Source organism: Delphinapterus leucas, chromosome 3 (genome assembly GCF_059928025.1).
Source record: "Delphinapterus leucas isolate spDelLeu-1000000601 "Yukka" chromosome 3, BTC_Dleu_Yukka2, whole genome shotgun sequence".
In the NCBI taxonomy this organism is placed as follows: Eukaryota; Metazoa; Chordata; class Mammalia; order Artiodactyla; family Monodontidae; genus Delphinapterus; species Delphinapterus leucas.
The window spans coordinates 102,886,119-103,030,297 of record NC_143131.1 but is presented as its reverse complement, the minus strand read 5'-3'; the positions used below and the strand labels follow the sequence as shown (position 1 = coordinate 103,030,297).

Sequence of the window (144,179 nt, the reverse complement as noted above, 5' to 3'; positions counted from 1 at the left end):
TTCTATTTTCCTGTTACTTCCCACAAAAGCTGGGCAGGATCGCACTACTCCCCCAGCATTCAGCAAACATCATTAACTACAGGCAGTCCATGTACTGTATCTGGTGGGCCACCGCCAGCCCTCTGCTCCCTGGGGCACAGGGAGGGCACCCTCACCTCGTGCTATGAGAGTGGTCGGCATTAAACAGTATTTATTAAATAGTCCTATGCATGGGGCACCGGGCTACACAAGTAAGTAGGGCCATCACAGTCCACATGCTTTGGGAGCTTACAATATCCAACAGGAAATTTCTCAGAGCCTGGAGGCACACTGGGGAGGCGCAGCACTAAAGCATTCATTCACATCACGGGGCCCGGTTTTCTCCCAGCCAGCGGTTCACTCCATCTGGCTCCCCAGGCTCTAGGCTATCATTTAGAGGCAGCTAAGCCTCAGCTCACTTAAAAGTTTCATTATTAGGAGAATTCACTGCAAATGCCTGTACTAAATCAGCCCTTGTACCAGAACCTCCACAAGCCCGGTCACTTCCCTTCCACAAGACCCACCAAGCCCCACGTGGGTTACAAGGTGAATGCCATGCTCTCTCCTCTGTCCAGCCTGCTGTTGATGCAGGGGTGTGAGGCACCCCCAGTAACCCTAGATTATGGCAGAGGCCAGCAGGTATGATACAGCTCCCACTACACATGTCCTAATACACAATACAGAAAATGCAGATAATCACACGGAAGAGAAAACTGACCCTTCTGACCTGTGGGCATCAGAGAAGGATTCTGGAGAAGAGGTAATTTGAATTACATCTTGAAATCAGGTGAGATTCTGACGGGCAAAGACCAGGGGGGCAGGCATTGCAAACTTTGGATGGGTCCTGGAAGAGTTGGGGGAAATGATGGATTTATGGTCTGGCTGTCAAATAATTCTCTCCCACATAAGGCGTATTTCACTTACTTTAAAAAATCCTTGGGTCTATAGGTTGGAAGCAGGATTGGGACGTATGGGGCTAGGAGTCACCCCTGTTCCCCTTCTTCCTGCTGCTACCACCCATCCCCCTGTTTCAGCTAGAGACACTCCACTCCAGGAGCACAAGAATGACAAGTGGAAGAACAACCACAACCCAAACTGCAGTAATGCCAGATGAAGGAAGACTTTGGGGATCGTTCAGAAATACAAACTCACCCAGCCATCCCTGCCATTCTAGGTCAGAGCCAGAGGACTGAAGACAAGGCACTCTCGTACACTGCTGGACACATGTGATCGTTTTCTCCCATCCCGGGAGTCAACAAATGCATTTCGTCTGCCAGGTGTTTGGCAGTGGCTCTGACAGGGAGAGAAGCCAGTGCCAGCCTTATAGCCTTGGAGGCAAAGGGAGCTCCACAGTACATAGTTTAGCCCGCTGCCTTTAGTCTGGGGAACACGCAAGTCATAAGGCAGAGTTGAAAATGAAATGGTTGTTTCTAACTCAGAGAGTTTCTTGAGGAGAGGAGGTTGAGAATTTGATGTGTCCAGCCTGATACTGGATGCTTTCCTCTCTTGAGCATCCTCCTACCCAGGCTACCCACTCTGCTCTTCTCATTGATTTGGGGTCACACATTCAAGAGGCACCTGCCTGTCCTTCCACTCCACAATGCCAGAGTTCGCAGGGGAAAAGATGGTCCTTAACCAAGGGTCATCTTCTCAGGAGAGGAGGTATCCGCTTTGCATCAATTCCTGTTTAGTTATATCCTACAATTTCCTCTGCCTTTAGAGATCGTAAATGAAAGCATACAATCATAGATACCAAAAGAAAGCTGTTATTACCCTTTTTTTCAAAAGAAGAAGGAAAATGATGCCTTAGTCATTTCACATCCTCATATAGAAAACCAGCCAAGTTTGAAAAAGAACGTTTCGGCTACACAAACTGAGACTCCTACACAAACTTCTCCTGACATGAGAAAGGATTCATCCTTCATGTGGATGAATTACTCAAGATTCTCTCTGATTTTGCTGGAAGCTTGCAGTTTTCCCATGTATCCCTATATCTTCATCAATCTGACTCATAATTCTTTTTTAATGTGGTCACTTATTAAAACCAAATATGTTCTGCTTCTATCATGTAGTAACAGTGTGTGTTTGGATTACATTCATGCGTGTTATTTAGAAAAAACTGGATAGCATCATTACAAATGAAATTCCTCTGGAAGCTGATAACTTGTACACTGTGATTTCATCTTTCCACCTACAAATGGGACCAGTTCTAAAGATCTGTGACATTAAGTGAGTAGTTGTACAGAAATTGCTTGGGGATCATCTGGTTAATAGCAACTAGCATTTGGGAGTTTGTTTCTTTTTTGTGTTATGATTTTATTATAATTATTTTGGCTGAATTTGTTTCTTCAATTTATAAACTAGACACTAGATAAAGCAACCCAGACAGGAAATTCTCCACCAGTGAATGTGCAATTCAGATCCATTACCCTAGGTTTAAACTACCAATAAGATTTTTCTTCTTCTGAAAAATAAATGGGTATGTACTATTTCATCCAGGGCAGCGGAAGAGAAGTCGGTCTTTCATCATTTTTATATAATTAATGTGGTAACTCTCTAACGAGAACTAAATAACAGTATATGGCAGATGAGTAGTCAAAATCATTCATCCAAGTTGCTTTAAGAGTTAAGTATGGGGCTTCCCTGGTGGCGCAGTGGTTAAGAATCCACCTGCCAATGCAGGGGACAGCGGTTCAAGCCCTGGTCCGGGAAGATCCCACATGCCGCGGAGCAAATAAGCCCATGTGCCACAACGACTGAGCCTGCGTTCTAGAGCCCACGGGGCACGACTACTGAGCCCGCGCACCACAACTACTGAAGCCCACGCGCCTAGAGCCCGTGCTCTGCAACAAGAGAAGCCACCGCAATAAGCCCGTGCACCGCAACGAAGAGTAGCCCCCGCTCACCACAGCTAGAGAAAGCCCGCGTGCAGCAACGAAGACCCAACGCAGCCAAAAATAAAACAATTTTTAAAAAGATAAAAAAATTTAAAAAAATAAATTAATTAAAAGGAAAAAAAAGAGTCAAGTACGTACATTGTTTGAGTGGAAGAAAAGCTTAGGCTAAGATAATTCTTTGTTGGAAAAATAAAGGTTTTTCTTCCTTCGCTGTAAACATTACATACTTTACATACTTATATAGGAAAGTAAAAGGAAAAACTACCCATAATCCAAACACCCAAAGAGCAACAAATCACAAGTGTTGGTAAATTATGTCCGTTCTTTTCTCTATTCATGGCTATTGAGTTGAATGTTTGTGGTCACACCGTATTTAAAATTTTACATTGTAAGTTAACATGACAACATGACAACTTTCCAAGCATTTATTGATTCTTTCTACACCTTATTTTAAAAGGCTGCATAATATTGCATTAAGCAAATAATTAATTTAAAGGCATTAGATTGTTTTCCTCTTTTAAATAAAATTACATTGGACATCTTTGTGCATGAAGCTTTCTCCATCGTTAGGATTAATTTTCACTGGATAAATTTTCAGAAGCGACAGTACAATACCAGTATGTTTTTCATCTTTATTTATAAGACTGTTTGAGGTCTACAATTATTTTAGTTAAGTAGAACTTTTTCCCCTGCCCTAGGGAGCACTCGCTTGTCTGCCATAAGACAAGTGATCTCAAGTTTGCAATAAATAACTTCATAATTTCAGAGGATTCCCTTTTCAAGATGTCCCTGTTTTTAGGAAAATCATATCTTGATATGATCACACTGTTCTTTTTCAAAGTCAGGATTTCAAAGCTCCATTTTGGAACTATCTAGGGCCTGATTCAGTGCTTAGTAGAGAGAAGAGAACTCATTAAAGACTGGAAGGAAAAAAAGAGAGACAACTTCTTTTGGCAATATTAAAGTATTATTTATGTGGCGGGACCAGACTAATTTTCTTTTGTTTTTGCACCATTATGTTATATAGTCCCTGGAAGGGTGTGACACCAGGGTATGGGAATGTCCCCACGCACACAGTTCACATCTGCTTAGCCATGTGAATATCACTGTGCCAGGAGGCCGGGATGTCAGTTTGCAGCATAGAAATCATGCTGTCGAGATTTAGTTCCTGAGCAACTGGAAGAGAGATTCCAGAGGGCCAAGTTCAAGAATGACTTAGAAATTATAGACCAGATCACACAACTGTCATAAAGCTATCATCAGTTAATAAAACAGGGTTTTCTTTTCATTAAAAAAAAATTGGCTTTTTTTCCCCCTTTTAAAAAAATTATTGATGTTGGAGGCTTTGGGAACTTTGTCTGACCTTCTTTCTGCTGACTTTTTCATTTCCTGTTTCTCTTTTTTTTTTTTTTCTTTTTTGCATAGCGTGGAGATCTCTGAAACAAGCTCCCAATGTGTTAAAAACAAACATACATTCCCTAAAAATAATTGAGCTTCAATGTCCTCGCTCCCAGAGCCCTGCTATTCTAGGGTCCATTGCTTCTGTGAACAAAAATGCAGTCTCCCTCCCCTCCCTCTCTTATCCTTCCCCTCCTCCCCTTTGCTCCCACAGAAACTAGGCTGTGCAGACATTTGTAGGAGGAAGTCCAAGAAAAAGTATGAGAATATTCTGAATGAAAAGCAAATCTCTAGTAAGGATGAATATAAGTGTCTGTAAAATGTTTCATAGATGAGCTTGGTTTAAATTCAAATACTTACTCATAGCTCCATAGGGGGAAAAGGAGGGCACAGATAAGCCAGAACAGAAAATCACAAACATACTCGCTCCAGTTCTGCAGTGCATCAAGTTACCTAGTAGTAAGATGGCATTCTAGGGCCTTCTCTGAAGCACTGAGAAAGTGCTTCTCAAGTAGCCAGGCCCCTTGCTCAGCACTGGGAATAGAGCAGTCAATATGGCAGAAACCATCAGCACCCTTGTGGGCCTTCCAGACACTGAACAGGCACACAGCCCAGGCAGGGAAGGAGCCGTACAGGTGCTGCTATGAGATCCCAGAACAATGGATCAAACCTTGTCAGGGCAGGGCAGCCTCCCCGAGGAACACGTATTTTAGCCCAGACCTAGAGCTTGCTAAGCAGAGAGCCAGGTGGGGAGAGGGGCAAGCAAAGAACATTCCAAGCCCAGGACCCATGTATTTGGAGACTCCACACCTGGTTTACTGCAGGCAGAGAGGACTGTCCAGGGTGTCTGAGAAAAAGGAAGAAGGGGATTCGAGAAGTTGCAGGGGGTGGGGGCAGGGATGCTATCATGCAAAAGCCCCCAAGACTGTGAGATACATTTGAACTTGATCCCAAGGGCGGTAGGGAACAATTAAGTGGGGATGCAACACAAGCAGATTTGTACATGGGGACTGAGAGTATTCTGAAATAGTAGTTTAGGCTTTTTTTTTTCTGTCCACCATTTTCTTCTTTATCTTTTTCGTTTTTCAACAAATATCTGACTGTGCTTTCCAGTATTTGGGGGAGGTGTGCTACTTGCAGGGTAGTAAGAAGATACACCAGGCAAGAATTTCTGCTTTAATTTTTAAAGCCTAAGCACTTAGGGAACTTGGAGATCTGCAAAGGAAGTAGGAAGGCATTGTAGGGTGAAGGAGGATGGAGATAGGGGCTTCCTTGCAGGTTAGAAAAATCGATTCCTTTGGACTTGGGGAAGAAGAGAGTAATTAGTAGGTTCTGGAATGGTGGGTGTATGGGGACAACCTGTCAGCAGCAGTGAGACACCAGGGAGCTCCTAGAAAAGAAACAGAGATGTGGGCGATGATCATCCCAGAGGACATCTGCTGGCGGCCCCTAAACCTTGAGCATACAAGAACCTGGAAGACTGACACAATTCCAGGGAGCCAGAGACATCTCAAGAATGCCTGGGGATAACATTTCTATCAGCCTGGAAGGGCTGGCCTTCAAAATGAAGAGAAGAGTGATTCATGAAAAATAAAGTCCCGTGGTATTTTTTACACAGCTGACGTTGTGGGCCACAATTCATACCATTTATGCATATTGAAAGGCAAAAGGCTCAGTCCGGCTCCTGTGTGAAAAATGGATAGGAAGGAGGCAGGTGAAAGACAATAGCGGCCTGTACTGGAGAGAAACATATGGGAATGAAAAGAAGTGGATAGGTTTGCAAAATATTTAGGAAATGGAAGAGCAAGTACTTGGTGATTTGTCAGAGGTGGCAGTGAGTGAGATGAGGGAGTCAAGGATAACTCCCAGGTTTCAGGCCTGAACAATTAGGTGGGTGGTAGGATAATATATGAGTCCATTTCCTTCAGTGACTAACTGGGGAGTGGGGCTGAAGAAGGTCTCTTGGAGATTTTATTGGGTCAGATGCAGCAACGAGATAGGGAGGACATAACATTTTGCCAAGAGCGTATGAACAAAGACGTAGTAAATGCTCCCAAAGGCAGAAAATGCAGTTATTAGCTAAGGAGAAATAATCTCAGAGGTCAACACATTGCTGGAGATATCACCAATCAAAATCCTTTCTGTTGGGGCTTCCCTGGTGGCGCAGTGGTTGAGAGTCCGCCTGCCGATGCAGGGGACGCGGGTTCGTGCCCCGTTCCGGGAAGATCCCACGAGCCGCGGAGCAGCTGCGCCCGTGAGCCATGGCCGCTGAGCCTGCGCGTCCGGAGCCTGTGCTCCGTAACGGGAGAGGCCACAACAGTGAGATACCCGCGTACGGCAAAAAAAAAAATCCTTTCTGTCCACTGTCTCAAATACAGAAAATGAAATATTAATGCTGAAAGAGGACTCAGGAGTCCTCTGGCTGGAAATGTTCCCTAAAGCAGGAATCTTCTCTCGAAGGATTCTGACAGCAGTCTCTGCTTCTGCACGCCCAGTGCCCCAGCACTTGCTATCTTTCAAGCAAGACCACATTTGGGATTCATGCCTAATTATAAGAAAGTTCTCCTTACCTTACATGGAAAACTGCCTCATTCGCCTGCTGCTCCCAGTTTTGCCCTCTGGAGCTACGCTTAAGTCCAATTCTTCTTTTACATGACATTTGAAAGCTGTTATCATGATTCCTCTAAGTTTTCTTTACTCCAGGCTAAAACTATACATCATTTCCTTCATCTGTTATTTTCAACGGACGTGTAGTAACAGAAAGAGCAACTAATATTTATTGTGTGTTGAGAATGTGGTAAGGGGTAGGAATGTCTTCCCTGCTGTAGCAGGATGTCTTTGCCTTCTGCCTGCTGAATGGAGAGGATTCTGAAGACCAAGAGGTGGGTGGAGGCAAAAAAGACCATAGGAGCCTGGGTGCCTGTTCGTGGACAGCCACCCCACCATGATGCTTGCATTAGACTGTGATGTGAATAAGAGAATGGACTTGAGGATACGGGGAAGGGGAAGGGTAAACTGTGACAAAGCGAGAGAGTGGCATGGACATATATACACTACCAAACGTAAAATAGATAGCTAGTGGGAAGCAGCCGCATAGCACAGGGAGGTCAGCTCAGTGCTTTGTGACCACCTAGAGGGGTGGGATAGGGAGGGTGGGAGGGAGGGAGACGCAAGAGGGAAGAGATATGGGAGCATATGTGTATGTATAACTGATTCACTTTGTTATAAAGCAGAAACTAACACACCATCGTAAACCAATTATACTCCAATAAAGATGTAAAATAAATAAATAAATAAATAAAATAAAAGAAGCGGTTCTTCCAGGGAAAAAAAATTTTTTTTTCCTGTGTTAAGCCATTGAGAATACGAAGTTTGTCTGTTACAGCAACCAGTGTAACCTTAACTAATACAGAGATTTGTAGTGGAAGTCAGAGGCCATAACAAAAACCTAAAATGTGTGGCAATGGCTTAGCGGCTAGTTCCAGAAGTTCTAGAAATCGTAGAAAGGGTCAGAGTGCTGGTACATGTTGGCTACTAGCTGGCTTTAGCAAGTTGTTACAAGAAAGAGATGAGCTTGGGAAAGAACTGGCCAATTTTCAAGCAAGATTGGAATGTACAGAGAAAGTCTAGGAATCAAGGATCTTACAAGGTTGGAAAGATCAATCACTTCTGGACCCCAAAGGTTAAGAGATGAAATTGAAGAATGCTTTGGGGATAATGGCCCAGTAAGACTTCTCAGTTGAACAAAGTGACTCAGTCCTGGAGCAAAAAACAGATTAAAGGTATATTACCCTACATATAATGACCTCAAAGAAGCTGTCATTTAATTGAGAGAGATGGAGACAAGAAAGCAAAGAAATATGAATGTTGGAGAATAATATCTGAGAAAGCACTTTGTGTATGGTTACTAGCACAAGGAATTCACAGAAGCATATAGATCAGAAGCCTTCTAAGTTTCTGAGAATATTCTCTTGCCAGAGAAACCCTGAGCCTGAACCAAAACACAAAAACTCTTTTGACTGTTTAAATGATCAACATCCTTCAGGTCCGTGAACTTACACCATCAGAAAGCTGAACAGACTGAAAGGGACACTCCTCAATATTCAGCTTAGGTGTACTTATGGAGGATAATGGAAAAATTTTCAGAGGGTGGAGCCAGATCCTCAGGTGGAGGGCAATGGACAGAGGGTTTCTCATAGAGAGTAGGACCATGAGAAGCCTCTTCTAGACTTGATAGAAAGGGTTATATGTTGCAGAGATCCTGGAATCTGAGCCAGATGCAGTAACTGGATGGGATTCAGAGCTGTCTCCTTTGGGAAAGAGGTAAGTGTAGAGGAAGAAGGAAGTGGGTAACTGGTGACCAGAATGCTGGACTACGGCAGAGACTGCTATGTGTTCACCAAAACTCATTTCCTTTCTTCTTGGGCACTTGCATTTAGTATACTTCCCAGAAACCCTTGCACTTAGGTATGGCCACAGGATTGAATTCTTGACAATGGAATGTGAGTGGAAATGATTTGTCACTTCTCTGCTGATGAGGTTAAGAAGAAAGTAGTCTCTCACCTCATCTGCAGGTACAACCATGAGATAGAAGGATCTTGGGTCCCTGAGTGACCTCATGGAAGGCCATCTGATGAGAATAACCACATTGGACTGTGATATGGGCAAGAAATAAACTGTAATTACACTGGGTCACTGAGAAGTCAGAGTTTTTTCTGTTCCAGCAGTAGGTCTTACCTTAATAAACACAATGCATTATCTCACTTAATATCCATTTTATAGATGAAGAAATTAGAGAAGTTAAATGACGTGTTCAGGGTGACTCATTTAGTAAGAAGGATATCCAATGCTAGAACGTCAGTCTGTCTGGTCCCAAAGCCCATACGTTTAATCAGTGTGCTATACTGTTTCCCAGGAGAGCAGGCTTCTAGATCCTGTACCCTCTGGCTCACAATCCCTGGATGTTCTGAGTTTGTCCACATTTTTTCAGAACCGAGCACAATAATTTACGTAATAATTTAGGGGGATGTGACTTAAATTACTTCTCTCTTGTGGAATCATCGTCTATGAATGAAGCCCAGGAGCCCTCTAGTTATGTTAGTGGCCAAGCCTCATCCTAGGACCACCGACTTTAACCAACCAACACTCCTAGACCCTCTCACCACAGCTAAGCCCCTGCCCCAGGTGGAACTTAAATAATTACTTTTAATCTAAGGGCAGATTTTAGAATCCATCCTGTTTAATTTCTTCTTGATAATTTCAAACCAGTGTTCTAGCCTGTCCACATTTTTCTTCAATCATCCAGATGACTATCCCATACTGGGATGGAATCAGCCCCGTGGGAGGAACAGTATCTTAGGATTCATACTATGATGAGTCATTGTACTAAGGACTTTACGTGCTTACTTCCTTTAATCTTTTCCTCCTGCCCATTTTAGAGATGAGAAAAGCAAGTTTTAGAGAGGTTAAGATTTCACAGTTAGTAAGTGGAGCCCATCATCAGCCCTAATCACTGAGTGATCTGAACTGGTAGTTAATATACTATAATGACTTTTTCCCCTGAAAGGGGAAGAGAACTAATATTTACTAAGCACAAACTTTGTGTAAGGTGCTTTACTCACCCTACCACACTTAATCCTCACAATGATCCACGGCATGGTGGAACTTGGAATAATTTTAAGAGATTTTAAACACAAAATAGAATTATTTGGGGAGGTTCCCTATGTAGTAAAAGTGGCAGCAGAAAGAAGTCACCAAATAGATACCTTGGGTCCAAGCTAGCTAGAGTGGAATTCTGTGAAAGCCGAGATTTTTTTCTCTTGAACACTGCCTGGCACAAAGTAAGTGCCCAATAATGTTTGTTAAAATGAATACATGAATGTGGACCTTAGTGGGCACATACAAAATTCTCCCTGAGACAAAAACTTCACTCATACAACAATTATTTATCAGGCAGCTACTATATATGAGACAGTTTGCGGGGTGGGGGATGGCTTAGGGAAAAAAGAAATAATCCAAATACACACACACACACACACACACTCACCCTGACACTACATAGATATTGATTATCCCTGACTAATTTCCTTGGAGGTTGTGGAGCTGAGCCATACCCAGGCCAGCAGCGTCGTGAAGTAGATATGCAGATTACTGTTCAAGAAGCCCTGCATTTAAACCCAATACAAACACCCAGACTTAGCATGGTGTTGGGTGTTGATCCTCTTAAATCAACATTGGCAGATGTTCCGTTGGATTGGAATAATTTAAGCATAACCATACTAGGGAGTGGGTCAGAAGACAATCCAGCTAGCCAGGCTTTCTCAATGCCATGGAATGTGTGAGCTCTCCAAAGTTCCCCTGAAACAGACACTAGGGGATGGATTCCACATACACCAGGCCTTGTTTGACTCTCCTAAGTGTCAGCCCTTGTCTGTAGGGGTTTTCCTCCATCCTGCTCCTACCTGTGCCCTTTCTTGTTCTGCTCCAGTCTCCTCCTGCCCACCCCCACCGCCGCTACCATACTATTTCCTTCTTTCTGAGTCTCTTTTTCTCTTTTCTTCCTTCCCCCTTCCCTCCCTCCCTCTCTTCCCCCCTTCCTTCCCTCCTTCCTTATTTCTTTTCTATACCTTCTTTTTTAGTCTCTTCTCTTCTCTATCACACTATTCTTTACCAGTCTCTCTCTCTAGAAGACACTGGAATTTAGAAGCTCCAAAACGGAGTTAAGAACCTCCTTGTCCTTGCTTTGGAGGCTGAGATTAAAGCTGGCAGGGAACAATCAGAATGCGATTTTAGCATTCTGTAGCTACAGGCTACATCATACTTCCTGCTGACAAATCTACCAGCTGAGCTATTCACATGCTGTTATTTCAGGCAAAATTGTTTATGCATCGCATAATGCTGGTCTATGTTGTGTCTGTTCAAGCCCTGGCCAGGGCTCTGTCCTGGATTGGGTAGTTGGACTGAGACACATGGTCCACACAAAACATGAGCGATCCATATTTGGTCAGGAGTATGCCTTAAACACAAATGGAGTTTGGCACGACCATGGCTCTGCAAATCCAGCCCACAGATCAAGTCGCACATCAGAGAAAATCAAAACAGAATTAAGTTGGCCACTTTTTCTTTGCACAGACATGAGAGGTATTTTGAGTTAAGTCTGTGAAACCTTGTTTTTCATGTTCAAGTCAGCATGGCCAAATGTTATCAGTGCCCTTTCTTTATACAACTTTTTCCCACACACAGATGAAGGAGGCCTAGGCCCAGACTCAAAGCATGGATTCAAAAGCAGCCCATGATCAAATGGTAGTTTCTATCTGAAAGAGTCTTGAGATAACTGGATAAACACCCATTTGCCCAGGACAGTTTGCATTTGTTCCTGGTCAATGGATGGGGAATAAACAGGGTCTTGCCCATGATCCTCAGAAGTGAAAACACTTCTCAGAATAGAACACAGATTATGGACTCCCCATTGTCCTTGGCCTAGCCTTCTATGGACCTTGACATTTGGAAAGTTTTTGGACTTACCTTCCATAATTCTTTTCTAGGAACTCAAAATTTCAGTCACATTGGGTAACTCTTTGTTTGCCTGATTCTCTTTCCTTCCAGGTCTTAGCTAATGTGATCCTTTCTCTTTGCACTTTCAACATTTCCAAACCATAGTCATCCTTCAAGTCCCAGGTCAAATGTTAGTTCCAAATGGAAGCAATCACTCCTCTCTGTAACCTTGTAGCACCTTACGCCTCTTTAAAGATGCTTGTCATTTTCTATGTCCAGTTGTAACCTCAGAGAATTCTGGTGTCACTAGAGGGAGTGCTAGACAAAAAGAATGGACAACTCCAGGACCTACTGGTGACTCTGATTCCAGAGTTAGGAGTTTGTGTTTCTTGGTGCTCCCAACACCCCACTCCACTCCAGCATCTACTCTGTACCTCTCTTTTGTAAAACATACATTTTTTCCTTCTTAGTGTTTTGGAAGGTGGGAGAGACAAATTGCCTGAACTGCAAAGGAAAAAAAATAGCAGCAGCTCAGGAATGAAACTACAAGAGAGTTTTCCCCCTACCATACGTTCAACGTGAGGGCTTGCCTAGTACCCAGTTTAGAAAATTAAATGATCAAGGTCACCAGTGAGGGAGAGAAGTACAGATATTAGATGAGACCAACACTGAATCTTTAAGCATTCCAGGCAACCTAGAAAACTGGGGACTCAGCTACCCAACCACTAGCCACAGTCATACACTGGAGGTGGTCTTGGACGAGAACCGTGGATGGGAACACTCGCCCTCCCCCTCCCCCCTCCCCCTGCCCAGATATGGGGAATAAGGCTGATGGACACAAAGTACGAGATCTCCAGCTTCTCATGAAATCCAAAGACTTGGTGTCAGTTAAACGCATTTCTTTACCCAGCGTTAAAAGTTTACTTTGGAGGTATAGGCATGGTGATAGGAAAAAAAAGGTACTCATGCAGGTCCAATATAATAAGGAATTTGGCTAACTTTTGTTCCTGGTTCCTGGGAGGAAGCCTCTAATCCCTTAGACTTTCTGGAGTGACAGTGGTATCTTTGTTATTCATGGTGCTTCCCTTCCCCATCACAACCCTGTTTATGCCAATGGGATGACTCAGGATGGGGCTGGTGATGTCAGAAAGACCAACCACGTGATTCAAGGGTTGGGGCTTTGAGCCACGTGATGTCAGCACCATCTGTGAGGACGGGGACTGGAAATTGAGCTGTGTGGGACAATGATTCACTCATTCATACCTGCATAACCAAACCCCAATAAAAACTCTGAACACTGAAGCTGGGGTGAACTGGTTGTCCTACATCGATGTGCCAGGAGGGTGATGCTCACTGAGAGCTCAGAAGCTTTGTGTTTGGGAACCTTCCAGACCTCCTCCCGTGTGGCTTTTCTTTCTGATCCTGATTTGTATCCTTTCACCCTATGAAGCTGTAATCATAAGTAAAGCAGCTTTCTCAGTCCTGTGAGTCATCCTAGCAAATTATCAAACCTGAGGGGTGGCGGGAACCCTCAAGTTTGTAACCAGTTAGTCAGGAGTGCAGGTGGCCTGGGGGCCCTGCGTTTGTGGCTGGTGTTTGAAGTGAAGGTAGTCTTGTGGAGAACTAACTGTGCCCTCAACCTGCGAAATCTAACTCTGGGGAGTTGGCGTCAGAAGTCTTTGCAGCAAGGGAGTAAATATCCACAAAACAAGATTTGTGACAGAAAGATACTATTCCTAAATCTAGAGACCTGAGTTTCCCATGCAAGAATTAGGACCCAAATAAGATCTCTTTGTTAATGCACGCAAGAGGCAGGGCTGTGCCTAAACAGCCCTGTGGTTCCCTAAATAACCAGAGCAAAGTCTTAATCTGTTTGTTGAATGAAGTAAAGAAGTCTCAAAAGACTAGACTAATTCCATCACTTTCACCAATTTTAATGGGATCAAAGTTTTGTAAAAAGTCATATGCCTTCTATGCCCGGGTTAAAAACAGAGAGTGGACGTATATGCATCAAAATGCTAACCATAGTTATTTCTGAGTAGAGGAGAGGGAATTTTCCAAAATATATGTTACTTTTTGCTTGCTGGTTTGTTTGTTTACATTATGTTTTGCTTTCATAACCTATTAAATATGTGGGTTGGGGGTGTGTGTGGCAAGCTTCTGGGAACAGAAGGATGTCTTCCAAAGGCTAGATAAAACATGGGATTCTTTCTGGCACTGCTGATGCAGAGCCTATGTAATAACAATTTTTTCCTATTGGTGTCACTTTGGCTCTGTGATCTTGGACGAGTCATTTCACCTCAACTTCACCATATGTTAAATTGGGGCTTAAATAAGATGGTGGCTAATATTTCTTCCCATTCTAAAATTCAAAGTGTACGTCTAAAGACTTAAGGTTATGTGCCCGTAGCACCAAAACATCCACAGATGCTGGAGATGAGGAAGAAGAGTTTCTGAATAGGTGAGCTCTGCTAGGGGAATGAATATTTGCATAAAGCTGATTTAGCAAGTGAAAAATGGACTGTGACAGATTAATGCTGGGAGACTTGATCTGCTCAGTGTCTGGCCCACACAGCCTGGGTCTGATCAGATCTTCAAAGTCACGTGGTCCCTATTGGGTTTTACAATAAATAACTCAGACTTATGAGTTAGACACCAATTAATGAAATCGTCTAGGCCAGAGGAGAGCAATCCTCCTGGGCAGTCATTTTGGAAGCATAGACCGTCCACTTGGTTTGCCAAGCCTGGGGCTTTTATTCCTGCCGGTGATAGAAATGGTAGGATTCCTCTTAATTCCAGATGATCTTTGCTCTGAAATACACCATTGGTTACCATGGAGATCCAAGAGGGACTGGCTCCCACAGACTTTACTGATGATGAAAGGCCATTCTAATTCTACTCGGAGTTTGGACTCATTACTGGGTAGTACTGGGGGTCTGTATAAGAAGGACAAGAAACTTCTGATAAAACTATGTTTACTTACTTTTTTGTTTATATCCATCCTGAAAGGATATAGGAATGACTCCAGGTAGCGTTGTTTTGGAAAGTACTGGACGCAGCGTCTTGAGGCATCGTGTTTCTGGTTGAGAAAGAAAACTATTGACGTGTTCATATATATTGAGAACTAAACCCGCCACAGGCCCTCAATAAATATCAAGCAATCAATCAATTCTCCAGCACAGAGAAGCTTTCTGTTCCAAACATGCAGTCATGGAAGGGAGCTTGGCCCAAGACCTATCTCTCTTTTCCAAATGATGTGGCTCCCAACTCCAGGAAAAGTTCTGGGTGTTTTTTTGTTTGTTTGTTTGTTTGTTTTTGTCCCACAGCAACTGATGGCACAACCCTTGGCAGCCCTGGAAACAGTGATTTGCAGATCAAGACACCAAAGGAGTGAGATTCTGCTGTGTGTTGGTCAAACTTTTACAACTTAATGGAAAGAGAATCTTAAATTAGCACCAGGCAGCTGATTGGAAGTGGCTGTACTTGTTTTCAGAAATGTTTTAAGTAAAAATTGATGTGATTTTTAAAATGGAAATCTATTATATGGAACTCTTTAGCATGGAAAGCACTTGCTGGAAGATAGCCATAAACTACATTTATTTGATTCAATTTTGCATCAATCAGTATGCCTCAAAGATGACATTCTGCATTTTTATTTAATGATATGTATATTATATTATAAATTTTACCTCTAAGTGTGGGGCAAGAGAATGTTAAAAATCCACTGTAATGTTTGACAAGCTCCTAACAATTGTTAAACACTGCTACTGCAACAAACGATTACCAGTGAAGCTTGAACATTTGCAGTTACCCACTTTTCAACTTACAATACTGAGGTTTCACCAAATGTGAAATTCACTTCTGAGGGTTCCGCTTTTACATTGCCCTTTAAAATGATGCATGTTTTAATGGTTCCTTGGGCACATATGATTTGCAAGACTGTTTCAGCTGTAACTTTAGAGACCTTTTGATGGATCATTTGTCTTTGACTTTTGGAGAGGAGAACTAAAGTTACGTGTTCATATATGTTTTCTATTTAATAGCCATGTATCAAATCCCTATATTTTAGTGTGGTGGGATAATAATTTGATATATTAACCATGTGAGGCTTTTTTTGTTTGCATTTTTTTAGCACTGTGACTCCGTGAGCGTCTCCCATTAGGACCATTAGCCATATGGCCTCCACTGGAGGGCAATTTCAGAGGGGATAGGTGAACAAAGGGGCAAATCATGAGTTTTTAAATTCAAAAGCTGCTTATCCTTGAGTCTGACAGAGGAAGCGATGAGACCTAATTAATCTCTGTGGGGTTCTACCCCTCACCCTCACCCAAAATAGCGATCCTGAGAGCTGGTGAGCAAAATAGAGCTGAGAGGATTTGTGATTGGCTATACAATGGGGTGGACACTTTGCCCAGGTTGGGGGGTGAGTAATTAGATATAGAGAATTGGGCGTGTTTTCCATTGTGGGTACTGAGAGGTGGCCAAGCCCCTTAGAATTATTTTGTCAGCGTGCCCCTGGAAAGCAAGCTAATGGCATGCAGCAGTGGGGAGACAGGGAAGAGAATGGCAGTGCTCAGGAGGTCCTGAGGCCAGGGTAAGCAGCCCCTGCAAAGGGAGATACGGCCTGGGGCTTCCAGCCAGGGCTCTGATGAAGCATCATTCACTGTAGCAGATGCCAGCATGGAGAGGTGAAGACCAGCTAAGACCCAAAATGCATGGCATCGCTTAGCAGAAGCCAGATCTTCTGTATAGATATGAAGAAGCCCAAGCACTTTTCACCCTCACAATCTGACGCACCCCCCTAAACTCACGCCAGACACCCTATCGCTGAGGAAGACTCTCTCAAGTCAACTGAGATGATTCGTTGCTAAGGAAGACCTTCTGAACCCATAATCCCTCACAGGAGAAGGAAAGAAAAAGGAAACCCTTAAGTGACTGAATCTGCCCTTAAAATTACGGACCAAATGTTAGAATTGACTAGACTGTGTTCTGGCTGTCAGATGAAGGCAGAAATGAAATGTAAGGAATGGAGCCACAATTCTTATAAGTTTGTGGCCTGAGAACTCTATCTTCCACAAGTGTGGTGTGAAACAAATATCCTCCTTATCGCCTACACAAACAGCAACAACGTACTGCGCAGAAAACAGAGAGGCCAAGTAAACTTTGACTTAGTAAATCGTAAATGAAAGATTCCCTGGTGAGTGGAAAGTCACCAGAAGACTGGAGTTCCAGTCTCAGCCCTGCCACTCACTAGCCGTGTAAGCTTCAGTGAGTCATCTGGTCTTTCCCAGACTCTGTTTTCTCATCTGTAAAGCAGGGATAACACTGCTGTATCTCACAATGACTTGCACAGGGTCATGGTGAAGGTCAGATAAGAAAGTATGTGAATGTGCCTCTTAGGCTACAAAACACTGCATAAATGTAAGGTATCTCAACGATTTCTTTCTGAGGAACAGAAACACGGGGAGATCAGTTCCAAGAGGCAACAAGAGCATTCGGCTGCGTGTATGTAGGTCATTCAAAGGGTCTGCCCTCAAGATCTAAGAAGCAAAAGCTTACTTGAGATGTTAAATAATTCTTCTTAACTGGTATATTAAGAGAATGGTTGGTAGTCTGACTATTTTTCAACACTATGATTTTAATCACATCTAAATCAGGCAAGTGTGGAAAGCATTTCATCTCCCTACCTGACCTTCATCCAACATGCAGGGGAAAAGCCCTTGAAATTGATTTGGTCCAAATATGTATTCCTCTTTCTTTTACAAGGCTGATTTCTGACTCCCCCATCAGACTAGTTCTTCATATCAGAAGAATGTATTATAAAGTGAACAACTAATCTAAATAAGAAACGTCAATCCTCTCATGCTTCATCCCAAGGAAAGTAAATCAGATGCCAAGAAGCTACGAGATACTGCAAAGAAATGGGACCATAAAAAACAGGACTGGGTGATGGATAAACAAAGTCAGGGAGTGGTGGTCGGTGAATTCAGAGGAATTATTCAGCGATGGCCCCAGTGCCTGTGTGGCCCCCACACACGGATGTCTGCGAAAGGCCATACACACACCAGGTTAACTTATAACAGCGCGCCCACACATACTCAGGCGGGTCTGTCTTTTTGTGCAATTAAAAATATTATAAAATTATTTCTTACAAGTAATATTTATTATATATTGCTTTACAATATAATGAAACTTTTATACATATACTTTTCTGTACTTTACATGCATTATAAGGGGTTTTCAAGGATGACTGGACTATACACATTTCTTGTCTTAAATAATACTGACTTTGGAGTCAAATCTCCATATAAAATGGAACTTCTTTACATAGCTTAGTAGTCAATTCTTGCTAAGTTGACAAAATTTTAAACACAAAAGAATCATGCAGCTCTCTAAGGCAGAGTCATCTTATCCATATTTACCTACCTTTGGAGAAACAAACTGATCCCAAATTTATTTGGAAGTGAATATCCTTACTAGATTTACAGACCTCTAGATAAGATTTGCACCTCCTCTGCTAACCTGTTTATTTCACTCCCAGCTAACCCAATTCCAAGGCTGACAATGTATTTTCAAAATCCTCAGGAATTTGGCTTCCAGAAGCACTGGCTTCACAAGTGGAACAGAAGGTAGGGTGAGTAAGGCATCACATGCACAACCAAGGCTTGAGGTAGGGCAGAGATATCTGATTTGAAAACCAATCCATTTTAATCACATTCCAAATTAAGAAGATGGACATGCAATCCTCAGGAAGGGGGAGTACAGGCAGGAAGTCAGAAAACAATCTTCAATGTCCTCTTTTGCTTTTGTTAACAGTCTCTGGAGACCTACATGAATTTTTGGTCAGAATATTTCTGCAAGTACAATGATAGGAAATTATTACTGACCTTTTCAATAGGCAAAGTTGTGATAAAATCTGTTTTTCTGATGCCTTTCAGACTGGTTACTTCTAAACACCAGCAAATTCCAGAAGTAGATAGTGACTGTAACAGGTATTGCCAGCCCAGGAAACAGTCAAGAGGATGGATACCCTACGTTTTTCATATCCAAGGGAGGCAAGTGGAAAATAATGGCAGCAAGCAGCATTAATTCTGTCCCTAACAGCATCATTCATGGCAAAACTAAGCCTAGAAGCTTCAGCTCCAGAAATACTGGGGCTATAAGCTTTGCCAGCCATTGCCTCTGGGGAACAGGTTTGTTGAAGATACCTGGGTCAATGCTTGCCCACTGGTTAGGTTTTAAAAATAATTACCTAAAACGCAAAATTTCACACTCTTTTCTATGGAGCCATGAGTGTTTCAAGGGACAAAGAAGAGGCCAGTGGGTCCTCCTCCACCCAAAACATCTCCACTGTTTTATATATTGGGATTTTGTTTAAGATTTCATTTTTTTTAAAGTTCCACTGTTAAAAAAAAAAAAAAGCTTAAAAATTACTGATCTAAACTGCGCCTCCAACTAGTAATTTTTTCTACTTCACTTGGACGGAAATGATACCCCCAGGTGATGACTTTCATAGGTTGATGATGCATAGATGTAAAGAGTATATCCTTGAATCAATTTTCAGTGGAAACCTTTTGACTTAATTTTAATTGAATACTGGGTGGGCCTTGAATTATGAGAGAACAAACCAGAAACACCTGTGTGACCATGCATTATTTCAATGTCTGTCATTTTTCCCCTGATATGCCTCATTCTGTCTAAATACTATATACCAGTGACTTCCAATTGGTTTTCTGCATCATTTCCATAACTTCATATTTTAGTTTCCTTCTAATAAGTCTTGGTAAAACGCAAAGTTAGCCTCCTACTGCTCTCCAACCCAAGAATTTCTTAGCCTTCCCTCCTCTTCTCGCGGGTCAGTCTTGCTGGTTGCAAACTTCTTTGTCAGCCCATTTCGAGATATGAGAACAATCTTCACAGTTTTTCTAACTAAGAGTGAAACCAAAATGTCCTTCCAAAGTCAGAGTAAAGTCCCACAGTTTTGTACTTTCCCTGGCAGCAGGAAGAGATAAAGGTTTTCCATGCATGCATACATCACTCTGACACGTGGTTACTGGAGCTCATCAATTGCTGGCCAATTTTTACACCACTTTTGGCCTTCAGCTCCTAACACATAGCTCTTTGCATATGAGGACTCATGTTCAATGCAAAGAGACTTATTGTTCTACTGAGTGATCCCATAAGAGGCAAAAACTTCATGCTTGTTTTGAGGGAAGAGCTTCACCTGCAGGAGACCAGTTCTCATCAAGGAAGTGCTCTTCAGCTTTAGTGAGGGACATGTGCAGTCCCCTTGGAGCCAAGTCATTTACAAGATCACTCACCAGCCCTGTGTGAGAAGGTTGCATGCCAACCACCATGCACCTGGGCAAAGAGGCATAAATAACTCCACAGCAGGTCATTCTGAAGACCCATTTTCTGAAGAGGAAAATGTAGTCGGGCAGAGAAGGAGGGGCATCTCCTTATCACAAAGCCTCCTTTGATAGAATCAAGCACACTTAACTGGCTGATGAACCCCAGGCCTCCCAGGGTAACCCTCAGCACAGACCAGCACTGGTTCCCACTCTCTGTGCATTCCTGCGCTCTGAGGAATGGCTGTCTGAGAGAGCTTCACGAAGCTGGAGCTTATAACTTCCCTCTGCAACATTCTTCTGGGGCTCTGCCAGCTAGAGCATTGCTTAGGGCCCCTGGCTCTGCAAGGGCCACAGAAGACAGGCCTCTAGAATAGCAAAGCCTCAAACAACAACAAAAAGGTCCCCAAGACCCAGCTTCTGACCCTGTCAGTGATGGAGCCAACCAAGCTGTTTCTACCCACCAGGCCAAATCCAGAAGAAAGGGTTTGGCTGGACATGGTATTGAGTTTTTCTGTTGGCTTCCCAGGTTGACCCACTGACCAAATATGATACCCTACCATTGCTTTGGATTTTGCAAGTTTATAATCCATACAGAAGAAACTTTGTCATGTAAACCTTGCCAAGACTCTAGGCCCTTTAAATTCCCAACTAAGAAGCCGAGGAAATTTATGGCAGTGTTGCTAGATGGGGAGGCCAAGTAAACGCACAATGTTGATCTTAGGTCTGTTTAAATTTCTTTTGCCTCTGGCACTTTAAGAAGTAGTGGAAAGAAATCATTTACTCATAGGTGCATTAAGCGTTTGGAAACACAGGGGTACCGGGAAAGAGCATTAGGAATGTAATTGATGGGACACATGTGGTCCTGGCCTGCGGAGGGCAGGATTTCACTCCAACACTGTAGCCATTCCTGTCCCGGGTGGCACAAAAACCTAACAGTACCTTCATGCAATAAATAGAGTGAATTATGTGGACTCTCGGTTTTCCTACCACTGATGTCTTGGTAATTAACCAGCCCTCCCCTGCGTCCCCATAAAAGGACACGCTGCTTGGAAATGGAGCTAGTCATCATACAAGGAAGATCCAGTTGGCCTCAAAATATAAAGACGTGGCTTTTTCATGCAGGTTTCCTCTGCTCCTTTGTAATTAGTTCTGGGTCTCTCCTCTGTCTTTTGGGTCTGTAATGATTGCAGGATTAGCAACAGGAGTCACTCAGTTTCAGGTCCTTTTAGGACTGTAGGTGGAGGAGAGTGAGTTGAACCCTAAAGAGAAAAATCAGCATTTAGCACACATGGTTCAGCCTTCATTTGCACGTTGCACGTCTTTGTGGGAGAATCTGGGATTCAATCAACAATGAATGCTTTCGGCAAAAGGCTGTGCTTCTTTCTGCATGTCTCATGGAGAAGGGTGAGGCAAAATGCCACGGAATCTCCAAGTCTTGTCCAGCATTGGAAGTGACATGAAGGAGGCTATTTTTACATGCCAGATTACCTTGGTTTAATACAAGATGAAATGCAATCTGATATGAGAACTGGTAATGGACTAACAAATGACTCAAGTAAAAAGTCATGTTAATGTAAAGTCCTGGACATGATGTATAACCTTCCCGGGAAGCCTGCTAATTGTGCGCCCCTAAAGTTCATGGCTATAGGAATTTTCTGGACGTGACGCCTAACCCTTATCTACCCTCCTCCCGCAGTCTCCGCTTTAGTGCTCACTTGTGTGTAATCTGAGGATTTTATACTTGGAAAACTTTCTGGAGTTGAAAGTGGAAGAAAATATGCCTTAATAGAATTTATAATTTAACAACCCAATAAGTCAGGCTAGAATTTATTGGAACAACATCTCCTAAGAATCTTCCATATCCCAACTTCCACAATCAGTGACCTAGATCTTTAAAAGAAAGAGAAAAGAAAAGCATGCCTTAGAATTTTTTTTTTCCAGCTGAAGAAAGCTGAACTTAAGTCCATAGGGTTATTTATAGATGGAGGGGATAGTGAAAGAAAGAAAGAGAAAGAAAGGAAGAAAGAAAAGAAAGCAAAGCAAAACAAAGGTCTTGGTTTCTAATTTCCCTGCAGCAGGAATGACTTACTTCTGTTTTCATTCCCTCTAGTCTCCACCCTCCTCCCATTAAGTTCTCGGATTTGTGTATCTTTAGATGCAGGCACTCGAATGCTTTCTTCACTCAGGAAGTTACTCTCCTCACGCCTTGTGAGGTCTTGGAATAAAAATCAGTTGAGAGAGAAACAACTGCTGCTTCACTGTTCAGAAAAAAAAAAAGTGACATTGCATCATGTAGCTCAAAAAAGTGTGGTGGGTTGTGTTTTTTTCTTTTCTTGGTTGAGGGGGGGAGGGTGGGAAGGGGATACCATTGAGTGGGGGGCAGGCAGGAAGGCAGAGGGGAGGAGAAGCTCATTTCCCACATGTGTAATTTTCTACTCAGGGGAACACATGAGCCAACAGTCACTGTCTGCAAACATGGTTTGTAGGGGAACAAAATGAAGAGCGTTTGGATATAACCACCTAAGTCAGAATGTGTGGTGTTTGTGCCTGTGAGGATTTGGAGTCTCTGTTTTGTCTAATTTCTTCACGTATCCCTCACTCTCGCTCCCACTAATCCCCTTACCCCGACCCCCAATACTAAGGCTTTTCTCAATAACAAACAAAAATATTTTACGAAAACTAGGCTTTATACTCAAAACGTTCATTGCTTGCTCCCTTAAAGGAGGAGAAACATGGTTTGGAAAGGCTTTGTTTATTGGTCTATAAATCATGGTCACCATGTCTGACCCAGCTGCTGGGGTTCCTGGGGTCACTGGACCCTTTCAGAACTTAGAAGCTCTAAAGCTCCTCTTTTTGCTGGGCTCTTAATCAACCCTCCAAAGGCAGAAAGAACATCAAACAACTAAGACCTTGGAGAAGCATTGGCGGTTTAAGTGACAGCCTCTGCTGAGAGAAAGAATTTCTTAGCGATTCGACCCCATCGTAAGTGTGTTTTCTGATTATTTGGAGGCAGATGAGGGATGGACAAGGGAGAAAGAAGAGATCATTCCAAATAATAAAAATGATTTAAAACCAAGAGCAAAGACAATAAATATCAATCCCTCTGACTGAGTTCCCTCCTCTTGATAATAAAGATAATAGTAACTGCTTCCCAGTGACACGGAGAGGATTCAAGGGTGATGCCCAGTCTCCCAGTCAGTGTGCCCAGGTCAGATTCTGGCTCTTTGTCCCTAGATTTTTCTCATCTGTAAAATGGTGATAAATTATAGTGTCTACCTTATAGGGCTGTTGTGAGAATTCAGTAAGAAAAGACAGGCAATGTGTTTAGTAATAGGCTGGTATATAGTAAGTGCTCAGTGAAAGTTAGCTATTATCAGAAGACAGTCAAGCTCCTCACATGATATCTAGGCCCTCAATGAAAGCTGGTTTCCCTACCCACAATTCTTAATTACTGGGGCAAAATGAAGCAGCATGAAGTAATTACAAGTCATATCTGGGTTCACATCTTGATTTCTTTACTCACTAGCTATGTGACCTTGGACAAATTACTTTCTATGAGCCTTGGTTTTCTTCTCTAAACCAGATAACAATGCCTGTCTCACAAGGTAGCTATGAGGACAAAATCAGAGGCTCCACACAGGAAAATGTTTCATTTGATGGTGATATCTGCCTTAGAAGCTGTCAGAAGCCACAGATACACGCTCAGTGTTCATGGGTCTGATGAAATAAGCACATACTGAACTCCCACTGTGGGCAGATGCTTCAATAATACATACTGAAGATACAAAGGTGAATATCACACAGTCCTCCCTCAAGGAACTTCAAGTCTAGGGAAGGAGATACATAAGGAAACATCTTTTTAATTCTCTGTGGCTCTTGGTCTTGTCAAAGCATATTCAGAAGACCAGAAAAGACTCGATAACGTACTGTTCCCTTGCCTGAGACATCTTTCTCCAACTCTTCACTGAAGTAACTCCTATTGTCCTTCACTTTTTAAAAAATTGTATTTATTTATTTATTTTTTATACAGCAGGTTCTTATTAGTTATCTATTTCATACATATTAGTGTATATATATATATATATATATATATATATATATATATATGTCAATCCCAATCTCCCACTGTCCTTCACTTTTAAGACTGAACTTCACTTGGTCAAGGAAGCTTTGCTACACAATACAAAGGCACTCCATGTTTCCCACTTCCTACACTCATCACATATATAATGGCTTGTTCATTGCACTCCCTACTACCTCAGCCTACTAGCATTTTCAGGGCTGTGTTAAACTCATTCACTTGGAAAATGCACTATAAATCTTTTACACACAAAGAACTGATATGCCCCCCTGAAGTGGCTCATGGATGAATGAACTAATTATAAGGTGAATCAACTTTCTAGGACATCCTGGGGGCCTCAGTGTCTAGCATCTGGTCTGAAGGACCTGGAAGCAATTCTGTGATCGTTAACAGAATCCAATGAGTCAAGAATTACTTTGAGAATCCAGAAATAAACCCTCCCATAGTTGGTTAAATAATTTTCAGCAAGGGTACCAAGACCATACAGTGCGGAAAGGACTGTCTTTTCAACAGATGGTGTTGAGAAGACTGAATATCCCCATGTGAAAGTGTGAAGTTAGACCCTCACCTTATACCCTATATCAAAATTAACTCAAAATGGATCAAAGACCAAAAATGTAAGAGCTAAAACTATAAAACTCTTAGGAGAAAATACAGGGAAAGCTTCATGACATTAGATTTGGCAATCATTTCTTGGATATGACACCAAAGGCACAGGCAACAAAGGGAAAAAATAGATAAATTGGACTTCAATGAAAATTTTAAAACTTTGTGCATCAAAACACACTATCAACAGAGTGAAAAGGCAACTCAAGGAATGGGAAAAAATATTTGCAAATCATATAATCCCTGGCTAAAGGGTTAATATCCAGAATATATTAAACCTTACAACTCAGTAACAACAACAAAAACTAACCTGATTTTAAAATGGGCAAAGACTTGAACAGACATTTCTTCAAAGACATAACAAATGGCCAATAAGCACATGAAAAGATACTCAACATTACTAATCATTAGGGAAATAAATGCAAATCAGAACCATGAGGTACTACTTCACACCACTAAGATGGCCATTATTAAACAAACAAACAAACCAAAAAAACAGAATATAACAACTGTTGATGAGGATGTGAAAAATCGGAAAGCTTGTGTATTGTTGGTAGGAGTGTAAAATGGTATGGCCACTATAGAAAACAGTATGACAGTTTCTCAAAAACTTCAAACTAGAACTGCCATATCATCCAGCAATTCCAACTCTAGGAATATGCCCCAAAGAATTCAAAGCAGGATCTTGAAGAGATGTTTGTACACCCATGTTCATATCAGCATTGTTCACAATAGCCAAAAGGTGGAAGCAACCCGAATGTCCACTGGTGGATGAATGGATAAAGAGAACATAGTATGTACATACAGTGAATATTATTAGTCTTAAAAAGGAAGGAAATTCTGACATGATACAACATGAATGAAACTTGAAGACACTAAGCTAAGTGAAATAAGCCAGTCATAAAAGGACAAATACTGTATGATTCTATTCATGTGGGTACCGAGAACAGTCAAATTCATAGAGATAGAAAGTGGAACAGTCTTTGCCAGGGTCCAGGGGGAGAGGAATACGGGGAGTTATTGTTTAAGGGGTATAGAGTTCCAGTTTGGGAAGATGAAAAATGTTCTCAAGATGGATGGTAGTGATGGGCAGACAACACTGTGAATGTACCTAATGCCCCTGAACTGTACAGTTAAAAATGGTAGAATACTATGTTATGTATTTTTTACCACAATTTAAAAAATAAAACATTTACTTTGAACTAAAAGCATTTTGGTAATGAAAGGAATCTGAGAATCCTACCCAAGGTTTGAAGTCTGAGGTTTTTCTCCTTATGGGTTAAGTCAGTTTCCTTTGAAAGGCTGAAGGGCAGTGTCAATTCAAGTAGACAGGTGAGGAGAGAAGGCAGGATGCAGCTCGATGGTATTTGGAAAGAGGCTGGAGTTTGGAAAATCCAAAAAACACTGATCGTCCCAAGCTTCACGTCCTGCTTCTTTAGGTATTCTTGTCTTTTGCAGGGAAATGGACTCCATTTGGTCTGAGTCATTAGCACTTCTTGAAATGTTGCTTTGAAGAGCTTGTTGATGTGCAAGAAAAGCTTAGCCTCTTATCTCCTTTGTTTTTAATGAAAGAGGCTCTGTGATTGGCCAGAAGATCATAAAACCAGCAAGACTCAAATTCATATCCAGAGCTGTGGCCTGTGGAGTTTGAGCACTTCCAAAACTTGGCTCAAAGGGAAAGGGTTGGAAGGGAATCCTGCAGAATGAAAGTTGCAGTAGGCTGGGTACCTGAAGAATGAGCTGGGGATGGACCCTAACTCCTTAAGCAGGGGGAGGGCAGGAGGCCAGGACCCAGGTCTTCTCTCTTGGTTTGCCTGGCTCATGTAGGCACAGCTGACAGAAGGGTAACCCACCAGGCTAACGCTCAGGAAGCACATGAAAACAACTCAGTCTAGGAAAGCCATCTTAAACTGAAAAAAGGCTGGAAAGGAGAGGAAAGACCAAGGTGCTGGCAGGAAGCTCTTAACTGTGGGAAATGGTCTTTTAAAAGAAAACGAGGCAAACCTATCAGTGATTCTTCAAACCTCACCTTGTGAGACTCAAGGAACCTCCACACTGAATCCAGTGTATTTGCCTCATCAGAGGGACTGTGCCCTTTTGTTATTTGGCCTAAAGTAAATGTATCAAAGTTGCCCCCAGTGAGGAGCAATGGGAGATACTAAATATATTTGTCCCGTGGACAATGTCAACTTTTAGAAAGCAAACTATTTCTAAACCTGAAAACAGAATTCATCCAGCTGTGGCTTTTGGCCTATTTCCATAAGGATTCACCTAAGAATAATTTCTCCTAGAGCAGTTACTTTTGGGTCTGTTTTACGTGGGTGCTGCCCTCATATTTGGGATTCAGTGGATCAGGTCCCTTCCTGCTCCTGAAGAGGAGGGCCTAGTCAAGAGGCTTTTTTAAGACTCAGAGCCAGGGAAACTCTTCACATAGGAGATGCCCATGGAGGAGTGGGCAGTGCGTGAAGGGGGACAAATGGAACGTAGTGTGAAGAAGGGATTTTTTTTTTTTTCCAGAGTCATGTCCAAAATTTGCTTGGAGAAGCAGCAGGGCCAGGAAATAGGGATTCACTTCCCAAGCCTCAGGAAAAGTGATTTTTAGACACTGCTGAGTCAGTGTGACTTGGCCCATAAAGAGAGCAATTTAAATGCCTGTTGGTTGCAGAATAGTGAGATCTCCAAGCTCTGAGAGAGATGAGCACTGCTATGAATGACTTTCAAGGAACTTCACAGGATTCTCCTCAGTCTTTCAAAGTTTTAGCTGATTTCCAAGTTCTCTTTGTCCTGGTCCTGGGATATTTCTGTTATGAAAGTTCCAGAATAAATCTCTGTGAAGGGCTCAAAGGTTAAAACATTAGACCCTTAAGAAAAAATAAACTGGTATTGAATAATCTAGATATACACACTGCAGACGAATGGTTCTGCAGATCTTTGATAGCTACTAGAATTCTGTTAGGTGGTCTTTAGCAGTTTAAAATCATGGCCTGGAACTTCCCTGGTGGCGCAGTGGTTAAGAATCTGCCTGCCAGTGCAGGGGACATGGGTTCGAGGCCTGGTCCGGGAAGATCTCACATGCCGCAGAGCAACTAAGCCCATGTGCCGCAACTACTGAGCCTGCGCTCTAGAGCCCACGAGCCACAACTACCGAGCCTGTGTGCCACAACTACTGAAGCCTGAGTGTCTAGACCCCATGCTCTGCAACAAGAGAAGCCACTGCAATGAAAAGCCTGCACACTGCAACAAAGAGTAGCCCATGCTCGACACAACTAGAGAAAGCCCACACGCAGCAACGAAGAGCCAACACAGCCAAAGATAAATTAATTAATTAATCTATTTATTTATAAAAAAGAAAAAATCATGGCCCTCAAGTTCTTTGGCATTCCTTGAGTAGAGAAGTGGGGGTCAATGTCTCCTCTTTTGAGTCTGGGCAGGTTTGTAACAGCTTCACCCAATGGAACATGATAGAAGTGATGCTGTGTGACTTCCAAGGCTGGTCCTCTTGGGATGTTCACTCTGGGGGAAGCCAGCCACTATGTAACACATTAAACTCCCCTAAGACTGCCATGCTAGGGAGGCCATGTCCAGGCACTCTTGTCAACTGCCCCAGCTGAGCTCCCAGCTGACAGCCAGCATCAACTGCCAACCAGAGAGCCATCTTGGATTGCAGCCCAGTAGAGCTTTTCACAGATGGTCCAGCCCCATCCAACTGCTGGCTGGAGAGTTTCTAAACAAGAATCACCCAGCTGAGCCCTTCCTGAATTCCTTAACCACAAAATTGTGAGCAAAATAAAAAGGCTGTTTTCAGTCACTAAATTTTGGAGTAACTAGTTATGCAGCAATGGTAGTCTGAATGTGTCCCTTGGTAGTTTTAGTGGTTTCAGTGGGAATGGTGAGGAGGCAGGTTTATTTACACACATGTAACACATTTGTAATGTATGGCTGAGTAGGGTCTTTACAAAAATCCCATTGTGTTCTCAGTAACCATTACATTCTTAAGTTATACATGCACTATTAGGATTACATGGAGTCAGTTTTTCATGGCTAAGTTTCAATTAACAGGCTACAGTTCTTCATTATATTTGCATGTTATTATCAACAACAGTTAAATTTGTATTTTTCATTCTCGTTATCCATACATTTTTATTTGCTAGATGGAAGATATATACAAACCACTTATCTGTGCCAGATACTGTTTCAAGTGAACACATTTAATCTTCAGAATGATCCCATATGGTAGTTATTATTATTACTATCCCCATTTTATAGATGAGAGAACTGAGTCACAGAGACATTAAGTACCTAGCTCATGGTCACATAATTTTTAAGTGCTGGATTGGAAACATGACCCCAGACAATCTAGCTTGAGTTAATAAACTTTGACCCTCTGCTGCCTCTCAATTATCGATCATTTTATTCCCAGTTCACACACACACACACACACACACACACACACACACACGAATTCCAAAGTGATACACTGAAATGCAAAAGAAGTAATAAAAATAGTACTAAAATATACATCTCAGGATGTCATAAATGTAAATGATCACCAGAACTCAAATGCAAATATATAAAATATGTGTCTATATAGGCTGGGATGAGTGACTCCTAGTATATGATATCTGAAAAATAGATTTTATAAGATCCCCTCTCCATTTACCCCTGGTCTCTAGTATGTTTTCTGTTAAAAAACTTTGTCCTGTAGTGTCATAAAGCAACTCGAGTCTTCCCCTTATTTTTAAACACAGCACAACAGCCTTCCTGATAAACCAACAGTTTTTCTAGAACAAGCTCAAAATAATACTTTTCAGCAAGAAATTTACAAATTATGCTGCTAATGCATACCAGAAACCAAAAGTACAGAGGCATCATTTAAAGTGACATTCTCTACAGCGAAACAAGCCACACTATTGCCCATAAGCTTGAAAAGCCAGCTAAATATTTACTGATTGATATCATGGTTGGCAAGAAAGCAGAACAAGCTATTGGAGAAGCTCCCTTTTCAGATGGCGCTGTGGGTGCCACTTCATGACAATGACATAAAGAGGAGCAATTTCCATCATGTGTAGTGATTAAGAACATGGACTCCAGAGCCAGAATACCTCAATCCACATAGCTACTCTGCCACTTGTTAACACTGTGACCTTGGACAAGTTCCTTACCCCCTGCACCGAGCCTCAATGTCCTTGTGTATAAAATAGGACCACAATAGTACCGCCTCAGAGCTGCTAGGAGGTTGAAGTAAATCAATAATGTAAAGCACTTAGGACAGTGCCTGGCACAGAGTACCTGCTATATAAATGTTTGTCAAACAAGTAAATAAAACATGTGCTAACAGACATTCCACCCTGGAGTTGGACAAAACCACTGATGTGCAGTGTACACATTCAGCATACGTGAATATGAAGGAGAAACGTGTGATGACTCTTGTTCTAATTAACACTGAAAGCTAATACTACAGAAGAAGAGAGCTTTGGGGTTACCTTAATAATCATTTTGTGAGCTATAATACAAAAGGTGAGTCAGTTTGAGTATTGATGGGGTACTTAAGATGTATGTACTAAGAATAAAAGAGTAAAATAATTGTCAATTATTAAATAAGTGTCAATCCATAGCCAGCTTTATTCACAATGAACAGTGGGTGGCCAAAAATCTGCCTCCAAATCTTAATTAGATGTTGAAGGAAATAATGAAAATTGTAAATATAATGGACTCACAGCCACGGATCGTCTTTTTGATGTGCTGTATGAAAAAGCAGCGGGAACACAAGCTCTCAGATTCTTTACACTGAGCTGTGTTGGTTACTGTATTGATTATCTATTGCCACAGTTATTCCATATAACTAAGAATCACCAGATCTTTGTGGCATGCAACGGTATTGCTCATGTAGTCAGAATCATTTGGGAATTCGCTTGGCAGTGCTGTTGAATTTGGTGGGGCTCACACACATCCAGGGGTTGACTGGCGCTCAGCTTGGGGCTACTGGGGCAATGAGGCTCAGTTCCAAGGGCCTGGCATCTTCCAGCAGATGACCCCAGACATGTTCTCTTGGTAACGAAGAAATACAAGAGCGCAAGCAAAAACACACAAAACCTCTTGAGGGCTAGGCTCAGAGCTAGCCACAGTCACTTCTACTCACACTACTGACCAACAAGCTAAAAGCCAGCCCCTATTTGAGGTGTGGGGAAATAGGCTCCACCTCTTTGGTAACCAAAACTACAAGCTCAACTTGGCAAAGGGAATGAATCCACAGAAGCAAAGGGAAAGACCATTTCAATGATTCAAAATGTTGTCTCCTCAAGATTTATTTTTCAGTGGATGTATTTTTAAATTTTACCTAAACTCGGTGGGCTGTGTCTATGAACTGCTCACAACGTGCTCTACAGTGTGAGAGCACGCTGATTCTACAATCAGCCCTAAGATATCATGATTTTAAGTTAAAATTGTACTTTCTTATAAGACCAAACTGGAATACAAATGTCTAACTGCTAAGGGCTTTTTGATACTTGATTATTTTTATTATTTGTTGGAAAGAAATCAGTGATTTTGGACACTTTTTAAAACCATAAACAAATACTACAACAGAACTGGAAGAAATACTTTCCACAGCCATATACAACCACAGTGGATTAGGAAACCATTTGCCTTTAACTGTCAGGTTGAAATTTCAAATTTCCAGTTTTGAAACAGTGCATGTTCTTCAGGGTAGACTCCGACACACAGCTGAAAGTAATTTTCAGTGATAAAATTCTCCTTAATTCCTGGGCTTGTGGCTAACCTGAATGTTGATGACTCTGAATGAACCATCAAATACCTGCTGCCATTGCCAATGATATAATTGGGAGTTAAGTGTTTCTAAATTAAAAGAAATAAAGAAAAAGAAAAGAAACTGCCAAGCCATGGAAACAGACCTATGGCTCAAGCTGTCCATCATGGAACCAGACCAGATTACCTTTCAGGAAGACAAATTGGGGAAAGATAACAGACGCTATCATTCCTACTGTTTACATGAAAAAAATCATGATTTTTAAATGTTTTATTATTTAAAAACTTATGACAACTCTTTATACCTAAAATTGGTGGACTACATATATGCTCTTTGCCATTATATGTTCTGTAGACGATAAAAGCTTGAAAAACAAACAATGGTCAGCAAATTATAAAAAAGAGCTTGCCAACCGTGAGAATCAGCAGAATAGATTCTATATAGATCCAGGCACTTGGAGTTAGATTCAAGAATACTTATCATTAGAGAATGTTGTCATTCTGCATTGCAAAAGTGACATGGTAAGTCTCACTGACCAATGAGGAAAAGCACAAATGAAATTACCTTAATGGAGAAAATTTCCCCGAAGTGAATTTGACTGCCACTCACTAGTTGTAAGATGTTGGGTTATGAACTACAACGGTGCATTAGTTTCCTATAGCTGCTATAACAAATTACCACAAACTTGGAGGTTTAAAACAACAGAAGTTTGTTCTCTCGTAAATCTGGAGTCTCTAGCGGTCTGAAATCACAGTGTCAGCAGGGCCATGTTCCCTCCAATGGCTCTAGGGGAAAGTCTTTTCCTCTTTCCATTTCTGGTGGCTCCAGGCATTCCTTGGCTTGTGGCTGTAGCACTCCAATCTCTGTCTCCATCTTCACATGGCCTTCTCCTCTGTGTGTCTTCTCTTCTTTTGTCTCTTATAAAGATGCATCACTGGATTTAGGACCCATCTGGATAATCCAGGATCATCTCAAGATCCTTAGCTTAATTATATCTGCAATGACCGTTTCGCAAAATAAGACATATCTACCCAGATATGCAAAATATTCTTGCATATCTGGGTGGATATGTCTACCCAGAAAGCTATGTTCTGGGTAGACATAGCTTTGTGTGTGTGTGGTGGGGGGGTACCATTCAACCGGCTACAAATAGGAAAGAGGATGGTAAAACTCAGAAGAGAATACAAATGGAAGCTTGAAAGTCTTGTTAAGGATGTTAAAGATAAAATGGATTGTTATCTCTTATAAAATGTGTATGTGTGTTTGCATACGAGTTACCTGAAAGCAAGGAAAATCGACAGAAACGCCCTGTAAGATCACTCCCATTTTATTATATGGTGAGTTTGGGACTAAAAGTTCAGTTTTACCTGCTCTGATAGGTACTAAAGAATTGATTTTGGTTGTGACTAGGATTCTAAATAATTAGTATTTCCTCACAATTGTATGCATGTCATGCATAATTTCTGTACACTCAGATTTGCTTTCAATTTGGGGATCAGAAAGGGGAATAATCTGGGACAACAGGTGGGAAAAATCTCTGCCTGGCTGTGAGTTCCCCTTTTAATGAATAAGAAAATAACCTCTCTGACTTGTTGATCTGGCCTGGCTTCCTTTCTGTGTCTCTGTGGGCCTCATACTGCATCATAAACAGGGAGAGAAGTTCTTGGTCTCAGAAGCAGGCACCCAGGCCTCTTGTCACTCTTACTAGAAGAGGGAGCCAATCCACCTTGCTTGTTCTTCCTCATTACTTAGAATCTTCATGTAGAGAATGAAGAAATGCACATCTCTTGGTTAACTACTATATCTACTATTACCTACTATGTCCATTCAAACTTTTGAAGCTCTAACTGACAACTGAAGGGTGCCATTCGAAATGCAAGACCTTAGAGTCACGGTTCCTTTTTTTTTTTTTTTTTTAACATCTTTATTGGAGTACAATTGCTTTACAATGGTGTGTTAGTTTCTGCTTTATAACAAAGTGAATCAGCTATACGTATACATATACCCTCATATCCCCTCCCTCTTGCATCTCCCTCCCACCCTCCCTATCCTACCCCTCTAGGTGTTCACAAAGCACCGAGCTGATCTCCCTGTGCTATGTGGCTGCTTCCCACTAGCTATCTATTTTACATTTGGTAGTGTATATATGTCAATGCTACTCTCTCACTTCGACCAGCTTATCCTTCCCCCTCCCTGTGTCAAGTCCATTCTCTGTGTCTGTATTCCTGTCCTGCCTCTAGGTTCTTCAGAACCATGTTTTTTTTTTTTTCCTTAGATTCCATATATATGTGTTACCATACGGTATTTGTTTTTCTCTTTCTGACCTACTTCACTCTGTATGACAGGCTCTAGGTCCATCCACCTCACTACAAATAACTCAATTTCGTTTCTTTTTATGGCTGAGTAATATTCCATTGTATATATGTGCCACATCTTCTTTATCCACTCATCTGTCGATGGACACTTAGGTTGCTTCCATGTCCTGGCTATTGTAAATAGAGCTGCAATGAACATTGTGGTACATGACTCTTGAATCAGGGGTTCTTAAGTTGAGATCCAGGATCGCTCCCTGAAGTTCAATGTAAAGTTGGGTGTGTTTGTAAATTTTTCTGTGGAGCAGTCACATTCTCAAAGAAGTCCATCACCCCCAAAAGGTAAGAATATCCACAGGCTGACTCAATGCTATGAACCATCAATTGGTTATTGACCTTTGGCAAGTTCTTTAGTTTCCATGTGCAAACTTATTATCCACATGGGGATGACAGCAATGATACAATTTCAATAAAACAAAAAAACTTTGATTCAAATATAATACAGATGTCCTAGGGAAGGGCACACTGGGTGGCCTTCAATATAGGTGGCAAATTCTTCCCAAAGAGCCCACATGGACAGTTCATTGTGGTAGCTATTTAGTAGGGAATACAAACACTTGTCTCTGTTCACTTCAACTCACATCTCAGAAGGCAACTCTGTGGACTTGCCTGAACTCTGCCTGCAGGGAGAACTGACTATTCTCTCAAATCTGTCCCCGCTGCTTCTTGTACAGTCTCCTACAACCTCTATATTTTACTTGATTACATGTCTTTCTCTCTCTTCCAAATTTCATCACCCACCATGTCCTAGTGATTTTGGTATTAAGAAAAATGGAATCTTAGCACATAAATTTTAAAAAATATTTGTTAAGTGCATGTATGAATGAATGGATGAATGACAAACACGAGTTGTCTAAGGACTAGAAGTCTCATTAAAACTGCTTAGAAGTGTACCAACCAGGAGGCTGGAAACCACAAACACCCTTCTGGCTGGCCCTGCCTTCCCTCCACCAAGCATGGAGCCTGACCAGAGAAACAAGCTACACAGGAAAACAGTCTCATGTGTATTCCCAGAGCACCCTTTCCTTAAAGAATCTCCAGAATGAAACGCAGGTGCCCGGTGGCTGCTGAGTACTACTATTTTGAAAGTAGATCCTCACTTCTGATGTAATCTTTTACTTGAGAAATTTTTGCATGTTGTTCCTGGACAATGGGATATCCATTTGGTATGACAGAAGAAGCAACCTGAAAACTCCTTGTTTCCAGGTTGGGGTCCGCTGCTGAGCTTGGCCACTCAGGAGAGTCAACAACCTTGTCAGGTAGCTGCCTGTTGGCAGGATCGTTTTCACGTTTATTATACTGGAATCATCCTGGCGCTTATGGAAAGGACAAGCAACTGAAAAATGGAGTGTAGACTCCCAAACAGAAACAGTGCATCTTCCAGTTGCTTAGACTAAAATACCCTGGAGTCATCCTCGACTCCTCCCTTTATCTAACAGCCCGCATCTGACCCATTAGCAAATCCTGACAATCTTCAAACTATGCCCAGAAGTTAACCACTTCGGGCCACCTTGACCACTTCCACCCTAGCAGAAGACATCATCATCTCCATCTGTATTGAGATACGCTCCTAACCATCTCCCATCTTCAGCCCACATTCTCCTACAGTCTATTCTCAACAAATCAGCCAGAATGATCCTTTTCAATCAGCCCATGCCCCAGCTCTGCCCCATCAGAGCCAGTTTTTCCCCACCTCACTCAGAGGAAACAGCCAAGTTCTCACAATGGCCACCCAGGCTGTAATGGTCCACCCCACTTTACCTCTCCAACCTCACCTCCTACAATCTCTGCCTCTTTCCATCCACTCCAGCCTCAGTGTCCTTGCTAATCCTTGAAGCTCATATATTTCTTTCTCAGATACAAGTGGAATTTTATTTCCTAACAGAATAAGAGAAAAACAGCTGACTTTAGCTTTCTGACTGAGAGCCCCACGGCCTTGGACATTGAGAAGAGTCACAGATCCAGGTTACTCACAGAGCAAGTAAACTTCTTGAAGTTTTATGAAGGCCAGAGATCAAATATCAAATCCATCCTGCCACAGAATTGTGGCTGGGCCTCTCTGTATGAGTTTCGTTGAGAGGGGACCCAACTTGGTTTAGCAAATGGGCATGAGAGCACAGGAGTGAGGAAAAGGGCAGTCTTGAATATATCTAATAAACCACAGGCATGAATTTTAACAACCTTTCTGCTAGCAAGTTCTACAAGCTTTCTCATTCCATTTTCTAGCTAATACTTTCCCCCAAAGAGTTTGTTGACTGCCTACTAAGTCCCTAAGCTGCATGCTAGAATTGAACAGTTTGCACTTGGGAAAAGGACCAATGTGGGACTAGAAAGAAACCAAGGGCAGATCAAGTCATCATAGGGATGTTTTATTAATCAAATATATTTACACTTCTTGGCGAATTATCTCTAAATGTGTGCCTGTTTTTCATTTAAACACAATCGAATCCTGGTAGATCCTATCATAAGAGTACAGCTGCACGCATCATCACATTGGTTCTTTGTGTTTTTTTTTAAGATGTGAGTTTAATAAGTTAAAAAAACATAAGCCAGTCGTTTACCATACTAACTGCAGAATACTTGTTCTTGTCACATCAGTGGTCTTTACAGCAAGGGATCCTCACTACCCACGGTGAGCTTCTCCTCATCCTCTTGACTGACTTATTTAAACTTTCCAAACCTCAAAAATCAAGAACAGAAACTGAGCCCTAACTCTAGCCATTTTCTTTGTGGGGAAGTTGAAGAGAGACATATTTCTATTTCAATGGGGAACATTTACAGTAAATTTTAAATTAGCATATGAGGGAAATTTATACAGTGCCTTGATAGCATCTAAATATCACATTTCTATTAGCATATTACAAAGCTGGATGCCCTCCCCTTGATATAACAAAATTAATTAAGGGGACATCAGGTTTCCAAACTAATTTTGCTGATCTAAGCCAAAGTTTTCCTCGATATCTGAGTCACCAACTTGGCATTTGCATTCGTACCAGGGGAAACGTCTTTCACAGAGTACTTAGAACTTCCCAGGAGAGAAATTTTGCCTGTTTTTTACTATTTTATTCTCTCCAAGTTGGGAGAAGCTTGAGTATGTGTACTAAATTGTTCAGAGAAAGTGAGTCTACCAGGGTTGATTTTTAGCGTTAGACAACACTTGAATGGGGATCAACAGGGACAGTAAGCTGGTGGACACTTGGTCTAAAATGGCCACTCTCCCCACCATGCGGTGATCACCTATCGTCTGTGGTGATAGGAGCTTTTAAAAACATGAATGAGTCATGCTATATAAAAATATCTCCAAGCTGTTGAAGTCTATATCAAGATTGTTTTCAGTCAGGAGTGATGTGCCAAGCTTTGGGGAGAAAAGCAGCAACAGGGATGTTTTGCAAGGCAGGAAACAGGAAATACCAACTGGAGCCCACCGTGTTTGACTGACGGGGAAAACACGTTCATCGTTTTGACAACCATTGCGCCTGTTAGAATCCATATTTGGAAAAGAGTAACATAGATTGTAATTTCAGGACCATGGTAAAGAACTGCTCTGTAATTAAGTCAGTTCCTGAAGAAGTTTTGTAAACTTTCTTCTTGAATACCTCTCACAAATAGTCTCATCTAGATTGTTTCTAAGAACTTGAACTGGTTCCTTGAGTACCCCATGCACAGAACTACATTATCTGTGCCTTTGACAAACCAAACCTGCAATGACTCCAGTCTTTCTACCTCAGTGCTTTAAATCAACAGCCTAACCACAGAAGCTCATATTCTTAATGGACACAACTGCATAATTACTCCATTGATGCCTGAAAAGTAACTCACTTAGCATTCAGTCGGAGCAAAGAAAGAAAACTAGATTTCACTTAGCCCCGTTCAGGATGTGTTTTCACTTGTCAATAGCGTTCAAGCCTAGTTCTTTTTTGGCCAGTGTCCAACATAACCTGCCTTCCTGCCTCTTGCCATTTGTCCTAATGTGTATCACACACTTGAGAGGATTTTTTTTCTCTTACTGTGGAATTTTAGTTGCATGTTTAGAAAAATAAAACAATACCTGCCAGCAGTGGGATATTTGAAATTCTGCTGTCCAGAAGCACAGATTTAGAGATACAAAATCAGCAACTATAATAATGCATATTTTGAGAATATTTTAGTATTGTTTCCACAAATTCATTTGATAAATGAACTATACTTGTGTTTGTTTATTTTAAAAAGCTCATATGCTTAAAAAGAGTTTGAATAAAGAGATATTTTCCCTTTTAAAAAATTACTGTCGTGTGGTTTTGGAGGGTGAAAATGTAAAGCTGCTAAGATAAGATTAAGTATATAGGAGAAAAGGATAATGATAGTACCTATGTTACAAGGATTAAATTAGATAATCCATGTTGAGCAGTTAGAACAGTGCCTGACAGCGATTGCACAATATAAATTACTATCATTATTATTATTCCCGACATCTGAGGGAATAAGCTCAGATTTTATTTTTCCATTAAAATATACTCAGCAGATTCTTTTGTAACCCTAAGTACAATGGCAGCATCTCAGTATACAGGGCAGACAATTCAATGGTTTTATGTCTTTGCCCTGTTTTATGGCATATTTTTGTTTTTTTATCATTTTTCATATTGATTTGATGAAACATCTGACATACATTACTTAAAAGAATAAATCAAATAAATATTTTAAATGTTAAACACAACTGTGGGTTACAGGCTAAACATCTATGGCAAGGCTTCCATAGATAAAGCAATATTCTTTTCAGTTTGGCTCTCTTTGGCCAGTTGTATGTGACAGGTGATTGTTGGGTTTGTAGAATTTAATCTTGAGAAGGCTTGAAATATGTGGCTTTTCCTGGGACTCTGTTCTTATTCTGTGGTAGTTCAGATAAGTACTAGTGATGGGGAAAGCCTCAAACTCTTGGGTGGATAAGGACCTAAACATCTTGTCACTTCATAAAATGTCCCCAAACCTCCTCACCTTGAAAGGAACTTGACAGATGAGTGACATTTCTGAAACCTACTGTTATCACTTAAAGAAGCATATCTCTTAGTATCTTTCAGGATTTGGTGTCAGGAATTGGTAAAGGCTGTGGGGAATGAAATTAAATTCACGTCAAGGAAGGAAAATTGAAACCAACTTTTTTGAAAATGTGTTTATTTAGTTTATTTGTTGTTCCTGGCCTGGTTTCTGTAGACATATGTAGCCTTAATATGAGGATGATGGATTTGCTTCTCAACACAGGCTCCCGGGCCTGTAGGAGGACCCATGACCCCATGCTGCTCCGGAAATGCCCTGCTTTGTGAGATGTGCCACGTTTCCCATTTTAAATGACTCAACAGCCACTTGCATTTGATTTTTAAAATTGGTGCAAAACAAATAACAGTAATGATGCTACTTCTACTGTGAAAAGCAATGAAACATCAGTTTCTTAAATGCACAACTCAGAGCCAATTATTAGCAATTAGTTCTGCAATGATGTGCCAGGCACCTGGGGCCTTGGAGGCGGTGCCACTGAAGAGGAAGATCCTCCAGCTTTAGCGCATAAAGAGCTTGACAGTGAGGTTCAAAAACAAACTTAACCAAACAACTGCTACCTTTCAACCAGCAGTGAATATCCACCCTGATGGTGCTCTCTGAAACCTCTCAGAGCACCACAGCCCACACACTGGGGACAAGGGCTGCATTGCCAAGGCTTGACACTCACAAGGCCACTCAGACTCACACAGGGGCTGCAGAGCTCCTGCCCTGAGTAACTCCAGCCCTGTCCCCATTTGTTACCTTATCACTTGGAATAGGGTCATAAAAATCTTAAGACCCAGACCCTAATCCTGGTATCTTGAGATTGTTGCTAAGAACCAACAGTGGGGCTGATCAGCCAAAGAAGTCCAAGTTGTGTATCTTAATTTGTTTTGAAATTTGCTACCTTCTGGTCCCCAGCTGAGTTTACATCTTTCTGATTCTCCCAGTTGTAGCAATCTCTGTAACTTCACTGAGACAATGGTCTAAAGGCCTAAAAGGCCCATGCTATTAGCCAGACGCTTGGGGGAGAATATTATTTTCTCGCCAATATTCAATTAAGTAAAACTCCTTACAGTGAACACCTAAAATGGGGTCTTTATACAAAATAAGAGTTCAATAAATACTTGATGAATAAATGAAACAATGAACCAATCAACTGACAAAAAAAATTTGATGAGTTGGTAAATGTTAGTAAATCTTTGTTTATCTCGACTAGAATGAACTTTTCCCAAAGTACGATCCAATAAATTGTAAGCCCTGTGAGGACGCTAGTGTACCGTAAACCTTCTCTATTATACACAGTTTTCCCCCATAAGGCTATACTTGAATGGACGTTCAATAAATATTTACTAATTGAATCAAATTATATAAATTACACAAGATTGAGTTTTATAGTTTTAACTATCCACACAACTCTATAAAAGCATATCTCTTCCAAAAAAAGTCATTTTTAAAGACAAAGACAACCAAAACGCAAAGCTTATCTTAAAATAATTTACGCACATTTCCTGGGGAAAATATTCAGCTTTACCTAAAGTTACTGAGATTTTTCTAGAAATGTGATGTCTGCACACCCACCTGGAATCACCCCCATTAGCTTAGGCTCTTAGCTAGACAAACTGGCATGTGCTAGGATGGTATGTCTTATTGCGGGGAAAAAAAAAAAAAAAATTCAGTCCCCATTGATAGAAAGGGGCAAAAAACGATTGCTCCAAAAGCCAAACACGGATTCAGCTCTTACAGTCTCCCTTTCTCATCTTAGATATCCTCCCCTCTCCTCAATGACTCAGAGTTTTTCTTTTTTTCTTTTTATACCATGATTAATTAGGAAGTTGCTAATAAAGAAAACTGACAGATCTTGATGACTGCAGTGTTTACCACCCATTTGCAGTGTCCCTAGGAAATATCTGTCAATTTTAAATAGAAAAGGCTAAAGCAATTGTTGGGAGGTTTTAAGGAGAACTGCCCCCCACCCCCAGCTTCAATTAAGAGCATTTGGGACCCAAGCGATGGCGGTACCCGCTTCAGGGCTCCAAGTCAATTGGCAGGTATAGGCCTATCTTACCTGTAGACTGATGGCCAAGGCCAGTCTGCTAGAAGTCAGCAATGGCTCAGCAATGTGAAAATTTTGAATGTCCCCAATTTTCTATTTGTTCAGTAGCAAATATTTTCAGACCAAATTTGGTAGAAAAGACATGCTAAAAGTTGCCCTTACTAATAAAGGAGAAAAAGAGACTTAAATGAGCAGAAGGCTAGAAGAATCTTTCAGTATAGAGTTTACCGTCATATTAAGTGGGACTTTGGGATCAGCTGGCAAAGCCACTAGAGTGGTAGAGACCATTGTTATGGAGACTCTGTCCAGGCGGGGTATCAAGGTTGGAGTGAAGGCTTATACTCGCGTGGGAGCTCATGAGCACAGGGTGGGATGCACTGTGTAAAACTGTGAAATGAGGCAAAAGGCAGAACTGGTTTTTCTCACTGAAAACAGTATTAGAAACATACAGATGAGTCCCTTATCATTTTGAAAAAGTACAACCAAATGTTTCAACTTGAATAAATGGAGCAGCTTGCTCATCTGTATAGCCAGTCTGTCACTTTCTTGCAGATTTTGGGTTAATATGGCTACATATTCTCTCCACCCTTCCCAATGGCTCACACTTTTGTCAAACTTCTCTATCACTTAGGGCAAGAAACTATAAAAGCAAAACACATTCCAATCTACCGAAGAAAATATTTTCCATCAGAAACAGTTACACAGCAGCACAGATTGCTTACTACTTCCGTGACAAGGAGACAGCAAGAAATGGGGGAAAATCGGAACGACTTCAGATTGGGCAACGGAGGTCAGAATTAGCCAAATTCCTCTGTGAGACATTATTTTGAGACATATATCAATAAGTTACAAACACAATTAGTGAGGCCCCGTTTCACTCCATTTTAAATGTGGCAGATGGGTGCTAAGGGATGAGGGAGTGAAATGGAAAGAAGAGGAAGATTTCTGAGGACAAAATACATGATGGTAGATTAAACCAAACCACAGCTATCCTTGCCTCTCAGTGGCCAGTTCTGTTATGTGTCTCACATTTTTGCTAAGAGAAGACAATGGCAAGGCTAAAAAGACAAGGAGTTCCTTAACGGGCTGTGTCCTGCTATCAGGTGACCAAGAAATCTACAAACAAGAGATGGCTGCTGGTAAGTACTCTAAACTGTTCAGATTTACACCGGCCATCAAGGTACACTCGGTCTTCGTGATGCTGCTGGGAGTTAATGGCTAATATGCAAGAGCCGTCAGTTCTTCCTGATGTGGGATTATTGTGTGGAATGCGACACAATTTGATTGAGCACCATTGCTAAATTGCCCAAAGGGTAGCTGAAGTGACACCCATTTTCCTGGCACTCAATCAAAGATCAGTGAAACTGTGTACATACTCCTTTCTCTTTCAGTGGATCAGTGTTGAAAGAAGAATATTATCAAGGGCCGGAGGGGATGAGAAGGGAACTCCTCTTGAAAAAATTAGCTGTTCAGGGCGGTCTTTTCTAACCACAACCCTCTCCGTGGCTCCTCCTCTCAAGGTTTCCTTGTCTGGCCTATTTTCACCTATTTTTTGCAGAAATGCCCCACACTCAGGAGGGCCTCCCAGGCTTCCCCTGGAGGTACGAGGAAGGAAGATGAAAGTGCCTAGAATGGTCTTGACAGTGGGGCTTGGCACTGTTTTTGCTCACATATTCAACACTTGCATAGACAGAACAAAAAATTACTGGAAGCCTAATACCTTATATTCAGCCTCATACTGAAGAACTTTATTTTCGTGTTTTTTTTTAAGCTAAAATGTTATTGAAAACAAAATTTTCTCACTAGCTGCTTCAGAACAATATACTGTATTATGAAGCTCCGTACATTTTAAATGTTTTTGAAATCTTGACAGGACACTGTTAAGTCCCCATTTTTTATTTCCCCTTGAATTTTGAATTTTAAACCATCTTCTTCCACTTCCAGGTTCTTCTGCATCAAGACCAGGCTGCTGGATGGAAGGAGCTGTGAGAAAAGTGCACGAGAAATAATAAGTGTGGAAAACACAGAAATGGAGCACCCATGGGGCTGAAGATGGCCTGGACTCAGCGAAGGCTCTGGCTCCCGAATCTGTGGTCCCTGCTGGGCAGCCTGAGGCAGGCCAGGCCAATCTGAAACAGCAGGAAGAGGGCTGTACAATGGGTCCCCTTGAATCATGCTACTAAAAAAGGTGCAACGAGAAACAAGTCCCTGTGCATTCTTAGTCACAACTGTGGGCAGAAGAACCCATCCGATTCCTCCCTTTGGTATTAAATAACAGTTTAAAAAAGCTTTTTAGAAACAAAGCAAATACACGGTGGGACTGGAAATGTGAGCCATCCCAGGTTAGTTGTCCACTGAAATGAGTCTCATCCCTAGTCATAAATAAATAATCTCTCTCCTGGTCTGACTTCCACGCCAGGATCAATATCTCTTAACATCTTACTTATTTTATTACTGCTTTTGGTTTTCCGGGACTGATTGAAAGTTGCTCAGAGGAAATCTTTGGTTTTGCTTAAGTGTCCGTGACATTTAATCATGACTTTCCTTGAAGTTTAATTCCAACCAGTCAATCAGTTAATCCACTTCGATTGATTCTGGGCTCTCGGTTATTGGCTTGCACTCATTGGGCATCCGCTGGTGTCGGCTCAGCTGGGTGGCCTGCGTGAAGCTCCTCTCACACCTCTCGCACCTGGTGGAGGCAAGAGAGAAAATTGAGACCAGGGAGCAGGGCCTGCAGGTTGATGGACTTCCTCTCATCCTGCCTAATCAGAACAGACACTCCAAAGTGGCTTCAGATTTTACCGGCTCAAGAGGTTTAATTGGTGGCTCCTTCCAAGGCCTGGATGCCTGTGATGGGACAAAGCCCGGCTGATGCAGAACAGAGGGATCTGTCAATAGGCAGAGGGAAGGTGATTTCTCCAGAGAGCCCTGTCCTGCTGCAGCTCTGATCACTGTCAGTTCAAATAGATAAAGAACAAAAAGAGATTTTTAGGAGTGAGCCATCAAAGCAGCAGCTTGTCTGCAGTTTTCTGCTCCGTAACCCCAAAGAGAAATTGATGACAAATAGAATTTCACCTGCTGCTAATTTAAAATCGGGACTTCTACTCCCCTCAGCACAGCAGCCAGAGAGCCATATCTTTGAATACGGAAACTGGAAGAAGCAGTGCATTAGTTTTCAGTGACTGTGGCGGGTGGGTGTGGGTGACCGCTTTTGGGCAAAAGCTAGAGTATCACAGCTCCACCAAAGTTAGGGTTAAAAAATGTTTGCATTGGGATAGGGGACTCAGAAAAACCCGAAATCAACCAATGTTTGTGTGCTTCAAATTCACCTCTACAAGGTACAGCAGGAAGAATGTACACGTGGGCCGTAATTAAGGGCTGGTGTGTCTGATAAGGAGAACACTGGCATCGCACTTCAGGAATATCTCCTCCTCTCCTTAACTGAAAAAAAATGCTAACCTAGAGACCCTGGGCCTAAGCCATCTTCCCTGCAACACACACCGACTAGCTTGATGGCTACACAACCTTCAAAACGCACACACACACATACACGCACACTGCTGCAGCAAGCTGGGCATGGACAGTGGCTTCCCTGTCACTATTCCACTTGTCTGGGCTGCCTGGAGCACTGGCCGAGCACCCACTGGGGTACAGCAGCCCCCTCAGCGCTCCCCCTAATGTCCTCTCCTGAAACCTTAAAAGGAAAAGATACTCAGGAGAGCTGCAGACAGTCGTTCTTCTTTTAAATAATGCAACCTCCGGTCTCAGGTCCCTGCACTAGTAGGGCTGTGGTAAAGCCATCAGAAGAAAATCCACACACGCCCAATCACTTGCCACGTGCCCCACTACCCGGTAGGCAGCCCTGTCTTTTTCCTTTTGAGTAAATTATACAAAGTGCCTTGCCAGGGAAATAATTACCTATAAAAATAAAACACATCTATCCCTACTAGGGAGTCTTGCATATGTTTTATCGTTGGGAGGCTGGAGCTTGACTATCATGCTTGGATTTTTCAGGGCTCCTGCACCAGCTGAATGTGTCAGCATGAGGAAGTTGTGTTTTTTCAATTGTCTTTCGGGGGATATTTTTAGCAGCCTGTTCCACTGTTAAAAACTGCACTGTGATCTTGACAAATGTATAATGTCAGCTTTAATGTATCAGCCCTATCAGCTCAATGAAAATAACTCAGAAGTATTGATCAGCTAATGATTTTTGGTGTATTCATTAACATCCATGGGCAGCTCATCCCCTCTCCAGAGCTCCTGAAGTGCTGATGACATGCTAGTGAACTGCTGATTGTTTATTAGAAAACTGATTAGTTACTAAATTAGTGTGTCAAAATATACTACCTTTCACTGCTTGACAAACTTTCAAATTATTATATTCCTTTTTTTAAATTTTGAAGCTCTAGAATCAATTTCAAGGAGAGCAGAATAGTTTCAAAAATTGTAAGTTATGACTAGTTACCGAGGTCATGTTTTTGCACCTCTGATCTTGTGTATCAGAATATAAAGAATTCAGAAGTGGGAGGTGTAGTGCTTCACAGAAGGCAAATGTGTATGTCTATATGTAATATTAAACACCCAGACTGGGCAGAGACAGTAAGAGGGGAGTTAACATTTTTCTCCTGTGTTTGCCTAACTGCCTCACAGATATTTGCACTCATGGAACCATTTGTTGTCATAGTCAGGAAATTTACTAAGTCTATAGGGCTCTCCTGAGATCATCACTGAAAAATCATCTCTAGGGCCATCTGCTCACCCAGTGTGAGTAAAAACACGTGCAGATGTGTAGAAAATTACCTTAACTTAGATCCTTTTCCTAGGAATTTCCCCTTCCTGAGGAAAGTGGGCTACTAGAAATAATACCTACGTGTGTTGGTAATTATAAGAATGTAATTTGTATAATTAAGGATGTAAAGAGAACTTGACGTAAAAATATTTTTAAATAAGGGGAGAGCCTCAGTTTTATGTTCATCATCTTTAATTTCAGAACAAAAATCCCTTCACAAATTATTTTCACGGCTTAATGGAACACATCAGAAGGACAGACTCAATGCAAATGCTTAGGTTCTGGCGGGTCAGAGTTGGACTTCAGCTGTGTTGGCACGGAATTAACCCTGAACTACAATCCCAGCCAAGTGACTGGTCATGGGCACCTCCGAGCCTGGATTTCATGCGGTTTAGCAGAATAAGAAAGAAAGAAAGATGCGGGTAATGATCCAGGAGACTAAAACTGCTCTGGCACACAGGGTCTTCCTCTCAGTGCTGACGTCACAGCCTTTAAGGAAACATTGCAGGAACAGTGAAGTGGAAAGCCATCCAAATATTTCAGCAAAGAGAAATTCCCCAACTTTCTGCCAGTGTGGGCATCTTAATGAGACTTGAGTTCCTTTTAGATTTGAGATCATCCTTTACTTAATGTGATAGTTGACTGGCTTACAGGTACAGAGGGAGCTTAACAATCGTCATCTGAAACGGACAGGTGTGCAAAACGATGTCAAGTTCTGTTCACAGAAAACCTACAGGAAGCTTTCTTTCTGGTCCTCTATGGCCTGTCACCAAATATTTCCTGAATGAAACCAAACTGCTTCGTACGTATGATGTGCTTCATGCATTTTACTGATGTGTTTTTTTGTTTTGCTTTGATTTTGCCTAGATCTTGCTAAAATATCAGATGCTCTTTGGAAAATCCTTTGATTATTTTTTATACTGAGCCAAACTGTCTTCACTTAAGGCACAAACTTAGTGGTATTTCCCCTGCTTCTAATGAAGAGGAAGAAAAGAAACTCTCCTATGGAAAGTCCTGGTCTTCCCAGGCACAAAAGCCAGGCATCAAGCAGCTCACATGGATCCTGGGCAGAGCGGCCTCTCTGAGATGTTGAGAGATTATGTTTAGTAACAGAGAAGGAGAAGGGGTTCTCACTGTAAAGAGTAAGTTTGAGACTGACAACTTCCTTCCTTCCCTCCTTCCTTCTTTCCTCTTTTCGATAAAGTGCTTGGCAATTGCTGTGAGATGAAATGATGTCTTGATTTTGTTCCTTGTTCTCCACGACTTCCAGCCGCACAGTACAAACGGAAAGTACAAACTTCAATATGATCCTTTGATATGTGCTTTTCCTATGATCTCCTTCACCTTATAAATTCTGCATCCACAGCCTAGGTTAGCTGCTGACAAGCCCATGATCTAGCTAGAGCATGGGGGATGGAGTCTTTCAGTGGCATTTCAGCCAATCAGATTGTGAGACAAAGCCTGGAGTGAAACTCTCATCTCTTACTGCCAAATCTTCTCCAGGCTTCTTGTATGGCAATAATCTTGATCTGCCTTGAAAAATCACTTTTCAGCAGAAGATTTTAGAAGCTAGAAAAGGCTTTCCCCTGTTGTGGCCTGGCCCCTAACAATCTTGCAAAGGCCTCCCAGGCCCTGGGTGGGTAGGACAATTTGGGGACTGAGCCATTTGGGGCATGGGTTGTGTATCTTTACAAGATTCTTTTCTTTCTTTGCAACATTGTTTCAGCCAATACCCATTAGTTGAAGTAGTAAAATTAACCATTGTGGCAAAATCCATTTTATTGACTAATCTGCAATAAACTTTTTTTGAATGTTTGTTTTATAGGCTTGTAAAAGGATATCCTCATAATATTTACAAATGTCCATGGGATGGATATCCATGAGCTATGGTTGGAAGATTCCCAAAATTCCCTTGGGGTAGTTCAATCCTGAATGATCTGGTTGTATACACTGAAGGATTTAGCTTTCCATTTCCTAGAAGACGTTTAAATTTTGCACTTATAAAATACACGTACACTCAGTTCTCCCCTGGCAATATGTTTAACATTTTATAAATTTAAAAAAACAAACTCTACAGCATATGGCTATCTTAATATGAGAAGAAGCAGGAGGAACTAAAACAGGCACAGTGAATCTAATCCAACCAACTCTGGTGTTTCCTTTTTTGTTTTTCCAGATGAAATCAGGTTATGGTCCCCAAAAATACTTTGAGAAAGGAAAAACATACAAGTACTAAAGCCCTTCAAATATTAATCTGATGAATTAAAATTAAGTTAAAATGGCACCTCTATTGGAAACAGGACAAAAACAGGATATTAAGGAAAAAAAACTGACTGGAGTCAACGAGGTTATACTTAAGTAACACCTTAACATTAATAGAAATCTATTTCCCATGCTGACCCTGAAACCTCTTCAATTAATTACTAAAATCTATTTACACAGCAACAAGATAAAAATCAATCTGATTCCTGGTACTGTATCCATCTGGCTACCCTCTCTAATATAAGGGGCCAGGAGGATTGTCAGTCCTCCTGCGTCTCTGCTTTTGAAGAGCTCTCTTGCTCAAAGGCACAGGGAATGTGCCATTGTCATCTTCTACATCTAGAACAGTGGTGAAACCAGAATCTGTGAACCCCCGAGGGCCTAGGGGAAATGACAAAGCCCACTGTGCAGACACAGACACCTGCCATAGGGAACTCGAGGACTGTGCTAACCTACCTGGCCCTTAAGGGTAGATTTAAAAAAAGGGCCCCTTGGGGCTATGGCAGCCCCAGAGGGCACAGCTTGGCTGGCGTAGTGCAGGTTGGATTTTTAGACCCCATCCAGTGCCCTCAGCCAGATGCCTTTATGCAGTAAATAAGCCCCACCTGTGTACACAGACAAAAATGAAAACTTTTCACTATTAATTAATATCATAAATTAAACCTTGATGGAAAACAGTTAAGAATAATGAATAAAGGTAACTAATTCATGGGGAGGTGGGTAAAGATGACAGCCTTTTATGAGCCTCTCCCTCTCCTGGCAGACACCAAGGCAGGCAGGACCCAGACCAGCAGGACTCTGCCACCCCAAGCTGAGCCCGGTCTCAGGCCAAGCACCATGGCAACTGCATGCTACGCCAGCAGGTCCAGAGGGAAAAGCATGGGTAATGAGACTCTGGGAAGACTCCTTGGCTGAGACCAAGAAAGGGGATTCACCTCCTACTGCCTGAATCATTTCCTTTCTTGCTTGATCTTGTCCTACAGAAGGTAAACAGGCTGTTCATCCATGCCCTTTTCATGTTCCTCCTTAATCAAGGAAAGTCATTATGGCAAATGAGGAAAGAGAGATATAAGAGAGTTGAACAAAAAAGAGTCTATCACACAGACAGTAAAATCTGCTCTGAGATGACCAACCACTCACCCAAGCTGGCTCACCCTCCCAAGCCTTTCCATGTCCCACATGGGCTACCAGAAAGCCTCCTTTCCTTTGTATGTCTGCAAAACTCCTACTCATCATTCAAAACACATCTTAAACATCATCTTCTCCAGATAGCACTGATTACTCCACTTTCGTGCTACCCCGAAACACTGTATATACATGCCTTATTGTTTTTCACTTTTGCACCCTTCACCCTAGGTGGTAATACTTGCTTATTAATTGGGCTTCCCCATAAACTATGAGGTCTTCAAAGACTAGGGGGCTGAGTTTCATTCACCTTTATATCTCTTGTGCCTAGCAGCGTGCCTAGTACAAAAGAAGGTGTTCAATAAATATTTGCTGAATGAATGAACACATATATACATGAATGAATGAATGAGTGAGCGAGTGAATGAAGAGACCATCTTGCAGGATTCAGATGTCCACCGTTTTCATGACTGTGCTAGATCTAGAAACATAGTCTCTCGCTCAGGTGCCCTTACCTTGCCAAAGCCCTTGGAATTCCGTCTCTTTCCACATTCCCTGAATCCTCAAGGACTCAGACATGTCCTATGTTTGGTTTGGTTTTTCTTTTTTGCATTAACATGATAAGTCTGAGATCCAAAGGGCACGCTGAAAAGCTACCAATTGGCTGCTATAATAGATTCAAACCCCCTTAACAAATATAAAAGAGGAGGAAATCGTTCATCAGAATCCTAAAGGGTTCAGATCTCCCAAGAGACGATTCATTCAGCTGTCCTCGATTGTGGCCACTTCGCTGATGGTCAGGGGACTTGCTTGCTGATGGCCAGAGATGGTATTCTGCATGTCTCCTAGCTCAAATTCTAGAAGCACAGACCCTCAGACACCAGAAAGAATCTTAAAGTTACTTACTCCTACTTCCTGATTTTACTGGTGAGAAAACAGACCACAAAGAACGTCTCATGTCCAATGTTGCACAGCTCAACCCAGGATCAGTGTATAAATTTCCTGACTTCATTTCCCCAGTATCGACCACTAAACAAGCAGGGCCTTTTGCAGCCTGGACGCTGACTTTCTAAAACAGCTTTCTCCACCAGTTGGCTGAGCCAGGCAGTGCTGGGCCACCTTGTCTGCCGGCTCTCAGGAAAGGCTCAGAGAAAGAAGGGATACGGTGCGAGCCGCTACTTACTTGAAGGGCTTTTCTCCAGTGTGGGTTCGGATGTGGTTGTTGAGCGTGGTGGCCCCAGCAAAGGCACGACCACAGTAGCCACATTTGAAAGGCCGGTCACTGGAGTGAGTGACCACGTGGTTCCTCAGTTCTGAAGGCTGGGAAAAGGACTGGGAGCAGTGGCCGCACTGGTACGGTCTGAAACAAATGAAGACACTGCCTGGTCATTACATTCTATGTCAGTCAGCAGACGTTAGCATCACGAGGCAAGGGCCAAAACGTTCTGGTGACGTTCTCTCAGTTTCTGTAACAAAGCATAGCACTGGGGCTGCTAGGTTCTCATGGCTATACTTGTTGCCACACGAACAAAATTAACAGAGCTGATGAGAGCCGTTCATTCCCCAAAGAATATTCCTTTCCGGTATTAGCCATACCATTTCAAGAACTCCTATTTCTTGTTTTGAGCCCCACCCCCAGGCAAATATTGGAGCGTTGAGAGTACAGACTTGATGAAGCACAACAGTACAAGAGAAGATATGTAATTGTCTCTCGTAATTCTGGGGCACTTTAACTTTTCAAAGTGCTTTAACATCAATGATCTAGTTTAATCTTTACAATAATCCTCTCAGGGAAAGCGGATGTTATGATCTCTTGTCAGTTCAGAAAAATGAGGATAAACTGTCCTCAAAGGAAATAAGCTCTTGATGCCAAGGTCACACTAGGGTGACTCTGGACCTTATTCTAAGTCCCAGGTAAAGATGCAGGCAAGTCAGCAAGCTGCATGTGTGTTTTAATAGATACTAGACTGTCCTGGGGTCTGTCTATAGCGCACCCCCAACTTGGGGTTGTGTGATCGTGCACAGGCCAACACAGGCGTGCACCCAGATTTGTTTCTTTGTAAAAGAAATCCTGACTTCTACTTACTCTCTCCCCGCCCCGACCTAAACTGATATTTATCCACTGGGTCTTTTTTCGTGAACTTCGGCTCCCCAGTTTAATCTGGTAGCAAGCAATGATTTATAGCAGCACAGAAATGACAGGATGTCACTATGCTTGCAGGAGGACTGGGATGCAAAAGCAAATGGAAGGAAGTTGTGACAAATACCTGATAATTAGCAAGATTATCAGAGCGCATTCTTTTCAGCTCATGAGAAAGAAATCAATTTTTGGTTTTCATAAAATAAATTAAAATTCTGTCTTCTCTACAGAAGTTCTTCTGCTTACTTAAGCAGAATCTGGTGAGTGATATAAAACCTGGGGAGTTTTCCCTATTCGAGGCTATTTCATAGCATTCCTTGACAGGGCTGTAATTTGTTTATCAAAATTTTTCTTGAGAAAATTAATAATTTGTCATGAGCGATATCAACAGAGCTCAGGAAGCCTTGGTTTGTGGCTCAGAAATTTCTGGCTGCGTTTAGAAAGCCAATGGCAAAAGCAGACTTAATTGCTCTACCTTTAGCAAATGCATAAGCTCCAATGACCAGAAACCAAAATGAAGGGCTAGGAAACAATGGTGACCGAGCATGTACAACAATTCAATTACATGCAAAATAAAGTGTACCCTCTCATTTGTCAAGTGAAGTGCTTAATTGTGGCTACTTGCCTCACTGAACACAAATACGATTATTTTACCAGGCTTCAGCGCACTGAGCACTGACTGTAGAATTTTTTAGCTTGATTAATAGTCTGGGATTGGTCAATAACTCAATACTATACAATTTTAATTACTTACATTTAGAAATCTATCTAACTGCTCTCAAACAAGTTTCAAAGAAATATATATAAGAGTCCGTGGTAAGGAGTTTATCAAACTTGACAAATTTCACATGCATTTAATTACAATCATGAAATAAAGCTTTGAAGCCATTAAAATCATATGTAGATGAAAATATCCTTTTGTCAAATTTATTCTTTGTAGTAACCATTAACCTTAAAGGAGTCCTCAAGAAATCATTCTCTCAGGGGTGAATTTTTTAAACGTATTGAAGATTATAAACAAAATAATATATGAATATATGCTATATCCACTGACAATTGATTTTTCTAATAGTAAAGGACCATTAACATTTATTAGCCTCTGGTTATCTATTTTTAATAGCTATCACAATAAACAATTAGCCACTAAATAAAACCAATTAATCTTTTTTTTCTGACTCTGCTGTCAGAAGTTGGGGTGATTTATTTCCTATAGTCCGAAGTCATTCCATCCTTTTTATGCTAATAGTCAAGGTGGCAAAGATTTACACACAGAAGAGATGACCACAGAGAGGCTTTTGCTGAATTCTTATATCAAGGTAACACCAATCAAAGGCAAATCAGATTATAAAACATCACCTTGGCCAGTACCAGCCTGAGCGGTATTTGCTAGGTATCCCGTGACAGCTTTTAAAACTTTGCAGAATTCAGCTGACTGAATGGAACAACCTCGAATGGGCGAGATGGGAGAGGTGAGTCCTGCTTTAGCCTCTGACCCCAATTAGCTGTGGGACTTGACAAGTCGCCCAACATCCCTGACTCTCCATCTCCTCATCTCTCTGGTAAGCAGGATGGACTGAAGTAGATGCCCTCTCGCATCCCATCATGTTCTGCTCCTGCTTTCAGATAATCAACAAGCACGTGCCACCTAAGGATCTGTCCAAGACATGGCCTCACAGTAGACAGCATCGACAATGTGACCTCCATCCTCCATCGTATGTACCAGCCAGTGCCCTGCAGGGAGAGCTTTCCACGGTTTTGTGTGTCTAGTCATGCTAACTAGAATACAGACCATTTAAACTTACTTGGTAAACAGTTGAGAATTCAGAGCAAGAAGAAAATCTAGTACCAAAATACAGGACCCAACTTTAGTTGATCTCAAAAAACAAAGTGATATCCCTTTAATCCTGGTACCTTAAAGAGTAAGATTTTAGAGCATATGGTCATATTCACCGTTGCAGAAACTGATTTAATGCAGAATTTAGAACTAAAGTGTGTACTCTATTTGCCACTGTGTTAAAAGATTCCCTCTCTCAGCCTAGAAATATATGGAAAGTTAGGCCTCAGAAAATATAGACAAGATACTTCTTTCCCTAGATTTTCAACATTTCCTAAAAATGAATAAAAGGAAATGCTCAAAAAGTATTTTAACATTAATTGTATCCTAGAGTTCATCTAAGGGCATAGGAATACATTCAAGACAGAATGAAATCTTCAAACCCAAGAGCGGGGCTTACTTAGAAAACATCATCATCACCACAGAATCTCAGACATCATAACTTCTTTTGGGACAACTGACCACGGGATTTAAGACTCTGCATGGATGTTTTTAGTAGCACACCCTGACTCCTCACCTCTTAGGTTACAGCTAAAGGGCTTTGGGGGCACAGAATCAGTTGCCATTACTCAGCTTTTTATTGTGATGACTAACATTCCCATTAACTTTTCAAGGTCTGGTCAAAGGGTCAATACTGTGGTGGGGGAGTGGCAGGTACAAACTACTGGGTGTGAGATAGGCTCCAGGATGCATTGTACAACATGGGGAATAGAGCCAATATTTTGTAATAACTGTAAATGGAGTGTAACCTTTAAAAATTGGATATTAAAAAAAAAGACTCATAGAATAAAGGGTGGGGTTTGAAAAGTTCTACAAATACTAAAGGGATAAAAAAGTGAAAAAATAAAATATCATCGTCAACCAAAAAAAATTAAAAAGTAAGCCTTAATTTCTTAAACTTTTGGACACAATCAATTTCAAATCCCAAGTTCTGCTCCCTTTGATGTGTCATACCAGAAGCAGCCCAGGAGGACTGGCATAGTCAAGTGCTATGTTCAGCTTCACTCTTTGTAGGATCTCATGTCATTCAGCAGCTAAATGGGACTCTCCTTTCTAAAGCACTTTGATTCTTTCCAAGTCATCATACACATACAGCATTATATTATTCTCAAAACAAATGCAATGAGCATTCTTCACAAAGAGATAACATTTCATAACCAGTAAAAACTTTTGGCGGGGTTTTTTTTTTTTAACGCTACTTGAGACATCTAGCAGTGCTGTCAATGACGGAAGTGTTCTATAACTACACTATCCAATATGGGAACCACTAGCCACAAGCAGCTACTGAGCACTGGAAATGCGGCTAGGGTGACTGAGAAACTGAAGTATTATTTTACTTAACTTTGATTAATTTAAATTTAAATAGCCTTGTGTGGCTTGTTCCAACACAGAAATATCAAGCTTCACGAAAAACTAGAATGTGCTCTGTCCTCAACAACGAAATATCTAAAAAACAGACAAAGCCTGTGTCGATTTAGTTAGCGTATATCAATGCCAGTAGATTTTTAAGCAAAAAGAAAGCAGCAAGACAATTTTGTATGTCCCCTGGCATTCTCTGTAACTGGTGGCTCCTCTGCTAAAGATGACTCCAGTAAAATGTGCAATTCATTTACTTTGAGTCTGTAATTGGTTTGTTGTACACATAGGAAAAGGATGAAACATTTAACAAAATTAAGTGTGGTTTGGTTTAAAATATTATTAATCCTTCTTTGATTTTTCTTTCATGGCATGAAAGCCTCCAGGACAAAAGTTGTTCAGTTGGGCCCACAACTGAACAACAAGCAAGGAATGTCTCCTTGCTCCCCGTCAGTCAAGCCCAAGTGCACATCTCCCGAGACTTCATACAGGGCGTTACTTAGGTCCACTGCTAGCTGTGTGGAGTGAGAAAAGAACTAAGCTCTATGTAAGGAGAAAAAGATTTCAGGAAAGTGGCTCAAGTATGCAGCCGAAACACTGGGAGAACATGGAAAGAAGGTAACCTTCACACTTGGGGGAGGGGGAAACAATGGAACACGAGAACACTGACACATTCCAAAGAAACTATTATGGTGATGGATTATCTCCAGGCTCCTCCCACCAAACAGCTCCTTCTAGAGTTATCTTCCCCTCTGGTACCACCACACCCAATTATAAACAAGGATACTCAAAACATAAATGTGAACGGCTGACAGTATGCCCAGGAGGCTAAAGGCAAACTTTCCCCAGGTAGCACAATCAGAAAGGAAAGGAAAAGGATGCAAAATAAAGATAAGCACTAAAAAGACATTCTGCAGAAAATAAAAGAGAACATATCCATCAGAAAATAATCCACTATGATTGAAAGCATTGCTTACCCCTTTCTGGACTGCCCCCGCCCCCAAATGGGACTGTTGAGAGTTTCTGTAGCAGAAAAACAGAAGAGAAAAGGGATTTCTAATTCCTGTTTCAGGCACAAGTCAGTCAAGCTGCCCTGGCCCAGGTAATAAGCTTATGCCAAACCTCAAATGTTTATGAGGTCCCTAAGTCCCTAGTCCTTAGTCTAGATCTAGGTTAATCTAGATTCCGACAGCTTCTTCCCTTTGAATTCACTCAGGAAAGAAAAAGTCAGTAGCTTGAGAAAAAAGAAGAGACTTTTGGTTTTGTATGTTTAATATTAACAGAATAAAATCAAGAAATAACGATTCTGTGCCTCCTGGGCTCTCATACGGGTATGTTTTTATCTTTAATGCTAATTCCTACTTTGAAAGGTCAAATGGAATTTTTTTCTGCGTTCAATGTAAATAACACGGTAGTGAAAAATGGTAATGCTGACAACCCAGGGTATCCTCGGATCTCCTTCCTTTATATCAAGGCATAGACTTACTGATGGTCCCTCACATGAAAAAGCTCACAAATAAAGACACACACAGTCTCTTTCATGAAGGTTCAAATGTCTTGGGTTTCATGGCCAAATATTCAGTGTGCTGAGTGAAAAATCTTTTGGACCTAAGATTCGGGGGCCTGTTTCAAATTTGGACGTGTTTGAAACTCTAACCTGTTTACTTTCTGACTTTGTCTTCTGTGTCTCCCTTTCTTGCCTCTAGTTCTAGCAAGATTTTCCTAGCAAAATAAAACGTTTGAGTTTTTCAAATAGAAGGGAAATGGTTTCTGACTGGCAGGTTCTAAGCTTTTTCACTGTATATGGCTGAATGGGCACAAACCGCCAAAAACTAAAAGCCACCGAATTTATGGAGTCAATCACTAAAGAAAATATGTATATTCAGCAGTTGTAAGTCTCCACATGGATAATAAGAGGAATGACTCCAAATTTCACAACCGTGCACAAACTGATGTTTCATTTTAGTTCTGCATGTTTCTCCTCTTTAGCAATTCACCTGTGTGGTCAAGAATTAGGGAAAGTATCTTGTACTTCAAAACTTGCCGGTACCAGGAGAGCATGCTAGGTTCTAGAACACCATACAGAACATATATGCTAAAAGCAAATTATGTAACTCAATGAAATTATGTATCTCAATGAAACTAGTGGGTCAAAGAGACTGGGCATCTCTATTTCCCTTATCTCCAGCAATCAACTCAGATGTGATGGAGTAATTCAAGCATCTCCCCATTACTAGTAAGAAACATTGTACTTTCTTACTTTGCCTATAAAGGGACTAATTCTTTGAACTTATAATTCTTAGTTTTAACTTATTCATGAATGACGGTGAATCATACCACCTCTTAAGTCTTCACCAACAAAGCACAGGGAAGAGAGAAGTAGGAACCCACTGCTTTAATAATGTGATTCCACCCTGGTGATCTACCTGAATATCAAGCACATTACTTCACCTCATCTGGGAACCTGGCCAAACGACACCTGGGCATCTGCATCAAATAAGCCCACCAGGGTCTCGCACTGGATGGGAGTCTCAAGCCACTTGGATTTTTGCCAGTAACTCCAGATTAGCTTGGAATCAGCGATGACCTAACAGTCTCTCGTGGAAGTCTATTTTGTACATGTAAGTTTTCTAATTTGTAGGGTACTTTTCTGACAGATTACATAGATGCTTTATAAATTCTGACATTATTATTTGACAGAACAGACTTCATAGGGACTTAAACCATAATCCACATACAGTTTTCGAAGTGTAACTGGGGTCAGACAAAATAGTCTGTTTTGCTAACTTTCTGTTTACCAAGACATATTTTCATTGTTTTATATGACATTCAGTATGAAACTGTATCATACCCAAAGCTAAGCTTTCTGTTCCTGTATCCAGAAACTTTCAACTATCATTTCATCTTACCTTGTATGTTCAGTTACTATGACCACAATGAACCTGTGCAAATAACAGATCCATATACCTAAACTCATTCAATTCAAAAAGCGTTTATAATAACAAGATTTTAATGCATTTTTATATTTAAAAAAATAAAATGCTTTGCAAACTCTGAATAGATATATCTTGAGGCTATCTGTATACTTGCAAGGAAGGCAGACTTTAAAAAAAAAAACCCTGTTGGAGTAAGGAAAACATTTTCAAAACTTTTGTGTCCCTTCTAAAGCCAGTAGTACTAAGATATGCAGAAGTCCGTGGATATTTTCACCAGGGGACTCTCCTATTGAAGGTAAAAGATTATAAAGACACAACCACCTTAACAGCTGTAATACAAATGCTTCAACATCAATCAGTCACAGCAATGCTTGATGCCAAGCAAGTAGTTTCTAGAATGGCACAAATAAAAATATATACACATGTAAATGTGCACATGTACCCTAAAATGGATCATTATTATTTCTGAAAAGATTCACCCCCTCTCCACCACACTTCTATCCTCCCTGCCTGCTTGGGTTCGAGTACACTGTCGTATCCTGCAGAGCTGGGAGGGGAGAGTTGGGTGTATATCATAAGGCAAGGAGAGCTGAGTGGCTTAAGGTTAATCAGTGGCCAAATTAAGAAAATAATTCCAGAGTCCTGCTTTCGAGTCTCCTATCCTACTTCCAAAATTTACTTTCTGCTTTTATACTCAAAATATTCTTAGATATTTGGGGTTTAATCAAATTTTCATAGGATGTGAAGGGGAGATAAAACACTGTCCTTTCTTATTGAATTAATTTGATTTTTGTCTTTTGCACTCCCAGCTATCAAGACTGTCGAATAAACCAGTTTTGACTCATAAATAATAGTTCCATTATATCTACTGTGCCACTTGTCAGAGTACCTGAAATTTTAATTCACTTGTTCAGCTGAATTTCATCCTCAGTTCATGGCCATAAAATTCTTTATTGACAAACTTTCAAAGCAACTTTGACTCTGAGGTATCTAGTCAACATTTTTCTTCTGTGTGGATATTAGTTTATTGAATAAGTGGCATCTGTTTTCCTCCACATCACTAGCAGAGTAGGTATTTCCTTTTGACAGCTTTGCAGGATTTATGGGTTTGCATGCTCTGAAGAAAAATAGTACTAAGCAAAAAATTCCAATTCATTACCTCTTAGTACTTAATTAAGTTCATACCCACGGCACACTGGAGGTGAACCCTGAGACGACTGAACAGCAGCAGAGCGGCCAGCTATATTATCTTTGGAAGACAGAGAGGATTCTAATTATCCTGACCTCATTTTTCCATCTATGATATTCATCAATGTGCCTTCTATTTTGCCTCCCGTTAGACCTGGGCAGAGCTGTTTAGAAAGCGACAGCAGATTCCTTTCTGCAGCCACTGCTCATGCAGCCCTTCTACACAATAAAGCCAAAGAGGGGCCCAACATTACTCTCTGACCTTCCAGAATGCAGACCTCTGATCACAGGGTTCTCCCCGAGGTGTGACTGGAGGAGGCGACAGGAAGGCAAGCAGTGAGTCTCAGAAGCAAACACAGCCGGTGAGCAATGAGAGGTGGGGTTACCTGTCGGGGTTCTGCGTGCACACGTGCATCTGTAACAGGATCCTCTGTGTGAAAGTCTTAAAGCACTGCCCGCACTTCCAAAGATGCCAGTCACTGAACTCCGAGTGGAGCTGGCTGGTGGAGGTCGGGCTTGCAAGGACTCGCTGGTTTTTCACGTTGATTTGATTAAATCCTGATTCCATGGGCCCAGACTTATCCAGGAGGGAGAAGTTCCTGCCGCACGGAGTCTGCGGGAAGACGACGGAGCGCTGCTGGGCGGCGGGGGAGAGTTTGCTGCTCTTGTTGAAGGGCTGCAGGGGGTCCTGTCTGCACATGGCTTCCATGACCGTCGAGGGGACATTTACTGGGAGAACAGCAAGGGGTTGAGAAGATCAGTTTTATTAGCCCTTCAAATAAGCATGATAACACACACTTCTAAAAAATTCCTATAAGTCAACAGTTTAAAAATTGGTTTTTCTGGACTCAGAATGGACATAGAGCAGACAATTTGATTTAAGGGGACAAGCACAATTACCACAAATGAACTCATTCAATGCCTATATTTATTAAGCACCTATTTTCTGCTCGAGATTTTTCATACATGGTCTTTGCCCTCACAGAGCTCACTTATGACTTGAGATAAAAAAGACTCCATAATGAGGCTCCACACTGCAGCCTAGATTTGGGGGTTCTCAGATGGGAGGTACAGCAAGAGACAGGGAGAGAAAGGTGGGGCTCCCCAGAGAGGGTGGCCTTGAGCAGAGAAGGTAGATTCAAGCCTTCAGGATTTCAGGCCTTCCATCCAACCCTGCCAGCACAAAACAGGTTTTCAAGAAAAACTGGCTGAAGAGATGAAGGCAACCCTATGAAAGACGCCTGGAGACAGAAGTCTGGCACGCTGGTGGGATGGCACGGGAATCGAGCTGACCGAGCACAGCGTGGGCTTTCGGGGGGCAGATCTCAGAGGGCCTTTAATGTCCAAATAAATAAACAGAAGACTTCAGGCCTAAGAAATAGACACTGACTGTTTCTGACCAGAGGAACAGCAAGAAAAGAATTAGTGTTCACGAAGGGCCCAAATGAGGCACGATGCACAGACAGGGTGCAGTGTGTAAGGTAAGAGTGGGAGGTGACAGAGTACTCAATCTTGGAGCTCGGTGCTTGACACTCGGGCTTTGGAATCAGAAAGATCTATGTTCAAATCCTGACTCTGCCTTTTATCAGCTTGGTGACCTTAGGCAAGTTACACAATCTCCCTGTGCCTCTGTTTCCTCATCTGTAAAATGAGGACAATGGAAGTAACCATCCTAACAGTAATAGCATTATGGCTTAGAGGTCGAGATGGCCTAAACTTAAACTCCACTATTCACAGCTATCCCTTGGTATCCAATGGGCGTTGGTTCCAGAGCCCTCGCAAATACCAAAATCTGTAGATGCTCGAGTCCCGTATATAAAATGGCACGGTATTTGCATATAATCTACTCATATCCTGCCGGATACTTTAAATCACCTCTAGATTAGTTATACTTTAAATCACCTCTAGATTAGTTATAATATCTAATACCACGTAAATGCTATGTAAATAGTTGCCAGCATGCAACAAATTCAAGTTTTGCTCTGTGGCACTTTCTGGAAATTTTTTCCCAAATATTTTCCATCTGTGGTTGGTTGAATTTGCGGATGCAGACCCTTGGATATAGAAGGCTGACTGTAATACCTTTGTGACTGTGGGAAAATATAGAACATCTGAATCCACAATTTAGTCCTTGGTAAAATGTAAAGTGGTTACTGGAAGGATTGGGTGTGATAATGCATAGACAGCAGCTAGTAAATGCTATGGCTGCCCCTCGGTAGATGTTGAGCTCTAGGAGCCCTGGCTTCCTTATCTTTAACCCCCCTTTTATGCGGTTTAAATGAGATACTGAAAGTGCTCATCATAGGGCCTACCATCAACAACAGCCACCATTCTTATTCTAGAAGAAGAGCCTGGAATGAAGGAAGATGGATTCAAGTACGGGTGGTGGCAGTGGGAGTGGGGAAAGAATTAAAAGAAACATTTTTGAGGAAGGAACCCTAATATACATGAAATTTTTCTTTCTTTCTTTTTTTTAAGTTGCCATTGTGTTAATAATATATATCATGTATTCACTGGTCAACCCACAGGTTCAGAGGTAATTAGAACCTAATATGCTTAAAAACTGTTATTCTTTTTTTAAGTAACCACTCTGTCAATAAAATGTATTTCTTGGTATTTCAGAGATCATAGAGATTAGAGGTTACAGGGTGGTCAAGAGAGGGAAATTAGAGACCAAAAAGTTTAAAAAGGATGACTGGCAAAAAGGTTAGTGATGGGAAGTAAACTATGGCTGTTGGTCACTAGTTCAAGGCCACGTGGAGGAAATACATGAGCTGGGAGCTCTCATTCTTTCCTGACATGGACCATCTCTGAGAGTCCTACGAAGCATGAAGACTCAGGCGTCCTCAACTATAAAAAGAGAGTGGTAGGGGACCGTGACCGCCAGGAGGCTCCACGCTTGAGTGCACAGGTAGACACCACGTGTGGAGGTTAATGGGCTGCCACTAAGGACTCTTCAACTCTGAGTGTTCTACACAATCACATGTATTTGATGAATCCAACAAAAGGAATAGCTCATCCTACAGGGTTCTGTTGGCCTGGCCCATCCTGTCTTAGGAAGGAGAAATAAAATAAGAGACTCACAGACCAGGGGAGAGCCTAGTTTGTCTAGTTGGCAGTTCTTTACCCTGAATGCATATTAGACTCACAGGGGAGATTTTTTTTAAATACCAGAATCTCTTGGTAGGGCCTAGGCATCTGCATTTTTTGAAATTTCCCAAGTACTTCTAATATACAATCAGAGATGAGAACCACTGATCTAATCCTACCCTCTCTTATTACCAAAAAAAGAAAGAAGGAAAAGAAAATGCTAAAGACCAAGCAGGTCTAATAATTTGCCCATGGTCATACATTCGGTCAAGGATACAGCTAAGCTGGAAGCTTTAGCTTTCTGATTTCCAAGGCACTTTTTTCTGACCACACTCCCATTCTGTGTCTGCTCAATAGTTGTGTTGCAAAAATAAAAAGGACATTTTATAGCTAGTACAGAGTTCTGTGTGTGTGTATATATATACCCATGCATAAACATGTGTTATATATGCACCTATATACACATGTACAGACATATTTATGTATATATTTCGCATATAAAATTTATGTATAATTTCAACTTCTGGGGCAAAGTGTATAACCAATATGAAATGTGTGCACACATTTCAGACTCTCAAAAAATCTTTGTACACAGACTGTGAGTTTTAAAATACATATTGAAAGAAAAGGAGAAATGTTTTATGTTTTGGCTCTTTCTTAATTAAATAAAAAACAAAACAGCAGCATTGTCAGAGATTAGGGTAAAATTCATCTTATTTAGCCTGTTTATAACTAATCTGGAAGAGACAAAGCACAGGGAAACCCGCAAGTCTTCAGGCAACACTAAGCTCTTGCGGGTTGGGAAGGCCAGACTAGCAGGAAGGAAGGCGGGGTGGGGAGACTGTGGAATGAAGATGTCATCAACATGCAAGAGAGCAGGAAAACCAGCCAGAAGCTCACTGCTGGAAAGAGGAATATGATGCCTCTAGGGGAAATCATACAAATAATACTCTAAGTATAGATTATAAATGCTGACTTCTCACTTAAGCTCCTGGAAAGTAACCCAATAAATTCATTTTCAAAAATTGTTAAGGTCACACCACCTTTCTATTAAACAAAAGAATGTGTGGGTCAATGGATTTTTCTAAGTTTAATAATCAATGTCAAAATAGTAATAAAGAAAAGCTTATACCAGTTTGTATAATGATGTGGGAAAAATGGGATCTGAGTTAATGAAAATAATAGCATTTAGGTAATAAGAGTTGGGATGGTTATTCTCTGTCTTCTTTCCTCCTATGGGACACTTCAAGACAAACATACTATGTTTTCAAGATATAGCAGCGACACCTGCACTTATATTCTGCTTTTGGCATGATCTTTTCTTGTACTTGTGAATAAATTCAATCCTGCTGAATGAAATGAGCATATAATTTAGAGAGAGAAAAAAAAAGTAAGGCTAGGAATGGATACGTTTCATGAAAGCAACCATATTTGCTCTTGAAGCTGTCCTGCAGAGCGCCTGCATACTTCCACAGGACCCTAGAGGTCTAGATACAAAGCACAATTTTTTAAGCAGGACTTAAAAGGACACAGAGGATCATTCTTCCTAATACCAGTCTGACTGGCCCAACAAACAAAAGTATTAACAAAACACAGGGAATTATAAGAGGACAAGAAATGAATCGGAAAACACTATGTTATCCCAAGCCATGACAGTCCAGACCACTGCAAAAGTCCCAGAAACGACTAAGGCAATTCCCCAAAAGGATGAAGGCGTTTCTACATGAAGACATAATGAGCAAGTACAATCTCTTCAGTCCATAAGACAAAGGTTAAGGGAAAGAGGGCAAACTTTCAAAGCCCTAAAGGATTTAGTCAGGAAAGAACATAAACTCATCAAATCCTGCAAAATTAAACCCCTGAGAGAATGCAATGCAGGATCTATACAACAAAGTCCTACTTTACACCCTCATCCATTCATTCAGTCCACAAATGTGTACAGAGCATCAGTGACAAGCCTGACATTGCTGGCACTGAGGATACAGGGGAACAAGAGAGCCACAGCCCCGGCTTTCAGGCCACGTAAACTGTAGTGACAGAGACAGATATTACACAAATGTCCTTACAGGTAAATATTTACTCAGTTTCATCAAATCTAAACTTCCATTAATTGCAAGCCACACCGTTAATTGTAAGTCACTGATCATTATAACACACTTAGCAAGTTCAGAAAGATTAAAATGTGAAAAATATATGAGTTTTAGAATTGACGATATACAGTTGCTACAAGTGTAATAAGTGGTATGACAGAGAAGAAAGGAGGCCAAGAAAATGTCTAACAGGGATGGCTAAACTTCGGGTGGGAATGATGGCTTCCCTGAGGCAGTGACCTTGAACGTGAGTCCTGAAGGGTACACAGCATCAGACAGGTGCAAAGGGAGGAAAAAGGGGATGAGAGGAGATGACACGTTGGCAGCTGTGTCACTAAGTCTGAATGGCATGCTGAGGTGAGGAGCTCAGGGCATGGAAGGAATGGAAAGCAGACTCATGTGGCCAGAGAACAAGGCAGAGATGGACTGTAGCTGAGGCTGGAGAAGAAGGCAGCACAATTCCCAATGCCTGTGGCGGCAGGGCACATAGCAGAAATAAGTGCTGGGAAGCAGGTTAATACAACAGAGGACAGTGTGGTCTTCAGCAAACTAAATAGGGCATGGCCAGCGTAAAGATGTTTGAATTCGATTTTTTGTAAAACACTATGTGAGCCATACAAAACATTTCTGGAAACTATATGTAGCCCAGGGGCTATCATATTAAAGAACTAGGGATTGATTATAAGAGTAATGGCTAGCCAAAGAAGGGTTTTAAGCTAGGGTATAAGGTTATTAGATTTATGCTTTAAATGCATCATCACTCTGTATCATTAAGTGAGAAAGCGAGGTGCAGAACAAAGAATATATAGTATGCTGCTATTTGCGTACAAGGGGAGGGGTAGAGTGAGAGCGCCAAAGAGAGGGAGAATATGCTCAAATGAGAGAATGGGCAAAAAATACATCTGGAAGGACACCTAAGAGTGTTTCAACGGATTGCCTTTTGGAAGAAGAATTAATATGCCCATATTACTTTCTGTATTTTGATCTATGGAACCGAACTACCTATTAACAAAACAAGTGAGGGCTTCCCTGGTGGCACAGTGGTTGAGAGTCCGCCTGCCGATGCAGGGGACACGGGTTCGTGTCCCGGTCCGGGAGGATCCCACATGCCGCGGAGCGGCTGGGCCCGTGAGCCATGGCCGCTGCGCCTGCACGTCCGGAGCCTGTGCTCCGCAACGGGAGAGGCCACAACAGTGACAGGCCCGTGTACCGCAAAAACAAAAACAAAAACAAAAAAACAAAACAAGTGAATAAGCTGAAACAATAAAATCAACAAATCAGTGAATTTTCACTTTGGCTGCTGTGATACTAAAAGGGAAAATGTGACATGCAGGTGGCTACCGCAGGGGTCCAGGCCAAAGCTGATGGTGAGGCTGATCGGGAGGTGGCAGCAGAAATGAAAAGAAACTCATTTAAGAATACACAATCAACAGGGATTTATGAATGATTGGATAGAAGGGGTGAGAAAGAACAAGCGGTCAAGGTTTCTAGAAAGAACAATTGGATGAATGGGAGTGAGAGGTACTGAACTGGGGGAGAGGCAGCTTGCAGGACAGAGTAGGATGGTTTCACTTTACCATGTTTAGTTTGAGACACCTCTGAGACAGGCAAGTGCAGGTGGGAATTCGACAGGTAGACAAGATCCTGGGGCTCCGGTGAGAGGTCTCGGTTGGCAGTATAAATCTGGGAGCACCTTTCAGCCCTCTACACCCCCAGAAATGGGGGAATGAGGGCCTCAATCCTAAAGCATGGCTGGGATCAAGGAGCCCAAGAGGTCAAATCTCTCATGACAACGGGTTTCCTTGTGTCTTTTGCCACTTCCTTCTGTGAAGGTGTTTTCAGTGGCTGTTGCTTTCTGTTAGAGTCCTGTGCAGATACCAAGACATCCCTCTGGGGTGACTTCTCCTCTGTTTGTTCTAGGACCCTACAGGTTCCTTCAGTTCTGAGCCAAGTTTTATACTACTTCTTGGCCCAGGGTTTCCACAACTGGCAGGTAAGGCAAAATCCAACCCTGTATCCTCCCATAGCTGGGGCTGGTTTTTTGGAGCATGACATACTGTTTTTTTCACCAATGGCCTATTGGCTTGAGGGTAGCACTTTTCTAGTCCCGTTAAGGGACGAAACAGTGACTTCTGGTTCTTGGATTTATGTGAGGATTCAGTCCCAGCTGCTCACTGTGCACAAGGAGCCTAGAACCGGGCCCCTCCCAACTGCAGTAAGACTGAGCCTAACACCCACCTAGCCCAGGCTCGCTGCTACGGCCATCTCACATGGCACCTGCGTTAGGTTTGCTGTTGTAGTTTTTGCTACGTGCCTTCTCCTACACGGAGTTCCTTGAGGACGGGGTCTGAGGTTTTGTACCCCATCACAATGCTTCCCACAGGGCCTTGCACACAGATGTTCTCATTGGACTGAATTATACTGTAATCGCCTCAATGTTCATAGGTAGAAGGCTTGAGCGGGGCCTTTCTATCCGGGGCCTAGTTCCTTATTGTTGGTGGGATGGTGGGGTCAGTGCGCCGTGCAGAGGTGCCAATTTTTATTTTCTGCTCATTAAAATCAAAGGAAAAAGGCAGGCCTCTTGCGGGCAGAGTTTACTCCAGTGCAGCGAACCTCTGCGCTGCCATCAAGTGTCACATTCTGCTACCTCAGCTTCACATGCCAAGACAGAAAAAGCAGCAGGAAGACGTGTTTAACATTTATTCCCAGGTTTCTTTTTTCAATTTCCTCTGAAATGAATATGAATACACTATGGTCTTTACACTCTGCAGGAGCTAATCCCCCACTGGAAGCTTTGGGGAACCTCATTCCTTCTTGCGGATACAATCTGTCGACACAGGCGTTCCTTCAGGCTCTTCTGAAAGGCCCACAGTGGACAGAGCTGCACTCTCTTTGGAGCTCTATTACACTTATAACTATGGGTTGTTTTTTTCTTTTTTTTTTAAGAAAATAACATAGGAATTGCTTCCAGAACCCAAGTGCCTGTGTGAAACGCTGCCTTCTCTTTGAGGCAAGGCTGCTTTCAATGGCTCCTCCAGGCAGTGAGCGTGTCCCACTGCTTCGTGGCCGCTGCCAGAGGGGCCAGTGACTGAAGCCTGAACCCGCCCACATGCTCAATAGGAAATGTGTACTTTCGCTGTTGAAAGAACCATGAGAAGAAAATGATATTTTTATAAATGAAAGCGCTTAATAAGTATTATTCACTAAGTAAAATCATATTTTCCTTGAATGTCTTGGACCATGTATCAATTTCATTAACCAAGAAAAAAATCTAGCTGAACTATGTACCCCTTCTAGTAATGGCAACAAAATTCTCAATATGTATCCAGTGAGCATGTATTAATTGTTTACTGTGTGCATAGCACTATAAGGAGGCTCTGTGGAAGCATTTTGTCAAATAAGTCTTTGATCTCAAGAAGCTTCTTTTTAGGGTACCTAATTTATTTTGTGGCTAACTCGGTAGGATAAAAATTGTCTTCAAACTGCTAATCCCACTGAGATGATTTCAATTACTCAGGGTTGCAGAAGGCTATCTGTTAAATTATCTGTCCATGCCCTTTCACACATTTGTGCTTTTAAATCACACAGAGTATTTTCTCAGTACAGAATAAGGATCCCTCATTATAAAGCATCCCTAGGTCTCTCCGTGAATCATATGGAATGACAATCCATCTTCGGGTTAGAGTCAAAGTCATATACCTCCCCCCACGCCATCTGATGAAGCTTTCTGCTGGTTTCCTGGGTGGCCAATCTCATGACAGATATATGACTTTGAGACAAGAACTGAAATAAAATTCCTGTAATACCCTTAGGGGGGAGGGAGATGGTCACTGCCGAGCATTTTAGTCAATGACTTAATTCCCTTTAAACTTCCCTCCACCCTTGCTTAGAGCTCTGAACTCAACCTAAAAGAGCTGCATAGTTTACCTACTGAATCCACAATACTTCGAGGTGCGTTAGCTTTGTGAATTTTCTTCCAAGGATTTCAGGTGCTAAACGATACACAACATGTGCCCCGGGAGAGTGTATTCAATACTCTAATCAGCAACCTCAAGAATGCTTCACACAGGTTGGACAGTGGGAGAAAGAAGGCCTCAGAAGCAAAGCACTTGGTGTTGCCACAAAGTACATTTTTGATGGCACTATCACACTGAAACTGGAGACCAGCTGGTACACTCTTAGACACCATCGTCAGGTGGCTGTGAATGGCACATACAACCCCCAATCCTCCAGCTCAGCCCCTAAATCCGTCTCGTCCAGGTAACAGCATCACGAGGTGGAAGCAATGTCGTAGATCTGAGACTTCCACCCCAGAGATCCACGTCAAGGGGAAGAAACACATTCCCTGAGCAGTCATTCCACAGTTCCCATGTCTGACTCATAACTCAGTAAATGGCCATTCCATCCATCCAGCTCCTCAGACCAAAGTCCTGGAGTTATCTTTGACTCCTTTCTCTCACTCAGCATCCAATGTGTCAGCAAATGCTGTTGACTTTACTTTCAAAATATATCAAGAATCCAACCACTTCTCACCACCTCCACCGCTTTTACACTGGTCCAAACCACCATTACCTCCCCCCACTGGATTCCAGCAAGAGCCTCTAACTGGGTCCTGCTCCATCCTCACCCTCACTGTCAGGTCCCCACTCAGTGGCCAGAGTAATCCTGTTACAACTTCAGTCAGATCACATCACTCTTCTGCTCAAAACTCTGCAATACCCGCTTTGTCCAAGGCACACAGAGTAAAAGCCAGGGTCCTGACAGTGACCTCCTGGGCCCTACAAGATCCCTTCCCCCAAATCTAAGGTAACCCCTCCCCACTTCAACCAATACACTCCAACTGACACACCGATGTCAATCTTTGTGATGCTCTTCTGACAGGCCAGTAGCATTTCCATCTTGGGTCTTTACACTTTGAGTCCAGCTGCCTGCAACACTCTGCTCCCAAAGAACACATGGCTTGTTCCTTCATCTCCTTAAGTCTTTGCCCAAAGGCCACCTTCCTAGTAGGGCCCACCCCGATCATCTCTAAAATTGCAACTCCCAACTCCTGGCACTCCTCACCCCTTCTCTGCTTTGTTAACTCTATGACACTTATCATCACCTGACAAACTATTTATTTACTCATATACAGGTTGATAATCTGTCTCCCTCTACTAGACTCTATGCTCTAGGAGGGCAGGAATTCTTGTCTGTTTTGTTCACTGCTATGTTTGTAGCACCCAGCAATGATGCTGGTCCTTAGTAAGTATTCAACAAATATCAATGAATGAATGAATGAATGAATGAATTTATTTTTGGACTGTGTGCCATGTACTTTACAACTCTAGACTTTGATACGTTTACTCCCAGACATCCCTTGACACACATACCACAATATTTCCAGAGTCTGGAGCAGGCTGTACTAAAGGAGGAAACAGAAGGCCTTATAAGATTTCTGGAATCTTTTTGGATCAGATTCCATCCTTTAGAAGGCGAAGTGACACCAAGGTTCTAATGTATAGACAGGCCCATGTCAGCAGATCAGGGGAGTTGATACTGGTGCTTTTCCGTGTGTGGATCTACATCTAGTTTTAGGGGAGCTGGGCATGGAGCCATTGTGGGAAGACAAAGCACACTGGCCGCCATGGCCATTTCTGCCTGTAATACCAACCACACACTCATGTCCAACACTGAGATTTTCTCCTATGAACAGACACTCCCTCAAACAGGAGTAGGACTGCAGAAAAGAAACTTTCCAATGGAAACTTGGGAAGTAAGAAGAATGTACTTACATGTCCAGAGATTCATTTTTTGATTTGAGATTGGTTTGGGGTTAGGGTAAAGTGGAAAAGGAAAGTTGAGAGTAATATGCTTTTTTGAGGATTCTAATTTTTACAAAGAAAATAAAGATAACATGGAAAAGAAATACCTGATCAGCATTTCAATCAGTAGTATTACAAACATTTTTTTGGAGTTTATATGTGTGTGAGAGAAAGTAAGTAGAGAAGGAAAAATTAAAATAACACATTTTTTTTCCAAAATGAAGTTTCTTAAATAGATCTGTTCTCTCTGCGTCTTTTTCTACTGTATAATTCCAAATTATCAGTTCACAGATTAGTCAATTTGATGACAAGAAAAACAGTGTCATTAAAACCAGTGTTTCTCACTGAAGCACATCAGAATCACTTAATTCTGTTCCAAATACTGGAAATCACTTCATAACATTTTCCCAAAGAATTGATAAAAACAAATATATAAAGTTTAGGTGAAAATTGCTGCAAAAGTTTGCATCTGCCTAGACATTAGATTATTTTTTAAACATAATGATTGCCATGGTAAGAAAGATAGAAGAAAATTACATGGTTCACTTTAGACTAAGTTGCTTAGAGAGAGACAAATTCCTCAACCATACGTCTATGATTTTTCCTACCATTTCTCATTCCAATGACTACTTAAGAGGAAGCAAAACCAATCGACTGGAGGGGTGTTACTCCTGATTAAACAACAGTGTTTTCTCATTATTTCATTTTTGCAAATAATGCGACTCCAGCAAGACTGTGCACCCCTTCAGAGGAGAAGTTGTATCTTATGCTGCTCTTGTAAACAGACACATAGTAGGTGCTCAGTAAATACCAACTGCCTTAACATTTCTGCTGGCAATGATTTAAAACCAGGACAAAGGACAAAGGTTTTAAAATCATAAGCAGGCGAAGAAAAATTGGCCTGTACAAGTCAAGACTCCCTGTGAAAAAGCAAAGGACATACAAGGAAAAGAAAATGATGGAACAGACGTGCACATTTGTGTTACACAGCAGAGTGAACCGCATTTCAGGAGTTTCAAACAACACTCTTAAAAAGTTAGCTTTGAAATAGGTATTTGGAAATGTGAATTCAGAGCTAAAATAAATTCTTACAGTTTTCATCCTGGGCAATGCATTGTAAAGGGATCCCAAAGAAAGACGTATAGCTGTCATTGTACCACACCAGAAGCTCGGTACCCCTGGGAATATCTATACAGGCTCGGTAGAATATATTCGACCTATTCAAAACAAAAGAAAACCCAGCTTAGTAATCGGTAGGACTCATGTGCCCCATCCACACTTTTATTGCCCCGAAAAAGTTCTGCCCAGCTTTCCACCTAAACAGTTTCTGTTTGTAATAAAATCTGCACCCACCTTATCATTCCCAACAACCAATTAGAGCCTGTAACCTGGTATGATAAATAGCTCACAGTTTATTTCCACAGTGTCCCTCCACAGAACCTCTTGGCTGAAGAGACAAGATATTTGGCCCGAGAGACAGCAGAAAGGAAGCGTTCATTAAAAAAAAAAAAAAATTCCATCTCATACTAATGAGAAGATTCTCTCTATTGGCAAATTGCAGACTCCGGTGCCTCAACCTCACATATAAATTAATACTATTGATTTCTTATTTGAAGGGAAAGTGTTGCGTATATTCTTACAACTTGGCATTGGGAGTTCTCTAATTTGTAATAAAATTAAGCAGCTTTGTGATATAAGGACTGAAAGAAATAAAAGTCTTCCCCATTGCCTTTTTTCTAAAGTTTGATACAGGAGAAGAGAAAAACCCTCTTATGTGAAATGGATGGAAATTCAGTAAATACAAGAGGAGCACTCTGGCTGAAAGATTACACTCTGAAATGATGGAGTGAAGGTACCAAGAAATAACCATTTTTTTAATAACAGCTGTGGCACTGTAAAGAAAAATCTACAGATTAAAAGAAAGAGGAGCCTGCGACGGGTTTTCTCAATGAAGAACTGCTACAAATATTAGCCTCAAGTTCAAGATAAAAGTGGTTAGGGTTGGTGGACCTTAAGTTTAGCCTTTCTGTAAGGAATTGGCCGTAGCAGGGCAATTTGTTCCTTGTATAACACTGCAGACATAATGTGAAGCCTTCACCACATTTTTCATGGCAGTGAGATATGCACTTGTCAACATATTTTGTCACCACAAAGTGGCTCTTGGCAATAGGATCATAAAGATCAATAAAAAAAAGTGCAGATTCTCAATATTTTACTTGCAGCTGCAAAAATTTCATTTATCTTGTTATTTTCCTTACTTGCTGCCATTCTGTCTCACGAGGGCACTGCTAGCTAAGCAGAGTGTTTTTTCCCAACATTCTATGAATATCTGACAAAAACTCCAGCCAGCTGTCCGGACCTCACTCCCCTTCCTCCCTCCGCACCTCCAAGAGCTGTGCATTTTATTAATTCTTTCCACTGCTACATAAAAAAATCAAAATTGGAGCCGGGCTATAAATCACTGGCATCTCCTAACTTGAGAAAAATTGAGTCGACTTTGTACTTCACCCTTGTAACATTTCATCTCTCGGTTTGGCTTCCCTTAATATAAACACAGCGCCCGGCAAATGAATGTGCTAAAACCAAATGACACACTTTGCCGCTGAAAGAGCAGAACTGTTTTCGAGCAATGGGTGGTCTTTTGAGGCACAGAGTAGGCCGAAAGGGGGAAAAAATGTGTAAGCGTACACCGTTCTTTACAAGCGGGCAGAGCTTCCAAAACTCGCAGAAATCTCTGCATGTTGAAGCACATCAAAGGGATTTTTCCCTTTTCAGATAATATTTCCTTTGCTGACATGTATTTAGTATTGTGGTTGGATGACTCATAAAGATAGCTTCATGGCGTCCCAACGCAGCTGAAGCAGAACACACGCCAACAAACATTATTGTCAGCCTCAAAATAAAAACAAAACGTTCAGCTAAGGGTCAATCAATCAAGGGTTCTTTGAAGAAAATTCCATTTAGATATTACAAATCATAACAGAATGAATCTAAACCAGCTGACTTTTTGTGAAGAGGACATTCATGTACAATAAAAATTAGGCTAGCTCTTCAGGGTCCAACTTTTCTATTTTCTTACTCTTGGACGTGGTCACTGGTGACGGATGCCAGTTTTTAAATTGTGTTTTTGTAGTTCATTTTATAAAGATCTGAAGTAATCGAAAACAGATCGGCAGAGAGAACTTGATGTGTAAGTGCCATCAGGAAAGGGAGCAATAAAACCCACTTAATATCGACAGAAAGGTAATGACTTGCTCATACCCACCTTCCTCGTAGGGGTTTCTTATTTTCCCAAAGTCAGAATTTGCCTCAAGAGCTCCCTGGGTGCCCATGACAGAACCAGCCAATCTATCTCTTGCCAAATGGAGAAGCACAACCTTTACTAATTTTCTAGCTCCGAGTTTTATAAAAACTTTATGACAGAGATGCAGCTGCAGGGAAGGTGGGTGAAGCCCATATACAGACTGTAACCAGATCCCGTCGTACACAAGTTCGTTTAAACCCTTATGTAATGAAAGATAACTGCCTAGGAAACCAAGGCAGTGAGTCACATGCTGCCCAGATATGTTCCTTTTGAATTTGGAGGTCTTTGGAGAGCAAGCCAGATTTGTGCAGCCTTTAACCTATAAGGGGAATAAAGCTTTTTTTTTTTTTAAGTCTTCATTTAGAAAAAAAAAAAAATGAGAATGAAAATAAATCATCATAGGCAGGACTCCAAGTTGCCGAGCAAGGGCTCTTCTGCTTTGATGTGTCTGTGGTGCCTGGTAAAGCTAAACAGTTGCTTCTGATCCGAAAGGGAACAGGGCTGTTTATAACTGAGGTCATATATTTACAGGGCACATGTTTTCGAGGGATTCTGAGAAAAGAAGGCTTAGTGGCAGGGCTTTTTTCCTATGGGATCTGTCTTTGCCTTTTTGTCTCCACTCCAGCTTTTAGCATTAAATGGAAATGCCTGACCAACAGGTGCACTGGGCAGGTGTGGCTTAGGCTCTGGGAATCCACCCTGCTTCTATGCCCCTACCCCACCCCAGGCCTCCCTATGAGACTCTGGGCAATGGGGATGGCTCACCTCATCTTTGTTACCGTTTGGGCTTTGCCCAAACATCTCAGGAGACCAGGGCCTTCTCTATGCTCCGGAACTACCTCATCCCCTGAAACGTACTCTGAATTGTCGCAGGACCAAAGCCAAACGCTTTGGCACCTTTCAAGGGATCAGAAGAGGTTGCTCTGACTCAGCCAAGGCTGCCGAGCATAACGGTTTTAGAAAAGCAGCTTTGGGAGTGTTGAGAGTTCTTGATTTCCCATGCCTTTGTACAAATCAAACTGTTCTCCCTAGGAGACAGCCAGACCGAAGGGGACTGAAGGCAAGCAACCTGGGGCTGAATCTCTAAACTCCTGTTTACGTGTGGACACGTCTGCTGCGGGGGAAATCACTCCGAGTCAGTGAGTTCGCTGGGCTCACTCAGGCCATTATGAAAGTTCAGGTGATGATGTGGAAGTAACTTTATCACATGCAGTGAGTGAAAAAAGGCCTTCTCCTAGCATCTTTCTTCCCGAATTCTCAAGAAATTACTGTTAAAAGAACTAAGGAGATATCACAAACCTAGCAAAAAAAATTCCTGCCAGTCCTTGCAGAGTTCTTCAGGACTCTGCAGGAGTTTTTCAAAACTAGCAGCAAGCCTGAATTTATATATGCAAGGCAAAGGGCTTCGGCTTTGTAAGCGGTAAATCAAGGTATACTTTACCTGTACTGAACTACTGTTAGATTCTGTTCTCCGCAGTGCCTTGCACATCGGATATACCTCATCCAGCTCGACTTACTAGGTTCCCCACCATCAATAAAGTGCTGTAGTGTCCCATCTTGGTCATATATCTAGAGAAGAGGTCAGAAGGTCAAGTAGTTAGAACGAATCATCAGCAATCATTTTCCCTGCTTCCCTTGGTGTCTTTATGTGTCGGCTGCAGCAATTTATTGCCCGTAGGTTTGCTAGTGCTTATGAATGCTTGTGGAAACTCAACTGGAATAACAGAAGAAAAACATTTTCTGGTGATGCAAGTTAATCACGTTTTTCTTATCAAGCCAATCTTCCCTTTATTAAATATATTTGTGGCATCTCAAGGATGTGAGTGACCATGTTTCCCAAAGAATATTTAACCTCTTTGACAGGCTACTCTTAAGTAATGAGCTGCTGGGTAAACAAAGCAAGCTGAGAGGCGAGGCCACGCTGATATGGCTGGAACATCCACATGAGAGGCCCTCCTCTCAAACACATAACTGCTCGAAGGCATTCGGGAGGCAGGGACCGTCTGCTTAACAAGCTGGGTGACACCTAGCAGAGGTTGGAGCGTTATGGAGCTGTATCACACTGATAAAGCAGACTCTGATTCAGATGAAATAAACGGACTCTCACCTCGCAGAAGATGTAGGGCTTCAGCTGTCAGGACCTGAAACTATTAGGAGAGGAGTCATGAAAAAAGAGAGACCCTCACAAAGGGAAAGAAAAAATAATAATAACTGTTTCCTATGGATTTTTAATGTCTTAACTAAGGTTGGTCTAATAATTATTGCCTTAGGCCACCTCAAGCAGATTTTCTTTCAAACACATTCAAGGAAATGAAATCTGCTTCAAACCAGGCAATAAGTGTGGGACAAAAAGTCTTCTGCGAAACAACTGGCCAGCCTAGGACATGCGGAGTCAGTGCTGACAGCAGAGACAATCGGCTCTCACTTCCAGAAACCAGGTCAGCCCTGGGTACCTTGAAGGCTGTGGTATCTAGAGGAGTGGGAGATCCGGGGTTATGTATGTACAGCAATTCTCAAAGGTCATCCTCAGCCCTAGGGGCAGCCAGGAAGCAAGGGGTACAGTTCTCAGAAGGACCATGGCAAAACTGGACCTTTTCAAATAAAATCAGCAGTAAGATTCTGTTCCCCAGAGCATCCTGAGAAAATATTTTTTACCTTTGCTAATCAGACTTTCCACTTTTCCTTTCCAAATAGACACAGAGATAAGTCTCACAGAGAGCCTCACTGGTTACATTTTGGCCCTAAAATTCGTAGGGTCATTCATATTAATTTAGCTCAGTATTTCTATTCTGGAGGCCAAAGGGCTTAGTGATGACAGTTCTTTTTATCATCACCAGTCATTTAAAAATAGCTTGATTTTTTTCTTTTTTTGGCTTTACTTGAACTCATTTGTCTTCACCCCCAATCTTTCCACTAACCCCCAGAAACAGAAGAGAGACACCAATCTAACCAATACAATTGTTGGGGAAGTTATAACTGGGTAGCAGGCCAGAGTGATTACAGCTGATAATCAATGTAGCCTGCGAAGAACGAAGAGATTCCTGGATTATATTATATTTAAGATTAATGATTTTAAATTCCTAGCTCAGGGATGATGGCAGAGAATGGAAACATTTCATGCAGTGGATACATCTGCTCTTCGAGCAACCTAATGACAGATTTCATATTTAGGTTAGGTGACTACACTGTACTTATTTTGTTGTTGTTGTCTTTGTTTTCGTTTTAGGAAACTGGTTCAAAGGCTCAAAGTCTCAACCCTGAGTCTGCTGTTGACAACCCGTGCAACACTGAACACAGCCATCAGTTCTCTGAATGCCACTGTTTATCTATAATGGAGCCCAAAATGTTGATGATCCAGCCCCCTGCCCTGTCCTTCCCCCATGAACAAACCACCCATGACAGCTGCTAGTGAAAATAACGACACATTTGGAGAAGCGCAGTTCTCCTTTGTGCTTGTAGCTAATGTCCTCAACAGCAAGTAAAACTCTCTAACGTTTATATGTAGTTGTGGGTGTTGCCTTGAGCGTTAGCTCATTTGAACACCAGACACTAGCCAGTCAGTCTTGAAAATGAGTATAAAAAAGTGTTTCCTTCTTTATCCAGTCATGTATATGTATAACTGATTCACTTTGTTATGAAGCAGAAACTGACACACCATTGTAAACAATTATACTCCAATAAAGATGTTAAAAAAAAAAAGTGTTTCCTCCCACACTGTTTCAACAATAGTCTCTTTAAACTAAGTATATTGTGATTACAGGAATCCTACAATTTTTGCCTACCTGGTGAAACTCCTCTCGCCTTGAGGAAAGTAGATGGCTATGTGTCAGGCTTTCCCCAAATATCACACAATGAGCGCATAGCACGAGGTTGAGCCTCCCTGGCTTCAGCCTGATACCGATATCACACGATTTCACATGAAACTGATGAAAATCCCATGTACCTAGTTGGATCGCACAAGTGTGCATCCAGCCAGAGTTGAGGAAGCTCATTCAACCTTGACACTGTTCTTTCCCTCAACCCCCCAGAGCCCAGCTATCATCAGATCCAGCTGAATCTGCCTCCTAAACATCTCTCCCTCTCCACCATCACCATCCTGCCGAAACCAGTTTCCTCTCTTGCCTGAAGGAAGACAAAAGTCCCTTAACTGATCTTCCTGCGCCTTCTTCAGGCCCTTCCAACCTAGTCTCTAAAGTACAGCCAGAGTGATCTTTCAAAACACGAATCTGATGATATGCTTTTCAACCCCCCCCAAAATAAAAACTTCATAAATGTCATAAAATGTCAAGTCATAACAACATATATTCACAGCATGTGAAATTTCATCATGGGGGCCCATCACGCTAATACGGGCAGCACCTCCAACCTACGTTATTTAGGGAGGTGGGTCGAAAACACGTGCCTTTGCAGTTGGCTCAAGACCATCCTGGAGCACTTTCTGGCTTCTGCTGTTAGGAGTTAACATGTAAACTGTGTTTCTTGAAAGTGAAACAATGGGCCAGAAGGCAGTGATGCCTATTTCTGTTCATTTTCCTAATAGAATAAAATTGGGAAAACCAAGACACCCACATGTGCACGCTAAAGAGGAACTAAAGACGACTTCTCAGAAAAGCTCTGGGTCCTAATTTGAGTATTATTATTACTCTCCATCATTAGCTCAAGTTTGCTTCCATCTAAGAGCTTAGTTAAAAAAAATTTTTTTTTAAAGAGGGCAATAAAATTCTGCGTGTATCTGAACTATACAAGGACACTGTCCCTGTATCCAGATGGGCTGACATTATTCCTTCTAGGAGAGAAGGAACCACGAGTGGGGAAATGTTTCAGCAGATCTCGGTCTAGAGCAGCTGCAACAATTTGGGAAGTTGTTCTTGGAAGCCGCATTAACATCTACATTTGTGTGACGCTAAAATGTAATTTTAAGCTAGATACCTAATAGGTCTAAAAAAATTAAGGAATCTAAGGAGATGTATTAATGCCAAAACCAAGAGTTATTTTGTTTTCATTACCTCTCAAAAGATTTAAAATAAGCAGAAAATATCAAAAATCATGCATAAAGTGTTTAGACAATCTCCTCAGGACTGATGAAAATGTCAAAAAGGTCAGAAATTGTATTCATTCAAATGGTGAGAATAAAGGTAAGAGTTAAATTTAGGAAAATGATTCCTTGAAAGAACCCTTGAATCAAGCATAGTTTTGCTGGAAACTGTGTACTTTATTCTGAAAGAATATGAATCACCAAAGTTTTAACATTTGCTCTGTTTTTTCTAAAGAAGCTGAACAAATGACCCTCTGGAGGTAGGGGAAACGCATGTAAAGAAGCACACAGGACACTTGGTAGGAAAAGGGTTAAATTTTGTAATGGAAACCCCTCAAAGCTGTAGAAAGTATATTCATTTTACAAAGCTAGTCCTAGCATTGCTGAAAGGGAATATAAAATGGCACAGTCACACTGGAGAACATTTTGGCAACAAAATAAAGTCAACAATGCATATTTCCTGTGACTCAGCAATTTCACTTCTAGGAAATTATTCCAGTGAAACTCTGATACATGTGCCTAGGGAGATGAGTTCAAGGGCATTCACTGTAGCACAGCTTATAACAGTAAATAATTATAAATAAGAGAAATATCCATCATCAGAAGAATAGATTCATTGTGGTTCATTTATTCAACAAAAAAGTACAAAACACTTAAAATGAATGAACTAGATCTGTTTGTGTTAAGATCTAGTTGATATAAACATCAAAAACATGATTGAGAAAATCAGGTTGCAGATTAAAGTATATGATATCATTTGTCAACATTTCAAAATATACAAAATAACACCCAATAGTATCTTTTATAAGAGTGTATACTGTAATATGCATATAGCAATATACCTATCTATATGTATCTATACATATAGTACAACTCTGAACAGACACACAGGAAGGATTCATGATAACTTCATCAGAGTCATGGCTTTGGAAAGAAGGGGATGGAAGGAAAACAAAGGGAACTCACATGTATCTGAAATGCTTCATTTTTCTTAAAAAAAAAAAAAGATTCTGAAGCAAATATGGCAAAGTGTTAACACTCACTTTTTTGTGGCTTGCATATGGCATTTATATATTATACTTTGGACTTTTCTGATTTTTTTTTAAATCAAAGAGAGAAAAATAAATGAAAAGAAAGCCTAGCCATTTATTTCTCTGTACTTCAATTTTTGCATGTGCTGTTAAAACAGAGAAGCCTACTATCTTACCCAAGGTTAAAAACTGTATCTGTGTTATCTTCCTGGGGAACTCTTGGTAATATGTATCACTACATTATCAGCCACTGATTTCCTTCCTGATTGTTTTGTTGCTATTTTAAAACCACTGGTTTTGGTCTGTAATTTTTCTTTTATCCTGTATCAGTGGGAGTAGAAAGATAAGTAAGGGGGAGAGCTCATTCTTACCTTTTTAAGGAAATTTTTATAGTTTTCAATCCAATATTTACTGAAATGCCACACATGTGGTTGAGATAATGATCACACAAATTGTCGCTCATTATAAACCATGCATAGATTAACTGAAAACCACCATGTGAAAGGTATTTCATGCAATCCTGAAGATCAGGAAACTGCATTCTCTCCTACGATCTTATTTTCCTAGAACAAGAATCTATTTTAAATATATTAAATCTTATTTTAAATAAGAACAACATGAGTAAAAACTGCACCAGTGCTGTGTCCTAAAAACACTGGTCATCAGTGGCTTGTCCACAACTTTGTCATTTATGAATGCTGCCAATTAACATTAACAATAATAATAATCATAGAAACAATGTAAGCCAGTGACTGACTTGGGCCCATTTTAACATAATAGCAAGAAAACCATCTTCTGAATGATAAGAATCTGTGTATATTGGTGGCTCTGAGCAATCTGTTTCTCTAAAGCAAGATTTGCAAACTGGTGGCCCTCCGGCTGAATTCACATAATTGACCAATTTTGTTTTCTCTCCGGTGTTTTAAAATTTTGGAAATTTTATCTAATTTCTAATTTTTCTTGAGAAAAAAAATTAGAAGATGGGTCCCCAATCTCTGGCACTAATCCACGGAAACATCCAAGGCCCCTTCAAAGTGGCCTCTTTAGATTAGCCATGGGCTTTTCTCCTTCCCCATACTCCCTACTACTCCCTACCCTTAAGTGTTCCTTACTTCACTCATTTACTTAGCTGCTTGGCCTCATAAAGCATTTAAGTTGGTAATTCCAGCTGTAAAGGAATTATTGCTACCCCGTGAAAATCAGTCTGCTACTGCTGGGGGCACTTTCAAGAAAACCTGTTTGAACTGATAGCCTGGAAACACTGCAAACATTGATCACTTGGGTGCTGCCCAAAAGCCATCATCTGACCCAAGATCCAAGTATCTGTGCTGTAGTTTTCCAGGGAGTGGGAGTGCAGAGAAGAGAGTTCATTTCTTTTTACCAGAAGAGGGTTTCAATAATCTTTTTAAGCAAGGGGTCCGTTTTAATTCAAAGAAGTCATAAATGTAATTACACTACAAAAACAGATAAAAGTTGCTGTGGTCTACTGTAAGAACAGATAAAAAGCAAGTCCACCAGGAAGCACCCCACCAGCTCAGTGAACCCCACCTTTGCTGTCTGCCACAGTCACTGGGACATCACCAAGGGCCCACAGTGAAGCGGGGACCCTGTTTGAAAAATCACAGGCAGAGCACTTCCTCCACTAGATAGGCTTCAGTCAACAACTCTGCTAGACAGTTGAGTACCTTGGCTAAGTTTAGAGGCCAGGGAAATGAGATTTGGAAGAAATCTCAGAGATGGGCTGTTCTAACCTGATCAGTTTGCAGTCAGCCCTTGGTTCTCGTGCAAGTTCCGCATCCGCGTATTCAGCCAATCGCGGAGGGCGCACAGACACGAGGGCAGAGGGCCGAATGCACCATGCTGGCTTATACAGGGCAGTGGTCCCCAACCTTTCTGGCACCAGGACCAGTTTCTTAGAAGACAATTTTTCCACGGACCGGGGTAGGGGGTGGGAATGGTTTTGGGATGATTCAAGAGCATTACGTTTATTGTGCACTTTATTTCTATTATTATTACACTGTAATATATAATGAAATAATTATACAACTCACCATAACTACTCAGTCACATGCAGAATCAGTGGGAGCCCTGAGCTTGTTTTCACTTGCCACTCACTGATAAAGTTTTGATATGAGTCTGCAAGCAACTGATTTATAATGGTCTCTGTGCAGTCAAACCTCTCTGCTAATGATAATCTATATTTGCAGCCGCTCCCCAGCGCCCAGCCTCAGCTCCACCTCAGATCATCAGGCATTAGATTCTCATAAGGAGCACACAACCTAGATTCCTCACATATGCGCAGTTCACAGTAGGGTTTGCGCTCCTGTGAGAATCTAATGCCAACACTGATCTGACAGGAGGCGGAGCTCAGGCGGTAATGTGAGTGATGGGGAGCAGCTGTAAATACAGATGAAGCTTCGCTCGCTCACCCGCCACTCGCCTCCTGCTGTGAGGCCCAGTTCCTAACAGGCCACAGACCAGTGCCGGTCCGTGGCCCAGGGGTTGGGGACCCCTGATATAGGGGACTTGAGCATCCACAGAATGGGGTATCCGTGGTGGGTCCTGGAACTGATCCCCTACAGATACCAAGGGACGACTATATACATAAGGAAAAGGGGTCTCCAAAAGTTAGTGACTTAGACAAACTGAGACTCTAGTCAATGGCAGAATGAGGCCTCCTCACACCTCATTTAATCCTACAGATATTCTAAAGAGAGCCATGGACCTTAAACAAAAGGAACGTGAATTATAACTTAAACATTAATCTGCTCCTCCCAGAACTGGGATCTCTGAATTTTGGCATGGAAAAAAGGAAAAAGAAAATGTCCAAAGGTTTTATTTGAAAGTATTAGCCAATTTTCAGAGAGTAGGGAGACATCTCAGGCTCCCTCTCCTACGATTCCACACCGCGGCATGTCCCCGTGCCTAGGCCCAAGCAGCAGCATTTGGTCATGTGCTGAAACACCAGTCTCCTTCAGTTTTCCCCCAAAATTTGAGGTGAGGGTGCATATTTTATGTCCAAACATCTACCACAAGGCCTAACACGTTGGCGGAACTCAAAACATGCTGAAGTGAACTGAATTGAATTCTCACAATAATTCTATAGCTTCTTAAAGATCTCAGATTTTATTCAAAGCTTGAGAAGAAATCGCCACTAAATGCAATTAAAACTTCATTCTAAGCACTAGCAACCAGGGCTTTTTAAAGAAAATATTACATCGTTTTTGAACCTAACTTCTTTCAATTCTATGAAATGCGAAGGTGGTTTTCATATGATGATTAAAATGTAATAAACAATTACCATAGAAAAGGGTCAAGAAGAGTTCTTGGGGAGTTTTCCAGTTTAAACCTAAGAGCCCAGCACTGTTTTAAGTCCCTTCACAGCACATGGAAGATCCAGGGAAGAACAGATACAAAGAGGGTTTCTCAGATCTCCTCCACCTATTCTCTACACACTACCTTTAGACGACCCCATCTTTCTGTAAAATTCAGAAAACAAGGGTTTCAATAATCAAGTGTATTAGTAATTTGAGAAACTGAATTGAAAACTATACTGTTTGGCAAGATGGATAAAAATGTTTTACTGTGAGATTCCTTTGTATCAGAAGATAGAGGTGCAATATTTTGTTATACAACTATTTACACAAAAGAATAATTCTTGACTGTTTGGACTGAAAAGTTAAAAAAACACAATACCTTTGTTGCTCAATAAAAGATTTTACTTTTAATAGTATGGTTGTTAGAGGAGACTTTCTAAAGTATTACCAATGAAAACATGCAATAGGAGCCACCCCAGTCAGGAGGAACTGGAGAGGGTAGAGGACAGAGGTTAAGAGCACACGTGTGGGTGTCAGCTCCAATGTGTGTGAGTTACAATCATAGCTTCACCTCGGATGGCCAAGTGACTTTGGGCAGTTACTTAACCTCTTGAGGAAGCTGAAGCCTTCTTGGAAAAAAAGGGTGTTAATGACAGTCCCAGTCAAAGGGCTGATATGAAAATCAAATGAGCTCGTATATGTAAAGGACTTAAATCAGCGCTGGGCACATGGTAAGAGTCCAGAAAGCATTAGCTATCCTTAGGCCATCACTATAATTAGATGGGAAATGTCAGCCTGGACTTCATCTACTAACCTGCTCGTGGACACTGACCACAAGATAATACATGTGGCATTTGCAAACTCATTATTGCTAAGATTACAAGACCGGAACATTACAAGCTCATTGAGGGCAGGAATGCATTTTAAATATTTTAAGATTTTAACCATCAGTACCTTACACAAAGCTTTGTACATAACAGGAAATCAACTTTTGTTCAAAGAGAGAGAAGGAAAAATTGGGAATAACATAAAGGGGGTGTAGGAATAAACCAGTCGTTCTAGTTTATGTTTTTGCCCCGCCAATGAGTCTATCCAAAAGTAAAACAAAATATAAAAAATGCTGGATGGATGTGAATACTATCTAGAAAACAGTACGGAAGCATTTCATCAGTTCTACATTTTCCATTTCTTAAAGTTAACAGTGTTACAAACATGTAATCCAAAAGACACAGACACCCACCACACCTTTAAGAGCATTCCTGGAGTATCTCTGTAACTAACAGGTTGTTACAAGCATTTTAATTAATTGTTGTTCCAGCCCTCTTACTGAACATCCCCTACCATGCAGGACTGCTTGACCCCTGAAGACACTGACATTTCTGGCCAGAGGAGGCTCCAACTCACAGTGCCTCATGTCTACATGAGCACTGAGCATGGTCAAGGTAGGTGAGCTATCTGTGCAGTCAAATGTACCTGGAGGAGGAGCAGGGGACATTTGTGGATGGCAGCCTTGAGCATCAGATCAACAGGGAGCACTGTCAGCCATGGCTTCCGGGCACTGCTTCCCAATCTAGAGAGGAAGACAGCAAGAACCACACCACTGTGGTCTCCTAGAAGCTCTACTTGTAAACTTTCAACTCAAGCTAAGTCAAACCTTGAGAAGAGAGACCACAAAACAATACTTTAGAAATGAGTTAAGCAGGAATTCCCTGGCAGTCCAGTGGTTAGGACTCTGTGTCTTCACTGCCCAGGGTACGGGTCTGATCCCTGGTCAAGGAACTAAGATCCTGCAAGCTGTGTGGCTCCACCAAAAAAAATGAGTGAAGCATCTGCCTCCACCTTAACACAAAGAAAGAACAGCAGCTAATAACCAGGTCATACACATTTGAGCGGGATTTTAGTTTATAAAATACTTTCCCAAGCTTAATTGATCCTTACAACTGACCTAGAAGGTAGGCTGGAACATTTATTCCATTTTACAGATCAGAAGCTTTGGGCTGAGAAAGGTGAAATGACTCGCCCACAGTCATATAGTGGGTCTGTGAGTATGACAAGGATAAAACCCTCCTGAATCATGGGCCACCATGTGACTGTTGTTTTTATCACATCCCATTTGTCTTATCAGGGAGAACTAGCCGAGCTTTTTCATTAAAAGCACCTGAAACTCTTCAAAGGAAGGAATGAGGGCCATGAAAATGTCCATAATGATTAATAATGTCATTATCAAATTCCTATTTTCAGAGCAAAAGTCAATTTAGTGAGAATTACTTAACCTGTTAGTCAAATTTACACAAAGCAACCACGCAATGGACAAAGCCACCACTCCCCCACTCTGTAAAACCCACTCTCCTTCCACTGGCAATGTGTCATAATGACCAGGACCACCAAAAAAATGGCCAAAGCATAAGTCTGTGGATGAAGATGCATATTCTAAAATGAAAGTTTCTTCATTAAAGCAAATACTTGTTACTGTGGCCAGATTTATTTGTGTTCATTTTTTCCACTTTTTTCTCAAATAATACATGTTTTTTCATTTCAAAAATTTCTCCCTCTATTAGAATTAACTTATTTTGTTGTTATTTTTCATAAGAAAACTCTTCCCTCTCATTTTGGTTTGGAGTATTTTGGAATATCTGGAATGCCAAGGTTTTGAGTTGAGGTTTCAAAGGTCAAGAAATGAGTAATGGTTATATACACCGTTGCCATATTTTCAGTAATGCTGATATAAAGCTGTATACTGTACTTTGTCAATTCACATTCATCAAGTTCCAGAAATATTAGAAAATCATTAGAGGTTTATGTTGACTTTGCAGATAATACTAACACATAAGTCAAGACTGAAATATGGTAATCAGAAAAACAGTTGAAAAGTGTCAATAAACCGTAAAACACCGGTGGGGGTACCCGTGAAGCCTGCCTCAGAGAGCCAGGCGTGGGAAGAGATGAGGTGGGTGTCTTGGTCACACTGTGGGGTAGCAGCTGTTCGGCTGCAGGCTGGCAGAGGAGAGTGGGGGACTGAGGATTCCAGCATGGAGATCGAGAGCTCCCGAGAGCCTCTGAGCATTTGGTGAATCCCTTTATCTCCGAGGATGGCGGTGGTCACCCATACAAAGCCTGCCATCCATCAATCCAGATTCTTCTTCAGACATCCTCTGTCTGTTGATCAGAGGGGAGACTTTGGGGATCAGGCTTGCATTATCAGGACTTTGTCTGTGATCCGAACAAGCCACTGAACCTTTAACTTTTCACTTGGCAGAAGCATATATGCTGGAAACGTCCTGACAGTTCATTCATTTTGCTCCATCCTGGAGCCCGCTGATGTCTGACTGGGGAGACCCACCCTCTTTGATGTTGTCCTCTTTTGAGAGTGCCCTGCTGTGAAAAAAGTTTTATCCATCCAAATTAAAGAGAAATATTTCTGCGTCCAGCTGTTAGCTGTGACACGTTTGCCATTTTTCAGGGCACTGGCTTGGTGCCATCCGCAGGCTCGGCTGCAAACCTATCTTTTCCCCTCTCCTCTGTCACAGCAGTAATACCCACAGTGCACAACTGTCTCCAGTATCCATACAACACCTACACTGAAAAGGAAAATACCGCTAATCCTATATTGCTAAGAACAGCCTTGGAAATATTTTCATGCAGCAATTTATCTTTCATTTCTTTCTTTTTCTTTTTTTTTTGTATCAGCACAACAGTTTTCACAAACCGTAAAATCTTTGATGTAAGCCACCCATTTAAAGGCTGCTTTTACTCTTTTTTAAAAAAATCCAGTTTTAATTAAAGTAACCAGCAAGAAGTCCTGACCAAATGAAATGAATTTGAATCCTGTGAAAACTTGTTTCATATGTACTGGGTCCACACTTAAAAATGGACATTTGCTCAGTGGAGAGAGCTCTGTGTAAATGAAGAAAAATTCTCATGAAAGCTTGAATAAACATTCAGTTCTAAGTAATCAAGAAAGCCTGTATCTTCCCATATTTGTTAAGTGCCACTGGGGCTTATAAAGACTGCTGCCATGAACTGTATGTATTGTAAGCAAAGGGCAGCTCACAGTATTACCACGGTTTTCTATATCTACTGAGATGAACGAGCGAAACACCACAGCTTCCAGCTACCCTCCCATTCTGGCCCTTCTTGATCTTCTCTCTCATTTTCACTTTTGCTGAGGTGGAAAGGGATCCGTGGAACCAGATCTCAGCACTGAGCATCAGAGAATCCTGCCTTATGACTAATCTCAGACTCTGACTAGTGAACACGCACAGCTACTCTCCATCCTTTCTCAAATCAGTGAGAGGTGGGTTTTGAAAAAAATAAACAACAACGTGCTCCTTGTGAGAAAGCATCAATTTTGGAAAATTAAACCACAGGGAAATTTCAATGAACATACTCCTACAGTTGGAAAAACAAAGCCTTAGTTTTCTACCAAATAGGAAAGGGGACCATTATTTTGTTAAAATAATCCTAGAAATATTACCAGTGTGAACTGCTGGGATTTGCACATTATCTATGATAGTGTACCAAATAGTTCTACACTTGAAAGCCACAAAAGAACACAGTAAAGTGAGTGCATTGTTGTAAGCACTTGAATTCTCCATATGGTTCATGCACTGTATCTTATGGGGTATTATTTAACCCTTACTGTAGTGGAAATTACTGGTTTATAAATTCCACGGGGTATGATACTATACAGACCTTTAGACCTTGATGAAAATGATAAGTGATTTTATACTTCAGCATGGTAGCTATGATTTCCAAGAAGCAGCCTGGACCAAAGCCTAGGTGCAAACTGCTATGTTAGTGATAATATTAAAAAACTTACAAGATACTAAGTGGGGAATGTTTGCAAAGAGAATGTCCCTAAAAAATCAGAGCGAGGCTACTTCCATGTATGTGTAGACACACACACACCATGCCCTAGAGGTCACCCTCCTTTTTTTAGTAAGAACTTTCTGAAGACACAGAACGTTTGTTCCAATGAAATCATGGTTTCCTATGGTTTTACTTCTTTTCAAAGTAGTCTACAGCTTTATTTCTTCACTGCAATGTGTCACTCTCTAAATTTTCTCAAGTCTACGACATTCTTTTCCTAACCACACCAATAAAGTGTGATTGTCAGACACGCTTTATTAAGGGGAAGGTGACCATCTGTCAAGCGTAGAAAACATATTTTCAGATCTTAAATAATTTAGGAGACATTCCTTACGTCAAGTTGGGACAGTACCAAGCGTGCCTTCAATTCCCAATTTACACCATCATGCCCTGGATCACAGGAGAATGGAAGGAACAAAATAAATCCTAGATTCAGGGTGCTCAAGAAAGTGAGAGTGTGGAGGCTAAAGCAGGCCTAAACCGGGTGGTCTCAAGGGAGAGCCCCCTGAGCTTGCTGTCCTCCCAAGATAACTGCTTACAGGCAAAACCGAGTGAAATTCTAAGTTTGTCCTGGAGCAAGAAACATGGGAGAGGGATGAAATTTGGCTTCTCAGGACCATTCTTCTTGAAGGAAGGTTTGCACAGTTGTGCAGAGGACTGAATGAACACATAGATCTCCTCCCCATCAAGATCCAGGAGATGAGGCAGCAAGGACAGAAGGTCATGGCATTAATGGTGAGCCTTGAATGGAGACTTCTGACTTCCCAGACAGCATTCTTTCAACAAACATTTAGAAAGCAGCTACTACGTGCCAGCCACCGTGCTTAGTGCAGGGCATTAAAAACTTAAGACCCAGTCCCTACCCTCAAGCAATTAACAGTTCAATAGGAGAGATACACACTTAAACAAATCAGAAGACATTTATTCTGGCATGACGATCTGTAGATTTTCCCATCCAGTCTTTGAACATTTGTCTAGAATGGGTTTCCTAGGTGTAGGAAGGGTAATCCATTACAATTCTGTAAAAAGGACATCAGGACTTAAAGAGTTAAAGCTAGCTATTTAAACAAATTGTAGACTGTGAAGGCAGCATTAAACAAACATTTAATTAAAATCTGCCAGACTATAACCTCAATGAGGGCAAAGATAAAATGTCTTGTTTGCTATAGTTTCCCTAATGGTTAACAGAGAGCTCAGCATACTGTAGTGCTTGGTGTTCAATAAATGTCTGTTGGTTAGTTGGTTTAGTGGGTGGATGGGTGGATGAGTGGATGGGTGGATGGGTGGATGGGTGGATGGGTGGATGAGTGGATGGGTGGATGGGTGGATGGGTGGATGGGTGGATGGGAGGGTGGATGAGTGGATGGGTGGATGGGAGGGTGGATGGGTGGGTGGATGGGTGGATGGGTGGGTGGATGGGTGGGTGGATGGGTGGATGGGTGGGTGGGTGGGTGGATGGGTGGATGGGTGGGTGGGTGGGTGGATGGGAGGGTGGGTGGGTGGGTGGGTGGGTGGGTGGATGGGAGGGTGGGTGGGTGGGTGGGTGGATGGGTGGGTGGGTGGATGGGTGGGTGGGTGGATGGGTGGGTGGGTGGATGGGTGGGTGGGTGGATGGGAGGGTGGATGCGTGGATGAGAAGATGGATGGGTGGATGAGAAGATGGATGGGTGGATGAGAGGATGGATGGGTGGATGGGTGGATGGGTGGGTGGGAGGGTGGGAGGGTGGAAGGGTGGGTGGATGGGTGGATGGGAGGGTGGATGGGTGGGTGGGTGGGTGGGTGGGAGGGTGGATGGGTGGATGAGAAGGTGGATGGGTGGATGAGAAGGTGGATGGATGGGTGGATGGGTGGGTGGGTGGATGGGAGGGTGGATGGGTGGGTGGATGGGAGGGTGGATGGGTGGGTGGGTGGATGGGTGGGTGGGTGGGTGGGTGGATGGGTGGGTGGGTGGATGGAAGGGTGGATGGGTGGATGGAAGGGTGGATGGGTGGATGGAAGGGTGGATGGGTGGATGGGAAGGTAGATGGGTGGGTGGGTGGATGGAAGGGTGGGTGGATGGGAGGGTGGGTGGGTGGATGAGAAGGTGGATGGGTGGATGAGAAGGTGGATGGGTGGATGAGAAGGTGGATGGGTGGATGAGAAGGTGGATGGGTGGATGAGAAGGTGGATGGATGGGTGGATGGGTGGGTGGGTGGATGGGAGGGTGGATGGGTGGGTGGGATGGGTGGATGGATGGGTGGGTGGATGGGTGGGTGGGTGGATCGGAGGGTGGATGGGTGAGTGGATGGGAAGGTGGGTGGGTGGATGGGAGGGCGGATGGGTAGGTGGGTGGATTGATGGGTGGCTGGGTACATAGATGAATGAATAGAGAGTCAGAAGGATACAGGTGATAGGATAAGGTGCCTTCTAGGTACCCAAGCACTAAAGGCTGGACCATGTCTCTCTGCCCTTTGGGCAGGCCAACACATCTAAGGCAGAAATGAATATCCAACTGGGAAAATTTTAAGGAATGCAACATTGCCGAAAAAGTGTACTTTTCCTTACTAATTAAATTTAACAGTACTTTTATTATTTTTCCCCTAGTTCTTTGTTTCTTTTTTAAATTTCAGTTTTACTGAAGTATAACTGACAAATAAAATTGTAAGACATTTAAAGTGTACATGGTGGTAATTTGATATACACTGTAAAAGGATTTCCTCCCCTTCTAGTTACTTAACACATCCATCACTTCACAGCCTTATCTTTTATTTCTTTTTGGTAAGAACATTTAAGTTCCTTTAAAAATGTTCAGTTGTCTCTGCAGAGCAGAGGTCACTGCAAAGCAGCTGGATGGAGACTTCAGTCAACGGCAAGGCCAGAGCCTGGCACATACCTGCCTCTCTGCAGTTGTCCCCTCTCGTGCCGCTCACCCCCCCCCAATCTGCCCCCTGCTGTGGGTCACTGTTACTATCCCTAGTCTTCTCTTTAGGTGGCTCATTTTCTACCTTCCATCATCCTTCCAGCCCTCTCTTCTGGGCCCAGTGCTTGCCCTCATCAGGCTCCCAGTAACTGAGACTTACATCCAGTTTTGAGTGTAGGTCAACATGCTGCTCCTGGAAAGAATATTTGCATTTAGAGCTTTATCTTCAAGTGAGGCTTGAAAGGGGTCTGCCTTTTGAAAGGAATCTGAAGTACCATAATAGGGGCTGAAGTCATCCTAGGGAGGACAAATGACCATCCCTGGGACCCTCCTACTGCACAGATAGATGGTCCATTTTGGTCCTCAGTAGAGATGCAGGGTTAGGCCGCTGACTGTGCTGCTACAGCTCCAGGTCAAGGGCACAGGTAGCTTCGGAAGTGTGGGGGGCCTGGAGGAGAAGGTCAGGGACTCTGGGCAACCCCAGCTCCTCCTGCAGAAGCGTTTTCTGCAGATCCTCTCCAGGGTGTGCCGGCAGTGCCACTCAGCCTCACTTACATAAAGAGCCTCAAATTTAGACCTTTGAAGTCATTTCCAAATGAGGTTATACATACAATCAGGAGACAGACTGACAGGATTAAAAGAAGGCAGCCTTTGCAAACTCTGAACTTGGGTCCTTTGACCAGACCACACTGCCTGAAGTAAACCATAAATTAACATTTTTATAAATCCTGTAATTAACTTATGAATAGCACAATTATATGTTTCTGGTATTAAAAGCATTAAGCTGTTAAAGATAAACATTTAAAGTATACCACTGTTTTTGTAACCCTGTTTCGGCATTTTTTCATTTTTCCATATATCAAGGACCTCAAAAAATGGAAGTTGCCCAGGTCTCTAAACAGCCCTGGTTAGGGCTTGTTAATAAAGCTCCTTTTACACAGTCAGGCCAGAGGGCTGGCCAGTGTGTAGCCGACATGATATTTTCCCACAGAGAGACAGTCCTGTGTTCCTGGATCCGCAGTCAAGTCCTCAAGGCATGATTCCCCAGAAATCCAACCAAGAAAAGTAGTAAACCTGAATGTCTGAGGCAGAAGGTTTGCAAATCTCTGGCTAGCGAAGGTGTGACTAATGTCAACACCCAAAGAAAACCAACACCTAGTTATCACATTGTTAGAACATGCATGCTTCCTAACTTTTAGACAAGACTTAGGATTCCTTTCTTTCCACAGGAAGCATCTGTGGGATGAAAGTAAAGAATGGAAAGAGATATCTCACACCGGGGTCCATAGTGAGGTTTCAGGTAAGACTACAAATACCTTGAATCTCAAGAAAATGACATACGTGCATATGGGTAATCTTCTGGGAAGAAGTTCTGTAGAGTTAGTGGATTCTCAAAGGGGGCGTGTTTACACACACACACGAAACTACTGCCAGGTTCTACACATTCAGACAGGAGAAAGTACTGAATGAAGAAATGGAAATGAAACTATCTGTGGATGAGTTAGAATCCTTGAAGTGTTTTATGTACTTTTGGTGAGGTTCTCTTTAAGGACTGATAAGCTTCTTTGGGCCTCTGAACTGTCTGATCTCATTCTCATTTCCTCTTCTCTGAAGCTAGGGACCCTAAGCTTTCCGTGATCCCTTTACTGGATCATTTTGTATTTGATTACAATTGTGTTTTGTTGTACTGGTTTTGCCTAAAACTCTGACCACATTTTCATGACCATTAGAAAAGTAAACTGGAATAGTAAACCTTTGGTTGGTTTATTTCATAAGACATATTTTTAGCTTAGAGATCATGTGAGTGGGCCAGATTACACTGGATGGCTCAGTGTTTCAGCTCGGTGGACATTAAGCATTCTGGATTTAGTGAGTCAATGGTTATTAATACTCCAAAGCATTCCCTTTCAGCTTTGATCAAACCCTTTGATGCCACCATTTTTTCCTACTAAAAAGAAAGTATATAGTCACACTAAATCAGCCCACCCAATAGAACCGCTTGCTTTGTAAATTGTAAAGTTTTTCTAAATTAAGGCATTATTTACCTTCTTCGGCCTTATGCCTTTATATTTCCTAATTAATTCATTGGTAGATGAGCTACAAAATAGGAATCCTGGCTTCTAATTCTGACTTGGCCAGTAGTAACTTTGTGATGTAGATAAGTCACTTAACCTGACTTTTCAAGTCCTCCAATGTGAAGTATGGATGTTAAATTAGATGACTTTCGGGATCCTCCAGCTCAACTTCCATGATCCTATGAATTGATGACTGTGTAAATATGTCTTAAATATAAGTACTTGGTTGCTGGAACTCGGAAGGATAAAAGCTATAACAACCATTTCGAGTACATATAAAAATATTTTGATGTCCAGTAAGGTGGGGGGGTAGAATAACAACCTTAAGTCACATACCTTTTCATTATATCTGTGCCAATTTAATTATAATTCATACCTTCCAAGCTGTAGAGTATACCTAAGTCAAAAATAAACTCTTCAACAGTTATATATTTTTAAATTCCATGTAATTGAAAGTGAATTCAATTATGCAAATATGTAATGGATACATTCAGATTTCAGTGAAAAGTAGACACAATCATGGAATAGAATCAGACAGCCTGAGTCTGAATCATAGATTCAGCAATTAGGAGCTGTGTCATCTTGGGCAAAACACTTATCTCATTTGTAAGATGAGGAAGATGTTAGTGCAACTTCCAAAGGGTTTTGTTAGGCTGAAATGAGATGATCCATATAAGTGCCTGACACATAGTAAGTGCTCAGTAAATAGCACCAATTATCATTGCTTTTTACTGGTGGGTTTGAGTTTTCCTTTCCAAAACAAATTTCCCTTTACTTCAGTATTTCTGAAAAACTAAGTACAGAAGAAAATGACAGAATTTTCATTCCTTGGGTGTTGTGTGTTCAATGGAATTGGGCAGAATAGGAATCAAATCTCAGCTGTGTGACTTTGAGTTGTGGGTGACTTTGAGCAAATTGCTTAATATTTCCAAGTTCATTTCTTCATGTGTAAAAAGAGAATAATAGGCTGTGCTAGGATTGAGAAAAATAAGGCACACAACAAAGGCTGAGAATAGTGGCAGACACACAGCTACAAAAAAGAATTACTAGAAAAATTAAATATTTTTCTGTAGTTCAGTGGCCCCATTATCTTAAATACTAAGAGAGCCAAATAATAACAAATTCTGAAAAAAACTCTATACAATTATTTTTAATTAAAAACATAAATGCCACGGTACTCAATGTTTAAAATATTAACTGAGGCACATTCCAACTTGAAAATAAATTTCCACGTCATTTCAGTTTTATCTCATTTCATTGTAACACATCGTATTTCTTTTTAGGTTAAAATAATAGTTTAGAGGGGGAAAATAAATACTACTTCTATGTCCTCAAAAGAATCAGAATTTGATATATTTATTTTACAGAACAATTCTGAGCTTGGGATATAATTACTCAAAACTGGGTTATAAAACCAAGGAAGTATAATCACAAGAAGCTTCACAGAATTTATATTTTTCTGCGGTGAACTAAATGGGAAGGAAATCCAAAAAAGAAGGGATATATTTGTACGTATAGCTGATTCACTTTGTTGTATGGTAGAAACTAACACAACATTGTAAAACAACTATACTCCAATAAAAATTAATTTTTTAAAAAATTGTATTTTTCTCTATCTCAATAGAAATATTTAGTTTCTATAATCACCCTTGCAACAACTACCATAATTAACCCTAAAAAATAACTGACTTCATTTAAAAGAATTTTTTACCTTAGAACCTGAGGTTCAATTTAAATGGTAGGACATGACTGATGAAATATAGGTCAATAAAAATAGTTAAAAACAATAATACCTATAATTTATTTAAGAATTAACAACTTACCTTCTCTTGATCAGTAAACCATTTACAAACCAGCAGCAAGAGTAAATATGTATAACCATTTCACGCACCAGAGGGAAGACTGGATACAAAGATTCTCTCATTCATAACACCCATTTCTCAGACCTCTGTTTTCATTAGCAAGCAAAATAATATAGTCTTACCAAGATATGTTAAATTATATAGTCTTACCAAGTAATTATTTAATTGACTTTTTTTCCTATAACCGTCTTTACATTTCTTTTGTCATAAATTAAATACATGTCAAATTCTAAATGGCATAATTAAAATCCAACAAATATACATTTTCCTTTAAGTTGAATAATTTTGTCCTGCTAAGAAGCTGCATAAATCTTGACTAGTTTGTACATTTTTGCTTTCAAGGATGTAATGTGACCACTGGAGCTGTTACATCATATAAATAAATTTCAAAGATGGTATTAATATAAGAACTATATCACATAACCCTAAAAATTTAATATAGCTGCCATGGCAATAACCAGATCATTTTTCCAAACAAATACATATTTCATCATGTCATTTTGAACTTTTTCTGACCTTTTTTTTTTAAAGAAAGAAATCTGCAATTGAGACCAAATGTTTTGTGAAAGAAAATACAGGCAAGCTGATTTGGCCAAGCACAGATAATTTCAGATTAAAGATGTTCTTATATCTTAGAACTCAGCATGGTAACTCATAAGCATGGTAATTATGATATAATTATGATCTGAAATTATGATGTCACTTAGGAAATCTATGACCTTGCAGTTGTGCTTAGAGTATTTTTTGAATGGTTTGATACAAACTGTGACTATCAAATACACAGCTCTTTTTTTTTTAAATATCAAATGCCGGGCTTACTACGGTTTGAAATAAATTATACAATTATGTCAACATCTTTTAACAAACAAATTACAAAAACATTTGCATCAAATAGAGGCCATTCCTGCAGCCTCCTTTTTGCCACCCATCTGTCCCTGTTCCTGATCATCCTCCCCCATCACTCAGCCCAACCTTCGTACTCCTCTCTCCCCTATTTAGTTCAACTCAATGAGCAAGAAGTTCTGCCCTCTTTCAGTTCAACTCTGCCTCTGTAATAAACCCAAAGTCCCCAAATTCCCACATTTTAAGCATTGGCTGGATCAGTCAATGGAATCAAAACAGTAGGTGCAGTAACTTTATAGAAATAAGGCACCAGGGTCCAGCACAGCCTGCACACACCAAGGGAAGACTGTGACCTCAAGGATGGGCTCAGCATACACCAGTACGGAAATGGCTCTCCAAAGATCCCTTCAAGGACGGCAAAGACCCTGTAGCCCACACTGTCCTGTATCCTCCTCTCTCTCAAGCGCACTATCCCAAACTACATACAAAAGAAATTACCCAAAAAATGGGTGCTAATTTTAACACAACAGCAAGACCTAACTTTCACTAAATATTATCTGTAAATGACCAGCTGTGCTTCTGAATCATCCACATGAGGAGATTAGTTCACAAACCACCTAAAAAAGAACTGGCTTTCAGAATCTACCAAGATTCCAAGTTATACTTTAAAGCTGATTTGAGCCAGGCTAGCTCCCTAGTTGGAGGGATAATAAGCAACTTCTCCTTTTTCTTATTTGTCAAAGAACGGCCAATTTAATATTAGAATTTCATTCATTTAAAAAATGACCTAGTGCACTTTCCTGGAGGGAGAAATAGAGAAATGGTGCTTAACAAGGGTGGGTGAAACAACATGGATGGAGCTAGAGATTGTCATACCAAGTAAAGTCAGTCAGACAGAGAAAGAAATATCGTATGATATGGCTTATATGCAGAATCTTAAAAAAATTATATAAATGAACTTATTTATAAAACATGAACAGACTCACAGACTTAGAGAACGAACTTATGGTTACCAGGGGGAGAGGGATAGTTAGGGAGTTTGGGATTGACGTAGACACACTGCTATATTTAAAATAGATAACCAACAAGGACCTACTGTATAGCACAGGGAACTCTGCTCAATATTGAGCAGAATGGGAAAAGAATTTGAAAAAGAATAGATACATATATATGTATAACATCACCTGAACTATCACAACATTGTTAATCAACTGTACTCCAATATCAAATAAAAAGTTAAAAAAAAAAACAAAAAACAAGGGTGGGTGAGAGCCCTGTCACTCCTCTCCATGAACCCGGCTGACATTTCCAAGGGCTTCCCTCCATGTCTTCAAAAACAATCAACAAACAGCACAAATAACTGAAACAAAACCAAGTATTTGTTACCTAATATGCTCAAATCTTGAACATTCTAGTTATGTCTGCTTTGCTTTAAAAAAAAGTGTGATATATAAATATCCAAATTTATACGAGATAAAGGGGTGATTTTGTTTGACAAAAAGCTTTACTAGTTTTCCTTAGAATATTCAACTTCTGCAGAACCCTAAGGGATAACCCAAATAAAACAAATTCAAAGTATTTATAACATTTCAAAAATATAGCTACTGTTTGAAAGAGGGTGTACCTGTGTGTGCACATACAGCTACAGAGAAGGGATGATATGGGCGCTTCACAATCTTTGTGGAACGTGAATGGGTAAATATGCATCTGCGTGTGATAAGATAACCCACTATCAGAACCATTCCTGACATGTGGGTTTTCATATCTGCCTTTTCCCTCTAAAGTGCATCTCACACTTCCCTCAGCTCGGTGCCAGTGCCAACAACTACTGCTTCCCTTTGTACTTAGGATTCTAGAACAGGATGTCATACGGTTAACCAATATCCGTTTTTTAAGTTACTAGAACAGGAAAATCTCCTCGGGCCAAAGAAGTCTCTTTGGGCATATAATCATGAATTAAAAAAAGATCTTAAATCATAGAAAACCGTGCGGGCTGTCACATAGTTCTGGCCTCTGTCAGTATCTGAAGGGACAGGGGTGAACCTGGAATAGCAGGATTTCCCATACCCCAGAGTCGTCATGAATGATTTTTGCTTTATCTTTACACTATCTATACCATTACCTACTTGATGTCTTTTTTTTTAATGACTTTAATTCAATTTGTTCACATAACTTAGGCTTGACATAATCAACACTATTTATAAAATTGTGGGTTGGCTGTATACTACTAATGCTACTACTTTAATACTACTAACCCTGTAGTAAGTTTAATACTACTTTAATACCACTAATATGGTAGTATTGAAAACATTTTTCTGTATACTACCTAAAATTATTTTAACTACAACAACATACACACTTTGGCAAACACTGACTTAAGAAATAAGAACACTGCATTGGCTTCCAAGGCCAGCTCTGCCCTAGTTATATGTGGCACGCAGGGAGTAATTACAGGCTCTGTGGATCTCCTGGTTTGCTCGGCCATAAGTAATGTCAGGGTAACCTTAAGTCTCTTCTAAATTCTAAAATGTGATGATCTCAGGACTCCTAGAATGATCTGCACCGTCATCGCACACAGAAAGCCAGAGCAGAACCAGATCCAGACCTCGGGTTTCTTGACTCCCAATTTAGTGCTCCTTCATCCTCATCCTACCTCGCACACAAATTTGCAAGTGGCTTAGAAATAAGCATATTGGGAAATGACAGCAAACATCTACCTAGTGCTTACCTTGTCTCAGGGATGGTGCCATGGATGCACCATATATTATCTCACTTTAATCCTCACAACCATTCTTTAGCCTATTTCACAGATAGGAAACTGAGGCATGAAGAGAAGGAACTTGCACAAGATTATAGGGTTAGGTAGGAGGTGATGTAGCTGGGAACTGGAGCCCCAGAAGCCTGCCTGCAGTGTGGACTTTTAGGTTCCCATGCACACTGTACTGACAGAGCTCTGAGGACGTGAGGAGAGCAGTAGGAGAGGCAGAGAGAGAACCAAAAAGTAATATGGAAAGCGAATGACGGCTGGAAAATGAAAAGGAAACTGAAACGAAATACACTGCAACATATATTCTTTAGACTAAATTTAGCTTAAATGCCATCAGTAACATTAAACCTTTTAATAGCACTACAGTCAACTGAAAAATAAAAAACCCAAATAATTCATACCCAGCATCTCCCTGCCCCGCCCCCACAAAAGGATTCATATTAAAAAGAAAAATTGTGGCCTAAAATGTACTTGCAGTCTCTTAGATTTAGTGGCTAATTAAATAATTTGCAATTAGGTTATTTTTTTTCTTTTTACATGTTCATTCTTTCTACAAAAGAGCAGAAAATAAGAACGATTGGAAACACTTCGGCCTCTTGGGTATTTAGTTTGTGAAACAGTCTACTGTATTGGGTGAATAACGTCATATATCTCACTGCCATTCTTGGCCAACACGAACCCTATAAACACATTAAAACAATTAGAGCAGAAATAAAATAGAAGTGGTGTGGTTCGTCTTAGGCCTACATAGTTCACATTACACCATGCAACATGCCACAGAATACATTCAGAGTTGCAGTCATATGATCACAGCGCTAAAACTTAAATGGAACAATTTCCGAAAGGAGATAAAAGGTCTGACTTCAGGGCTTCCCTGGTGGCGCAGTGGTTGAGACTCCGCCTGCCGATGCAGGGGACACGGGTTCGTGCCCCGGTCCGGGAGGATCCCGCATGCCACGGAGCAGCTGGGCCCGTGAGCCATGGCCACTGAGCCTGCGTGTCCGGAGCCTGTGCTCCACAACGGGAGAGGCCACAACAGTGAGAGGCCCGTGTACCACAAAAAAAAAAAAAAAAAAAAAAAAAAAAAAAAAGGTCTGACTTCATAGTATAATGAGGCTTAAAATATAGCCTTAAAATTTAACTCTTCCCCTAAAGTTCCCATAAGAAACCTGGTTGCTGTCAAGTCACAGAGACCTCCGAAAACTCATGAATGTCAGCAGAACAGCGAGACTTGGCCTAACAAGAAAGTTTCATTTTTATTGTAAGATCTTAGACCATCTGCAAATATAATTTTAATACGTTCCTTCACTTGGTGAGAGTGAAAAAGTAATAAAAAATTGAAAAAAATATCCCAGGGCAATGTGACAGTTAACAAAACAAACTAATGAAATTCTTAAATAATTAAGTTGTACTCTGCTGTCCAAATAGATTGGTCTGGTTATTTTAATATTTGTGTAACATGGATAAATATGCGTGTGTGTGTGTGTGTGTGTGTGTGTGTTTGTTGGGGGGTGATGGTGCATGAACAGATTCTAAGGAATTCAGAAATTCACCCAAAATCCAGCAGTTTGAGATGACTTAATGAGTTTGATAATAGGCTACAGAAACTTTAATTCTTAAATCATTTGTCTTATTTCAAAGCAGTCAGGGGTGATTAATCAGCTTTAATAATAGTTTAGTGGCTTAGATATAGCTCCTGGGGCTCTGGGCTAGGAAGATGAGGGTGATTTGGGGTAATGTTGCATTACCAACATCTTATCTATAGCGACCCTTCAAGGACACACCCTCAAGTTTTATTAAATCCACAGTCTTTAATACGAAGCTGAAAGACAGCCTTCAGACATGAACACAGAGTGGAGTCACATCAGTGGAGAAACTCCTGCATCCACTCTTGGAGCCAGGGATGGCTTTCTGGTTTGCTGTGTATTGTTTGGGGGAATGGCCTTACCTTTTTCAGTGTGGTGAGTTTCACAATCCTACACTGCCTTAAAGATGTTCCACGAACACTTTTATCTGAACTGCTGACTTCTAACCCTCCCTCCGTTAGTATGAGTAAAACGTTTTCAATGCTTATAGTTTCATCCAAGTTTATCTGACATCATGGTGCATTTGTGTAGAACTTTATTGTTCTCAAAACACTCTCATATATTTTACCTCACTACAGTTTCTAGCCTGTGTAAACCAACCAATAATTGCTAATTCTGGGATGACCATGATCTTTTAAATCAAGACAGCCATGGAGATTGATTTTCAGCAAAAGTTTCTAATTACTTAAGGAGAACAGGGATCCATGAGCTTTTCTTAAAGAATATTTTGCCTCTTTTTATGCATTTATTTGGTACGATCTGGGTGTCCTCATATCCTGCAGAGGCTGAATGTGTCAACCATTGCAGGTTAAATGTTCCTGCACTGCAATGTGATCAGTTTCTTAAAACACTGACATCTTCTCTAACGTTCTATTACATATCTCTGCATGCTGAGCAGTAACTAGAGATGAACCAGTCTATTGAAATGTACTCAAAGAACTAATTCCTGCAAGCTAAACCACATAGACTGTTTAGCAGAAATCTTAACTGAAAATGACTGGTGGAGATGTGAGGTTAATAATTTTTATATGGCTGTTTACAGTTATTCTGTCTTAATTTCATTTAATGACTCCATTTTATGACAAACACATGAACAAGTTCAGGTCCTTCCAAAAATAAATTAAAATATGCCTGTAAATTAGCTTTCTGTGTGCTACAATAATTTAAAATACATACAAATTAAAAAGCTTTCTAAATAGATGGAGGGGATCGAACATCTAAATCTATTTCCTTATACCGATTCATAATTTGTTAACAGACTGTACCAACCCTCTTCATTAAAGTAAGCTTAATCTATTACTTTGAAATTAACATGTACAATTTTTACCACGTTTCTTCTAGATGCTCATTTGAAGTACCAAAATAAGATCTCTTTAAAAACGTACTGATTTTGAATGCATCCGCATTCTTTTTGGTGTTACATTTTAGTTTCCAATAATTAAAGCCATTACAACTGTTAAGAAAAAGAAAACAAGGAACCCAAATGCAGTGGTAAAATCACGCTAGGAAAATATTATGTAAACCTCACATTTATTTTTCAGATACATTCTGAGTTTTTTACAAGGGGAAAAGAACTACAACTTGCCTGACAATTAGAGAAAGCTCTTTGTAAAAAGACAAAGTGACTCTGAGTTGCTGGAACTATTTATACAGAAGTAACCCAAAAGTTTATAAAGTGATCCTTAACTGGTTTGATTATAAGAGGGTAATTAAAAAATGACAAGACAGAATGAAAAGTTCGGTGTGGCATTTGATAAACCACCCAAGAAGTTAAATCAATGCTTTTCTGTTTAATTTCACTATTTGTTTTTCCATTTGAGCTGCCAATTTTTTAACATGCTACAGAAGGAAGAGAAACTTTCCCTTTTATTTTTTTGATTGATAAACATCACAGATTTTTGTTTCAAATCAACTGAACTTCTTCAGGATGATCCTTGTATTTGCTGTCACACTTCTGGTGAAGCCATTATTCCATCAAAACTCTTTAAATAGCCCCCCTTTCTTAGCTACTTTGACAAGAACACCATAACAGTTCACATCACCCTTGACCTTCAGGGTGTATATCATCTTGTCAACATATAAACAAACATACTATTGGTTGTGTTTTAATAGATTCTGTAAATATCAAGATTCAATTTATCAAAAGGTTCACCCTATGTGACAGTGCTGAAGTTCTGGCTTGTATCTACAATGCTAATTATGACTTTTAATGAAAAAAGACGTTTTGGTTGTGTTTTGTTCTTTTGTCTTTTTTTTTTTCTTTTTAAGAAGGTATAATAAGCTACCAGAACTTTTTTTTCTTTTTTTTTTGTCCTTTTCTATGATAGAAGCTTTGACTCTGATTCCACTTCAAAAGGAAAAAACTACCAGTACTATCAAAGATGGTTATTTCTCTCAGTTATAGGAGGAACATACATGTTTGAACAGGAAGAATTTATATGAGATTCCTACTCTCTCCTCAGTTTGGCAAAATGCATAACCTATGATAATAAGAATACTTTGCTTCAAATGGAAAAGGAGATTATAACAAAGGTAATTAACACTATTTCTGCAATCAAGTCATTCTTTTCCTTTTACTTCCATATTTATAGCCATCTCACGCTAGGTGTCGCTGACTTTGTATCTTCTTTCCAAAACTTAAAATGTGTTATTAATATCAACGTGTCCTTTCTCCTTACAAGGCCCTTCACTAGGAGATACTGTACGTTTCCAGGGCTTGGAGAATTGGATGGACAATATGTCCTGTTCGTCAGAAAATAGCCTTCTAGATAATATTTGCCAAAGATAATATGTAAGAGTTTATCAAAGTTCAACTGTAAAGATATAATATCTACATGCTGGAAAAATAGAATAAAATTAACAAAACCTAACACATCTGAGAGAGTAAATGTTTAATAAATAATTAAAACCTCTAAAATAATGACAATAAGAGAAAGGCAGTGCTCTGGAAGAGATATCAACCTGTATAATACACATGTGTGTACAACCAAAATTCTACCATGTTAGAAATCATCTTGGAAGCTATCTTGTGTAGGCACATTTCTCTGGGTCTGGGTCAACCACTCAGCCCAAAACACCGATGCATTTAGAAACATTCAAAGCTTCCTGAAATGTCAACACACTTTAAGAGTGCTCCACCAGAGATATGGGGATGTTATACCTGCCCTTGTGGAAAACTAAACAAGGAAACCCATTAGAAAGTACTTACAGAACATCCAGGATTTGGAAACTTCTCTTTGATAAGTTAGGAAGAGGAAACAAAAAACCCCGCATAACTCGTTGTTACTTGGACAGAGGAATATGTTTATCCCGCTTATGTGAAGGTTGAGCCAGCAATAATTCTAATTTTGAAAGGCCTGAGGTGTTTCTCCACATTTATGTATCCTGTGTGTTAATGGATGGGCTTCTCAGTGCTGAAAAGACCACAATGTAGGAATTTAGCTTGAGTAATAGACAAAGGAAGTCTGGATCTCTCTACATGAACATTTCTAAGCGTAACAGCAAGAAAGCTAACGTACAGTCATGATAACTATACTTAATAACACCATACTGAACAGTAGAAATATGCTAAAATATAGATTTCAAGTGCATGATCACATACCAAAAAGCAATAACTATGTGAGGAGATGATTTGTCAATTAGCTTGACTATGTAATCATTTCACTATATATATATATATATATATATATATATATATATAAATCCTCAAGCTGTCACCTTATATGTACACGATTTTTATTTAAAGATATGCAAATCATTTTTTTAAAAAGAAATATAGGTGTTTTTATAAAAAGAGCACATACTTTGGAATGAGACATGCCTGGGTTAGAAATAATAATGATAGTTAATATTTACAGGCTGCTTGCTCTGTCCCAGGCACTAAAAGCTTTATATGTTGACTCATTCACTCCTCAAGATGCATTATAGAAAAGATACTATTATTATGCCCAGTTTGCCTTTGATGCACCTGAGGCACAGAAAGGCTAAGCAACCTACCCAAGGACACACTCCTATTAGAGGACTAAGTTGAGACACAAACCTAGATCATTCTAGATGCAAAACATCTCGGCACAGAGTAAGTACTCAAAATGATAACTCTTATCATCATTGTTCATCCACCAAATATTTATCAAAACTGAAAATATACAGTTGACCCTTGAACAACATCGGTTTGAAGTGAGCAAGTCTCCATTATACACAAACTTGTTCGATAGTAAATACTATAGTATCACAGATCTGAGGTTGGTTGAAATCTCTGTGCAGAACCACGATGGGGAGGAACCACAGATACAGAGGAGCGAATGGAAGTTATATGTGGATTTTCAACTGGGCAGAGGGTTGCCACCCCTAACACCCCGCGATGTTCAAGAGTCAGCTGGACACTTGAGTCAGACATGACCTTTGACTTCAAGTTGTTTTTATTCAGTCTACTGAGAAATACAGATATTAAACTTTATGACTACAATGCACCATGATGTTATGATAGATATAGCTTCCCAAGACCTCAGTTCTTGATGTATAAAATGGGCATAATTAAACCACCCTCAGAGGGATGACTCAGGGATTAAGATGGATAACGTGTGCAAAGTGCACAGAACAATGCCTGGCACATGGTAAATGCTGTTAATATTAATAACAATAACTTTTAACATAATGAACAGAATGTAGTAGCCTGGAATACTGTGTGCTGTCAAGAATACAAGTGGAATTGCAGCTGTATTAACTTCTCAGACCATCTCTTGAGAGAATTCATAACTGCTTATTGACTATCATTTGGCTCAAATGCAATTTTTAATCTCTTAATACTGGAAACACTTTAATGGAACACATGGACTTTATCATGTAAAAAAAAATCCCTAAATAAATGAGAGTATTTAAATAAAGTCATTACAAAAGAGATCCTCTGTGCCTGATTCTAATCCAAAGATATACGTGCATTGTTGCATGTACTAAGAAATGAGTTATTCCCCATGGTTGAAGATTTCCTGATTCTTCAAGATGTGTTTCAGGGCTAACTGCTGTGGAGAAAAAGATAGAGAAGGGATGAGAAGGATGAGAAGGGAAGGAAGGAAAGGAAGAAAGGAAGGAGGGAGGAAAAAAGGGAGGGAGAAAGGAAAGAGGGAAGGAGGGAGGGAGGAAGAAAGGGTGCCAGCCCTTTCAGAAGCTATTTTTATAAACAGGAATTGCTTAGGTCTGACATAGTAGATTTGCTGATTCTCTCTGGCTTAGATGTTAAATGGAGCAGAACTTCATACTCTAGAGTTTTTTTGAAAATGCAACGAAGGGAAGGAAACATTTACTGAGAACTGACTATGTAACAAGCAGCATGCTTCATTTATATAACTTAGTTGTATTTAATTCTTATCAAAGTTAGATAAGACTGGTATTCCTCATTTGACAAATGAGAAACCTGAGGCTAAGAAAAGTTAAAAGTGACTTGTCCCAAATCACATGAAGTGGAGTCAGGGTTTGAACAACCTGCATGATTACCAAGGCCTTATTCGTTACATCACCCCACGTAGCTCCTCTCACATAAAGGCTCATTCTTCACACAGCACTGGAAGGAAGGAAGATGCTTGGGAAGATCACACAACAACCTTTACTTAATGTCCTCAAATGGTGTTGTGCTTGTTTACAATGCAAAGTGTTTTTCAGACACTTTGAATTAGTATATTCAGGGTAGAACTAAAGCTTAATGAACACCTCAGGAGTTTCTTACTATGCTTAGATTTTGGAGATGTTGTTTGTTAATAATAATCCACATACTAAGTCCTGAATTCCATATAATCTTAAATGACTTCAAAATACTAACATATTATCAAGAAATCCCTTAGAATATCATTCCTCTAAAAGTTCTGTTTTAGGATCAAAATCCTTTGCTTTATTTTCATCCACAGATCTTTCCAAGGCATGGATTTAAAAGTTAACAAACCTTGAAAAGGGTTAAGACTCATTATTAACAGTGTTTTCATTTTTTTCAACCCCAAATATGTAGTCACTTCTCCATTTACTTCTCTCAACGGTGCTGCATACAGAGACCACATATTTTACCTTCAAACTTACAATTCTAAGGATTAGAAATAAGAATTTTTCCCAACCTCTTGATTTTGTTTCCCTTCCACCTCAACTGTCAGATTTTCCCAGTGCTTCTGATTAATAGGAGTAAAAGGAAGTAAGTGTTGGGAGTGGGGTGCGGTCTTTGTCTAAGTTTTGGGAGTCTGGCTTTTCAGTTAAACTTACTGCTCAGTCGTTTGTACCAGAACAACAAAAACAATAAACATTTATCAACTTTCCTTACACCAACAGAAGAAACCACTTTGTATCACATTATAAGACAAAAAATCTTATTAATAATTATGATTATGTTAAAAAAAAATCTTTGGAGACTAGGATCAGGTGAGTATCTGGAAGATTTCTTTTGTGTAAAACCTTTGGATATTCCTGTCATTGGCAAGGAATATTCTCCTTAAAGTTAATCTTATTTCCTACATTCTAAGAAAATGTAGGAATATATATGACCTGTTGTCTAGGAAATATATCTTGCTTAAACAAACAAAACTTGGTTAAAACAGAATCTAAGAAATTGGTAATGTCTTAAAAAGAACTGGACCGGTTCTGAGAATGTTTCAGAACCCGGGTATAGTGGTGGCTGGTATGACACCATTTCCATAACTAATTAGCTAAGCCCAGAGAAAATGCTCTTCCCAAACAGAACTAGTTCACTGGTCACTGCCAGGGGTCTCAGATCTACAGAGATCCACTACAGAGAAGCTACATTCGAAACTTCACTATGAAAATCATCATCAATTACAGTCAACAATCCCTGCTGGACCTAGAGTCTGTCATACAGAGTGAAGTAAGTCAGAAAGAGAAAACAAATATCGTATGCTAACACATATATATGGAATCTAAAAAAAAAAAAGGTTCTAAAGAACCTAGGGGCAGGACAGGAATAAAGACGCAGAGGTAGAGAATGGACTTGAGGACACAGGGAGGGGGAAGGGTAAGCTGGGACGAAGTGAGAGAGTAACACTGACATATATACACTACCAAATGTAAAATAGATAGCTAGTGGAAAGCAGCCGCATAGCACAGGAAGATCAGCTCGGTGCTTTGTGACCACCTAGGGGGTGGGATAGGGAGGGTGGGAGGGAGACGCAAGAGGGAGGAGATATGGGGATATATGTATATGTATGGCTGATTCACTTTGTTATACAGCAGAAACTAACACACCATTGTAAAGCAACTATATTCCAATAAAGATGTTAAAAAAAACAAAACAAACAATCCCTTCTTTCAGACTTCAAAGCAGTTACCTAAGGACAAAGGAGGTGTTCTTTGACATTTCATTCCAAGCATGAGATATAGTGATTGTCACAAATGTGACATAATTCATGGACTCCTGCTCCCTTCTCTTTGCCTTTATTGATACGACCCAATACCGTCTCAGATTAATGAGGGATTGGGCCTAGTTAGGCATGAACAAGAGTGAGAAGCTGAAATGAATTGGGGAGAATTCCTGGCAGGTTGGTTCCTCATTTCCAGAACTTATCTGCTGTGCCAACTTAGTCCCTATTTCCTAACTGTTAAAAAGTAAGTAATTACAACCTTAAAGTAACATCTGTCCAGCCATAAATGAACGACTATATCTCTATTCCTCCCTCCATTCACATAAGCACAACAGAATGAACATAGAGAAGGACAGGACCCTATATGGGCTTGACAAGGACTTGGAAATGAGAGCGCGTACACTGTTCTCCATGATCTCTGAGAAAGGACATTCTATGGTTTCTCTCCAAAAGCCTGCATGTTAGGGCTCAGTGTCCTTCAGACCACGAAACTCTTCAATGAGAACACTTTGGGAAACGGCCTCTTTTTCAGACATCTGAAACCAAAAATATTTTTTTTCTAACTTTCAAGTCTCTCCCACTAGAAGTCACCAAAAAACACCAAAGAAATGCAGGAGGAAGTGTTCCATTTTGAGTATGAGGTAGCTTCTTTCCTAAGCCTAATTACAATGTCCCCCACCCAAGAGTATTCATCTAGCTTACATTTTGCTTTAAACTTATCAAGCACACAGAAGGAGTAAGATTGGAGGAGGGACCATGTCAAGTCGACTTTGAATTTCTGGCAAATGGCTCACTGCATATTTCATTTCAAAGGCCCAATTATGTCTGCATAAATAAACTGTGCTACGCAGCTTGATGCATGGCCATTTGTCATATTAAAACAATAGCAGCCAAAGTAAATCCCCATTAACATTGTTTAATTTTAATGCTTTGGGGTGTCTGCTACTCAAATGATTTTTAAAAAATGGAGTTATTTATGATACCGCAATTTAAATGAGGCAAAAATAAAACCAAATAGACTGTGAGTCACCAGACTTAAAATGGACTACAAGCCTAGCTGGGTTAGCAGCACGAAAGGCACCCACAGCTGAAGAGTCCCTGGGTGTGTGCGTATGTATGTGTGTTTATGTGCACTGAGCAGGGTACTGGGAGAGTTTTCAGGAAAACGCAACAGAAGGTTTCAAAAAAAAATGTTTTATAAGTTGCCCACACTACGTCTCCAGGGAAATATCTGTAATGGTGAGTTTCTAGCATCAAATCTTTGGGGTACACAATATGTGACTAGAGAGAAAACAGTTTTATCACAGATCTGGATGCAAAAGCATGGATGGCTTTTCCCTTTATTTTATTTGTTTAGAAAACTGTAAGTAGAGTATCTTTATTTTATATGAAGAGAAAAAATACAGAGGTAGAAGACATATCCTTTCAGAGGCCATAGATCAGTCTTCTAAAGTAAAGCATGATGCAAAGGCTAATAAATTAATAAATGACAGAGTTGTCTAACTTTCCAGACTTCCCTGGTCGTAACCGTAAATATTCCGGATGTGGCAATGTCTTAGTTTTCACTGCTGTCAAACTTGTCCACTTAGCTCCTGGGTGGAGTCATTTTATTCCCTGATCCCTGTCCCACCTAAATCAAGGCAGTGTGACTGCCAAAAACAGCAGAGTTTCTGAATTAGACAGTGTATCTGTGAAAGACCAGAATCATTCCACTGAATGCCAGCTCTATGTTAGGCTATTGTCTTAAAAAGCAGATTTGGATAAATACATTTACCAATGAAGTAACAATATTTTTGCCTTAGCCCTTGAGAACCAAACTTCCTGTAAATACTTCCATAAAAATACTTTGAGGTCTTTTAAAACAAAGCACCGTATGAAGTGTGTATAAACAGCACAGAAGGAAGCTAAAATCTGGCAACATTCATTGTACCAATGTGAGTAGCCACACTGGACAATTTAAGATAAAATCATTTCCATTGGAGTCTAAGTTATCCTGCTAGCCATCTAGACTGAAATAATTATTCAGAAAATCACCAGATTGACTCTTCCTGTTGTGCTGCATAAAAAGTCACAAATGCAAAGTATTTTGGTGTGGTTGCTCAGGACAGTTGCCGCACACAACAGAGATGCACAACCAACTTGCCTTCAACACAAAAGTAACAGCAGCTCAGCCTGTCTGGTCAGGCTCCAAGGTTGGCCCACCCTGGGCCAAGCTGAAACTTACAAGGGATCCTGTCTTCCCTGACTTTGCTCATTCCACTCTGATGAGCTTTGTTTAAGGACTGTCATCTACTCCAAACCATGGTTTTCAACAGTTTTTAAAAAATATTCAAAGACCCCAGGTCTCCCTTTCTCCATCCAAACCTTAGCTGTCTTTCCATGGTATTCCTTTTTCAGTCACCCTGTAATGACAGCCCCTAGAGCTCCCATCTGACACAAGAGACTGGACTGAAGGGGAGCCAGAAAAGCTAGATAATAAATCAGGTACATTAAGGGTCTATGTCACCCAGGGCTAAAGTTTCAAACTGTATCAAAGTGGTATCAGAGTTTGCATGGGAGGAGAGAGAGAACATATGCCTATTATGGCATCAGTATAAATGTCGAAAAGAATGAAGGGCAGTAAAAATGGAAACTATACAACCAATTGTAAAATATTTTGACTGCAAATGTGGTCTCTGACGTTACTAAAGATAATTGACAAAGTTCATTTATTTTGGATTCATTTTGCTTATCCACAAAATACAGCTACCTCTAGAACTAGGACATTTCATTATCTATGCCACAATGCAATATTTAAAATGATCAAACTACACAAAAAAACTCAATAGCAGCTACATGATTCTACCATCCTTTATCCCTGTAATGAGAGCTGAGGGCTTTGAACTGACCACAGGTGGAATCCCTGACCTCCGAAGTGTGTTTCCTAATACTCCAAGAGTCAAAAGGATCAAATACTGAATCATCAGGTACCACGTGCTTCAGAAAGCGTAACTGAGTGTAAGTGAGGTCCTATATTAAAAACCACTAATATAGGGGCTTCCCTGGTGGCGCAGTGGTTGAGAGTCTGCCTGCCGATGCAGGGGACACGGGTTCGTGCCCCGGTCCGGGAGGATCCCACATGCCGCGGAGCAGCTGGGCCCGTGAGCCATGGCCGCTGAGCCTGCGCATCCGGAGCCTGTGCTCCGCAACGGGACAGGCCACGACAGTGAGAGGCCCGCATACCACAAAAAAAAAAAAAAAAAAAAACACTAATATGAAAGAGGGAATGACAAATAACTGGTTTATAATAGAAAAAGAGCACAATGTAGATATGGGGTCAGGGAAATAAATAGTTTCTCATCCACTCAGAAGAATGTAAACTGATACAACCCTTCAGAAGGCAAATTAGGCAAGATTAAAAGCCTTTAAAGTGTAAAAACATTTTAGCTCAGAAATATAAAAAGTTAAACCGGGAAAACAATCAAACATACGTAAAAAAAATCTATACTGATTCTATTAGAGTATTATCCATACCAGGGAAAAAAATTAACAAGACAAATACCCAACATTAGACCATACCCATATGCTGGGATACTAGGCAGCCATTAAATTTATAGTAAAGAATGTTTAGTCGCTGAAAAAAACATTTACAATATATCATGTTAGAAAGTTACCAAAATGCTCATAATAGAACTTAAAACTTTGTTTTTTTTTTTAAAGTTGACTGCCATAGGAAAAGACTAGAATGAAATAGTGAAAATACTATCAGTGATTACCTCTAAACAGAGAGTATAGATAATTTTTATTTTCTTCTTATTTCCCTACATATCCTCATTTAAAAAATTTTTTACAAAGATAGATAACTACATATATGATACAAATAGACTGAGAAATTTTAGTACTGATTTCTTAACAGGAAACAGTAAAAACACCTATCAGGAGGAACAATCATCAAGAGAAAAAGAAGTTATTGTGAAAAGAAACCATAAATCACCTCAATCATCACCCATACAAGAAGTAATTCTCATTTTGGGAAAATCCAATAAATAAAGGGTTCACATTTATAAAATAAATAAAGCAGGGAATTAGGGGGTGATTATTTTAGTATTTCAAAAAGTTTACTCCTCTACTAAAAAATTCACTCCAAAGGTGTCTTAAGTATGCTCCTTGATACAGAGATTCTCTGTTTCTCCATCAGAATCACTGCTAGAGCTTCTACAAAACGCAGACCGTCAGACTACCCCCCTGATGATCCTGATTCAGTAGGTTAGAGGGGAAGACTCAAGAACTTGCATAAAAGAAAAAAAAAAAAAGCTCCACAACTATTCAACAGTTATAGATTAAAAGAGACCTAAGAGAAATTTCAACAAAGTGCAATGTGACGATCTTGTTTTGATCATTATTCAAACAAACCAACTGTAAAAATGATACTTGGGAGGAAATGAGGGAATATGGAAATTAGATAATATTAAGAAATTATTGTTAATACAGCTGAGTGTGATAATGGTATTATGGTTATGTGGGTTTTTAAAATCTGTATCTTTTAGAGAAAGTATCTGTAGGTAAGATGCTATGGTGCCTGGGATTTACTTTAAAATATTTGAACAATAACAAAAAATACAAAACAAAATTAAAACAAAGCAAAAAAATGGCAGGATAGAATAGAAGGAAGAGAATGGAAAGAAAAATTATTCAAAACAGATGCTAGGTACAGGAGGACTTGTACTAGTTCTCCCTTCCTTTGGGTAGATTTTAAATTTCTATAGAAAGTTAGGGAAAAAGCTTCCCAGTGGCTTGGGAACCACTGCCCTAGTGATTTAAAAATATTCAGTTTGCAAAACTGAACCTAAGGCAACTTTTCAGAACGCTCTCTTGTATAAAGTTAGGAATTTTACATTTTTGTAATTATCATTTTCAAAATATCAGTAAGTTAATGTTTATAAACATCAACTCAAAGATCTTAAGACAGCCCTATTCAGGCCAAAGGTAAAGAAAATGGGGGCCCATATTTAATAAGAACCTACTATTTGTCATATACTACCTTATTCATTATTATCAATAACCCTGTAAGAGAGAAATAATTCCCAATATACAGAGGTCAAAAGCATGGTAAGTAGCATGTCTAAATATATTCATAAAAATAATGAAAACCTGTAAACAACACAGATGCTAAATATCTAACAATAAGAAAACAGTTAAGCTAATCCTGACTCATCCATTTGCTGGACAATATATTAAATAAAGTGATTACAAGAATATTAATTATACTCCAACATGCTTAAGCAATAATTTTAAGTAAAATTTTTTTCAACATAATACACACACACATATATATATCTTTCTTTAAAAATACATTTAAAATTTAGAGTTTGTAAAATAAAATAAAATAAAATTTAGAGTTTGTTGCCAGGTGGTGGGCTATGAGAATTTAATTTTTTTTTGTTTTTTTTAAATTTTTGACAATAAACATCAATTACTTGTTTTATAAGCAAAAAAAAAAAAAACAATAAAGAAACACAGCATTGCACAGCTACAGTCAGCTTACACCCCACAGACAGATTTCAGCCCGCCCAACTCTGCATGTGTCGCTCTGTTGCCTCCAGATGATGGTAGCATCATACCCATTCTACAAGCAAATAAACAACAGAACACCTGGAGGGGGAGTAAATCAGGTAACCATGTCAAGACAACACTATTTGGATATAACATGTTCTAGCACCAAAACAATACCTAGAATTTTTTTTTTTTTTTTTTTTTTGCACAGGCTCCGGACGCACAGGCCCAGCGGCCATGGCTCACAGGCCCAGCTGCTCCGCGGCATGTGGGATCCTCCCAGACCGGGGCACGAACCCACGTCCCCTGAATCGGCAGGCGGACTCTCAACCACTGCGCCACCAGGGAAGCCTACCTAGAATATTTTTAAGCTATGCACATTTGTTGCTATTTTCCATTTTCATATCCCTAAAATATTTATCAGTCTCTAAATGCAGACTCTCTAAAAGCCATTTTAAATCTTTTTGGAACAAGGTAAAATGAGAATAAATAAACACCTTGAAAAAATGAAAGATGTTAAAAACTAAGCAATAACTCTTTACAAAATAGCTAATGTATACTGGGCACTGTAGAAGACATGATGAAGGAAAAACCTGTAAAAATAATTTTTAACTTAAAATGTTCAGATTAAAGAAATTTAAAAATATAAATTAAAATATAATTTTTCAACCTTGTTTAAAGCTCTGGAATAAAACTGACCTGACTTAACTTGGTAGTATAAGCAGAGACATATTTTAATTTAAAATGTCTTTATTTAGCTTGCCCCCTTGAAGTCCTTTCTGTTGCTTAATTTCCAAACAAGAGATATTACTGCTAGTCTTAAATGGATGAATCATCTGAGAAGGGTCTCTCTGACATCGCTGACAATGTAGTTCTAAAAACAGAAAATTATAGATTATCAGAGAAGGAAGTTTAGAAGTATCAGCTTCGTGTCTGAAGCATGTCTTGTGAGGCCACCCAAAAAGACAGCTTTCCTTGTAGTCCCCCACCCGAAACTCTAATCTCCAGCCCACAAACAGATGCATTCCTCTAATTCCAAGAGGGGGCAGGGCTAGGCATCACGGGCAGAAGCTGCTGGTCACTGTAGCAGGAGTGGAGAGGAACAGTTATAGCCAAGCTATAACAGTTTCTGCCTGGTCATCGAAGAAACATGTGCTCTTGCGTTATCCTAATGGAAGATTATGTGTTTTCTGTTGACTAATTCCGGACGCTTTTCGTCGAGTGCTGCTTTCAGTTGGTCTAACTGGGAACAGTACTTGTTGGAATTAATCATTCGGCTTTCCAGAAGGAGCTCATAATAGAGGACTCCCTTCCAATTGCACCATATACACAACATCACCTTCTCTGGATGAAGACCAGCCTTTGGTGTGGTTGGTGGTGGTTCATTTCACTTGCCCCACAATCTCTTCCGTTCCACATTATTGTACAGTATCCGCTTTTCATCACCCGTCACAATTTGTTTTAAAAACAGAACATTTTCATTACGTTTAAGTAGAGAATCACATGCAGAAATATGATCAAGAAGGTTTCTTTTCCGCTTAACTTGTGTAGAACCCAAACATCAGAGTGATGAACATAACCAAGCTGGTGCAAATGATTTTCAACTCTTGATTTGGATATTTGGAGTATGTCAGCTATCTCCCGCGTGGTATAATGCTGATTGTTCTCAATTAATGTCTCGATTTGGTCGCTATCAACTTCAACTGGTCCACCCAACCGTGGAGCATTGCCCAACGAGAAGTCTCCAGCACAAAACTTCGCAAACCACTTTTGACACGTTCAATCAGTCACAACACTTTCTCCATATACTGCACAAATCGTTTTTTGCGTTTCAGTTGCATTTTTACCTTTCTTGAAATAGTAAAGCATAATATGCCGAAAATGCTGTTTTCCTTCCATCTTCAATATTAAAGTGGCTACACAACAATGCACCAATTTTGATAAGTTTTTTTTTTTTTTTACTTCTACGCTGATATGACAGCTGTCACAACACAACCTAACAAAATTGTTTCAAATGAAGTTAAAGACAACTAAGCGCTACTAGAGCCATCTTACGGAAGAAAACGAACATTTTTGGGCAGCCCCAGTATATAGACTGACCGGTTGAGCGGCTCTCCTCGGTCACAGTGTGAACTCTTCCAGATCTGGGACTGCCTCTGTTAACACTTTACACATCTCCACAGCTTCTGCTCCAGTTTTCAGCATGCTAGTCATCATGCATGCAAAGCAAATGCTACTTGGATTTTACATTCATTCCTATGTGACACTCTCCACAGTTGCTTCGAGTGATGCTCTCTGCTCTGGTAACTTCAGCAAGATTTAAATAGAACTTCCATCGTTAGACATCTTATGCCAGTGGGGTAAATCTGAGCAAAACCCATCGGTGACTCTAGCCAAACAGGAGAGGTGATAAGACACCAAAATGAAACCCACCTTATTTCCTACTGGTTACCTAGTCCTTTAGAATGTGTTCCTAAAACAGGCATTTTAAACTTTCCAGACACAAACTTGCTGCGATCCAAAGTTAAGAGCGTGAAAATTTCCATCATGCCAGGCTACTAAACAGTTTTCAGAAGTCACTACCGTTCCTCTTCCTTGGCCAGGAAAAAAAAAGCCAAAAACCCAAGGTACCTCAAATGACCCACTGCCTTCTAGGGCAGTCCAATCTTGGCTGTGACCACTTAGCCATAAGCCCCCTAGCAGAGACTGCTGGGTGTGTTCACTGCCCTCTCCCAGTACCCACACCCCTCATTAGGAGCCCTAAGACTGTTAAAAGTTGCATAACTCTAGAATTACTCTGGACCTGGGTCCAAAATTAAATGAACTGTTGGGATATCAGGCATCCTTGGAAGCCCCATGGGGAAAGTCATCAGAAAGCCCAGAGCTTTCAGGGCTCCAGAGCTCCCTGGCAGGGTGGCGGGAACCAGTTTGTGCATAAAAGCAGGAGGTAACACAAGAGTCTCACAACAGAACTTGGTAGCTGGAAAGTCGGTTTATTTGAGGTACAGAACTTGAGGTACAGGAATTTGTCAGCTACAGAAAAGTGAAGTAAATTAGGGAGAACAAGGAAATTACTGGCTGGGAGACAGAGTTATTATGAAAAGCTGATTTCACTGTCCAAAAATGTTAGCCTGCATTTATTCTCAAAATTATCCAAATATTTCAGCAATTACCTATTTATATGGCTGTTTTCTGAATATATTCTTACTGTTTCTCTCCAGTCTTTTATACAGTGTGAAAGTGATTTGCTTTTGAAACCATTTCCCCACTTTCGTCACAACCTATAAGGCCTAATCTATCCACCCCTCTAGATCCCAGAAGGTCCGGACTTGGAAAAGGGTTTCAACTGGCCTGAAATGAAATGTCCTGAAATAGAAAAAAAAAATTTTCATTTTGCTACACAGTTAAGTTTGATTTGCATATTTATCCCCTCCAAGAGCCACTGTGGACAGTGATTCAAGTGTGCTTTTAAAAGATATTTCTGGAGGGGATATGGGAATATACGTATGCATATAGCTGATTCACTTTGTTATACAGCAGAAACTAACACAAGATTGTAAAGCAATTATACTCCAATAAAGATGTTAAAAAAAATTAAATTAAATTAAAAAATAAAAGATATTTCTGTTTTCTTGTAGAACTCCAGGCCTGGAACACAAGATGTGCAAAGACGTAAAACAATTTTCTCAGTTGGAAACCAGTTCAATACTACCTCGGCAATACAGAGTTTGCAAACCAACTTCTCCTGTTTTGTACATTTTCAAAAACAAAGCTCACAATAATGAGTGCGTGAGTCATTCACGTGGAGGTGACTTATAATTCAAATTGAATTAACGGTAAATGCAAGCGATTTGAAAAAAATGAAGCCCTTATGTTCAGTGTTGTCACTACATTTGTTAGGGATTTCATCACTGTATGGAGGCGTTTAGTTCCAGGCTAACATTTGGACAGATGGAAAGCTCCCCTGGAGCAGTCGGGTCAAAAGAGCCAGCTCCACCCGCCAGGCCTTCCAAAGAGCAGAACAGGCAGCCCCCAGGACCCAGCTTCCCCATCTCACTCGTACCAGGCAGCACAGAGCACTCCCTGCATTTGAGAGGCTGCAGCAACAACAAAATCAGTCAGCCGGTTGTGAAATCTCGAATAAATTAGAACGTGCAGGACAAATGTCTCCTGTTGTTCTTAATGTTATTTTTGTTAGTATAAACAGAGTTTTTCTGTGTGTGTTTTTTCCTGCAGGTATTTTGGCAAGCATGATCCAATACACTCAGAATATCAAATGATTAGTAATACTTTCAAAGTAAGGAGAGAGGGTGGAAGGAAGGAAGGGAGGAAAGGAGGGAGGGAAGGAGGGAGGGAGTGAGGGAGGGCCAACACAAGTACTCAACAATTGGATTCAACCATATTAAGAGTATATAGCCAATCAACATCACTGGCTATATACTCAAAGAATTTTCAAAATGGGGAAAATGCTTATTGATTTTATGATAAAAGGCAAACAGCATACTTTCGTCTGTAAATGAAAAAACTAACTGCAATAAGAAAGAATGACACCAAATTAATTACAGCTCATTTTTCTTTTCTTTTAAAAATATTTTTCTGCATTCCAAATTCCCTTTCATAAATATGTTTAGCACTTATAATCGTAAAAAAAAATAAAATAAAGACCTCGCAAAAAGCATGATGAAAAATGCAAGAGAACACGGGGATGACTCACTACGAATAGAGGACATACATGAGATTTTCCACAGAACATGTAGGTGAGTCAGATTAAGCATCCTCTCCTTGGGGAAGGATCCTGGTACAGACCGCATCTAGGACATATAATGGCTTCATGGTTCACAGATGCCAACACATTTCAGAGCGGCAGCATCATTCCAAGTCGCTGTATTACTGCCTCACTGCCGTTCAACCACAGAGGCAAAAGTAAGGACAGTTCCCATTACTGGCGCAGGAGGGAAATGAGGTGAGGCATCCACAGCTATACCTAACTACATGGTCCTTCATCCACATTCAACCTGCAGATCCAATTCACAGAGGTTTCTAGAACTAGAGACATCGTAGCTCTCCTCTAGTCAAAGCTCTGCCTACCCACACTGCCCAGCTGACCTCAAGTAGTCCTATGGATTTAAATAACAGCCAAATGCTCACAACTCCTATTTATTTCTCCAGTCACATCCTGTCCTCTGAGTTCCTCCTACCAGCATCCACCCTTGTCCCGCCACAGACTCGTTCTCCACACAGCACCCCAGAGTGATCCTTTTAAAACAGAGGTTGGGACTTCCCTGGTGGCACAGTGGTTAAGAATCCACCTGCCAATACCAGGGTTCGAGCCCTGGTCCAGGAAGATCCCACATGCCGCGGAGCAGCTGAGGCCATGCACTGCAACTACTGAGCCTGTGCTCTAGAGCCATGAGCCACAACTATTGAGCCCACATGCTGCAACTACTGAAGCCCGCACACCTAGATGCCACGCTCTGCAACAAGAGAAGCCGCCACAATGAGAAGCCTGCACACCACAACACAGTAGCCCCCGCTCACTGTAACTAGAGAAAGCCTGCACACAGCAATGAAGACCCAACGCAGCCAAAAATAAATAAATTTATTTTTAAAAAACAACAACGACATAAGTTGGCCTGTGCTACTCCTCTCTCAAGATCTACTTTGCTCAGGATAAAATGCAGTCTTTCCCATGGTCTAATTTACCTGATCCCAGATACCTCCGACCTTCTCTCCCACAAAGCTCCTCTGAGCTCACTGGGCTACCAGCACACTGGCCAGTTCATTCCTTTTTTCATCAGGTCTCTCCTCAACTGTCACCTTAATAGGACTGCACATTTCACACATAAAAATACAGGACACTCAGTCAAAGCTGAATCACTGACAAACAACAAGCAATTTTTTAGTCAAAGTATGTCTCCAAAATGAGCTTACCAAACCGAGGCTGCAAGCAACATCAGGCGAAAGAGTAAAACTTTAACAACTGTCAAGGACAGGGTTGAAGGAAAGAGAATGTGGAAAGGGTGGTGGAGACCTGGGGTTAACCCCCAATGAATTCTTGGAAGATACGACTCTAAAAAAGTAAAAGAAATATAGGTTGACCAGAATAAGGAGCAAAAACCTTCTAGGTGAAGTAATAGCTTAGGCAGAAAGCACAGCAGTGGAAATTAGCAAGACATTGACAAAGAACAGGAAGCAGTTCACTTAGAATGAAGGAGCAGAGGGAGAAAAGGAGGGGATGGCTGAGCTTCCCCTAGGAGCATCTTTCCTCCCAATCCCTGACTCTGAGTATTAACTATCTATGTCCCGAGGTCAAATTTCTCCTCCTTCCCTGATCTTAGCAGGAAACTCTCCCCTCTGTGTACCTCAAAAAGCACTTTCCGGACACTGTTTTCAACTGGAATTAACTTGCAATCCTACTACTCTACAGTACTTGAGGGCAGAATTGGTCTTGCCCATCTCTGTGACATGCACAACACCTCATGCACAGTAGTTTCTCCATAAATGTGCTTCCCTGAATGCTGGGGAGTTTACATTTTCTGGGATGATAAATGTGGAGCCCATGATCCTGGAACACAAGGCGGACTAATCTCAAGGGCCTGAGCTATGGGGTCTCTTGTGAAGCTGGCTGGGCTGTGTCTGAGAAACCAAAGCAGTGCCCACCAAGGAGGGAGTGTTCCCAGCCAGATCCAGAGACCAGGTTGGATGCACAGAGAAGTCTGTGGCAGAGACTGGAGCCCTGTAATATGATGGGAGTTCAGGTCTGAGAGTGCAAAGGGCAGGCAGCACAGCAACAGATGGGTTCAGAGCAAAAACTCTGCAGCTCACACAACTCAGTGGAAATCCTACCTTTACTACCTACAACCTTGGGCAAGTTACTTAACTTCTCTCTGCCTTCATCCGAAAACTTGCTTCGTCTGAAAAATACTGTGGTAGTCTTTACCTTATTGGGTTATTCTGTGGGTGAATTAGGATAACTCCTATAAAGCTCTCAGCAGAATGCCTGGCACAAAGTCTCAGCTTAAATGTATTAGTTGTTAATACTGCTGTCAGATCAACAGCGTTTCCAGTGTCAGATTATTACCTCCTTACTTTTTACAGAAGTAGGCTCTGAAAGTGGATCTTAGCACCAATTGAGGCTTGTGTCTAAGATGTCCCACTGCAATTTTTAATACCTTGTTTATAAAAGTGTCACAGATAAGATTTCTTTAGACATCTTTAGTAATGTCAAATGTGTTCTCAAATTTCAAGAATAAAAAGAAATCTTTTATTTTTTATTAGCAACAGAAGATATTTGCCTTTCAGTAATGGATACTTCTGGACAGAAGCAAGGATGCAATTTAGGATTCATATCTGGACTTCATTTTTTTTACAAAATAATTTATATGCACTATTAACTTTTACTTGAGTGATCCTCAAATTTATTTTTTTTCAAATTTGTTCATATAACAACTCCAACTCTAAAAAAAAAAGTTGTTTATTAAGTGCTTTTTGTGTGCTACTCTGTTAGTTGCCAGAAATACAAATATTTTAAAAAGCCATTACAGTAACTCCAAAAATGCTAGGCTCATAGGCCAAAAAGCAGAATGAGAGAACGGTAAGTTAAGGATAAGTGGATTCCTATTTGAGGAGGTGTGAGGTGGTCGCTGTTAGTGAACTCAATTTGAAACAATGTCAGGATACCTAAATGGAGATGTCCCACAGACGAGCGAGGATAGAGGATCTCAGACCCAGTGTGGGAAACGGAGTCTGACAGCCACCTCTCACAGGGAGCCACAGAAACAGTAAGAGCAGGTACAGTACGCTGTGATCAGAATACAGGCTGCATGCTCCCTCAACGGGCAGAAATGGGAGCCCGAAGAGGAAGACAGAAAACAACCAGCACATTTGCAGATAAAGTTAGCATATGGAAAATTTACAGACCGCAAATCACAAATATCATGCAAGGAGTATATGGCCTCTCTATGATATAGGGCTGTACAGAAGGGGCTGGCAGGAGACATGGAAAGAACAGTGCCGTCAGATGTAGTGCTGGTAAGAGCCGAGGGAGTGAAGGTTTCTGCTTGCAGTCACACAGCTCACACCCAGTGAGGGCTGGAACTCAGGCCCTGTGAACGCCACCAAATGCCTTCCAGAGGGCCACCTCCTCCTGAAGCACACCTTGATTGCTAAGGGGCTAATTACGCACTGCAGCTGACACGCAGTAGAAAGCTTTCTGCCTTTTTGGCTGCTTCCTTATACCTGGCCAGAAGGACTTCAGAAAGACAGAAAATATGAAAGTCAGGCAAGTCCATTTTGCTGTTAGTAGTTCTTTAATATTTATATCTATTTTTATCTATTTACCTATCTTGGGGTGTGGGTGGTAAAGGAGGAGATTGGAAATGCCCAGAGATTAGCAAGGTGTAGCAGGAATGAAAGCAAGGGGTGAGACTAGAATTAACATAGGAACAGATGAGACCAGATATAGAAGGGAAACAGAAGAGATGCCAGGTTTGCTCAAGAGCAGCCAAGACAAGGGAAGAAGCACGAAGGGAAGTTGAGAACCTCAGGAGTAAGGCCGACAAAGGGGGAGCTTAGCATTTCGTTCCCCAAACTGTAGTTCCAGCACCACGTGGGACATTGGTTCAGAAAATTGATTCCTGGGTCCCAATGCAGGACCACTGAATCAGAATCTTTTGGGGGCAGGTCCCCAGATTGAATTTTGCTGGGCTCCCTGCACCTGGAGATTCTTGTCTCCAGGATGTGAGAGTTTAAGAATCACTGAGCTAGAAGAAAAATCACTGAAAATATAGTTATTATTCTTTTCTTATTGTGGTAAAATACACATAAAAGTTACCATATAGTTTAGTAGTGTTAAGAATATCCACAATATTGTACAATCTCCAGAACATTTTCATCTTGCAAAACTGAAACTTATACCCATTACAGACTATTTGTTTAATGGCTTTGCTAAAGCTCTGCTAACTATCCTAGCTTTGGAGCTGATATGTAGCCCATGGAGCACAGATACAACTGTAGGCATCCAGGTTTATGAGGCAGGGTCTAAGCTGGATTGGTTGTCAAATATTTTGACTATCACCCCTGATTAGGTTATCATCAAAGTAAAAACTCCAGATAACATAAGAGATATGGTTAATATTCAATAAATACATATTAGAAAAATATTAATTTCAGTTTAATTTTTGTTCTCTATGACAAGTTTTGGTATTTGTTTATTTTTTCATTTAAAATTTTCTGTCACTTGGAATCAACACTGACACATATTCATAAGTTGTATAATGTACTATTATGTAGGTATTCACTGGTACACACATAGCTGCACACACATTTTTATGGACAGTGGCAAAAGTGCCACTATGCTGATTTGTTGTCATTTAATATTTATTGACAAGTCACGACATGCTGGGCATTGAGATGTTTTTCTACTCAGAATTCAATATCCAGGGTCAAACCTACCTAATGAATTGCTCCTGATTCAAGGCCCATGGTCAAAAGAACTTCAGGTTTAGGGCTGCCTGGTGATTTTACTAAGTGCTTCCTCTTGCATGTTCATATTGCAAGTCAGTTCTCTGTTGTGAGGATTATGAGTGACCATTTCACTTACTGAAATCATGTACCTCTAGGAAATGTTCTTTATGTGTCTAATATTTGTAGTTACCCTGTTGCCCTCCATTAGAAATGTTCTTTTAAAAATTAAAGCCAGCAATGATTTTTTGTACATCTATGTTGTATGGTATCCCCTTAATACATAATCCTTTCTTACTTGTAAGCAGTGCTAAATAAATTTGCATTTAAATATTAAGCCTGATTTTATAGTAAGTAATTAAATCCAAACTGTGTATCATGGGCTACCATGTACAATCTTTTGTTTCCACAGACAAATAATGAGATTCTTTATTACTATATGCAAGTCCACTACAGACTTAAAAATTATTATTAAAACCCCAATTGAAAAAGAGAAAATCTCTTTTGTTAAACAAGCATCATAAATATTGTCACTCAAATTTGTGTAATAGTACAATATGGCTCTCTTTTATATATGGAGAAATGAGAGGTACAAAGAAATTAAGTAGTTTCCCTCAAGTCTCACACACAGCTACATAAATCAAGGAGTCTTCTTACTTAGAAAAGCATTTCAAAGAGATCTGATTCTTTTTTGTTAATACCTTGATGTATAAAAAGAAACACAAAAATTTTTTCCTTTCTCCCTGAGGACTATTAAAATCTCCCTATATATCTCAGAAAGGCTCTGGTCTTATTAAAGATGTGCTATAAAACATGAAAATATCAGTAGAAATGCTTCTATAGTATCAGTAGGGTCTGCAGACTGTAAATGAAATTTCCCACCAGGGAAGATACAGAGAGCGGAGGATGGGACTAGACACAAAATCAAAATCTATTCACGGGTGAGCCAAATTTAAACATCTGCAGGAGATCCTATGAAAACAGTGTCATGAGTTGCTGCTTTTAAAATGTGTTTTGCAGTATCAAGGAGATACACAAGTATCTTTCAGCAAAACTGTGATTCAATGTATATACAATGCAAATACAAACCGATGTATATTACATTAAATAGTCATCTCTCAAAAGGCCATTACAAAAATTGTCAATAATGGTTACCACTGGTTTATACTTTCATACAGTTTAAATTTCTTATGACAAGAATTATTTTTAATAGAAAAGTTCATTTCTACCATTTTAAAGTTTAGCACTTAGATTTTCTACTTTGTAGATTATCCAGGTCAAATTTTAAATTGCAATTAATTGCAATAAATTGAAATTAAGTGTTTTCCTCAGTAGACCAATATTTTTCAGGACTCTCTCTCCCAGGAACTATTTGTGCATTTTGTATATCAAAAATAGATTTTAATATTAGTGTGGGACAAACACAACAGGTTCTAAAAACATTATATTCTAACCTAGAATTTATTTACGGGTTATCTACCATTTTGGAGTTTGCAAGGATATCTAGGAATTTAGTACTGTTGCTTTTGCGATAAACATTAATATTCCCACGTGTGCTAACAACACTTGAGGCCCTGGTGCTGTACAAGACACTGAAAACATGACTTGATTACATTTAATTTAATTCCAATTATAAAAAGCACTTAAGAACTTTCTCCTGAATTAGATTACACCGAATGTTCTACAGACACTTCATTATCTGAGGCAGGCTTAAGTTAAAATGATCACAGAGAGTGAAAAACACTGTTCATTTTAATAAAATGGGCTTAATCCCATATCATTATTTCACAATTGCATGCTGTAGGTGCTGGTTTATTAAATAAATTTACAAGGGGACTGGCAAAAACACCTATAAAACTGAGTGCTTCGTTCAGAGTTCCCCCGAGACAGATCTAGTCACACGGCTTTTTAAGTCTTAACAGAAACCAGAATACTGTGTAAAAAAAAATTTAAATAAAAATGAAGAGATCATATCAAGACACTGAATTGAAACACTGCCTTTTTTACTCAATTTTTAAGCAGTGAATTTTACAACTAATTAAAAATGAAAATGAACTTCTGACTTACAGTATTAAGTAACAGCAGCCAGATAAGTGCAAAGTGCCCCCAAGCCACAGGACTTCCCAAAACATACATCTTCAATTTAAAACAAAGAACTACCTTGAGATCAAATTATTATATATTCAAATCAGGACAAACTGAACATTTTTTGCCTTCCCAACAGTGTTAAACAATTTTCTAAAGTGTTATTGTTTTACAAGCCACAGTTTGTGTTAGATTTCCAAAAGGGGAAAATTATGATTAAAAACAAAATGATGATTGAAAACAAATGTCTAAAGTTAGTTATTCTGTACTAAGCATAAACTGCACGGCCAGCTTTCATTGGATAGAGCTCTGCAGACACATCTGGCATGCCCATCTCTGATATTTCAGAAATAAAGACAACTTTGTGGTTTGTGGTTAATGATTAAACACCAAGTGAACTTGTATGCATTCTTATATAGGAAAATCTGCAGCATTTTGAGCATTTCACACTTGGAACAATGTCTTTATTAGGTTTTCCAGAATTAATTGACCTAAAATCCAGTGACTCTCTGATGTATCTATTGGGTAATTAGAACTCTAAGGACCAACAAATAAAACACATTATTGACTTTTAGATCTTCAATCAAACAAATATTTACAGATGCAATTTGCAAAAATTATTTCCTTTTAAGTTGGAAACATCTCAAAATCTGTGCTACTGATCTGAAGCATATCGGGATCATCAATACCCTCCCCACAAAGTATGATTAAAATATAAAAACAATGCTCCAACCTTTTTTTTTTCCTTAACATTTTTATTGGAGTATAATTGCTTTACAATGGTGTGTTAGTTTCTGCTTTATAATAAAGTAAATCAGTTATACATACACATATATCCCCATATCTCTTCCCTCTTGCGTCTCCCTCCCTCCCACTCTCCTTATCCCACCCTTCTAGGTGGTCACAAAGCAGCGAGCTGATCTCCCTGTGCTATGCAGCTGCTTCCCACTATCTATCTCTTTTACATTTGGTAGTGTATATATGTCCATATATACACTACCACTCTCTCACTTTGTCCCCGCCTCCCCCTCCCCCTCCCCATGTCCTCAAGTCTATTCTCTAGTAGGTCTGCGTCTTTATTCCCGTCTCGCCCCTAGGTTCTTCATGATCTTTTTTTTTTTTTTTAGATTCCATATATATATGTTAGCATACAGTATTTGTTTTTCTTTTTCTGACTTACTTCACTCTGTATGACAGACTCTAGGTCCATCCACCTCACTACAAATAACTCAATTTCGTTTCTTTTTATGGCTGAGTAATATTCCATCGTATATATGTGCCACATCTTCTTTATCCATTCATCTGTCGATGGACACTTAGGTTGCTTCCATGTCCTGGCTATAGTAAATAGAATGCTACAACCTTTAAGAGCAACCCACACCTACCCTCACAGTCTAGGTTAGTCTCCTCTGAAGACAAATGAAACTTCATAATTATAAGCTTATTTGAAATCAGTCTGCCTGACCTTGAGACCAAGAACAGAAGGGGGGTGAGGAATACTGACCTGGTTTAGTGACCAGTAGCTATAGATAACAGAATGTGCTTGTTGTCAATGATCGTTGCTGAAATCTGTCTATACCACACTGGAACAATCAATTTTGTAAATGACTGCAATAATCAAGGAAATTGCCTAATTTATAAATCCTTGCATACAGCATTTTAATGGATTCCTCCATTTTAATGCTGATGCCTTCAGAGTTAAATGAATTGTTGTCCAGGCTGTCATTACACAAAATGATAAAAACATTTGTCTGGTGGGGAAACCTTCAGACCCTCAACCCATAATCAGTCATTAGTGACTTCCATGAAAGTTTCACCCTACTGAGCCCCAGGAAGAGCAAAAGAACGGGCTTATCTGTCTCTCTGCCTTGGTAGAAAGCCCTGTTACAGTTTTGCAACTTAAACAAATTACCTTTCACTGAACTGTAACGCACTGGATGTGTCTGCCAGTTCGGACAGCCCCATATTTTAATAGTTTTTTTTTTCTCTCTCTCCTGTCTAATGCTAGGGGCATTTTTTACCACCCAACTCAGAATCAGCAGGCTCTGCCGCTCTGAACTCCCAGATCGTGAAGCATATCGACACGATGATGCTGGATGCACTGCAGCAAATGGGTGACATCCCAACCCTTACAGGTAAATCTACAGACTCCACCTGGAAACCCAGACTGCACACTTTGCTCTTTCCCTAAGTCCACCACACAGAGATTGCTCTTCTCAGTTAAAACTTGGCCAATTGATTCCAGCCAATAGTGTGCTGTCAGTACTTTACTTACTGCTCAATCTCACTAACCTGACATTTATGGTGCACTGATTGGCCTCTGTCAGTGGTGCTGGTTGTAAATTCACTTTGAAAAGCTTTGTGTTAACAGCCTTCAACCAGGCTCCAAGAAGAGTACGAACAGGCAGCCTGACAATTGCTCGACCTCCTGCCCTTATTACAGTGAGTAAATCAGGGTTTGAGCCATTAGGCTGGAGCCTGGGGCCTACACAAAAAGGATTGACATGACAAAAGGTCAACCTCTGTCACACATGTGTAACAATTTGGATAATGGAATTCTGTAACTTATCTGAGCGAGGTGGCAAATGCTTACAAGGAAAAGTATACGCTGTTCTGGCTGCTCTGGCTTTTATGCTAAGTAGTTATACCGGAGTCTGTATTTCTTGTGTAAATACACAAGGAATGTCTGAACTCATGAAATTGTGGAGTATATATGATTCTAAAAAAGAAAAAGAAAAAAGGAGAGCAAGGCAGTTTCATAGTGGTCCCATGCACAGCACTTTTTAGAAAAGCCAAACACCAATGTATCACATCCACCCTCTGAGAAAAGAGGATTTTGATACTGTGGACATGATTCCTCAGCTGAGTAATAGGCAGTTTTCCGTATTCAACCAAAAACGTTTAAAACTCATAATATTATACAACAACTACACGTGGTTTCTGGGTAACACAGTAGATTTCCTTGAATAATTAAAACTGCCTTAATTGACAGTGAAATTAAAAGGCTCCCCTGCAGGTTTCTCTGACCCAGTGTTACCAAAATCACATTTTCATCAGATCACTTGCTGCCACGCAGTGATTGGGGACAGCAGATTTCATCTGTCCAGTAACCTCTGCAATTCTGATTTAATTTCCATACCCTATTTTTAAGGCAGTGTGGAAAAAGGAAAAAAATTATACAATGTAAGAAAATAGGCAGTTATAGACCAGGAAATACTTGTGAATTACTTTCTTCACATGGACAAAATGCTATCAAAAGAAGCAATCTGTAAACAATAGATAAACTGCACTGACCAATGAGAAAAATAGTCCTGCAGATACAGAACACATCATTCTTTATAAAGTACTTGCAACTGAAACACGGTAGTGTCACATGCATATTTGGATTAAACTTCACTAACATGAGAATTTCCAAATGGCTGTTATAATTTTTTTTAAAGCAGAGACATTTTTGGACTTAGAAAACCAAGGGTGGCATTTGGTACATAAACCAAGAGGACCAGGACTTTAAATGGACCTTTTCAAAGCCAACTTTAAGTACTAAGTTTTGATTTTTAACACAATTCTGGAAACCATTTCAAGAGGCGGCAGATGGTTTTACAGTTTATGTAAAACTACAAAATGCTCACACTCGATCAAATGGGCACCACTATAAAAGATATCTTCAAATCAAATGAGGCAAAGCCAAAGAGATGCACCAGCTGTTACTCTGCATAATTAAAAACATAATAGTAACTTGACTATGGTTTATTTTGAAGGAGACATTACTTTGATTTCATGGAGTTGATATATTCAAAACTAAAATGACAAGCACTCTGCTATATTAAACGATAAATTGCTAAGAAACACAATTTTTACTTCAATATAGCTGTGACAGCCACATAATTCTGTACCCTGGTGTTTTGGTGAATAAGGCCAAAATGAGCCCAGGTCTATAAAGCAAAATATGGAGTATACAGTTACAGCACTATCACTGGAACAATTTTTAAGTGATTTTAATTGAATTTAAAAATGATTTTTATTGAATTTAAAATTATTATTTTCAAGTGATTTTTTTCAACATCTAAATATATACAAATGGGTACAGTACTATAGATGGATTTGGGTCGCTTATGGAAACATACATAATACACTTAAAATATGAAATCAATTCATTTCCTTCTAGTACCAATTACCTGTGATGGCTTTGAAATATAAACATTTAGCAGCATGTAATGTATTTTTAAAATTGGTTTTCATTAATGTCTTTTGACCTAAGTTAAATAGTAATGATGAAAAATAGACCATTTGCTTCTAAGTAAAACTCTTATTAAATCTAAAATATTATGGCACAAAATCAAACCACAAAAAGGACCACATTATGTTATACCCCTTGATTTTCTTAAGAAAAATAATGAAGCTTTCTACGTAGTGCAATTGAAAATGAGACACTCAAATTTTACTCAGGCAAAGAGAAATTCTGTAAAATTAGTACCTTGACTGTAATCCTAACAAGTTACTGCATTATTTCAATTAACAGAAAAACTTTTCTAGGGTGAAAATAAGTGCAATTTATTTTGTCAATGTTGGTAAAATTTCTTGTCAAATCAGACTTTGAGTTGAAAGGCTTGAGTAATTCTAGGCTATCTTAAACTGTAACTTAATTTTAAATTTCCGTATTTTCTTCCAGTAGAATTTAAAGTATACACCATGTACATTCCTCAGGTCCAATCGTATTAAATTCTGATGTTAAGCAGAAAGGGGAAACCATGTACGACTAGATTAATTTATCTCAAGGGAAAAGGGGCACATTAATAATTGAGATAATGTTTTCATAAATGTTGGAATCAAATGTGCCTTTTCACTTCTTTATTAGAAAACACATTAAGACAAAATTATCTCACTCTCATCAATAAGACCTAATTGCTGAGAAAGACTATGCTTTCTTTGCAAAATATTCAGAAAGATCTTTCCCGTCATGGCCAAATAGCTAGAAATATATCATGCATCCAAGTCTTGCTGGAATACAGGTATATAAGCAAGGCAAGTGATTGTTTAATCCATCCTGTAATATTTCTGTTTTAAAGTATCTGAACTTACTATTTTTTTGTAAAACACATTAAAATTCTGATTCTAAAAGAAATTGGCCCAAAAAAGGACTAATAATTTGGCTTTTAGCTTGTTAACCTCCTTAAACTACAAATACCCAAAAGAGTCAAAACATAATGAAGGTAGTGGCATGATATTAAACTTTCTTTAAATTGTATTTTTATGAACCAGGATTATACATAAAGAAAATATTAACTAAAAGATGATAGCACACTTACAAACCAATCAAACAAGCTCTCCGTAAATGATATATGTTAAATATTTAAAAAGTCATTTTTCTACAAAAAAACAAAAAGAGCCTTTAATGCTTCAACAAAAGGAGTAACTAAAGTGAATCTGATTGTTTCTGTAATAAGCCTTCATGTGTATAATAAAGTACAACCTTACTAAAAACAATGAACTGTAAACTGAAACAAAAATCCATCGTCTACTTGGAAACAGTGACTAGCAATCCATTTATTGTATGGAAATAAAGATAAGTAACCTTGGTAAGATCCATCAGGACCTGAGTATTGAACTCTAAATATAAAGACATTTCTTCACCTGCAAGTGACTTGAAAAAACATGTGAGAAAGAGAAACGATTCCAGTTGACTTTTAAAATGAAATAGTAATGATCGATTGCTTTTAATTTTTTCAAGATCTGCTTTATGTCGATCTGATAGTCTGGAAGATATCTTTAAAAGTATGTTTTCAAAATGGATAATTATTACATGAGTCATTAAACAATTATTGCCAAAAGTTTCCTATAGACCTACAGTGTATTCCAATTACTGATTCTTTCTAATATAAAAAATATAATAATTAAAATTTTTTCACAATAAAATTTAGATTTGAAAGGAAAGACTAAAATCTGAGGAACAATCCCACATTTAGAATTTTCTGTTATAAATATAACAATTCAAATGGTCACATTTTATAAAAATAATAAATTATAATGCTTAAAAATTAAAAATAAATTTACACTTCATATCTTAAAAATAATTATACTAGTAAAACTCTGAAACCTATTAAATAAGTATTTTATCTTACACATGGACATTGGCACTAAGTTACCTGACCCTGGTCGGTTACATTTATATGATCTCCCAGGAGTCTGATACATATTACATGGCCTCAGTTTTAATATCCCTTCAATCCCCTAAATGCATGTTATTGTAACTATTCTTACAGATGATAAAAATAAACAGATTATGTCCTTTTTAGAAGTAGATCATTCAAGCATAAACTCAGCAAGTCTTTTTTTGTAACACAGAACCAAGTCTATGTACCACCCCCCAACACACTCAACTCACATACCCTAAACAACAGGTAAAACTCACTTTATATCCACCGAAGTATCATCAACAACAACAAACTAATTAAATTCCCCAGTCTCTTTGCTACAACAGAATTTTAACTTCATCAAGTACAAGTAAAGGTGCAGAAAAAAGGCTCCACAGTTTTCAGTATTGCTATACATCATCATATTCTATCTGTACAGTGGTCTCCTGCCAACATCCCAATCATTCAAAGCCTTTTAGGAAAACAAAAACCAACAACCACAATAAGCTATGGGATTTTTTTCATATTTGTGGCTTTGTCCCCTGGCACTCTAAAAATAGACAGGCACTAAACCCAAGGCATCAGAGGGCAATGTAATAGTGCTCAGTTTTAACATTTTCAGATAGAACAAATCTGTACCACTAAGCAATTGCTTTACGATTTCCTCAGAAAAGTACTGGCAGATCTTTAACTGTATGGTATAGAGTTCCTAATAATACCACTGGAACAAGAAAAGTGACTGGAATTGTTTTATAAACTTGAAACCACAGTGGAGGTAACAACTAATTAGTCAAAAACAAAAACCAACTAGAAAATATTTCAAAACCAGATGCTTTATTTCCCACATGTCAGTTTTTCCTATCCAAAAGCTCTAAAGTCTAACTTGACTCAGTGTATTGACCATTTTCTCCTGCCCCATTTCCCTATATAAAATTTGTTTAAAAAAAAAAAAACTATTTGGCAACATAAATATGCCTCATTTTTCCTCATTCAAGAATTCTATTCTGAAAGATTAAAAATGTATAATTGTTTTCCAGTAATAATTTCACAATAGTTTAGGCGTGAAATGGAACCTGGGAGCCTGGGCACAGTGCAGTGCACCAGTGGATAACTGTAGGGTACACAGTCCAGTGGCCACCATGTGGTCATCTTGGGCTGCTTGGCTTTGAGCTCATAGGTTTAGTTCCTCCCCTTTAATCAAAGGCAGCTCTGCAGACACAGGCCTTAGTACCCACTGCCAACAGTCATACAAGCATTCTGGAGACCAAGTTATAGTGCTGGCCAGAGTGGGTGCTCAGCAAATTCTGAGTGGATTATTGAATCGCATGAGTTAGTGACTATAAGGCAACTTGCAGTGAAAAATGATCATCTTGCAGGCTACTGAGCCAAGAGTGGGGGGCAAGCTATTGCAGAAATGAGCCATTAATGGAGCCTTAAGGTCCATGCCAGCTTGGCCCCTGCATTTAAAAAAGTTTGTCTTCTGGCAAATCCCACTCCATTATATTGCCTGGCCTCAGTCAGATGTACATACTGCTTAAGAGTAAGACTTCTGGCACTTTATTTTCATAAATAACTCTCCATGGTGGGAGTATCTAAAATTGTTGTGGGGGAAACCTACATTAAGGGTCTGTCTCTTCCGGAATGGACCTCAATAATCAACCATGAAGATCTGAGGCAAATCTCAGGTTAATAGTTTTCAGATACGTTGTTGACTTTTAAGTAATAGCATCAGGTAAAATTGTACCATTGAAGTACTATCAATTGGGTTATACCAAACTGCCCAGAGTTTTCCTACAGTACCTTGTTGAAGACTGAATAACTGTACTTTGTCAGAGAAGTAGAATTTGTGGTATCTGATTCACAGTATGATTTTGCTTTACTTTGGGCACTTTGAAAGTTGTGAAACATGTTACAGTCTCTCACATTCAGCGTTTACCAAATTGTTTTTATCTGAGAAAATGAACCTGACTCTCCTTCCTCCTGTTTATGCTTATGTTCCTTCTTGCCCAGTGGGCAAAAACAAAAACAACATGTTGGAAGAGCTTAAAATAGGACACAAAATTCACCTAGCTCACATCCCAATGCCCAGCCTCTTCTGTTCTATCTCCTCAGGTGTTTCTCTTTTTCTCAAGATCAAGGGAGACAACAGTCAAATCTATCACAGCTAGAATGGAAGCTTGTTATGGTGATTCCATCTTCAGAAACCTGTAAGCCCTGTCTTCCTGGCTGGGTTGCTGTAGTGCTGGGCCTGGCTCTGCACCTCTTCACTGCAGGTGCTGCAAATACCAGGCATCTGCGTGACCAGAGAAATCGAGCCTCCACTACCCTCTGGGGAACAAGGGAGGCTCTTTGCCGGCCAAAGCTCCAGCTGGGTGGCAAGGTTCTCGGTGGCGGCCCACTTACCTCCCAGAGATGCTGCGTGTTCCTCACGGCGCCGGCCTGCACCTTCTCCGGCGGCAGGAGCACGCCCTGGAAGGGCCCAATCCAGGTGCCCTGCTGGATCCTCTGCGCCGCGCAGATGCCGTAGGCCAGGCCGGGCACGGTGCTGGTGCACAGACACACCTCCCGTGGCAAGTCCCGAAGCCACTCGGGCAGCTCCGGAGGGGGCGCGGCGGCCGCGGCGCTGCTGGTACCCACGAGCCGGCGCAGCGAGTGCAGCGGCCCGTGCATGGGGCACTCGCCGTTGCGGTTGTCTGCGCACATGTCGCAACCTGCCGGAGACACGCGAGAGGAAGGGAGGAAAGGGAGAGGGTTAACCCCGGGTAAACCCCGTGCCAACAGCATCCCCGCCCGGGTGAGCCACCTGCGAGGGAAGTGACGCCGGAGGGCGCCGAGGCCACTGGGAGCAGGGGGAGAGGTGACCCGACGCGCTCCCTTGGAATTCGTCGCACCCAAATCCATCTGGCACAGGGTCGAGGCCCCCGGGCGCCTCCAAAAGCCTCCCGAGTTGGGTGCGGACGGCGTTGTCGTCTCCAAGGAACCGATGGCTCTCGGCTTTTCTCCCCGGCCTCTGCCCCTTTCTCTCCCTCTTCCCTTCTGCCTCTAGCTCCCTCTGACCCTCTCCCCTGTTCCCTCGGGTTCTCTCTCTCAGTGGTGTTTCAAAGTGTATTTATCGTTGTACCAAGAGAAAAGGCGGTCTCTCGACCAACCTGATATCTCGGAGAGATTCTACCTTGGTCGCCAGGGTATGTCTGGTTTTCCTTTCTTTACAGTTATAGAAGAGACTTTCAAAATCACCACAGCATAAGGGCGATCGGTCCGGCGCTGCACGCCATCCCCACTCCTCGACCCACGCTCCCCTCCCGCGAGAACGTCCACGCAAGTGGGCGGAGCCAGCCTTGGCCCCGCGGAGCCCCAGTTCTAGACCCCGGCCACAGAGGGCGCACTGGCGCTAGGGTCTCTCGAGCGCCCCGGAAGCGCCCGCTCCGGGCACTCCGGCCAGGTGGGGACGGGTAGGGAAAGGGGGTGCTGTTCTGTCGGGTTTGGGGTGCCCTGTGCTTGCGTGCAAGCTCTTCCCGGAAGCCCGCCCCCAAAAAAACCAACAGCAAATTTAACGATCAAGATAATGGGTCTTTAATGATGAGGATAAAGGTTCAATGGAGAGGGCCCCAAATCCTGCCCAGACGGTTGAGCCCGAGGCTAAATGCAATTATTTTGCGTTATAAATTAAGTGAGAGCTGTAGTAAAGCCTACTCTCTCCTATGTTCCTCAGAGCAGCCGGCGCGCGAGGGGACCCCCACCCTCTGGGGCGGCCGGCCGTGGACCCCCAGTGTCCCTCGACTCAAACTGGTCAGGAACAGGTCAAGCAGCCGCGGGAAGCAGGCCCGCGGCGACCATGCTGTCGGATCGCAGCGCCCTCCGGGTTATTAATGGGCCTGGCGGAGCCGCCGTGTCTGCGCCCTGGCCTGGCGGACCGGCCTCTGGGAGGCGGCCTCGGCGCCCGCCGGCGAAACCGGCCTCCCTGGCCCAGCTTCCCTGGGGAGCCACGGCGCCCCTGCGCAACAGAGCCCTGTGGCACTGGGCCTGATATCGGGCGAGCCCCGACTGGCGGAGATGGCAAGAGCTGGGCACCAGCGGATGCGCCAGCGCTAGGCGGCGGGTCCCCCTCTGGGCTCCTGCGCCCAGCCTTGGTCACAGCTAGTCCTGGTGGATCGCCCTGGGTGTGCCCTATCCGTGCTTGAACAACTGAAATGCCCAAAGAACTTGTGAAAAGTGAGTCACTGAGGAACCTTCGAGGAACACCTAATCGCAACCCAGCATGGTGTGCGATACCATTTTGCCATTCGCTTCACCGCGAACTGAAGGTTGACTAGGTGAGTATCCTATTGCAGTGAAGAAGGGCTCCAGCCCACGGCGCCTTCCCCTCCGGCAGCTACTCCTCCACTTCCCCCAAAAGAGCCCAGGGAATGAGGGGACCTTTGACGTCACTCTTGAGGGTGTCCCCAGGCCTCTCAAGTGAAAAGTAGCAACCTGTTTCTGCAGGTAGTGAAGTGGCCATGCCTCCTGGACCTCCATCACACAAAGGACCCCTCTTTCAGCAAGACAAACTAATGTCAAAACTGTGCCAGGCTCTGCTTTTGACCCTAGGGCTAGATGGAAGGAGGCAGTCTCACCGTAAGTCAACTCCTCCAGAATGCAGACACTTCACACACCCTCTCAAGCTTCTGATTGTGAAAACAAAAACCTTAAGATAAAGGGGGGATAGAAGGAAAGACAATAAAAACTCACAATTACCAAGTGCCTACTATGTGCCAGACACCTACCTTCAACCAAACAACCACCACCGTATTATCTAAATATCACAATTTCCATTTTGTAGATGAGGCAACTGAGGCTTCGTGAGCAATGTAACTTGACCAAGGATCAGAAACTAGAAAGTGGCTGAGAAGGATTCACAATCAGGTCTGCCTGACTCCAAAGCCTCCAAACCTAGAGATCTAAGATTAATGAAAACTAGGAGAATTTTATATCCAAACTCATAACTCAATCAATATAATTGAAATATTTCACTGAAGTCACTATTTGGGGGCTGCAAAACTGTTGTAGCATGATTGAACTAAAGAGATTTCTCTCTTTTTCCCACACTCTTGGGTTTGGGGAGGTTAATGTAAGAGGATGATTTGAAAAGTAAGTAGATAATGTCCATAATTTTGAATTTCAGTGCCTAACTTCAGAAATGAGCTTTCAGCACCTTAGCAAAAATAGCTTAAAACAAATGACAATAAGCAAAGGCAATATGCCCATAAAAATAAAAATAAATCACCCCAGGGAGTTAACAGACTTTCCCTTTCTGGTTGGCTCAGTGAAACAAAGGGTGAGAAGAACGAGCATTTGGTATTTCCTCCCTAACAGTCCATACCAGAGATTCTGTCAACTTACAAGATCTCCACAACCTGTAACGTCACACCCACTACATCAGCAATAAAATGAGGAAAGGTGCCAACTCCGGCCACCACCCACACAGACAACAAGCACACTCCTGTTATTTGTTATGCACGATAGAGTATGGCTAGTCCTTTCTCTAAGAAGTCCTCTAAAGTACTTCTTCAACTTATTAAATTTCATTTGTCTCCATGAAGTATTGAAATATTTAATAGCAGCATTCTGCAGAGTGACAAGCTGAAGCTCTCCCAATATGTAGAAGAACACCTGCAGGGTAGGCAAGGCCAACCCACCATCATTAGTCCATCCAGTATAGGTTTTCTTCATTTATAAACCATTTCATGCTATTTCAAAATACTCTACCTGAAAGGCTATGTCAAAATACATGTTATATCCTAACGTTACTGTTTCTTAATACAAAACTTCCGCCACTGAAAACATGTGGCTTCTGACTTATGTCTCGGGGTCCCAAAGGAGCCTGAGGACGACTAAAACAAGTAACTGATTAGCTGGGGTTGACAAATGTGGCCCAAGTGGACAAACATTCTAGCAGAGTGTTTTCTAGACAGCAAGCCACTAACACCTACATGAAAAGATTTGAGGAAAAAAGTGGGCTAGATACCTAAACTACACATAAAAAATACGTATGTATTATATACATGATACAGCATTCCAGGCCAAACAATACATAGTACATCTATTTGTATTCATAAAGAAGAGGCAAACAAATGTTCCTATTTTCTCTTAAAATCAGGGTAAGTTTTTTCACAACTTCATAATTATTATTCATAAAATGTTGTCTACATCTGTGAGAGATATTATATTCCCCAAGCAAGATACTTCGAAATGCCATTTTAGCATTAGGGAATGTAAGAGATCATGCTCTCTTCTCTCTCTTGAATAGATCTGTTAATACTCTTTGTTTATGGGTCTCTGAGTAAGAGAAGGAGGTATCATTAAGTTATAGACTAGTTCACCCACTGGCTTCAGAAGGCCAGGCCAAGTGGAGTGAAGACCAGACTCTCACTCTTCCCTCCTTATCCTTCTGTATTGTTCGAATGTTTTTACAAGGGCACGTGCGACTTGTGTAATTGAAAATGGATCTATTTTAAGGTAAAGAGGGCAAAGCAAGCCAGAGTTCTCAGGTATCTCATTTCTCGTTCTAGGAAAGGCGAAATATAAAACGTCTCAGGGCTCTTTTGCCTTTTGGAGAGGTGGGCAGGAGCGCGTGGGCGCAGGCGGAGCGGGGACCCTCGGGACGCGCCTGCCGCGCTGGGCCTTCGCTCCCCAAAGCCTCTCCGCCGCTTTCGCCTGCCCTCACGTATCCTCCGGGAAGGCAACCGAGGAGCAGCTGAAAAGCCTGTCTCCCCGCCTGGGCGGCGGTAACCGCCCGGCTATAAATTCTCTGCGACCGCCGCCGAGGTCGCGGCCTTCTGTCCCACAGGCCGAGCCGGGTGGGGGCCAGCGCCCATCGATCGCCACCCGGTGACGGCGACGCGGCCCCGGGAGTGCCGCCTGCTGGCAGCTCCGCGTGCTTCGTGGCGGGGGCACTGGGCCTTGGGGTCGCCGAGGGCGCTGGCCGACGGGGCCGAGGGCAGGCGGAGCGCTGTGGCTGGGAGTCTCTCGCACCAGAGTTCCACGTCCCCCTCCAGCCCGCACTCCCTGCTTAGCCCTCCCCGCGCCAAGCCACTGGCTGGCTGGGATGGCGGTGGACCGTGCACGGGGTGGGCGTCAGGCCCCCCAGCACTTAAGCTGTATGTTGAAGGCCTTGCCCATTTCCTGCCAGCGGGAAGGGGTCTTCTAGGCTCCCAGGAGCGGGTCTAGGAGCAGGTCTAGAGGCGAGGCAGGCCCGCTAGGGGAACCGATTGTGGTCTTAACCCCGCGGGGCGGCCCAGCTCCCAGGAACCTTCTGGGAGCCTCTCTCTAGAAGAGTTTAAGGCTTCCCTACGCGCTGGGCTTTCCCTGCTCGGCCTGGCTGCCGGTTTGGCCCTGGGACCAAGAGGGAGAGACAAAAGGGGGAGAGAAAGAAAGAGGGAGGAAATGTGGGTTTTATTTGTCTCCTGATGACTGTATTAATAAATTAAATGGCAGCGCCAGTGTGTGAGGGTGAGAGAATATTGCGCCGAGATAAACCTCGCCGGCCCCTGCCCCTGCGAGGCCGCCATATACATTGCGGAGATGATGAATAGGAGGCGCGAGAGGAGATCGAAGCGGGTGTGGGCTGGCTCCACTCTCTCCTACAAAACTATAGGGCAATTAATTGTGGCTTGTCCCCTCATCCTTCATCTTCTGGTGGCACATATCGATGGAGATTACTGCTGATGAACCGTTTTATCACCTTAAATAAACAGTCACCACCTCTTCTAACCTCAATCTAATATATGGCTCTATGTTCAGTTTCAGGGCGCTAGATAACGAATGATGTAAAATAGCTAAATTATGTGTGTTACGGGATGGGGCTGGGCGTGCGCACAAAAAGAGAGCAAAGAGAAAAAGAAAAAGAGAACAACACAAAAGCCCACACAGTGACGCCGAGCCTCCCTCCCACCGGAGACCAGGTCTGAAATCTAAGTCGCTTGCTGGCCATTGACAGCGGGGAGTAGCGCAGCGACTGTGCCTTGGCATCAGGAGAATCCCACTGGTGGGTTACTGGGCTCGGGAGCTTCCCAAACAGGACCTGCATTTTCCAACTGGGTGGGAAGAGATTAGGGAGGGTCAGTAAACACTCGCCCTCCTTTTCTCTCTTTCCCTGACCTCTCAACCAAACAAACCCCAGATTTCCTTCTCTCCCCAATATCTCTCCTCAAACCCTTGGAAAGGATGGCACCACCAACAGGGGGGCCTCGGGCCCCACTCCAACACCTGCGCACACGCCGGTGCTGTTCCCTGCGCAGCAGGGCTCCCCGAAATACGGAGGAGATAGAGACCTCCAGCTGGGGAAGTTGCGGACTGCCCCGACTCAATTCTCCGCAGAGAGACCCCAGGCGGAATTAGTCCCCTGCTCTCTCCCAGATACGAGGGAGGAATGTCTTAACCAAAAAAAAAAAAAAAAGGGGGGTGGGGGATGAAAAGCTAACTGGCTCGGCCGGCTGTCTCCGAACAAACACAAACGTCCGGCGCTCCCCTTGGCCGCTGCTCAATACCTTTCAAGCGTAGTGACAGGGTCTCAAACAACGCACAGCTCCCGGAACCCGAGAAGAGGCCACCGCAACGGAGCCTGACGGAATCAATGGCTTCAGGCAAACCGGCAGCAAATGAGGGCAGTAATACAGGAGGAAGAAAGGTCCCCATCCCCCATTTGCATTACACAAGCTCCACCTGACTTTAGAGATGAAAAAAGAGGCAACTAAGTAAGCATTGAGAGCCTCAGTGGAAAGTGTACTTCAATCATAGAATAACTTCATACACGGAGTTAGTTGGATATATACTGGAAGAGCTCACCCGGGCCAGCTTGTATAGTTTCTGCTGGTTTTAAATCTTTTTATGTGTGACAGAGAGCTACAACACCCTTCACTATGGCATTTGCCATAGGTGGCAATAAAGTTTCAAGGTGAAGGTGCTACTGAGTCACAGGTGTTACTGGGTTGCTGATCCCAGGCAAAAAGTTACTCTTCTAAAAGGAGAAGTACGGAGGCCCCTTTCTTTGCCTTGCAAGAAAAAGAGAATACGACTCAATACGTTTTTAAATACAAAGTAATAAAACGAAGCAATGCTGAGTGGTCACTTCACAGAATTCTTTTAGAGGGAAAGGGCAATAGACTAAAAGGAAAACTAGGATGATCTGTGCCTGATAAATTAATAGGTGCTTCCCTTCTGCCCGCCTCTCACCCCACCCCCGACCCACATACAACCTGGGAATGGGGAAAAGCTGTTATTCACCATCTTTCAAGTGATATATCAACTTTCCCTGCCAAGGGAAAAAACAGTTTCGCACTGCTTGCATTTCTGAGTTGTTCTGATCCCCTAGTTAGATTAAACTCAATCGCTTCTCACTTCATCTTTGTAAAACACATCTCATGGTTTCAAATGAATGCCTACTCTTGCCCAGAGAAGTTCCTGGAAGCATGGCAGACCTAGTCTCCCAGCATTACATGGAGAGCTGCCTCAGCTTTCTATTTTCTTTCTCAGTTGCCCTTTAATTAGACAGCAATGTGAAGTGTAACTCTAATGAGACAATCTGACTTCCTTTCTCTCCTGTCCTTGCCCCTGCACTTTGCACACTGAAGCAGTCCAGTCGACTCAAAAGGAGATAGCAGAAGATTAACACAATAGGAATAATTTGAATAAATCATAATTCATTTCCTCCAGCCACGAAAAAGGGTAGCTAGACAATATACTGGTTCAATAGGCACATATTAATTAGGAATCTGTCCCAATTCTTTCTCTGATTAGTCTAGGTTTTTCTCTGGTGAAAATGTATTGAACCTCAAGATTGCACTGTAAACAGCACATGGAGCTCAGCGCACAGCCGGGGCTTTGGGGTACACTGCTGGTGTCTTTTCCAGCACTAATTTAATTCAGAAGAAAGACTGCAAGTTTGATGAAGCACTCTCAGTCCACAGTGACTACATTTCACTTAGGGGTAAGAAATACCTTTTATGAAAGCATTTCTTATCTTTTTATTTTACATTTTTAAAGAACTGCTTTGAAAAAAACACAATCAAGAAATTCAGTAGGAGATAAGTATTTTTTGAAATTCATTAAGACAACATAGTTTTATAAAATTTTCTGGAACTCTGAAATATAGGAATTTTCTTAACTGCAGAGCAAATCTGAGTTGAAACCCTCATTTTAAACCAAATACTTTACCCTCAGACTCTAGAAAGGAAAAAAGTAAACACAACTACTCTTTTTATTAATAATAATTATCTCCATTAGAACCATTATCTCCAACCATTATGAAAAGATTAATACACCTCAATCACTAGGGTCATGCTCAGTGTTTTTAATCAAAATAATACATTTGGGAGTCCTTTAAATAACTACAACCTGTAGTTATTTTGCTTTTACAACGAATTAAGAAGCTCACGGATTAGTAGACATTCTGCAAGAAGGAACTTGTTCAAAATAGAATGATCATATACATTTACAATTAACTTTCCTCATACAGAAGCTAGATGAAGGAATGAGACGAAGAAAGAAGCTGAGCGCTGTTTCAAATCCCGTATTGCTTTCAACCTAACTCTTGACCTGCTTTAATGTTCTCTCCTGGGGTCTCTGGAAGTATACTTCGCATTTATCTCAACACATTAAGTGTAAACATAGCATAACTTCTGAAATTACCAAAAAGAACTGGATATAAAAAATAAATGACACATCCTTGATCTTCATGTAGAGTTTTGGTTCAAAACCTGAAAATGGAACTACACTTGGGATCAAGAGTTTGAAACTGTGAATACAGGAACGGAAGCTAGAAGAAAATTGATGTTAATTTAGGCATTTTGTCATTTATTTCGGGAAAAGAAGAGCAAGCTTCTTATACTAAATTACTGTTACCCTCATTTAAAAAAATACGTTAAGCCAACAAGCGTGGCTACGGACTGTAAACGTTTGCAGGGTGCAGGGTGCACGGAGAATGCGGGATCCGCAGGGAACGACCCTGCCCTGAAGTCGGAAATGTTTTCTCACTAAGCAACTGGCATTCTTTTTCTCTTCCTTCTTCTCTAAAATAAATAGTAAACCTAAGAATAATGCCTGCCTGCAGGGAGAGACTGACCCAGTGTCATCCAAAACTCCTACTCCAGCGAGGCCGGGCCAGCAAGCAGCTCCCGGCCGGTCCCCCGACAACCCCGCGGTCCGAAAATGAGCTGACGCAGTTAACCCCAGAGGTAAGATAGCGAGAAGGAGAAATTAGCTCTGGAATCCACGCTCCCCTGGACCGCTGACAGTCCCTGCCCTGTCCCCTCTAAGGCCAGGCCGGGCCGGTCCCCGGACACTCCCATCGCGCGCCGCTAGTACCCGCCCCGCACGAGGCGAAGTACGCCGCGGGAGGGCTGTGATCTGTACTCTCCGGTCCGCGAGCAACTCGGGTCTTAAAGATTCGGAGCTGGGAAGCAGGGAATGGGAGGAGGGGGAAGAGGTAACCCAGAGGTGTCACCCGGCCGTCCCAACCGTTCTCCTTCCTTCTCTAACCCATAAAACTTTGGTTACAGTGGTCTGAGAGGTGCGGGCCCGCGGCCTGGAAAGCCCACAAGCCGGTGTCCCCCTCATTCGACCTGCCTCCCGGACCGGCGCCCGCGCTCGACGGAGCCAGCGCCCCGAAAGAGAGCGCGCGGGCTGCTGCTACGTACGGTTGTTGGGGTCGCTGGTGTGCTGGTTGAGCGGGATGATCTCCATGCGCTGCTGGCCGTACAGGTAATAGTCCAGCTCCTCTGCGCTGCAGCGGAAGCGCGGGGCGCCCCGGACATCCCCGACGACGCCACCGCCGCCGCCGCCGCCGCCGCCGCCGCCTCCGCACTTGGAGGGCCCCGGGCCCGAGACGGCGCCGAGGCACAGGTCCTTGGAGGGCAGCGGCTCCGCGGCGACGGCCAGAGGCGCGAACACTGGCAGCTGCGCCACGGGCAGGGCCGAGAGACCGGCCAGCGCGGCGGCGGCGGCGGCCGCCGCGGCGCAGGAGGAGGCAGAGGAGGCCGAGGTGGAGGAGGAAGCCGGAGTGGAGGAGGCGGAGGAGAGCGAGGCGGGCCGCGGGCGCAGGCTGTCCGGCTGGGGCTCAGTGCGCTCCGGGGGGGGCGGCGGCTGGAGAGGCTGCGGTGCGCCCAGGGGACCCGCGGCACCGCCGCTCTTGAGCGGGCCGCCGCCGCTGTGCGGGAAGAGTTGCTGCCAGTGCTGCAGATAAGCTGGGTCCACTTTGAGGAATGCCGAGCCGCCGGGGTCTCCGGGCTTCAGCATGTCCGACGCTTCAAACTGGGGGCAGAGGGCAAAGAGGAGGGTGCGCGTGAGCCGGACTCAGGGCCTGGTGCGAGAGGGGCGGGGAAGACCGCCGCCAAGACACTGGAGCGAGAGTTTTGAGTCCTTGGCTCCGCCGGCGGCAACCCAGTTCGGAGGCTCCCTCCTCCCAATTCGGCTGGGGCGCAAAGTTTACTCTGAAGCCGCAGCGCCGCGCGGGGGGAGCTGTATGCACCCTGCCTTGCCTCCCAGCCCGAGGCGCCCAGCGCCCACCCGGCACTGTTGAAGCCCGGAGAGAGGGCGCTTCCCAGCAGAACTCGGCGGCAGGACGCAGCCCCCACCCTCTGCCGCCGCCCGGAGCCGACCCGAACTGGAGTGGCGCAGCGCCTGAGCCGCGCTGGCCTCCGGCGCCAGGAGGCGGGACAGTCTCGCCCCCCGCCCCCAGCGCAGGACCTCCAGCCTCCTATTGCCCGGGTCCAAGACCCTCAGCCCTAGACAAGCCACGCTTACCTGAAAACTCGGAGCCGCCGGCGGGTGCGTGCGTGCGTGCGTGTGTCTTGGTGAGTGTGCGGCAGAGTGTGCGCCCCGGCTACGTTACATGCCCCTGGGCAGCGCGGGAGCAGAGCCCTAGAGATCCGCCCGCCTGGGACCCTCCGGGACCGCAAGCCAGGGATGTAGAGGCCTGCGGAGGGCGTGAGAACAGTTACGCTGAACGCGGGAGTGCGGGCGGACCCGGGCGCCGAAGCCGCGGCGGGCTGCTGCGCTCGGCCGCTGCCGCGTCCCGGCTCCTCCGCTCCACGCTCTGGCAGCCTCCCCGCTGGACACGTGGGTTTTACGACAGCACAAATTACAAGTGTGTGTGTGTGTGTGTGTGTGTGTGTGTGAGAGAGAGAGAGAGAGAGAGAGAGAGAAAGAGAGAGAGAGAGGGAGAGAGAAGGGGGGAGAGAGAGAGAGAGAAAGAGAGAGAGGGAGAGGGAGGAAGGGAGGGAGAGAGAGAGAGAGCGGTGGGCGTGGGGGTGGGGGTGGGGGTGGGGGGGAGGCGGGAGGCAGGCCAGAAGAACGGAGGGGAGGGGAGAGGGGAGAAGGAAGTTCTAACTCGGCTGTATCCACACACAGCTCGTGCGCCTCTCCTGCACAAAAACCTCCTCCTCCCTCCCACCCCCCACTTTTTTTTTTGGCGTGACGTCTCCCGTTCGCCTGTTGTCTCTTTCTGCCCATGATATGTCTTTTCTAGGTGCCGGCTCACCGCCCTGGTCCTGAAAGCAGTGGAAACGCGGAAACCGGAACGCATCTCGGCACGCGCTCTGGTGTCCGCATCCGGGCGGGCGCGCGCGGCCAGGCGAGAGGACCGAGTCCCCGCAGCGGGTTTGCGCTTTTCCCGGGCTCTGTTTTTTCAGGAGCACTGCTGGGTGCCAGAGTCGACTAGCCCTCCACGCAATCTCTCACATAAATCTTGGCGGAGGTGGGGGTGAAGGGGGAGTCGGGGGCGGAGCGGGGCGCGCGCTGGAATGAAACCCTCAGTCGGCGGCGGAGGAGGCAGGCTTTGCGAGCTGGGAGGCGTGAGACCGAGGGTCTCTAAAGGGCGCTGGTCCTGGCGGGACTCAGGCCTGGCCGCGGGGCTGGAAGGCGGCTGCAATGGAGTCTCACACCGCCCAGCGCTAAGCCAACCCACTCTCGAGTTGTCTTCCTGGGGGGCTGGCTCCTTCTCCCTTTAGACATACAAGGCAAGTATCCAGAGCTACGTCTGGTGGTACAACTGCTCCGGGACACAGACGAGGCTTATTTGCGTTTGGCTGCCCGGGGCTGCCCCGAAGGGTCATGTATAGGTCCCTCTCCCCAAAACCTGGCGTCCGAGGTGTAGGGTGCGAGCGCAGCCCCACACCCACCTTACCTACTCCTGGCGCCTTGGACCGTGGCAGCCCTTCCAGGCGTGGTCTCACATCAAGGAATTAGACACCCGCCCCCAGTTCTTCAAGGCGTTCACAGAAGTCGGTGGGCGGAGGGCACCGACTCGCTGTGTGAAATTGACCGGCTCTGGCGCTTTCCCAACGCCGGAGTTCTGTCCACACCTCAAAGAGAAGAAATAACATTTGTCTTTCCCC

At 41.5% G+C, this 144,179-nt stretch overlaps 2 protein-coding genes and 2 pseudogenes across 3 annotated transcripts; 2 read left to right on the top strand and 2 right to left on the bottom strand.

The window, feature by feature from the left end:
- Window positions 1-42,845: 42,845 nt before the first annotated feature.
- PRDM6 (PR/SET domain 6) lies at window positions 42,846-142,202 on the bottom strand. 2 transcript variants are annotated; one of them, XM_022588676.2, is made up of 7 exons: window positions 141,483-142,202; window positions 132,214-132,521; window positions 74,409-74,536; window positions 70,756-70,880; window positions 59,066-59,408; window positions 50,409-50,585; window positions 42,846-43,738 (listed from the first exon to the last, which is right to left on the bottom strand). In XM_022588676.2, exons 1-7 carry the CDS (start codon window positions 142,078-142,080, stop codon window positions 43,624-43,626), a joined length of 1,794 nt encoding a protein of 597 aa, XP_022444384.2. In that variant the 5' UTR covers window positions 142,081-142,202; the 3' UTR covers window positions 42,846-43,623. The 2 variants fall into 2 exon arrangements, with proteins under 2 accessions (XP_022444384.2, XP_089765358.1); XM_089909232.1 differs by lacking the exon at window positions 42,846-43,738 and adding an exon at window positions 43,839-44,000.
- LOC149749631 (uncharacterized) lies at window positions 88,207-89,279 on the bottom strand (the record flags this gene model as incomplete). Its single annotated transcript, XM_089908349.1, has 1 exon — window positions 88,207-89,279. A coding segment is annotated over one exon (816 nt), but the record flags the coding sequence as incomplete, so codon positions are not given.
- Window positions 132,794-133,837, top strand: LOC149749630 (uncharacterized; annotated as a pseudogene).
- On the top strand, window positions 142,079-143,503 carry LOC149749629 (uncharacterized; annotated as a pseudogene).
- Window positions 143,504-144,179: the final 676 nt, after the last annotated feature.

What these genes read in the sequence shown, in the direction of transcription:
- PRDM6 (XM_089909232.1), bottom strand. Translation starts at nt 142,080, where the DNA reads ATGCTGAAGCCCGGAGACCCCGGCGGCTCGGCATTCCTCAAAGTGGAC. An exon ending in ACACGCAGCATCTCTGGGAG is followed by an intron (nt 74,537 to 132,213) that starts GTAAGTGGGCCG and finishes CCTCTTCTCTAG; the next exon opens with ATATATGACCAAGATGGGAC. An exon ending in ACTGGAGAAAAGCCCTTCAA is followed by an intron (nt 44,001 to 50,408) that starts GTAAGTAGCGGC and finishes TTGAACTGACAG; the next exon opens with TGATCAGAGCTGCAGCAGGA.